This window comes from Coregonus lavaretus (genome assembly GCF_964263955.1).
Source record: "Coregonus lavaretus genome assembly, chromosome: 12".
Taxonomy (NCBI): Eukaryota; Metazoa; Chordata; class Actinopteri; order Salmoniformes; family Salmonidae; genus Coregonus; species Coregonus lavaretus.
The window spans coordinates 36,477,738-36,619,731 of NC_139999.1; the positions used below are offsets into that span (position 1 = coordinate 36,477,738).

The 141,994-nt window shown below is 44.6% G+C and overlaps 3 protein-coding genes and 1 long non-coding RNA gene across 7 annotated transcripts; all 4 read left to right on the forward strand.

Moving 5' to 3' along the window:
* The first annotated feature begins 73,729 nt into the window (after window positions 1-73,729).
* On the forward strand, window positions 73,730-82,839 carry LOC311138774 (25-hydroxyvitamin D-1 alpha hydroxylase, mitochondrial-like). Of its 2 annotated transcripts, none has more exons than XM_084173596.1 (9): window positions 73,730-74,040; window positions 76,401-76,648; window positions 78,315-78,511; window positions 78,854-79,054; window positions 79,695-79,858; window positions 80,159-80,325; window positions 80,525-80,606; window positions 80,769-80,966; window positions 81,207-82,839. In XM_084173596.1, the coding sequence occupies exons 1-9, from the start codon at window positions 73,831-73,833 to the stop codon at window positions 81,324-81,326; spliced, it is 1,587 nt and encodes a 528-aa protein (XP_084029722.1). In that variant the 5' UTR covers window positions 73,730-73,830; the 3' UTR covers window positions 81,327-82,839. The 2 variants fall into 2 exon arrangements, with proteins under 2 accessions (XP_084029722.1, XP_084029723.1); XM_084173597.1 differs by having other exon boundaries at window positions 76,401-76,591; window positions 81,207-82,835.
* A 2,288-nt stretch (window positions 82,840-85,127) lies between these two features.
* LOC311138775 (microspherule protein 1-like) lies at window positions 85,128-94,738 on the forward strand. 3 transcript variants are annotated; one of them, XM_084173598.1, is made up of 16 exons: window positions 85,128-85,413; window positions 86,343-86,451; window positions 86,564-86,738; window positions 87,029-87,167; window positions 87,733-87,897; window positions 88,161-88,270; window positions 88,483-88,591; window positions 91,085-91,223; window positions 91,830-91,905; window positions 92,020-92,048; window positions 92,240-92,332; window positions 92,433-92,515; window positions 92,744-92,831; window positions 93,109-93,236; window positions 93,663-93,745; window positions 94,067-94,738. In XM_084173598.1, exons 2-16 carry the CDS (start codon window positions 86,442-86,444, stop codon window positions 94,098-94,100), a joined length of 1,461 nt encoding a protein of 486 aa, XP_084029724.1. In that variant the 5' UTR covers window positions 85,128-85,413; window positions 86,343-86,441; the 3' UTR covers window positions 94,101-94,738. The 3 variants fall into 3 exon arrangements, with proteins under 3 accessions (XP_084029724.1, XP_084029726.1, XP_084029725.1); XM_084173600.1 differs by having other exon boundaries at window positions 85,131-85,413; window positions 93,663-93,779; window positions 94,092-94,738; XM_084173599.1 differs by having other exon boundaries at window positions 85,131-85,413; window positions 93,663-94,738.
* A 14,542-nt stretch (window positions 94,739-109,280) lies between these two features.
* Window positions 109,281-112,205, forward strand: LOC311138777. Its single transcript, XR_014614069.1, has 3 exons — window positions 109,281-109,471; window positions 109,769-109,837; window positions 110,019-112,205. It is a non-coding gene; the product is annotated as an uncharacterized lncRNA (long non-coding RNA).
* Window positions 112,206-134,142: 21,937 nt separating this feature from the next.
* On the forward strand, window positions 134,143-140,388 carry LOC311139026 (matrix metalloproteinase-19-like). The gene is made up of 9 exons (XM_084173860.1): window positions 134,143-134,431; window positions 134,766-134,854; window positions 135,195-135,325; window positions 135,539-135,751; window positions 136,095-136,340; window positions 136,472-136,591; window positions 138,453-138,617; window positions 138,832-138,959; window positions 139,184-140,388. Exons 1-9 carry the CDS (start codon window positions 134,336-134,338, stop codon window positions 139,412-139,414), a joined length of 1,419 nt encoding a protein of 472 aa, XP_084029986.1. The 5' UTR covers window positions 134,143-134,335; the 3' UTR covers window positions 139,415-140,388.
* Window positions 140,389-141,994: the final 1,606 nt, after the last annotated feature.

The window sequence follows — 141,994 nt, forward strand, 5'->3', positions numbered from 1 at the left end:
GAAGGTGTTTAGCTTGTCTGGAAGCGAGACATCGGTGTCGGCGATGTGGCTGGTTTTCTTTTTGTAGTCCGTGATTGTCTGTAGACCCTGCCACATACGTCTCGTGTCTGAGCCGTTGAATTGCGACTCCACTTTGTCTCTATACTGATGTTTTGCCAGTTTAATTCCCTTGCGGAGTGAGTAGCTACACTGTTTGTATTCTGCCATATTCCCAGTCACCTTGCCATGGTTGAATGCGGTGGTTCGCTCTTTCAGATTTGCGCGAATGCTGCCGTCTAACCACGGTTTCTGGTTAGGGTAGGTTTTAATAGTCACAGTGGGCACAACATCACCTATACACTTCCTGATAAACTCAGTCACTGTTTCAGTGTATATGTCTAAATTATTTTCGGAAGCTACCCGGAACATATCCCAGTCCGCGTGATCAAAACAATCTTGAAGCGTGGATTCCGATTGGTCAGACCAGCGTTGAATAGTCCTTAGCACGGGTACTTCCTGTTTGAGTTTCTGCCTATAGGAAGGGAGAAGCAAAATGGAGTCGTGGTCAGATTTGCCGAAAGGAGGGCGTGGGAGGGCCTTATAACCATCCCGGAAGTTTGAATAGCAATGGTCGTGGATTTTAGCAGTGTGAGTACAACAGTCGATATGTTGATAGAACTTCGGCAGCCTAGTCCTCAAATTTGCATTGTTAAAATCCCCGGCTACAATAAATTCAGCCTCAGGATATGTGGTTTCCAGTTTGCATAAGGTCCAGTGAAGTTCTTTGAGGGCCGCCGTGGTATCGGCTTGAGGGGGGATATACACGGCCGTGACTATAACCGAAGAAAATTCTCTTGGGAGATAATACGGTCTGCATTTGATTGTGAGATATTCTAGGTCGGGTGAACAGAAGGACTCGAGTTCCTCTATGTTACTACAATTACACCACGAGTCGTTAATAATGAAACACACACCTCCGCCCTTCTGCTTCCCGGAGAGATATTTATTCCTGTCTGCGCGATGAACTGAGAACCCATCTGGCTGGACCGATTCCGACAGAATATCCCAAGAGAACCATGTTTCCGTGAAACAGAGTATGTTACAGGCCTTGATGTCTCTCTGGAAAGAAATCCTTGCCCGTAGTTCGTCGACTTTGTTAACCAAAGATTGAACATTAGCGAGTAGAATACTTGGAAACGGTGGGTGGTGTGCGCACCTCCTAAATCGGACCAGCAGGCCGCTCCGAGTGCCTCTCCTCCGCCGGCGATGTTTTGGGTCAGCCGCTGGAATCAGTTGAGTTGCCCTGGGGAGAGCAAACAAAGGATCTGCTTCGGGAAAGTCACATTCCTGGCGGGGGTGAATAGTTATGCACGCTCAAGTTTTCTGTTTTATTTGTCTTATTTCTTGTTTGTTTCACCCCAAAAAATATTTTGCATCTTCAAAGCGATAGGCATGTTGTGTAAATTAAATGATACAAACCCCCCAAAAATCAATTTTAATTCCAGGTTGTAAGGCAACAAAATAGGAAAAATGCCAAGGGAGGTGAATACTTTCATTCCTACTGAGGCAGTCTTCTACCAACATCATTGTGAGGCTTTTGCCATCATGCTTTTGCGTGATTGACAATTAACATTTGCCTACCTACCTACTCCATTTCGCTTGTATCCATTCCCATTTCTAAAGAGCGACTTGATGGGATATGCTTAACACCCCGGCCAACCTACAATCTAAACTAGATGCCCTCAATCTCACACAAATTATCAATGAACCTACCAGGTACAACCCTAAATCTGTAAACATGGGCACCCTCATAGATATCATCCTGACAAATTTACCCTCTAAATACACCTCCGCTGTCTTCAACCAGTATCTCAGCGATCACTGCCTTATTGCCTGCGTCCGTAATGGGTCCGTGGTCAAACGACCACCCCTCATCACTGTCAAACGCTCCCTAAAACACTTTAGCTAGCAGTCCTTTCTAATTGACCTGGCCCGGGTATCCTGGATGGATATTGACCTCATTACGTCAGTAGAGGATGCCTGGTTGTTCTTTAAAAGTGCTTTCCTCTCAATCTTAAATAAGCATGCCCCATTCAAAAAATTCAGAACTAAGAACAGATATAGACCCTGGTTCTCCTCAGACTTGACTGCCCTTGACCAGCACAAAAACATCCTGTGGCGTACTGCATTAGCATTGAACAGCCCCCGTGATATGCTACTTTTCAGGGAAGTCAAGAACCAATATACACAATCAGTTAGGAAAGCAAAGGCTAGCTTTTTCAAACAGAAACTTGCATCCTGTAGCACTAACTCCAAAAAGTTTTGGGACACTGTAAAGTCCATGGAAAATAAGAGCACCTCCTCCCAACTGCCCACTGCACTGAGGCTAGGAAACACTGTCACCACTGATTAAATCTACAATAATCGAGAATTTCAACAAGCATTTTGCTACAGCTGGCCATGCTTTCCACCTGGCTACCACTACCCTGGCCACCAGCTCTGCACCCTCTGCTGCAACTTGCCCATGCCCCCAAACCCCACTTCTCCTTCACACAAATTCAGACAGCTGATGTTCTGAAAGAGCTGAAAAATCTGGACCCCTACAAATCAGCTGGGCTAGACAATCTGGACCCTTTCTTCTAAAATTAGCAGCCGAAATTGTCGCAACCCCTATTACTAGCCTGTTCAACCTCTCTTTCGTAACGTCTGAGATCCCCAGAGATTGGAAAGCTGCCGCGGTCATCCCCCTCTTCAAAGCGGGTGACACTCTAGATCCAAACTGTTACAGACCTATATCCATCCTGCCCTGCCTTTCGAAAGTATTTGAAAGCCAAGTTAACAAACAGATCACCGACCATTTCAAATCCCACCGTACCTTCTCCGCTATGCAATCCGGTTTCCGAGCTGGTCATGGGTGCACCTCAGCCATGCTCAAGGTCCTAAACGATATTATAACCGCGATCGATAAAAGACAGAACTGCGCAGCCGTCTTCATCGACCTGGCCAAGGCTTTCGACTCTGTCAACCACCGCATTCTTATTGGCAGACTAAATAGCCTTGGTTTCTCAAATGACTGCCTCGCCTGGTTCACCAACTACTTCTCAGATAGAGTTCAATGTGTCAAATCGGAGGGCCTGTTGTCTGGACCTCTGGCTCTCTCTATGGGGGTGCCACAGGGTTCAATTCTCGGGCCGACTCTATTCTCTGTGTATATCAATGATGTTGCTCTTGCTGCTGGTGACGCTCGGATCCACCTCTATGCGGACGACACCATTTTGTATACATCTGGCCCTTCATTGGACACTGTGTTAACAAACCTCCAAACGAGCTTCAACGCCATACAACACTCCTTCCGTAGCCTCCAACTGCTCTTAAACACAAGTAATACTAAATGCATGCTCTTCAACCAAACGCTGCTTGCACCCGCCCACCCGACTAGAATCACTACTCTCGGCGGGTCTGACCTAGAGTATGTGGACAACTACAAATACCTAGGTGTCTGGTTAGACTGTAAACTCTCCTTCCAGACTCACATTAAGCATCTCCAATCAAAAGTTAGATCTAGAATCGGCTTCCTATTTCACAACAAAGCCTCCTTCACTCATGCTGCCAAACATGCCCTCGTAAAACTGACTATCCTACCGATCCTTGACTTCGGTGATGTCATTTACAAAATAGCCTCCAACACTCTACTCAGCAAATTGGATGTAGTCTATCACAGTGCCATCCGTTTTGTCACCAAATCCCCATATACTACCCACCATTGTGACCTGTACGCTCTTGTTGGCTGGCCCTCACTACATATTCGTCGCCAAACCCACTGGCTCCAGGTCATCTATAAATCACTGCTAGGCAAATCCCCGTCTTATCTTAGCTCACTGGTCACCATAGCAACACCCACCCGTAGTCTGAGCTCCAGCAGGTATATCTCACTGGTCATCCCCAAAGCCAACACCTCCTTTGGCCGCCATTCCTTCCAGTTCTCTGCTGCCAATGACTGGAACGAACTGCAAAAATCTCTGAAGCTGGAGACTCTTATCTCCCTCACTAAATTTAAGCGTCAGTTGTCAGAGCAGCTTACCGATCACTGCACCTGTACACAGCCATTCTGAAATTAGCCCACCCAACTACCTCATCCCCATATTGTTATTTACAGTGGGGGAAGAAAGTATTTAGTCAGCCACCAATTGTGAAGTTCTCCCACTTAAAAAGATGAGAGAGGCCTGTAATTTTCATCATAGGTACATGTCAACTATGACAGACAAATTGAGAATTTTTTTCCAGAAAATCACATTGTAGGATTTTTAAAGAATTTATTTGCAAATTATGGTGGAAAATAAGTATTTGGTCAATAACAAAAGTTTCTCAATACTTTGTTATATACCCTTTGTTGGCAATGACACAGGTCAAACGTTTTCTGTAAGTCTACACAAGGTTTTCACACACTGTTGCTGGTATTTTGGCCCATTCCTCCATGCAGATCTCCTCTAGAGCAGTGATGTTTTGGGGCTGTCGCTGGGCAACACGGACTTTCAACTCCCTCCAAAGATTTTCTATGGGGTTGAGATCTGGAGACTGGCTAGGCCACTCCAGGACCTTGAAATGCTTCTTACGAAGCCACTCCTTCGTTGCCCGGGCGGTGTGTTTGGGATCATTGTCATGCTGAAAGACCCAGCCACGTTTCATCTTCAATGCCCTTGCTGATGGAAGGAGGTTTTCACTAAAAATCTGACGATACATGGCCCCATTCATTCTTTCCTTTACAAGGATCAGTCGTCCTGGTCCCTTTGCAGAAAAACAGCCCCAAAGCATGATGTTTCCACCCCCATGCTTCACAGTAGGTATGGTGTTCTTTGGATGCAACTCAGCATTCTTTGTCCTCCAAAGACGACGAGTTGAGTTTTTACCAAAAAGTTATATTTTGGTTTCATCTGACCATATGACATTCTGGATCATCCAAATGCACTCTAGCAAACTTCAGACGGGCCTGGACATATACTGGCTTAAGCAGGGGGACACGTCTGGCACTGCAGGATTTGAGTCCCTGGCGGCGTAGTGTGTTACTGATGGTAGGCTTTGTTACTTTGGTCCCAGCTCTCTGCAGGTCATTCACTAGGTCCCCCCGTGTGGTTCTGGGATTTTTGCTCACCGTTCTTGTGATCATTTTGACCCCACGGGGTGAGATCTTGCGTGGAGCCCCAGATCGAGGGAGATTATCAGTGGTCTTGTATGTCTTCCATTTCCTAATAATTGCTCCCACAGTTGATTTCTTCAAACCAAGCTGCTTACCTATTGCAGATTCAGTCTTCCCAGCCTGGTGCAGGTCTACAATTTTGTTTCTGGTGTCCTTTGGCAGCTCTTTGGTCTTGGCCATAGTGGAGTTTGGTGTGTGACTGTTTGAGGTTGTGGACAGGTGTCTTTTATACTGATAACAAGTTCAAACAGGTGCCATTAATACAGGTAACGAGTGGAGGACAGAGGAGCCTCTTAAAGAAGAAGTTACAGGTCTGTGAGAGCCAGAAATCTTGCTTGTTTGTAGGTGACCAAATACTTATTTTCCACCATAATTTGCAAATAAATTCATTAAGAATCCTACAATGTTATTTTCTGGATTTTTTTTCTCTCAATTTGTCTATCATAGTTGACGTGTACCTATGATGAAAATTACAGGCCTCTCTCATCTTTTTAAGTGGGAGAACTTGCACAATTGGTGGCTGACTAAATACTTTTTTTCCCCACTGTATTTTGCTAATTTGCACCCCAGTATCTCTATTTTCACATCATCTTTTGCACATATATCATTCCAGCCTATTTATTTATTGCCTTACCTCCATAACTTACTACATTCGCACACACTGTATATATATTTTCTGTTGTATTTTAGACTTTCTGTTTTGTTTACCCCATATGTAACTCTGTGTTGTTGTTTTTATCGCACTGCTTTGCTTTATCTTGGCCAGGTCGCAGTTGTAAATGAGAAATTACAACAATGTTGACTGCCAACATTCCAAACTTTTTTAGCAAAAACTGGATGTATTTTACTGTTGGTATTATTTGTTACTGTAACCTATGCTGTTTACAGTTTTTCTCAATTGCCTTAAAGCATTTTTTTGGAACAATGTTGTTGATTTACAAAAGAGTCTACAAGAGACATAGTAACTCGGTGGCCTTTTGCAAATCAGTAAATGCGTTTTGAAAATGTAGTTGCCTTCTCAAAACATAAATACATTCATGAAAAATATGTTATACCGTCAAAATTGCAAATACATTAATTTAAAGAACACGACTGCCTGCAAAAAGATCAACGCAACCATACTTATCTCTTGAGTCCAAGCAGACAAAACAGAAAGGTAGTCTGTTTTAAAACTCCCAGTCAATCAGTACATTTTTTGTTGCAGTCACTAAATCACAATGATCTAAATTGAAAGTACAACTATCCAAAGGTGCAGAATTATGGACAATTACTTGTAAAAATAAGCACATTATTTACATTTTAGTCATTTAGCAGACGCTCTTATCTAGAGCGACATACAGTTAGTGAGTGCATACAATTTCATACTGGCCCCCCATGGGAAACGAACCCACAACCCTGGCATTGCAAGCGCCATGCTCTACCAACTGAGCTACAGGGGACTACATTATGTGAAGGATTCATTCATCGGTATCATCACAATCCAATTCCATGTATTCAATACAAAGGTTGGTTTGCTAATAGTTTTGTAGAATTTCTATTGGCACATAAAACACAATAATAAAAATGAGGAAAGGTGAATACAATGGAAGAACACAACTGATATTAATGTATAGCTCTAAATCCACACCAAAGCAACGCTGTATAATGGACAGTCACAATGTTGGAGATGACTTAGGAGTAACCCAAAGTTACGTAGAAGTAACCCAACTTCATTCTCTGCATCTCTGCAATATCATAACAATTAGACAATCCCCATCACCTAAATCTTGGCATATGTTGTACATGGTATGACAATGAGAATTTTGTGCAGTAGTATTTACTGATTGCTAGAAACAGTGAACACAATTGCACACATTTCTCTTCTGATGAAAACAATGTGTGAATATTCTGTGAATAAAACACAACAGTGAATTTTGTATTCACTGATGACATTTGTATTTAATGGTCCAGGACAGCGATACTCATCCCGACTAAAACCAGGTAGAAAGTGTGTAGAAATGATAATGAACCTACATTTTAAATAATGTATACTGAACAAAAATATAAACGCAACATGCAACAATTTCAACTATTTTACTGAGATACAGTTCATACAAGGAAATCAGTCAATTGAAATAAATTCATTAGGCCCTAATCTATGGATTTCACATGACTGGGCAGGGGCGCAGCCATGGGTGGGCATAGGCCCACCCACTGGGGAGCCAGGCCCAGCCAATCAGAATTAGTTTCCCCCTACAAAAGGGCTTTATTACAAACAGAAATACTCCTCAGTTTCATCAGTTGTCCGGGTGCCTGGTCTCAGACAATCCTGCAGGTGAAGAAGCCGGATGTGGAGGTCCTGGGCTGGCGTGGTTACACGTGGTCTGCGGTTGTGAGGCCGGTTGGACGTAGTGCCAAATTCTCTAAACCGGCGTTGGAGTCGGCTTATGGTAGAGAAATGAACATTACATTCTCTGGCAACAGCTCGGGTGGACATTCCTACAGTCAGCATGCCAAGTGCATGCTCCCTCAACTTGAGACATCTGTGGCATTGTGTTGTGAGAAAAGACTGCACATTTTAGAGTGGCCTTTTATTGTCCCCAGCATAAGGTGTACCTGTGTAATGATCATGCTGTTTAATCAGCTTCTTGATATACCACACCTGTCAGGTGGATGGATTATCTTGGAGAAATGCTCACTAACAGGGATGTAAACTAATTTGTGCACTAAATTTGAAAGAAATACGCTTTTTGTGTGTATGGAACATTTCTGGGATCTTTTATTTCAGCTCATGAAACATGGTACCAATACTTTATTTTTTCAGTATAATATCTTTAAAGCAATTTTTCTTCAATCATAGTATTTTCAATATAGAGCTATTATCACCGCTGTTTAGCAGGTTATGTTGATTTTTGTGGTCTCAAACCAGTTACCTTACCAACATTATTTTATCTTCATAAAATATATGAGCAATATGGAATTATTGGAAATAAAAAAGGGGGGAATGTTGTTCCCTTGTCATATAATTGCTACATTTACTGTCAATACAACATTAGAAATTGTTTTCCAGAAGGCATTTTGGCTGATGCAAATATTGCTTCGTGACTGAGACATCCTGGTTCAATTTGGGTCCCGAGGCAAAAAAACTGTTAAGAACCACTGGTCTAAGACATGCAGGTCAGATACTAAGGCAATAAAATGATCAGAAGGTCTGTAAATGTATTTGAGCATTTGATCATTTCTGTACTGCTATAGATACGTTGCTTGTGCGCGATTGAGAAAAACTGTTGTTGTACAGTGGGGAAAAAAAGTATGTAGTCAGCCACCAATTGTGCAAGTTCTCCCACTTAAAAATATGAGAGAGGCTTGTAATTTTCATCATAGGTACACGTCAACTATGACAGACAAATTGAGATTTTTTTTCTCCAGAAAATCACATTGTAGGATCTTTAATGAATTTATTTGCAAATTATGATGGAAAATAAGTATTTGGTCACCTACAAACAAGCAAGATTTCTGGCTCTCACAGACCTGTAACTTCTTCTTTAAGAGGCTCCTCTGTCCTCCACTCATTACCTGTATTAATGGCACCTGTTTGAACTTGTTATCAGTATAAAATACACCTGTCCACAACCTCAAACAGTCACACTCCAAACTCCACTATGGCCAAGACCAAAGAGCTGCCAAAGGACACCAGAAACAAAATTGTAGACCTGCACCAGGCTGGGAAGACTGAATCTGCAATAGGTAAGCAGCTTGGTTTGAAGAAATCAACTGTGGGAGCAATTATTAGGAAATGGAAGACATACAAGACCACTGATAATCTCCCTCGATCTGGGGCTCCACGCAAGATCTCACCCCGTGGGGTCAAAATGATCACAAGAACGGTGAGCAAAAATCCCAGAACCACACGGGGGACCTAGTGAATGACCTGCAGAGAGCTGGGACCAAAGTAACAAAGCCTACCATCAGTAACACACTACGCCGCCAGGGACTCAAATCCTGCAGTGCCAGACGTGTCCCCCTGCTTAAGCCAGTACATGTCCAGGCCCGTCTGAAGTTTGCTAGAGTGCATTTGGATGATCCAGAAGAGGATTGGGAGAATGTCATATGGTCAGATGAAACCAAAATATAAATATAAAAACTCAACTCGTCGTGTTTGGAGGACAAAGAATACTGAGTTGCATCCAAAGAACACCATACCTACTGTGAAGCATGGGGTTGGAAACATCATGCTTTGGGGCTGTTTTTCTGCAAAGGGACCAGGACGACTGATCCGTGTAAAGGAAAGAATGAATGGGGCCATGTATCGTGAGATTTTGAGTGAAAACCTCCTTCCATCAGCAAGGGCATTGAAGATGAAACGTGGCTGGGTCTTTCAGCATGACAATGATCCCAAACAATGAAGGAGTGGCTTCGTAAGAAGCATTTCAAGGTCCTGGAGTGGCCTAGCCAGTCTCCAGATCTCAACCCCATAGAAAATCTTTGGAGGGAGTTGAAAGTCCGTGTTGCCCAGCGACAGCCCCAAAACATCACTGCTCTAGAGGAGATCTGCATGGAGGAATGGGCCAAAATACCAGCAACAGTGTGTGAAAACCTTGTGAAGACTTACAGAAAACGTTTGACCTGTGTCATTGCCAACAAAGGGTATATAACAAAGTATTGAGAAACTTTTGTTATTGACCAAATACTTATTTTCCACCATAATTTGCAAATAAATTCATTAAAAATCCTACAATGTGATTTTCTGGATTTTTTTTTCTCATTTTGTCTGTCATAGTTGACGTGTACCTATGATGAAGATTAGAGGCCTCTCTCATCTTTTTAAGTGGGAGAACTTGCACAATTGGTGGCTGACTAAATACTTTTTTCCCCCACTGTACCTCTCTGACCCCACGAGGGAAAACAAATATCCTTTTGTGCTAAATGAGGAAAAACATACCCCATCCTGTCCTTGATTATCTTACAAACCAGGTCTACCACAAGGGCCATCGTCCTATCCCCTCCTCCTCTTACGACCCTTAATTATCCAACGGGGGGGGTCGAGGGGGGTCCAACGTAGACACTTTTATGATTAACATGTGTTACACAGAATTAGTCAACCAGACATCCTGGCACCAAATGTGCTGATTTTAAGGAAGGGGGAGAAGAGAGGAATATTTAGCCTGATGCCTCTTTTGTTCTAAGGAAGGAAATGGCACCAAACATGACATGGGACATTTCACCAGTTTTCTAAACAATGTCTCAAAATGAATGACTCACCACATAATTAGAATGAACCCAATACACATTGTGATATTTTTTCCTCTGTTTTTCCTATATTATTAAAAGTGTAATATGTATTTCACTATAACATAAAATGAATGTATCTTGTTCCAGTCCTGTTTAGAATCTATGGGCTGCTTATCCCCTTTCAGGAACTAAGAACAGTTTTTTCTATATAGTAGGGATTTATTGTGTACACTCACAAGCCAATCTCAGGTTTTATTCCAATATTGGCATGCCATATGCTAAACTCGGAGGAGTGAACAGGCAGTCTTCCTGACACTTCCTGGCTGAGCCCTCCCACACTATAATTACTGAGAGTCAGACTGACTAGATCAAGTTCCACAAGGCGAGGCCACGCCGGTGGGATGAATGATCCCATCTCCTTGGAAACCCAAAACACAGACCAAGGAAGCATTATTCAACTCAGTCAGAAGAATCACCTGAGAGGAACTTTGCCAAGCAACACACTCTGATCACTCACGACGAACCGCTGAGTTTTATCTCTCCCTAAGGGGACCCGAACATTCCACTGCGCCCTAGTGCCTTAACAAATTGTATCTCTTTCGACCGAAAGTAGTTGAGAACTGAAACTGAGAGATAACGTTGAGCTCCTCTGCGTGTGAGCTCCAACAAGGAAATAAACGTATTCGGCTGCAAGCTGCGTCATAACAGAAATCCAACTGAACCAGACGACACTCCGCTAACATACACGTTAATACATTATTGCATTTAATTTCCCTTTGGGTGATGCTGTGTCTGTGTAAAAGTGGTGGCAGTAACTGATTATTGTAAGACTGTTAGTCTGAGTCACATATCAATGACCAATACTGTCCTGACACTGTCCATAGCGGGTGTTAATCTGTAACTCTGGTTAGGGAGCGTATAGTTTCACGGCTGTGAAACTTTACTGATGTAGTCTCTCCTTCACTTCTCCTGTTCTCACGAATAAGAATTTCCAATTCTCCAAAGTCCTGTTAAAGTGTTGTCATATCTGCCTGTGAGTAGGCTTCATAAGCTAATTCAATTGATCTGTAGAGTTCCCCACATCAATGATTGTACTGCATTCCATTTGTAACTTGTCTATTAAGACAACTGTACCTACCGCATTTTCAATCTGTTAGTCTAGTAATAAAACTTTGAAGTAAATCCGTTGTTGCATTGAAGGCCTTAATGAACGATTGGATTCTTGAAGTCAGATCTCGACGAACATTCAGAATGAGAATATAGTAACTTGAGTGTTGATTAAGACTACTATTGATATAGGATTAATTGTATAACGGTTAATGATAACTACTGATAGTTACTTCAAGGGGTCTTTCTATATCAAAACCCTTAATAATACCCCTCTTAGATTAAATTGGATAGGATTACCAAATTAATTAGATAAATTGGATCAATTCATTATTCCAGTAATTATTCAGTAAATTATCTTGAATATCCATAGCCAAAGTCACAACACTGTAATAAACAGTATCAATGTACAATGGACTAGGACAAGAATATTCCGTGCCCCACAGCCGAATTGGAGTTGATGACAACACAAAGACTGTCAATAAAATACAGAACTGCCGCAGCAGTATTAAGCCATGGGACACGTTGATGGCCAGTGAATGGTCAAGCCCTTGTCACACCTACAACTTTTTTATTCATCAAACCCAGCCCTTTCACACCACCGCCAGCTATTGCGCCCATAATCCCTGCTGTGAAAATAGCAAAAATATTTAAGACACACCCCTGGATTTACAGCGCTAAGATTTACCATTGCTTTAGGTTTGTTAAAGTAGAGCCCCCAGTATTTGTCCCCTGTCTCAAACTAGATTGATACTTAAAGTAAAGACCACAATTGGTATCATGTTTGTGTGTGTCAGTCACCTGCTGCGCTATATAGGAACTTTAAGTGACCGTTCACTCTAAAATCAAAGTTTGTCAGATGTTTGCAGACCTCAAAAGTGGTCTAAAAGTGGTGTTGTAGATCCCGCTGTACACCTAAAACCCAAATTAATGGAAAACATTTGGCACAGACTGAAATGAGGAACATATGGTGCTTGTTTTCCCCATTCATGTGGAATTTTGTAATATAGAACAGATTATGTGGGACGTGGACTCAACATTAGTCTACATTTGGGATCTGAAAGGTTTTGACGAAGGCTTTCTGTTTGCTGTTTATACTTATGAGGACATTGTGTTTAACTCTTGTTTTGTGGGATATCCCAGGGTTTGGTGTACACCAACACAGACGTGGAGGAGGTGTATCACTGGATGGTGAAACACATGATGCAGAACTGGTATGATGACGTACACTTTAGACAGTCCTTCTCCACAATTCATAGCGATTCTGTTTTGACTTATGTAATACTTTATGTAATAATATTTGTCATAGAGCAGCCAACCTTGAACCCCATATAAGTAAGCCATATAGAAATTGAAACTTATGTCAGAACTTTTGTGAAGTATATCTATCTTAACAATCTTCCACCTTCCAATTTTGAAAACATTGTTAACATAATTGCCAGTATCCATACAGTTTTTAACCCAAATCTTATGAGTAGGAAGCCTGGTAAGAGAGACAGTCGACAAATAGCAAATGGCAGGAGTCAGTCACCTGGGCACCTTCACAGAGGAGTGGAAGAAGGTGCAGAGGAACGGAGGGAAGAACTACCTGGCAGTTTTCCGGAGGGTGGCATACCAAAACTAAAACCCCAGTATTACAGAAATCAGTTGGATGTGAGATGAACAGGAACTCTCTTTGCCTTGCTGATAGGAGCACCAGCTCTCCCCTTGCAAGGACAACAAAATGGACGACCAAAATGACTGCTAGGTTTGCTCCTGGGGTGGAGCTTGGCCTGTCCGTCTTAAACTTAGGTCCTTCCTGATTGGTGGACAGGAATATTAATGTGTTTCATTGGTCAAGGGTTTAAATGGCAGACTGAAGCATCCCACCATGATCTTTTGTGAACAGTTGCCTGGTTTGGGATTATCGTGATTCACTGTTTTAAAGTTATTATTTTTTAAAGTTTTGCCATTATTTACACTCAAAACCTGTAGCTAATTTGAGTGCTCTCAAAGGCGTGCTGAGTTGGAGATAAATCTGCAATGAAGCTGTATTGATTCATTATACTTTCATGACAGCATGAATAAATATTTGTTTTATCTTACCACTTCTTAAAAAATATTTATTGTGGGATGCAATCACCTGTTCCGACCCTCTGCCAAACCTTGACTGCTGCTTTAGGTTTCTGGTTGAGCCTCCAAGGCTTTCTCTGTTCCAGCTCGACAGGGGAAGTGTTGGTTTTGGCTTAGAGACGCTAGTGTAGGAGAATTCCCCCCCCCCCCCCCCTAAAAAAAAAAGGGAGAGCAATTGAAGCATAATGGTCATAGATGGTACAGTTTGAGGAGGGTGACTAGGAGGGGCTTCAGCTAAAACTTAAAGGCTTCTTCATTTCTTATTCTTCATTTCTTATTATTCATTTATTGAAGAATCTCAAAGCATTTGCCAAATAATGTTTATTGCAATTATATAATGCAAAAGTGCATTGACTTCTGAACATTACAGTGGATGACAGAGCTAATGATATCCCAAAATGTTTTTGTCACTGCACTCTGACAGCAAGAAGTACATTGAATGATGTGTATTGTCTGTAAATGTGTGTACTTAAGACTGCACTTGCTGTCTGAGACCTACAAAAATATGTTGGCTCTGTCCTGAGCAGGAAGAGAGGAGAATGGAGGCATCTGCCTGGAACAGTGACTGTGTTCCAAATGGCACCCTATTTCCTACATAGTGCTCTACTTTTGACAAAAGTATTGCACTATATAGGAAATTGGGTGCCAATTGGGACACAACTAGTGGGTCCATTTAAACTTGAAGTTGGTCTTTGCCAGGACATTGGTCCTTTCAATCCATACTGGTATATTATTCCCAAATCGTGATGAAATGTGTTCATTCAGCACACTGTATATCATATGGTTTGATTCATGTCTATAGAAATCCAGAAACAGGATGGTGCAGGTTTGAAATTTTCCCTTTTCTACAGCTGCAGGCAGTGTTGGCTAGGAACAGGACAGCACTTGCCTCAATAGTGGAACCCCACAGTCAGGAAACCAGGGATGGATACAGTCTGAAACCGCAGGATCTCTCTTACACACACGCATACCGAGTTTAAAAAATCCCCCTGAAATGAAAAAGGAACCATTGTCAAACAGACAATCTGTTCATTGTGTATATTCGTCATATATTCGGGGGGGGGGGGGTTCATTACTTTCAGATAGTTCCAGATTTACAGGGGCAAAGTTGGGCATGAGGGGTGAATGCCAGGAGGGCACGAGCACACCAGCTCTAAGCAAACGACATAGACTCATCAGTAGAACTCTGCAAGAGTATCTAGTTGAAAGCACAGTGGGTCAGCATGATGATGTAGACGAGAGGGAGTGTAAATGACTGTTTTTCAGCACTTTTATTTCACCTTTATTTAACCAGGTAAGCCAGTTGAGAATAAGTTCTCATTTACAACTGCGACCTGGCCAAGATAAAGCAAAGCAGTGCGATAATAACAACAACACAGAGTTACATATGGGGTAAAACAAAACATAAAGTCAAAAATACAACAGAAAATATATATATATACAGTGGGGAAAAAAAGTATTTAGTCAGCCACCAATTGTGGAAGTTCTCCCACTTAAAAAGTTGAGAGGCCTGTAATTTTCATCATAGGTACACGTCAACTATGACAGACAAAATTAGGGAAACAAATCCAGAAAATCACATTGTAGGGTTTTTAATGAATTTATTTGCAAATTATGGTGGAAAATAAGTATTTGGTCAATAACAAAAGTTTCTCAATACTTTGTTATATACCCTTTGTTGGCAATAACACAGGTCAAACGTTTTCTGTAAGTCTTCACAAGGTTTTCACACACTGTTGCTGGTATTTTGGCCCATTCCTCCATGCAGATCTCCTCTAGAGCAGTGATGTTTTGGGGCTGTCGCTGGGCAACACAGACTTTCAACTCCCTCCAAAGATTTTCTATGGGGTTGAGATCTGGAGACTGGCTAGGCCACTCCAGGACCTTGAAATGCTTCTTACAAAGCCACTCCTTCGTTGCCCGGGCGGTGTGTTTGGGATCATTGTCATGCTGAAAGACCCAGCCACGTTTCATCTTCAATGCCCTTGCTGATGGAAGGAGGTTTTCACTCAAAATCTCAAGATACATGCCCCATTCATTCTTTCCTTTACACGGATTAGTCGTCCTGGTCCCTTTGCAGAAAAACAGCCCCAAAGCATGATGTTTCCACCCCCATGCTTCACAGTAGGTATGGTGTTCTTTGGATGCAACTCAGCATTCTTTGTCCTCCAAACACGACGAGTTGAGTTTTTACCAAAAAATTCTATTTTGGTTTCATCTGACCATATGACATTCTCCCAATCCTCTTCTGGATCATCCAAATGCACTCTAGCAAATTTCAGACGGGCCTGGACATGTACTGGCTTAAGCAGGGGGACACGTCTGGCACTGCAGGATTTGAGTCCCTGGCGGCGTAGTGTGTTACTGATGGTAGGCTTTGTTACTTTGGTCCCAGCTCTCTGCAGGTCATTCACTAGGTCCCCCCGTGTGGTTCTGGGATTTTTGCTCACCGTTCTTGTGATCATTTTGACCCCACGGGGTGAGATCTTGCGTGGAGCCCCAGATCGAGGGAGATTATCAGTGGTCTTGTATGTCTTCCATTTCCTAATAATTGCTCCCACAGTTGATTTCTTCAAACCAAGCTGCTTACCTATTGCAGATTCAGTCTTCCCAGCCTGGTGCAGGTCTACAATTTTGTTTCTGGTGTCCTTTGACAGCTCTTTGGTCTTGGCCATAATGGAGTTTGGAGTGTGACTGTTTGAGGTTGTGGACAGGTGTCTTTTATACTGATAACAAGTTCAAACAGGTGCCATTAATACAGGTAACGAGTGGAGGACAGAGGAGCCTCTTAAAGAAGAAGTTACAGGTCTGTGAGAGCCAGAAATCTTGCTTGTTTGTAGGTGACCAAATACTTATTTTCCACCATAATTTGCAAATAAATTCATTAAAAATCCTACAATGTGAATTTCGGGATTTCTTTCTCTCAATTTGTCTGTCATAGTTGACGTGTACCTATGATGAAAATTACAGGCCTCTATCATATTTTTAAGTGGGAGAACTTGCACAATTGGTGGCTGACTAAATACTTTTTTTCCCCACTGTACAGTGTGTGCAAAAGTAGCAAGTTATGGAGGTAAGGCAATAAATAGGCCTTAGTGCAAAATAATTACAATTTAGTATTAACACTGGAATGATAGATGTGCAAGAGATGATGTGCAAATAGATATACTGGGGTGCAAATGAGCAAAATAAATAACAATATGGGGATGAGGTAGTTGGGTGGGCTAATTTCAGATGGGCTGTGTACAGGTGCAGTGATCGGTAAGGTGCTCTGACAACTGATGCTTAAAGTTAGTGAGGGAGATAAGAGTCTCCAGCTTCAGAGATTTTTGCAGTTTGTTCCAGTCATTGGCAGCAGAGAACTGGAAGGAATGGCAGCCAAAGGAGGTGTTGGCTTTGGGGATGACCAGTGAGATATACCTGCTGGAGCGCATACTACGGGTGGGTGTTGCTATGGTGACCAATGAGCTAAGATAAGGCGGGGATTTGCCTAGCAGTGATTTATAGATGACCTGGAGCCAGTGGGTTTGGCGACGAATATGTAGTGAGGACCACCCAACAAGAGCGTACAGGTCACAATGGTGGGTAGTATATGGGGCTTTGGTGACAAAACGGATGGCACTGTGATAGACTACATCCAATTTGCTGAGTAGAGTGTTGGAGGCTATTTTGTAAATGACATCGCCGAAGTCAAGGATCGGTAGGATAGTCAGTTTTACGAGGGCATGTTTGGCAGCATGAGTGAAGGAGGCTTTGTTGCGAAATAGGAAGCCGATTCTAGATTTAACTTTGGATTGGAGATGCTTAATGTGAGTCTGGAAGGATAGTTTACAGTCTAACCAGGCACCTAGGTATTTGTAGTTGTCCACATACTCTAGGTCAGACCCACCGAGAGTAGTGATTCTAGTCGGGTGGGCGGGTGCCAGCAGCGTTCGATTGAAGAGCATGCATTTAGTTTTACTAGTGTTTAAGAGCAGTTGGAGGCTACGGAAGGAGTGTTGTATGCCATTGAAGCTCGTTTGGAGGTTTGTTAACACAGTGTCCAATGAAGGGCCAGATGTATACAAAATGGTGTCGTCTGCGTAGAGGTGGATCTGAGAGTCACCAGCAGCAAGAGCAACATCATTGATATACACAGAGAAAAGAGTCGGCCCGAGAATTGAACCCTGTGGCACCCCCATAGAGACTGCCATAGGTCCAGACAACAGGCCCTCCGATTTGACACATTGAACTCTATCTGAGAAGTAGTTGGTGAACCAGGCGAGGCAGTCATTTGAGAAACCAAGGCTATTTAGTCTGCCAATAAAAATGCGGTGGTTGACAGAGTTGAAAGCCTTGGCCAGGTCGATGAAGATGGCTGCACAGTACTGTCTTTTATCAATCGCGGTTATAATATCGTTTAGGACCTTGAGCATGGCTGAGGTGCACCCATGACCAGCTCGGAAACCGGATTGCATAGTGGAGAAGGTACGGTGGGATTCGAAATGGTTGGTGATCTGTTTGTTAACTTGGCTTTCAAAAACTTTCGAAAGGCAGGGCAGGATGGATATAGGTCTGTAACAGTTTGTATCTAGAGTGTGACCCCCTTTGAAGAGGGGGATGACTGCGGCAGCTTTCCAATCTCTGGGGATCTCAGACGTTACGAAAGAGAATTTGAACAGGCTAGTAATAGGGGTTGCAACAATTTCGGCTGCTAATTTTAGAAAGAAAGGGTCCAGATTGTCGGTGGTAATAGTGTTTCCTAGCCTCAGTGCAGTGGGCAGTTGGGAGGAGGTGCTCTTATTCTTCATGAACTTTACAGTGTCCGAAAACTTTTTGGAGTTAGTGCTACAGGATGCAAATTTCTGTTTGAAAAAGCTAGCCTTTGCTTTCCTAACTTCCCTGAAAAGTTGCTTATCGCAGGGGCTAATCGATGCTAATGCAGTACGCCACAGGATGTTTTTGTGCTTGTCAAGGGCAGTCAAGTCTGAGGAGAACCAGGGGCTATATCTGTTCTTAGTTCTGCATTTTTTGAATGGGGCATGCTTATTTAAGATTGAGAGGAAAGCACTTTTAAAGAACAACCAGGCATCCTCTACTGACGGAATGAGATCGATATCCATCCAGGATACCTGGGCCAGGTCAATTAGGAAGGCCTGCTCGCTAAAGTGTTTTAGGGAGCGTTTGACAGTGATAAGGGGTGGTCGTTTGACCGCGGACCCTTTACGGATGCAGGCAATAAGGCAGTGATCGCTGAGAACCTGGTTGAAGACAGTGGAGGTGTATTTAGAGGTTAAGTTAGTCAGGATGATATATATAAGGGTGCCCATGTTTACGGATTTAGGGTTGTACCTGGTAGGTTCCTTGATAATTTGTGTGAGATTGAGGGCATCTAGTTTGGATTGTAGGATGGCCGGGGTGTTAAGCATATCCCAGTTTAGGTCACCAAGTAGTACGAATTCTGAGGATAGATGGGGGGCAATCAATTCACATATGGTGTCCAGGGCACAGCTGGGGGCTGAGGGGGGTCTGTAGCAAGCGGCAACAGTGAGAGACTTATTTCTGGAAAGGTGGATTTTTAGAAGTATGAGCTCAAGCTGTTTGGGCACAGACCTGGATAGTATGATAGAGCTCTGCAGGCTATCTCTACAGTAGATTGCAACTCCACCCCCTTTGGCAGTTCTATCTAGACGGAAAATGTTGTAGTTGGGGACACAAGCCTATTCCCCCTCAGGAGACTGAAAAGATTTGGCATGGGTCCTCAGATCCTCAAAAAATTCTACAGCTGCACCATCGAGAGCATCCTGACTGGTTGCATCACCGCCTGGTATGGCAACTGCTTGGCCTCCGACCGCAAGGCACTACAGAGGGTAGTGCGTACGGCCCAGTACATCACTGGGGCCAAGCTTCCTGCCATCCAGGACCTCTATACCAGGCGGTGTCAGAGGAAGGCCCTCAAAATTGTCAAAGACTCCAGCCACCCTAGTCATAGACTGTTCTCTCTGCTACCGCACGGCAAGCGGTACCGGAATGCCAAGTCTAGGTCCAAAAGACTTCTCAACAGCTTCTACCCCCAAGCCATAAGACTCCTGAACAGCTAATCATGGCTACCTGGACTATTTGCACTGCCCCCCCACCCCATCCTTTTTACGCTGCTGCTACTCTGTTAATTATTTATGCATAGTCACTTTAACTCTACCCACATGTACATATTACTTCAACTACCTCAACTAGCCGGTGCCCCCGCACATTGACTCTGCACCGGTACCCCCCTGTATATATAGCCTCCCTACTGTTATTTTATTTTACTTCTGCTCTTTTTTTCTCAACACTTTTTTTGTTGTTGTTTTATTTTTGTTAAAAATAAATGCACTGTTGGTTAAGGGCAGTAAGTAAGCATTTCACTGTAATGTCTGCACCTGTTGTATTCGGCGCATGTGACCAATAAAATGTGATTTGATTTGATTTGACATTTCTGAATTTTGGGTGGCCTTCCTAAGCCAGGATTCAGACACTGCTAGAACATCAGGGTTGGCGGAGTGTGCTAACACAGTGAATAACTCAAACTTAGGGAGGAGGTTTCTGATGTTAACATGCAAAAAGCGTTGGAGTGGGCCAACGCCGAATGGAGGGGAATAGACGCCGCTACCATCACCTACGCGGAGTTCTCCCGCCGCTTCAGGGCTGTCTTCGATCATCCACCTGAGGGGAAGGCGGCGGGGGAGCGTCTGTTCCACCTCCGACAGGGGAAGAGGAGCGCACAGGAGTTCGCCCTGGAGTTCCGGACTCTAGCGGCGGATGCGGGGTGGAATGAGAGGGCCCTCATCGACCATTACCGGTGTAGCCTACGAGAGGACGTTCGTCGTGAGCTGGCCTGCAGGGACACCAACCTATCCTTCGACCAGTTGGTGGACATCTCCATCCGTCTCGACACCCTGCTGGCTACCCGCGGACGTCCCGAGTGGGGGTCGTCCATTCCACCCTCCAGCACCTCCAAGCCGATTCCCATGGAGCTCGGAGGTGCTGGCGCTAGAGAGAGGAGGAGAGAGAACCCGAGGGGGGCCATCCCCTGCACCAACTGTGGCCGTGGAGGACACACCGCGGCCAGGTGCTGGGGAGGATCTCCTGGGAGAGGGGACAACAGGTCACGCACTGGGGAGTCATTTCAGGTGAGTAGGCGCCCCACTTACCCAGAGCTCTCTGTTGGTCACATGTGTATACCTGTGAGATTTCCACAGGTGGCACCTCATTCCCAGCATAAGGCGCTAGTAGATTCAGGCGCAGCTGGGAATTTTGTTGATCGTGCATTTTGTTATAGGTTAGGAATTCCCCTTCGGCCGGTAGAAGCCCCCTTTCCTGTTCATGCCCTAGACAGCCGGCCGTTGGGGTCGGGGTTGATCAGAGAAGTCACAGCGCCACTTAAGATGACGACGCAGGGGGGTCATGAGGAGATCATTCAGTTTTATCTGATTGACTCTCCTGCGTATCCCGTGGTGCTGGGGCTTCCCTGGTTAAGCGCCCATGATCCTACCATTGCGTGGCAACAGAGGGCTCTTATGGAGTGGTCTGCCCAGTGTGTAGGGAGATGTCTAGGGGTTTCCTTAGGGGCGACCTCGGTAGAGAGTCCGAACCAAGTGCCCGCAATGCGCATTCCCCCTGAATATGAGGATTTAGCACTGGTGTTCAGCAAAACGAGGGCAACACGGCTACCACCTCATAGACAGGGGGATTGTGCGATAGATCTCCAAACAGGAGCGGCACTTCCGCGGAGCCGTCTGTATCCCCTGTCTCAAGAGGAAACAGCGGCTATGGAGACTTACATAGCCGAGTCCTTGGCACAGGGATACATACGGTCCTCCACTTCCCCGGTTTCCTCGAGTTTCTTCTTTGTGAAGAAGAAGGACGGGGGTTTGCGCCCGTGTATTGATTACCGTAGTCTCAATCAGATCACGGTTAAGTACAGTTACCCTCTTCCACTGATTGCGACTATGACAGAATCATTACGCGGAGCGCGGTTCTTCACAAAGTTGGATCTCAGGAGCGCGTACAATCTGGTGCGCATTAGGGAGGGGGATGAATGGAAAACAGCATTTAGCACCACCTCGGGTCATTACGAGTATCTCATCATGCCATACGGGTTCATGAATGCTCCTTCAGTCTTCCAATCCTTTGTTGACGAGATTTTCCGGGACATGCATGGGCAGGGTGTGGTAGTATACATCGACGACATCCTAGTGTACTCTTCTACACGAGCCGAGCATGTAGCCCTGGTGCGCCGAGTGTTGAGGAGACTGTTGGAGCATGACTTGTATGTCAAGGCAGAAAAATGCTTGTTCTTCCAGGAGTCAGTCTCCTTTTTGGGTTATCGGTTGTCCGCGTCTGGTGTGAAGATAGAGGTTGACCGTGTGTTGGCCGTGCGTAATTGGCAAACTCCAACCACTGTAAAAGAGGTGCAGCAGTTTTGGGGTTTTGCTAATTACTACCGGAGGTTTATCCGGGGCTTTGGACAGGTTGCAGCTCCCATTACGTCCCTGCTAAAGGGGGGTCCGGTTCGTTTGCAGTGGTCAGCTGAGGCGGACAGGGCATTTGTCAAACTGAAGAACCTGTTCACCTCGGCTCCGGTGCTGGCGCATCCGGATCCCTCTTTACCATTCCAAGTAGAGGTAGACGCGTCCGAGGCCGGTATTGGGGCAGTCCTGTCACAACGGTCCGGCACGCCACCCAAGCTCCGCCCCTGTGCGTTCTTTTCCAAGAAGCTCAGCTCGGCAGAGCGTAATTATGACGTAGGGGACAGGGAGCTGTTAGCTGTAGTCCAGGCCCTAAAGGTGTGGAGGCATTGGCTTGAGGGGGCTCAACACCCTTTCCTCATTCTGACTGATCACCGTAACCTGGAGTACATCCGGGCAGCTAGGAGATTGAACCCTCGTCAGGCTAGGTGGAACATGTTCCTGACCCGGTTTGTTTTTAAGATCACATACATCCCAGGGTCCCAGAACGGTAAGGCAGACGCCCTGTCCCGGCGGTATGACACAGAGGAGAGGTCCATTGAGCCTACTCCCATACTGCCGGAGTCTTGTCTGGTGGCTCCGGTGGTGTGGGAGGTCGATGCGGAGATCGAGCGGGCACTGCGTACCGACCCTACTCCCCCCGAGTGTCCTGTGGGGCGGACGTACGTTCCGCTCGAGGTTCGTGATCGCCTTATTTATTGGGCTCATACATCACCCTCCTCTGGACATCCAGGTATTGGCCGGACAGTGCACTGCCTTAGCGTGAAATACTGGTGGCCAACGTTAGCTAAGGATGTGAGGGTTTATGTCTCCTCCTGCTCGGTGTGCGCCCAGTGTAAGGCGCCTAGACATTTGCCCAGGGGAAAGTTACATCCCCTGCCCGTTCCACAACGACCATGGTCCCACCTCTCGGTGGATTTTGTGACCGACCTACCCCCCTCCCAGGGGAATACCACCATTTTGGTCGTTGTGGATCGGTTTTCCAAGGCCTGTCGTCTCCTCCCAATGCCGGGTCTCCCTACTGCCCTACAGACCGCTGAGGCCCTATTTACCCACATGTTCCGGCACTATGGGGTCCCCGAGGATATTGTGTCTGACCGAGGTCCCCAGTTCACCTCCAGAGTCTGGGGGGCGTTCATGGAACGCTTGGGGGTCTCGGTGAGCCTTACCTCGGGGTACCACCCAGAGAGCAATGGGCAGGTTGAACGAGTCAACCAGGATGTGGGTAGGTTTCTGAGGTCCTATTGCCAGGGCCGGCCGGAGGAGTGGTCTAGGTATATCCCCTGGGCAGAGATGGCCCAGAACTCTCTCCGCCACTCCTCCACCAATTTAACACCTTTCCAGTGTGTTTTAGGGTATCAGCCGGTCCTGGCACCATGGCACGAGAGCCAGATCGAGGCCCCTGCGGTGGATGAGTGGATTCGGCGCTCGGAGGAGACGTGGGACGCTGCCCATGTCCATCTGCAGCGGGCCATCCGTCAACAAAAGGCGAGCGCCGATCGCCACCGCAGTGAGGGACCGGTATATGCACCGGGAGATCGAGTCTGGCTCTCGACTCGAAACCTGCCCCTCCGCCTGCCCTGCCGGAAGCTGGGTCGGCGGTTTGTGGGGCCCTTTAAAGTCCTGAGAAAATTGAACGAGGTGTGTTACAGGTTACAACTGCCTATTGAGTACAAGAATATTAACCCCTCGTTCCATGTGTCTCTTCTCAGGCCGGTGGTAGCTGGCCCACTCCAAGAAGATGAGATAAGAGAGACCCCTCCGCCCCCTTTGGACATCGAGGGGGCCCCGGCGTACAGGGTCCGGACCATCTTGGACTCGAGGCGCCGGATGAGTGGTCTCCAGTATCTCGTGGAGTGGGAGGGGTACGGTCCGGAGGAACGGTGCTGGGTGCCTAGGAGGGACATCCTAGATCCATCCCTCCTGACTGAGTTCCACCGTGGGCATCCCACGCGCCCGGGTCCGCGTCCTCCTGGCCGTCCCCGAGGCCGGGGTCGGCGCACGGCTGGAGCCGCGCGTCAAGGGGGGGGTACTGTCACGGATTCTGCCGAGGCTGCTCCTCCTCCTGGTTCAAGGCAGGCTTCGGCGTTCGTCATCCCCGGAGTACTAGCTGCCACCGTTGAATGTTTCTATGTTTGATTGCTTTTGTCTGTCTTTTACACCTGTGTCCGTTTGTGTCTGATTACGTGTCCTATAAGTTGCCTGTTTTGTATTGGTTAGGTTGTGTGTTGTTTTTCGCCTGTCCGTAGTGCTGCGTGTTTTTGTATCTGTTTCGTTGTTTAGTGTAATACGCATAGTTTGCGTATTGCTCGCCTCTGTTTTGTTTTGAGGCCGTTTACTGTATCTTTGCCTAGTGGTTTCACAGTAAACTTTGTTGGACTAAGCTTCGGTGTCCTGCGCCTGACTCCCACACCACATACACCTCAGCCTTGACACTTGTGCTCCCCAAATAAGGTACAGGGTTTTGATCAGTCAATAGGCTGTTTGTTTCTACTTGGCTACCTGCCAAACTTTTCACATTTTACTTTTAAGAACCGTTTAATCAAACTCTATTTAACAAGTATACCAACTTCTTAGCTTTGTCCTCACTCAACTTTTTTCATTAAACTATTTCACCCTGGACGCTTTATCTGGACCTCCACCAGACGAAAACGCTAAGTCACACTATGCCTTCTCGTTGTACTCATAACTTGCAGGAGAACTATCGCCTTATGGTGAGAATAGCCGAGTTGCAAGCCCAGCTTTAGACACAATCGTTAGGCAAGGGCAATTTAAGTGTAGGAAAGGATGAAACAGAGTCTGTGCCACCAGTAAGTACAGGTAGTAGTGTTAACCCCCACACAGTCACCGCAGCCGGACAATTTTTTCATGGCTTCTGGAAAGAAATGCTGTTGGCATGCTCAACCGATGTCGCTCATTCAGCCGATATAAACTTTTAGAGGGGCATGCACGTACCAATAGGAGGCATGGGGTGTGAGTAGCTCTGTTTTGTACCTATAAAACTGTGGTTATATGTACAAACCAGACAACAAAGGTTAAATCAAGCCTCTAAACTTGATAAATCAATATATCCCCAAGCAACTGGGAGAGCAAACCAATCAGTTTGTAAAACTGTGCAGCGACACGAATCCAACAAGCAAAAAGCAACTTGGAGACACAAACGAGAGTAATAAACAGTTAAATGCTATCCAAGACAACATAGCTAGAATACACTCAATGCACACCAAAAACAAATTATGATCTGTTAAAGTAGATATGCTCGAAAATAATGTAGAGGCTATCGTGTCAGACATGCACAAACAAGGCATGCGCGTGAACGAACAAGACAACAAAAATAGCGTTTTGGAAACAAAGTTGCAAACTTTAGAAGATTAATTGGACCAGCAAGAAAACAGAATGAGATTAAACAACATGAGAACATTGTCCTTACCAGAAGACGAGGAAAAAGGAGACCTTTCCAGCTACGTGGTCAAACTGATATCTGAGGAACTTCACGTGGATATATCACCAGAAGATCTGGAACGATGACATAGGATCGGTGTGAAACAGAAGAACGCTAAATACCCATGCATGGTAATCTTAAAACTATGGAACTATCAGACCAAAGTCAACATTCTGAAGGCACAAGGGAGAAAGGAGATCAAAATCCAAGGACAGACCATTCTATTCGTCCAGGACCTGTCTGCTAAGCTGAGAAAAAGACGCAAGGAATACCTTCCAATCAGACGGTCACTGGACAAAGAGGGGATTAAATATCAGCTCCGCTTCCCAGCAGTGCCGTGGGTATGGAAGGGAACGCAAAGAATGGAATTCAGGTGCCGATGAAGCCCTAATCAAGCTGCAAGAAACCTTTCCAGTCGAAGGCCTACAAACACTGAGCGTAATGGAGACCTCCATGGGCAGAGGAGAGTCCCCTGCACCGAGAAGATGATGAAGTGGGAAAAAGCGATGAATGCACTGTGTGCTTGGTGCGCACTGTAGGCTACATACAGTGATGCCTAAGACCCACTTACGGTAAGTTGAGACAATATTATTTCCCCCTCCCCCCAATGCAATCTATACTCTACTTTCCCCAAGTAACTGTTCTTCTATATGGAGTAACGATAGAAGTAGCCGATGCCAATGGGCTACATGGACACTGAAAATAATTCAAAGGGGGAAATATAGCATGTATTTCAATAACTGTTCTATGGATGTGTGTGTGTGAATGGGTGTGTGAGGGAGGGAGGTGTGAGGGAGGGTGAATATGTGTAGGATGGTGGGTGAGTGGGTGTGTGGATGCATAGGGCAGGGTTCCCCAACTGGTGGCCCACGGGCCAAATCTGTCCAGAAATATTTTTTATTTTTATTTTTATTATTATTACAATACATTTGTATTTAAAAAAAATCTCAGACACATGATGCAAAAAGCCCCAAATGCAATGTCCCAAGAAGGAAGTTACCCCACCTAAATAATGCAAAAGTTACTGTCGTATCGAGTGAGTGGTGGCAATTAGTGCTGATAAACAAAGGAGTCCGCTCATACTGAATCCTTGATCATAAGTTTATTCAGATCACAAGCTTCAGCATAAGTGACAGGTGACATGACACCCGGAGAGCGACGCCTCAGAATGGCTGCTCGTTCTGCCCTCTCCTTCGTTTTCCCCCCTATTTATAAACAATGATGCTCCCTCTTCTGGCCAATCACCAGTCTCCCCTGTCTACAACACACTTCCTGTCTGTTGTATGTGGCGTTACACAAAAACATTCCCTTTTGATACTAACATAAACAACATTCCATTTCTTCATGAAAAACATTTAACAAAGACATAATCTTAATACACTACATTACTTTTTAACTTCATTCATGAGAGAGAATGCAGGAGACAGTCAACTAATAAAGCTGGCAGTGGACCATTTTGTGGTGCTGAAACATAAAGCTGCAACCGCAGCACAATCAATAGGTGAATAGCGCCTGGTGCTGAAAATATAGCTAACTTGATATGCAAGTGGCGCACAGCAACAGATGGAGAAAAACTACACCAGTCGCGTAATTCATTTCAACAATCTTCATTAAAATTTTCAAATAACAATAAGGCTTAATAATTGGAGCCTACAGTGAGGGAAAAAAGTATTTGATCCCCTGCTGATTTTGTATGTTTGCCCACTGACAAAGAAATGATCCGTTTATAATTTTAATGGTAGGTTTATTTGAAAAGTGAGATACAGAATAACAAAACAAAAATCCAGAAAAACGCATGTCAAAATGTTATAAATTGATTTGCATTTTAATGAGGGAAATAAGTATTTGACCCCCTCTCAATCAGAAAGATTTCTGGTTCCCAGGTGTCTTTTATACAGGTAACGAGCTGAGATTAGGAGCACACTCTTAAAGGGAGTGCTCCTAACCTCAGCTTGTTACCTGTATAAAAGACACCTGTCCACAGAAGCAATCAATCAATCAGATTCCAAACTCTCCACCATGGCAAAGACCAAAGAGCTCTCCAAGGATGTCAGGGACAAGATTGTAGACCTACACAAGGCTGGAATGGGCTACAAGACCATCGCCAAGCAGCTTGGTGAGAAGGTGACAACAGTTGGTGCGATTATTCGCAAATGGAAGAAACACAAAAGAACTGTCAATCTCCCTCTGCCTGGGGCTCCATTGAAGATCTCACCTCGTGGAGTTGCAATGATCATGAAAACGGTGAGGAATCAGCCCAGAACTACACGGGAGGATCTTGTCAATGATCTCAAGGCAGCTGGGACCATAGTCACCAAGAAAACAATTGGTAACACACTACGCCGTGAAGGACTGAAATCCTGCAGCGCCCGCAAGGCTCAAGAAAGCACATATACAGTGGGGAGAACAAGTATTTGATACACTGCCAATGTTGCAGGTTTTCCTACTTACAAAGCATGTAGAGGTCTGTAATTTTTATCATAGGTACACTTCAACTGTGAGAGACGGAATCTAAAACAAAAATCCAGAAAATCACATTGTATGATTTTTAAGTAATTAATTTGCATTTTATTGCATGACATAAGTATTTGATCACCTACCAACCAGTAAGAATTACGGCTCTCACAGACCTGTTAGTTTTTCTTTAAGAAGCCCTCCTGTTCTCCACTCATTACCTGTATTAACTGCACCTGTTTGAACTCGTTACCTGTATAAAAGACACCTGTCCACACACTCAATCAAACAGACTCCAACCTCTCCACAATGGCCAAGACCAGAGAGCTGTGTAAGGACATCAGGGATAAAATTGTAGACCTGCACAAGGCTGGGATGGGCTACAGGACAATAGGCAAGCAGCTTGGTGAGAAGGCAACAACTGTTGGCGCAATTATTAGAAAATGGAAGAAGTTCAAGATGACGGTCAATCACCCTCGGTCGGGGCTCCATGCAAGATCTCACCTCGTGGGGCATCAATGATCATGAGGAAGGTGAGGGATCAGCCCAGAACTACACGGCAGGACCTGGTCAATGACCTGAAGAGAGCTGGGACCACAGTCTCAAAGAAAACCATTAGTAACACACTACGCCGTCATGGATTAAAATCCTGCAGCGCACGCAAGGTCCCCCTGCTCAAGCCAGTGCATGTCCAGGCCCGTCTGAAGTTTGCCAATTACTATCTGGATGATCCAAAGGAGGAATGGGAGAAGGTCATGTGGTCTGATAAGACAAAAATAGAGCTTTTTGGTCTATACTCCACTCGCCGTGTTTGGAGGAAGAAAAAGGTTGAGTACAACCCCAAGAACACCATCTCAACCGTGAAGCATGGAGGTGGAAACATCATTCTTTGGGGATGCTTTCTGCAAAGGGGACAGGACGACTGCACCGTATTGAGGGGAGGATGGATGGGGCCATGTATCGCGAGATCACCTTATTGTGGGTCGTGGCTGGGTCTTCCAGCATGACAACGACCCGAAACACACAGCCAGGGCAACTAAGGAGTGGCTCCGTAAGAAGCATCTCAAGGTCCTGGAGTGGCCTAGCCAGTCTCCAGACCTGAACCCAATAGAACATCTTTAGAGGGAGCTGAAAGTCTGTATTGCCCAGCGACAGCCCCGAAACCTGAAGGATCTGGAAAAGGTCTGTGTGGAGGAGTGGGCCAAAATCCCTGTTGCAGTGTGTGCAAACCTGGTCAAGACCAACAGGAAACGTATGATCTCTGTAATTGCAAACAAAGGTGTCTGTACCAAATATTAAGTTCTGCTTTTCTGATGTATCAAATACTTATGTCATGCAATAAAATGCAAATTATTACTTACAAATCATACAATGTGATTTTCTGGATTTTTGTTTTAGATTCCGTCTCTCACAGTTGAAGTATACCTATGATAAAAATTACAGACCTCTACATGCTTTGTAAGTAGGAAAACCCGCAAAATCGGCAGTGTATCAAATACTTGTTCTCCCCACTGTACATGCCCGTCTGAAGTTTGCCAATGAACATCTGAATTATTCAGAGGAGAACTGGGTGAAAGTGTTGTGGTCAGATGAGACCAAAATCGAGCTCTTTGGCATCAACTCAACTTGTCGTGTTTGGAGGAGGAGGAATGCTGCTTATGACCCCAAGAACACCATCCCCACCGTCAAACATGGAGGTGGAAACATTATGCTTTGGTGGTGTTTTTCTGCTAAGGGGACAGGACAACTTCACCGCATCAAAGGGACAATGGACGGGGCTATGTACCGTCAAATCTTGGGTGAGAACCTCCTTCCCTCAGCCAGGGCATTGAAAATGGGTCGTGGATGGGTATTCCAGCATGACAATGACCCAAAACACAAGGCCAAGGCAACAAAGGAGTGGCTCAAGAAGAAGCACATTAAGGTTCTGGAGGGGCCTAGACAGTCTCCAGACCTTAATCCCATAGAAAATCTGTGGAGGGAGCTGGTTCGAGTTGCCAAACGTCAGCCTCGAAACCTTAGTAACTTGGAGAAGATCTGCAAAGAGGAGTGGGACAAAATCCCTCCTGAGATGTGTGCAAACCTGGTGGCCAACTACAAGAAACATCTGACCTCTGTGATTGCCAACAAGGGATTTGCCACCAAGTACTAAGTCATGTTTTGCAGAGGGGTCAAATATCTATTTCCCTCATTAAAATGCAAATCAATTTATAACATTTTTGACATGCGTTTTTCTGGATTTTTTTGTTGTTATTCTGTCTCTCACTGTTCAAATAAACCTACCATTAAAATTATAGACTGATCATTTCTTTGTCAGTGGGCAAACGTACAAAATCAGCAGGGGATCAAATACTTTTTTCCCTCACTGTATTTCTTCCAAGCCTAGGCCTATATAAAATAGCCTACCTCAGCCAGTTGTTATTTGGCTTAACAGTATCTTTCACAATAAAAAAAATATGTGGCCTAATATTTATTTTATTTTATTATTATTATTAGGCTTACTTACAATGGCAACTGGCCAAAACTGTAGCATTCTACATAAAACAATAATAAAAATAATAAAAACTGCAACGTCTGTAAATGTCTGCGTCTGTATCGGGAGTCTCGGGATGGCCTGCTCCTGTAACGACAGACCAAACAGAAAATACTGTCAGCAGGAGACCTAAATAGCCTTGGACAAGCACTCACAAAAATGTTAGTATTTACTAAATAAAGTCAAATAGGCTACTAAGTTACTTAAATGGGAAAAGTGGCATTTCCCCTCGGACACGTTCTTATGGATGTCAAGTGATGGATGTGATGTGGATGCGCAGGCAGTTCTCGATTGACTTATGTGAAAGCCGGTTCCTGTCGTGAGTCTTGATTGCGTTCATTGAGGAAAAGGAGGACTCGCAAGTGAAAAGTAAATCCAAATATTGTTAGTTTCTTTATTGTGCTGTATTCCTCTGAGCATGCCACCCAAAACGCACACAGGGACTTGGCACTCCTGAGCGCATCGCTGATTTGGCTCGATGTCTGGAATTGAATCTGCTCAGTTTGTGTTTTTTTGTATTTTACACCCTTTTTCTCCCAAATTTCATGATATCCAATTACGATCTTGTCTCATCTCTGCAACTCCCCAACAGCCTCGGGAGAGGCGAAGGTCGAGTCATGCGTCCTCCGAAACATGACCCGCCAAACCGTGATTCTTAACACCCGCCCGCTTAACCTGGAAGCCAGCTGCACCAACGTGTCGGAGGAAACACCGCTCAACTGACAACCGAAGTCAGCCTGCCGGCACCCGGCCCGCCACAAGGAGTCGCTAGAGGGTGATGAGCCAAGTAAAGCCCCCCCTGCCAAACCCTCCCCTAACCCGGACGACGCTTAGCCAATTGTGCGCCACCCTATTGGACTCCTGGTCACGGCCGGTTGTGACACAGCCTGGGATAGAACCCGGGTCTGTAGTGACGCCTCAAGCATGGCGATGCAGTGCCTTAGACTGCTGTGCCACTCGGGAGGTCGAGGGGTATTGTTTATCTTAGCAAGGGAGGAGAATTCACCACCTGGGCGGACTGAGAGAATCACATAGAAATGTAATGATATCCTTGGGCCTGCTGTAGTCTTCAAATCTGATGGAGAAGTTGTCCCTTAGCTGCTTGATGAAATCTTCTATCACTTCTGTGACAATGTTGCGGCCTGGTCCCGCTGCCTGTTGTTTCTTCAGTGTGCTGAAGTGCAGTAGGCTTCCAGATGACAAGCCCAAATCGAACAACTCAAGCTTCCTAGTAAAGGCCTCCACATTTTTCCACAATGTCCACGACTGTTTTCCCTCTTCCTTGTAACTGCAGATTTAACCTGTTTAAGTGACAGAATATGTCAGACAAAAAAGCAACATTGGAGAGGAATTCCTCAATTTCCAGAATGTGAAGGTGGTCATGCAGCTCACAGAACCGCTCCAGCGCTTTTCCTTTACTCAGCCAGCGCACGTCGTTGGGAAGCAGGAGATCATTGTGGGTGTCCTCCTCTGATTCTGTCCCTAGAATTTCTAAGCAAACATCTGGAGTCAGGGCTTTCTCCTATAAAGCAACATTTTCATGGAATGGTCTGCCGATCCATGTGAGAGACGCTGACTTGGTCTCAACCTTTAAGTCTTTACTGAAGACTCATCTCTTCAGTAGGTCCTATGATTGAGTGTAGTCTGGCCCAGGGGTGCGAAGATGAACGGCAAGGCACTGGAGTGACAAACCACCCTTGCTGTCTCTGGCTGGCTGGTTCCCCTCTCTCCACTGAGATTCTCTGACTCTGACCCTATTACGGGGGTTAAGTCACTGGCTTGCTTGCACTCTCCCATGCCGTCCCTAGGTGGGGTGCATCACGTTGTGCCAGGCTTTTTCCGCTATACTCGACTTGAGTGGGTTGAGTCACTGACATGATCTTCCTGTCCGGTTTTGCGCCCCCTCGGGCTCGTGCGGTGGGGGAGATCTTCATGGGCTATACTTGGCCTTGTCGCAGGGTAGTAAGTTAGTGATCTGTTGATATCCCTTTGGTGGTGTGGGGGCTATGCTTTGGCATAGTGGGTGGGGTTATGTCCTGCCTGGTTGGCCCTGTCCGGGGGTAACTTTGTTCAGAGCCACAGTGTACCCCGACCCCCTGTCTCAGTCTCCAGTATCTATGCTGCAATAGTCTATGTGCCGGGGGGCTAGGGTCAGTCTTTCCTATCTGGTGTAATTCTCCTGTCTTATCTGGTGTCCTGTGTGATCTTAGGTATGCTCCCTCTAATTTTCCCATCTCTCTCTCCCTCTCCCCTCCCGGAGGACCTGAGCCCTAGTACCATGCCTCAGGACTACCTGGCCTGATGACTCCTGGCTGTCCCCGTCCCCAGTCCACCTGGTCGTGCTGCTGATCCAGTTTCTTGCGGCTATGAAACCATGACCTGTTCACCGGACGTGCTACCTTGTCCCGAACCTGCTGTTTCGACTCTCTCTCTCCCTCTCTCTCTCTACCTCTCGACCTCTTGACCTCTCAACCTCTGAATGATTGGCTATTAAAAGCCAACTGACATTTACTCCTGAGGTGCTGACCTCTTACAACCTCTATAACCACTGTAATTATTATTTGACCCTGCTGATCATCTATGAACATTTGAACATCTTGAAGAACGATTTGGCCTTAATGGCCATGTACTCTTATAATCTCCACCCGATACGGACAGAAGAGGACTGGCCTCCCCTCAGAGCCTGGTTACTCTCTAGGTTTCTTCCTAGGTTCCTACCTTTCTAGGATGTTTTTTCCTAGCCACTGTGCTTCTACATCTGTATTTCTTGCTTTTTGGGGTTTTAAGCTGGGTTTCTGTATAAGCACTTTGTGGCAACTGCTGATGTAAAAAAGGCTTTATAAATACATTTGATTGATTGATTCGTTGAATAGGTTAGATTGTCTCCCCAACAGATACTGATGTACCTTTCTTACTCCATAGATTAGTCCCAAGGCTTCATTTTCAACCTCGGCTGGGGATGAAGTCCTGGATATACAGTACCAGTCAAAAGTTTGGACACAACTACTCATTCAAGGGTTTTTCTTTATTTTTACTATTTTCTACATTGTAGAATTATAGTGAAGACATCAAAACTATGAAATAACAGATATGGAATCATGTAGTAACCAAAAAAGTGTTAAACAAATCAAAATATATTTGAGATTTTAGATTCTTCAAAGTAGCCACCCTTTGCCTTGATGACAGCATTGCACACTCTTGGCATTCTCTCAACCAGCTTCATGAGGTAGTCACCTGGAATGCTTTTCCAACAGTGTTGAAGGAGTTCCCACATATGCTGAGCACTTGTTGGCTGCTTTTCCTTCACTCTGCGGTCCAACTCATCCCAAACCATCTCAACTGGGTTGAGGTCGGGTGATTGTGGAGGCCAGGTCATCTGATGCAGCAATCCATCACTCTCCTTCTTGGTCAAATAGCCATTACACAGCCTGGAGGTGTGTTTTGGGTCATTGTCCTGTTGAAAAGCAAATGATAATCCCACTAAGCGCAAACCAGATGGGATGGCGTATCGCTTCAGAATGCTGTGGTAGACATGCTGGTTAAGTGTGCCTTGAATTCTAAATGAATCACTGACAGTGTCACCAGCAAAGCACCCCCACACCATCACAACTCCTCCTCCATGCTTCACGGTGGGAACCACACATATGGAGATCATCCGTTCACCTACTCTGCGTCTCACAAAGACACGGCGGTTGGAACCAAAAATCTCAAATTTGGACTCATCAGACCAAAGGACAGATTTCTACCGGTCTAATGTCCATTGCTCATGTTTATTGGCCCAAGCAAGTCTCTTCTTATTATTGGTGTCCTTTAGTAGTGGTTTCTTTGCAGCAATTCGACCATGAAGGCCTGATTCACGTAGTCTCCTCTGAACAGCTGATGTTGAGATGTGTCTGTTACTTGAACTCCGTGAAGCATTTATTTGGGCTGCAATCTGAGGTGCAGTTAATTGCCGATTTCTGAGACTGGTAACTATAATGAACTTATTCTCTGCAGCAGAGGTAACTCTGGGTCTTTTTTTCATGTGGCAGTCCTCATGAGAGCCAGTTTCATCATAGTGCTTGATGGTTTTTGTGACTGCACTTGAAGAAACTTTCAAAGTTCTTGAAATTATCCGGATTGACTGACCTTCATGTCTTAAAGTAATGATGGACTGTCGTTTCTCTTTGCTTATTTGAGCTGTTCTTGCCATAATATGTACTTGGTATTTTACCAAATAGGGCTATCTTCTGAATACCAACCCTACCTTGTCACAACACAACTGATTTGCTCAAACGCATTAAGAAGGAAAGAAATTCCACAAATTAACTTTTAACAAGGCACACCTGTTAATTGAAATGCATTCCAGGAGACTACCTCATGAAGCTGGTTGAGAGAATGCCAAGAGTGTGCAAAGCTGTCATCAAGGCAAAGGGTGGCTACTTTGAAGAATCTCAAATCTCAAATATATTTTGATTTGTTTAACACTTTTTGGGTTACTACATGATTCCATATGTGTTATTTCATAGTTTTGATTTCTTCACTATTATTCGACAATTGAGAAAATAGTAAAAATAAAGAAAATCCCTTGAATGAGTAGGTGTGTCTAAACCTTTGACTGGTACTGTATATGCAATGGGACGTTCATTTCCATTTGGCATAATGTGCTGGATGACAGTTCCAATACCGTACGCAGATCACAAGCCTTCGATTCATTTCTTTCCAACTCTCTCTTTCCCCTCCTTGCCTCTTTTGACCTCACCCTTTGCTAATCCCCTCCAACTCGCAAGGCAGGCAATACACGTGACCTCATCTTTACTAGAGGCTTTTCGCCTACTAATCACATTGCATTAGATCTCCAGATCTTTGACCACTACTTTGTTTCCTTTTCTGTCTCCCTTTCCTTCAACCCTAGCCACAAAGCCCCTCCCCAGATGGTCATACACCGTCGCAATCTTCACTCTCTCTCTCCCACTACTCTCTCCTCTTCCATCCTATCATCTCTCCCTTCTGCTAAATCCTTCTCCCTCCTGTCTCCTGATTCTGCCTATTCAACCCTAATCTCCTCCCTTTCCACATCCTATGACTCACACTGTCCCCTTTCCTCCAGGCTGGCTCGGTCCTCCCCTCCTGCTCCGTGGCTGAGTGACTCATTGCGAGCTAAATAAACGTTATATCACTCTAAATTTCAAGCTCCTGCCTCTTTTTCACCATCTCCTCTCTCCTTAATCCCCCCCCCCCCTCTCTGCGGACGACTTTGTCAACCACTTTGAAAAGAAGGTTGATGACTACCTCTCCTCATTCACTCAGCCTATTGAGTCCACTGGTCCCACTCACACAGAACTACCCTTTTCCTTGACCTCTTTCTCCCCTCCCTCTCCAGATTAAATCCTGCGATTAGTGAGGTCTGGCCACCCGAAAACCTGCACGCTCAACCCTATCCCCTCCTCCCTTCTCCACACCATCTCTGGAGACCTTCTCCCATTCCTCACTTCCCTCATCAAGTCATCCCTGACCACTGGCTTCAAAATGGCCAGAGTCGGTCCCCTCCTCAAGAAAACAACACTTGACTAATCTGACGTCAAAAACGATAGACCTGTATCCCTTCTTTATTTTCTTTCCAAAACACTTGAGCATGCTGTCTCTGATCAACTCTCTCGTTATCTGTCTCAGAACGATCTTCTTGACCCTAACCAGTCAGGCTTCAAGACGGGTACCTCAACCGAGACTGCTCTTCTCTGTGTCATTGAGTCTCTCCGCACTGCCAAAGCTGACTCTCTCTCCTCTGTTCTCATCCTCCTAGATATATCCGCTGCCTTCGACATGTAAACCATCAGATCCTCCTCTCCACACTCTCAGGGCTGGGCGTCTCAGGCTCTGCACACTCTTGGATTGCATCCTACCTGGCAGGCCGCTCCTACCAGGTGACGTGTAAAGGATCTATGTCTGCACCACGTACTCTCACTACTGGTGACCCCCAGGGCTCGGTTCCTGGCCCTCTTACCTCTATACACAAAGTCACTCGGATCCGTCATATCCTCTCATTGCTTTGCGGATAGATGGCAGCATTCGCTCAAAACTGAAAGCGCGAACCACTGCATTTAACCATGGCAAGGTGACTGGGAATATGGCAGAATACAAAAAGTGTAGTTATTCCCTCCACAAGGCAATCAAACAGGAAAAACGTCAGTATAGGGACAAAGTGGAGTCTCAATTCATCGGCTCAGACACGAGACGTATGTGGCAGGGTCTACAGACAATCACGGACTACAAAAGGAAAACCAGCCACATCGCGGACACCGACGTCTTGCTTCCGGACAAGCTAAACACCTTCTTCGCCCGCTTTGAGGATAACACAGTACCACCGACGCGGCCCGCTACCAAGGACTGTGGGCTTTCCTTCTCCGTGGCCGATGTGAGTAAGACATTTAAGCGTGTTAACCCTCGCAAGGCTGTCGGCCCAGATGGCATCCCTAGCTGCGTCCTCAGAGCATGCGCAGACCAGCTGGCTGGTGTGTTTACGGACATATTCAATCTCTCCCTATCCCAGTCTGCTGTCCCCACATGCTTCAAGATGGCCACCATTGTCCCTGTACCCAAGAAAGCAAAGGTAACTGAACTAAATGACTATCGCCCCGTAGCACTCACTTCTGTCATCATTAAGTGCTTTGAGAGACTAGTCAAGGATCATATCACCTCTACTTTACCTGCCACTCTAGACCCACTTCAATTTGCTTAACGCCCCAATAGATCCACAGACGATGCAATCGCCATCACACTGCCCTATCCCATCTGGACAAGAGGAATACCTATGTAAGAATGCTATTCATTGACTATAACTCAGCATTCAACACCATAGTACCCTCCAAGCTCATCATTAAGTTCGAGGCCCTGGGTCTGAACCCCGCCCTGTGCAACTGGGTCCTGGACTTCCTGACGGGCCGCCCCCAGGTGGTGAAGGTAGGAAACAACACCTCCACTTTGCTGATCCTCAACACTGGGGCGCCACAAGGGTGCGTGCTCAGCCCCCTCCTGTACTCCCTGTTCACCCATGACTGCGTGGCCAAGCACGCCTCCAACTCAATCATCAAGTTTGCAGACGACACAACAGTAGTAGGATTGATTACCAACAATGACGAGACAGCCTACAGAGAGGAGGTGAGGGCTCTGGGAGTGTGGTGCCAGGAAAATAACCTCTCACTCAATGTCAACAAAACAAAGGAGATGATCGTGGACTTCAGGAAACAGCAGAGGGTGCACCCACCCCTATCCACATCAATGGGACCTCAGTGGAGAAGGTGGAAAGCTTCAAGTTCCTTGGCGAACACATCACTGACAAACTGAAATGGTCCACCCACACAGACAGTGTGGTGAAGAAGGCGCAACAGAGCCTCTTCAACCTCAGGAGGCTGAAGAAATTTGGCTTGGCACCTAAAGCCTTCACAAACTCTTACAGATGCACAATTGAGAGCATCCTGTCGGGCTGTATCACCGCCTGGTACGGCAACTGCACCACCCGCAACCACAGGGCTCTCCAGAGGGTGGTGCGGTCCGCCCAACGCATTAACGGGTGCAAACTACCCGCCCTCCAGGACACCTACAGCACCCAATGTCACAGGAAGGCCAAAAAGATCATCAAGGACATCAACCACCCGAGCCACTGCCTGTTCACCCGCTATCATCCAGAAGGCGAGGTCAGTACAGGTGCATCAAAGCTGGGAACGAGAGAATGAAAAACAGCTTCTATCTCAAGGCAATCAGACTGCTAAATAGCCATCACTAGCACATTAGAGGCTGCTGCTGCCTATTGAAATCACTGGCCACTTTAAGAAATGCAACACTAGTCACTTTATGTATATACTGTATTCTATAATTTTCTACTGTATCTTAGTCCATGCCGCTCTGTCATTGCTTGTCCACATATGTATATATTCTTAAATTCCAGTTCTTACTTAGATTTGTGTGTATTGGGTATATGTTGTGAAATTGTTAGATATTACTTGTTAGATATTACTGCACTGTCGGAGCTAGAAGCACAAGCATTTCGCTACACCCGCAATAACATCTGCTAAACACGTGTATGTGACAAATACAATTTGATTTGATTTGATTTATTCACACCCCTGTGTCACGTCTCCTCCCATTGCTCCCCTCCGGCGCTCTGATTCGCCGGTCTACTGAGCCACTGGTCTGAGCGCACCACCTCAGCAAACACAGGAATGGAAACCCAACGCACCCTAATCCCCTCCAGCGCACCTGCACCTTATCATCTCTTCACCACCACTATATAGACCTGGACTGTTCATTAATTGATGTGTGTAAATGTTAGCGTCGTGTCGTTTACTCGCTCCTTGTTATCCTCTTTCTCATTGTTAAGTAAACCTTTACCTTGTTAATTCCTGTGTCTGCGTCCGGCCTCTTCGTATACTCAGTACTCGTCACACCCTGAGTCACCTTTGACAGCGATTACATCTGTGAGTCTTTCTGGGTAAGTCTCTAAGAGCTTTCCACACCTGGATTGTGCAACATTTGACCATTATTATTTTCAAAATTCTTCAAGCTCTGTCAAATTGGTTGTTGATCATTGCTAGACAACCCTTTTCAGGTCTTGCCCATAGATTTTCAAGTAGATTTAAGTACAAACTAATATCTCAGACTGCCCATCTTAATATTTTCCTTTTATTGGCCAGTCTGAGATATGGCTTTTTCTTTGCAACTCTGCCTAGAAGGTCAGCATCCCGGAGTCGCCTCTTCACTGTTGACTTTGAGACTGGTGTTTTGCGGGTACTATTTAATGAAGCTGCCAGTTGAGGACCTGTGAAGCATCTGTTTCTCAAGCTAGACACTAAATGTAATTTGTCCTCTTGCTCAGTTGTGCACCGGGGCCTCCCACTCCTCTTTCTATTCTGGTTAGAGACAGTTTGCGCTGATCTGTGAAGGGAGTAGTACACAGCGTTGTACGAGATCTTCAGTTTCTAGCCTTCATTTCTCAGAACAAGAATTTCAGAAGAAAGTTATTTGTTTCTGGCCATTTTGAGCCTGTAATCGAACCCACAATTGCTGATGCTCCAGATACTCAACTAGTCTCAAGAAGGCCAGTTGTATTGCTTCTTTAATCAGCACAACAGTTTTCAGCTGTGCTAACATAATTGCAAAAGGGTTTTCTAATGATCAATTAGCCTTTTAAAATGATAAACTTGGATTAGCAAACACAACGTGCCATTGGAACACAGGACTGATGGTTGCTGATAATGGGCCTCTGTACGCCTATGTAGATATTCCATTAAAAATCAGCCGTTTCCAGCTACAATAGCCATTTACAACATTAACAATGTCTACACTGTATTTCTGATCAATTTGACGTTATTTTAATGGACACAAAAATTGCTTTACTTTCAAAAACAAGGAAATTTCTAAGTGACCCCAAACTTTTGAATGGTAGTGTATATCAAATTGTTTTCATTTGGAAATTTGCACATTCTTTAAGATGGTCAATATAAGGTTTCCAGATTTTATCTAACATATTTTTTCTGCTTGACTTTAGAAAACACCAAATCTAGTGGAATGTCACTACATAGTTCAGCCCTCCAGTTCGTTAGTGAAGGTGAGTATGATGCTTTCCAATTGATAGCTAAACTCAGCAGAAAAAGAAACGTCCCCTTTTCAGGACCCTGTCTTTCAAAGATAATTCGTTAAAAAACCAAATAACTTAACAGATCTTCATTGTAAAGGGTTTAAACACTGTTTCCCATGCTTGTTCAATGAACCATAAACAACTAATGAACATGCACCTGTGGAACGGACTTTAAGACACTAGCAGCTTACAGACAGTAGGCAATTAAGGTCACAGTTATGAAAACTTAGGACACTAAAGAGGCCTTTTTACTGACTCAGAAAAACACCAAAAGAAAGATGCCCAGGGTCCCTGCTGATCTGTGTGAACGTGCCTTAGGTATGCTGCAAGGAGGCATGAGGACTGCAGATGTGGCCAGGGCAATAAATTGCAATGTCTGTACTGTGAGACGCCTAAGACAGCACTACAGGGAGACAGGACGGGCAGCTGATCGTCCTCGCAGTGGCAGACCACGTGTAACAACACCTGCACAGGATCGGTACATCCGAACATCACACCAGCGGGACAGGTACAGGATGGCAACAACAACTGCCCGAGTTACACCAGGAACGCACAATCCCTCCATCAGTGCTCAGACTGTCCGCAATAGGCTGAGAGAGGCTGGACTGAGGGCTTGTAGGTCTGTTGTAAGGCAGGTCCTCACCAGACATCACTGGCAACAATGTCGCCTATGGGCACAAACCCACCGTCGCTGGACCAGACAGGACTGGCAAAAAGTGCTCTTCACTGACGAGTCGCGGTTTTGTCTCACCAGGGGTGATGGTCGGATTCGCGTTTATCGTCGAAGGAATGAGCATTACACCGAGGCCTGTACTCTGGAGCGGGATCGATTTGGAGGTGGATGGTCCGTCATGGTCTGGGGGCGGTGTGTCACAGCATCATCGGACTGAGCTTGTTGTCATTGCAGGCAATCTCAACGCTGTGCGTTACAGGGAAGACATCCTCCTCCCTCTTGTGGTACCCTTCCTGCAGGCTCATCCTGACATGACCCTCCAGCATGACAATGCCACCAGCCATACTGTTCGTTCTGTGCGTGATTTCCTGCAAGACAGGAATGTCAGTGTTCTGCCATGGCCAGCGAAGAGCCCGGATCTCAATCCCATTGAGCACGTCTGGAACCTGTTTGATCGGAGGGTGAGGGCTCGGGCCATTCCCCCCCAGAAATGTCCGGAACATGCAGGTGCCTTGGTGGAAGAGTGGGGTAACATCTCACAGCAAGAACTGGTAAATCTGGTGCAGTCCATGAGGAGGAGATGCACTGCAGTACTTAATACAGCTGGTGGCCACACAAGATACTGACTGTTACTTTTGATTTTGACCCCCCCTTTGTTCAGGGACACATTATTCAATTTCTGTTAGTCACATGTCTGTGGAACTTGTTCAGTTTATGTCTCAGTTGTTGAATCTTGTTATGTTCATACAAATATTTACACATGTTATGTTTGCTGAAAATAAACGCAGTTGACAGTGAGAGGACATTTCTTTTTTTTTGCTGAGTTTATAAACACTTTTTTAAGCAATTAGACCTAGGTTACAAAACTTTCTTCGATATTCCCAACAGACAATCGTGGAGATGGATGGATATAAATTCCTAGACACAATGATAGAGTTGCATCCCCTTTTGCCCTCAGAACAGCCTCAATTCGTCGGGGCATGGACTCTTCAATGTGTAGAAAGCATTCCACAGGGATGCTGGCCCATGTTTACTCCAATGCTTCCCACAGTTGTGTCAAGTTGTCTGGATGTCCTTTGGGTGGTGGACCATTCTTGATACACACGGGAAACTGTTGAGCATGAAAAACCCAGTGGCGATTTTAGCATGTAAATCTTGGTGGGCCAAACTCCCCAAAAATGTTTGGGAAGCATGCCAGCAAAGCCACTACACAACACAACACTAAACAATACATTAATTCCACTATAACGGTGACAAACGGTGCCCACAAACTGTTAGGGCCTACATAAAGCTGTCCCAACAGCAGAGCTTTCTTTTCAGCACCATGTAGTGAATCCTTACCACTGCTACACCTGGCTATCAGTGGAGCCTTGTCTGGCAGCGAAACAGTTCATTCAGCCTCATTTACTGCCTTTTAAAAAAACGTAGCTGATATGGCTGATTTGCTTAAACAAATGTGGTTTCTACTGACAATTGAGATGTACAAACTATGGCGTAAGGGGATGACGAGCGGATAAGTGTCACGCCCTGACTCAGGGGACGCTTATATGTTGAGTCAGGGTGTGTATATTCCTTGTTGTGCGTTTTCTATGTTTGTGTTCTAGTATGTGTATTTCTATGTTGGCCGGTGTGGTTCCCAATCAGAGGCAGCTATCGCTCGTTGTCTCTGATTGGGGACCATACTTAAGCAGCCTATTGGCACTGTCTAGTTGTGGGATTTTGTTCCGTGTAAGGTTTGTCTTCTGTACTACCTTGGACTTCACGTTTCGTTTCGTTTATTGTTTTGTTGTGGTGTTTAATAGTTAAAATAAACATGTATGCATATCACACTGCGCCTTGGTCTGTCCCGTCATTCAACGAACGTGACAGAAGATCCCACCAAACGAGGACCAAGCAGCGTGCCCAGGCGGAGCGGATGGCCATGTCACAGGTGGCCAATTTGTGGTCATGGGAGGAGATATTTGCGGGGAAAGGACCATGGGCTAAGTTAGATGCCCAGGCAGGAGAGGAGCAACGGCAACACGGAGGAGGCCGGTTGAGGAGGAAGCCCGAGAAGCAGCCCCAAGAAAAAAAAATTGGGGGGCACACGGGGTGGTTGGCGGAGCCTAGGGTTAGAGCAGAGCCAACTCCCCATACTCAGGCGAAGAGGCGTATGACTGGGCAAGCTCCGTGTTATGCGGAGCTACGTACTGTGTCGCCAGTGCGCCGGCACAGTCCTGTACGTCCTGTGCTTGCACCACGCACGTGCCGTGCAAAGATGGGCATCTAGCCAGGACGGGGTGTGCCGGCTCAACGCTCCTGGTCTCCAGTACGCCTCCTCGGTCCCGCATATCCTGCGCCAGTTCTACGAACTGTATCTCCAGTGCGCGTGCACAGCCCAGTGCGTCCTGTGCCAGCACCCCACATGTGTAGTGCGAAAGTGGGCAGCCAGCCAGGACGGGTTGTGCCAGCTCTCCACTATAGACCTCCAGTCCGCCTCCAGTCCGGCCCGGCCTGTTCCTGCTCCTCGCACCAAGACAGTGGTGCGCGTCGCCAGCCCGGCCCGGCCTGTTCCTGCTCCTCGCACCAAGCCAGTGGTGCGCGTCGCCAGCCCGGCCCGGCCTGTTCCTGCTCCTCGCACCAAGCCAGTGGTGCGCGTCGCCAGCCCGGCCCGGCCTGTTCCTGCTCCTCGCACCAAGCCAGTGGTGCGCGTCGCCAGCCCGGCCCGGCCTGTTCCTGCTCCTCGCACCAAGCCAGTGGTGCGCGTCGCCAGCCCGGCCCGGCCTGTTCCTGCTCCTCGCACCAAGCCAGTGGTGCGCGTCGCCAGCCCGGCCCGCCTGTTCCTGCTCCTCGCACCAAGCCAGTGGTGCGCGTCGCCAGTCCGGCCCGGCCTGTTCCTGCTCCTCGCACCAAGCCAGTGGTGCGCGTCGCCAGTCCGGCCCGGACCGTTCCTGTCCCTCGCACCAAGGCAGTGGTGCATGTTCCTAGTCCGGTCCGGCCCGTGCCTGCACCTCGCACCAGACCAGTGGTGCGTTTGTCCAGTCCTGCACGGCCCGTGCCCGTTCCACCGGTGCCTAGTCCGGCACCGGTCAGCTGCTCCACTCCAGAGCCAGAGCAGTCCGCTCCACCGGTGCCTGATCCAGTGCCGGTCAGCTGTTCCACTCCGGAGCCAGAGCAGTCCGCTCCACCGGTGCCTGATCCAGCTCCTGTCAGCTGCTCCACTCCGGAGCCAGAGCAGTCCGCTCCACCGGTGCGTGATCCAGCTCCGGTCAGCTGCTCCACTCCAGAGCCAGAGCAGTCCGCTCCACCGGTGCCTGATCCAGCTCCGGTCAGCGGCTCCACTCCGGAGCCAGAGCAGTCCGCTCCACCGGTGCCCAGTCCAGCTCCGGTCAGCGGCTCCAGTCCAGACCATGACGTCAGCCCCTCTCCAGGTTCGGGGTCTCCCACACCAGGGTCCAGACAGGGCCTGGCGTATCGTGGGAGGAAGGAGAGGGGAAGCAGCGCGCCGAGGTCCAGACCAGACCAGGGGTGCAACAGGGAGGCGGAGAGTGAGAGGTCGTCACGACCCGAGCCGGATCCGCCTCCGAGGCGGAATGCCCACCCGGCCCCTACCCTGTTATGTTTATGTTGTGCGGTCGGAGTCCGCACCTTTGGGGGGGGGGGGGGGGGGGGTACTGTCACGCCCTGACTCAGGGGACGCTTATATGTTGAGTCAGGGTGTGTATATTCCTTGTTGTGCGTTTTCTATGTTTGTGTTCTAGTATGTGTATTTCTATGTTGGCCGGTGTGGTTCCCAACCAGAGGCAGCTGTCGCTCGTTATCTCTGATTGGGGCCCATACTTAAGCAGCCTATTGGCACTGTCTAGTTGTGGGATCTTGTTCCGTGTAAGGTTTGTTTTCTGTACTACCTTGGACTTCACGTTTCGTTTCGTTTATTGTTTTGTCGTGGTGTTTAATAGTTAAAATAAACATGTATGCATATCACGCTGCGCCGTGGTCTGTCCCGTCATTCAACAAACGTGACAATAAGTGGCAATAAGTAATTTGGATTGAGACATTAATGAGCAAGCTAGGACAGACGTAGTCAATAGAACTATTTGTTTAGCACTTTTGAAATGTACAGCGACAGAATTCAGAACATGGGTCATTCTTACAGTATTTTCCCTGTACACCAAGTTAGAACTGTAGGATAAATTATGAAGGGGAAAGGGACCAAATGATTAGGGTGAGGCACATAGGCTACTAACAGCTTACCACACAAAATTTACTTAGTATTACTTTCTTAGCTACAGTATACATATCTCCCTGGCATATTACATCATTTATGCAGCAGCATACAATACATTTTTGGACTCACCTTGTTGTGCTGTGCTCACTTGAACAGGAAGGTGGCGCAGCGGTCCTTCTTGTGGGCTCTAGAAAGAGGCCCGAAATCCCGACTTGGAATTGCAAGTTGGATGACCGTTAAAAATGATTTTCCATATTTTCCCAGTTGGAGCTAGTTTTATCGAAATTCCCAGTTGTCTTGAACTCTGAAGTCTAAGATGTCCCAGTTCCGAGTTTCCAGTTGTTTTGAACGCGGCAGAACTTTTCTGGCCCATGGTGTTATCTCCGTTTTGGTGATATCCAATTGGTAGTTACGATCTTGTCTCATCGCTGCAACTCCCCTACGTACTCAGCAAATGTCGAGAGCCAAGCCGCATTGCTTCTTGACACACTGCTCACTTACCCCGGAAGCCAGCCGCACCAGGAAACACTGTCGACCGAAGTCAGCTTGCAGTTACCTGGCCCGCCACAAGGAGTCGCTAGAGCACGATGAGACAAGGACATCCCGGCTGGCCAAACCCTCCCCTAACCCGGACGACGCTGGGTCAATTGTGTGCCACCTCATGGGTTTCCCGGTCGCAGCCGGCTGTGACACAGCCTGGGATCGAACCCAGGGCTGCAGTGGTGCCTTAGCACTCATTGTTGGATTTGCGATTTCCAACTTGTTGTGTAATGTTTATGTTCAATGGCCGATGAGCACCGATACGTTTTATCTATAATTTCTCTTCATATGACAAGGATTGAAAATGATTTGCCAGTAAATTGCCAACTTGATGCATGATGATGACTCCTTGTCTATCTTGCTAGCTAAGAGTTTGAAAGTATGATGTTGACATGATCAGTCCAATCAAGGCTACGGTAGATATAATGTGATTTTACGTAATTTTATCTGTGGCCAATGACCTTGAGCCTTCTTGGATGGGCACTTCTAATGTAAGTCTATGGCAGCACCCAAGGGGCTTGAATTTTCGAGCTCTTCCCATAGATTTTGCGGGGACATAGTGTCCCCATGAGTGACAGAACACTGAGCCAATTACGGCGCAACTAGAGAACATTACGAACGCCTATGCTCCATATTTTCCGCTGGCTGCCCCACCACCACAGAAAGCACTGAGCTAGGCTGAAACACCTGCATTTTGGAGAAAGCAAAAAAGAGACCATGTTTGTATGCAGCTTTATTAACTCAACGATTATATATTTTTACATTGTTTGCAAACTGATATGTGACACGTATTAATGCCAAGTTTTTTGTTACATCATTTTTTTTAGCTAAACAGGTGGGGCTCAAAACAGGTGGGGCTGAATGAAGCGTCGCCACTGAGCGTTGCAGTTCTTGACACACTCAAACCGGTGCACTTGGCACCTACTACCATACCCCGTTGTCTTGCCCATTCACCCTCTACACAATCCATGTCTCAAGGCTTAAAACTCCTTCTTCAACCTGTCTCCTCCCCTTCATCTACACTGATTGAAGTGGATTTAACAAGTGACATCAATAAGGGATCATAGCTTTCACCTGTATTCACCTGGTCAGTCTGTCATGGAAACAGCAGGTGTTCCTAATGTTTTGTCCACTCGCTATATTTTAATATTCAGAAATACCTTATTTACATAAGTATTAAGCCCCTTCGCTATGAGACTCAAAATTGAGTTCAGGTGCATCCTATTTCCATTGATCATCCTTGAGATGTTTCTACAACATGATTGGAATCCACCTGTGGTAAATTCAATTGATTGGACATGATTTGGAAAGGCACACACCTGTCTATATAAGGTCCCACAGTTGACAGTGCATGTCAGAGCAAAAACCAAGCCATGAGGTCGAAGGAATTGTCCGTAGAGCTCCGAGACAGGATTGTGTCGAGGCACAGATCTGGGGAAGGAACACAGTGGCCTCCATCATTCTTAAATGGAAGATGTTTGGAACCACCAAGACTCTTCCTAGAGCTGGCCGCCCGGCCAAACTGAGCAATTGGAAGGACAGAAGGACAACCATAACTCCACCGATCCGGCTTTTATGGTAGAGTGGCCAGACGGAAGCCACTCCTCAGTAAAAGGCACGACAGCCCGCTTGGAGTTTGCCAAAAGGCACCTAAAGGACTCTCAGACCATGAGAAACAAGCTTGAACTCTTTTGGCCTGAATTCCAAGCTTCACGTCTGGAGGAAACTTGGCACGATCCCTACGGTGAAGCATGGTGATGGCAGACTTGTCAGGATCGAGGGAAAGATTAACCGAGCAAAGTACAGAGAGATCCTTGATTAAAACCTGTTCCAGATCACTCAGGACCTCAGACTGAGGCGAAGGTTCACCTTCCAACAAGACAACGACCCTAAGCACACAACCAAGACAACGCAGGAGTAGCTTCAAGACAAGTCTCTGAATGTCCTTGAGTGGCCCAGCCAGAGCCAGGACTTGAACCCGATCGAACATCTCTGGAGAGACCTGAAAATAGCTGTGCAGCGACGCTCCCCATCCAACCTGACAGAGCTTGAGAGTATCTGCAGAGAAGAATGTGAGAAACTCCCCAAATACAGGTGTGTCAAGCTTGTAGCGTCAATACAAGAAGACTCAAGGCTGTAATCGCTGCCAAAGGTGCTTCAACAAAGTACTGAGTAAAGGGTCTGAATACTTGTAAAATGTATCACATTTACATATTTTCATTTTAGTCATTTAGCAGACGCTCTTATCCAGAGCGACTTACAGTTAGTGAGTGCATACATTTTCATACTGGCCCCCCGTGGGAATCGAACCCACAACCCTGGCGTTGCGAACGCCATGCTCTACCAACTGAGCTACACGGGACTTCGGAACTGATATTTCAGTTGTTGTTTTTTATACATTTGCAAACATTTCTAAAAACCTATTTTTGCTTTGTCATTATGGGGTATTGATGAGGGGAAAAAACAATTGAACAACAATAGAATAAGGCTGTAACGTAACAAAATGTGGAAAAGAATCAAGGGGTCTGAATACTTTCCGAATGCACCGTATGCCATTTAGCAGACGCTTTTATCCAAAGCAACTTAGTCATGTGTGAGGATAATAAGTAAGACAGAGGGGCTCGCTCCTCTTCTGTTTCGCTCACTCGGATGCTTTCTCTGATGAGATAGTTTCAGCAACTTGCGACGTGAAGGAAAGTTGGCGGGTGAAAAGTGCACTGTTCGGATGCTGAAATTATTTTGGCTGAACTTGCGACGGTAATCTACTTTTTTGTTTGACAATCAGATGAAAACATCATGACTGCCTGTGTTCATGGCACATTAAAAGGTAATACATTTTTACAGTTAAATTACATCACCAATTATTGGTATTTCTATAAACTAGGGTACCAGAGTGTTTCTTGTAGTGGGAAACTGTTTGGAAATGTTACAAAGTCATTAATAATAATTTGCCATTTGTTTTTATATGAATACATTAAGATATAAAGGGGGAACATAGATACAGTTGAAGTCGGAAGTTTACATACACCTTAGCCAAACACATTTAACATCAGTTTTTCCCAATTCCTGACATTTAATCCTAGTAAAAATTCCCTGTCTTAGGTCAGTTAGGATCACTACTTTATTTTAAGAATGTGAAATGTCAGAATAATAGTAGAGAGAATGATAATAATTGTATTTATTTCATCAGATTCCCAGTGGGTCAGAAGTTTACATACAGTGAGGGAAAAAAGTATTTGATCCCCTGCTGATTTTGTATGTTTGCCCACTGACAAACACATGATCAGTCTATAACCCATCCACAACCCATTTTCAATGCCATGGCTGAGGGAAGGAGGTTCTCACCCAAGATTTGACGGTACATGGGCCCGTCCATCGTCCCTTTGATGCGGTGAAGTTGTCCTGTCCCCTTAGCAGAATAACACCCCCAAAGCATAATGTTTCCACCTCCATGTTTGACGGTGGGGATGGTGTTCTTGGGGTCATAGGCAGCATTCCTCCTCCTCCAAACATGGAGAGTTGAGTTGATGCCAAAGAGCTCGATTTTGGTCTCATCTGACCACAACACTTTCACCCAGTTCTCCTCTGAATCATTCAGATGTTCATTGGCAAACTTCAGACGGGCATGTACAGTTGAAGTCAGAAGTTTACATACACTTAGGTTGGAGTCATTAAAACTTGTTTTTCAACCACTCCACACATTTCTTGTTAACAAACTATAGTTTTGGCAAGTCGGTTAGGACATATACTTTGTGCATGACACAAGTAATTGTTCCAACAATTGTTTACAGACAGACTATTTAACTTATAATTCACTGTATCACAATTCCAGTGGGTCAGAAGTTTACATACACTAAGTTGTCCGTGCATTTAAACAGCTTGGAAAATTCCAGAAAATGATGTCATGGCTTTAGAAGCTTCTGATAGGCTAATTGAAATCATTTTAGTTAATTGGAGGTGTACCTGTGGATGTATTTCAAGGCCTACCTTCAAACTCAGTCCCTCTTTGCTTGACATCATGGGAAAATCAAAAGAAATCAGCCAAGACCTCAGAAAAAAGATTGTAGACCTCCACAAGTCTGGTTCATCCTTGGGAGCAATTTCCAAACGCCTGAAGGTACCACGTTCATCTGTACAAACAATAGTACGCAAGTATAAACACCATGGGACCACGCAGCCGTCATACCGCTCAGGAAGGAGACGTGTTCTGTCTCCTAGAGATGAACGTACTTTGGTGCGAAAAGTGCAAATCAATCCCAGAACAACAGCAAAGGACCTTGTGAAGATGCTGGAGGAAACATGTACAAAAGTATCTATATCCACAGTATAACAAATCCTATATCGACATAACCTGAAAGGCCGCTCAGCAAGGAAGAAGCCACTGCTTCAAAACCACCATAAAAATGCCATACTACGTTTTGCAACTGCACATGGGGACAAAGATCATACTTTTTGGAGAAATGTCCTCTGGACTGATGAAACAAAAATAGAACTGTTTGGCCATAATGACCATCGTTATGTTTGGAGCAAAAAGGTGGTGGCTTGCAAGCCGAAGAACACCATCCCAACCTTGAAGCACAGGGGGTGCCAGCATCATGCTGCGGGGGTGCTTTGCTGCAGGAGGGACTGGTGCACTTCACAAAATAGATGGCATCATGAGGAAGGAAAATTATGTGGATATATTGAAGCAACATCTCAAGACATCAGTCAGGAAGTTAAAGCTTGGTCGCAAATGGGTCTTCCAAATGAACAATGACCCCAAGCATACTTCCAAAGTTGTGGCAAAATGTCTTAAGGACAACAAAGTCAAGGTATTGGAGTGGCCATCACAAAGCCCTGACCACAATCCTATAGAAAATGTGTGGGCAGAGCTGAAAAAGTGTGGGTGAGCACGGAGGCCTACAAACCTGACTCAGTTACACCAGCTCTGTCAGGAGGAATGGGCCAAAATTCACCCAATTTATAGTGGGAAGCTTGTGGAAGGCTGCCCGAAATGTTTGACCCAAATTAAACAATTTAAAGGCAATGCTACCAAATACTAATTGAGTGTATGTAAACTTCTGACCCACTGGGAATGTGATGAAAGAAATAAAAGCTGAAATAAATCATTCTCTCTACTATTATACTGACATTTCACATTCTTAAATAAAGTGGTGATCCTAACTGACCTAAGACAGGGAATTTTTACTAGGATTAAATGTCTGAAATTGTGAAAAACTGAGTTTAAATGTATTTGGCTAAGGTGTATGTAAACTTCAGACTTCAACTGTATACAGTGGGGAGAACAAGTATTTGATTCACTGCCGATTTTGCAGGTTTTCCTACTTACAAAGCATGTAGAGGTCTGTAATTTTTATCATAGGTACACTTCAACTGTGAGAGACGGAATCTAAAACAAAAATCCAGAAAATCACATTGTATGATTTTTAAGTCATTAATTTGCATTTTATTGCATGACATAAGTATTTGATCACCTACCAACCAGTAAGAATTACGGCTCTCACAGACCTGTTAGTTTTTCTTAAAGAAGCCCTCCTGTTCTCCACTCATTACCTGTATTAACTGCACCTGTTTGAACTCGTTACCTGTATAAAAGACACCTGTCCACACACTCAATAAAACAGACTCCAACCTCTCCACAATGGCCAAGACCAGAGAGCTGTGTAAGGACATCAGGGATAAAATTGTAGACCTGCATAAGGCTGGGATGGGCTACAGGACAATAGGCAAGCAGCTTGGTGAGAAGGCAACAACTGTTGGTGCAATTATTAGAAAATGGAAGAAGTTCAAGATGACGGTCAATCACCCTCGGTCTGGGGCTCCATGCAAGATCTCACCTCGTGGGGCATCAATGATCATGAGGAAGGTGAGGGATCAGCCCAGAACTACACGGCAGGACCTGGTCAATGACCTGAAGAGAGCTGGGACCACAGTCTCAAAGAAAACCATTAGTAACACATTACGCCGTCATGGATTAAAATCCTGCAGCGCACGCAAGGTCCCCCTGCTCAAGCCAGCGCATGTCCAGGCCCGTCTGAAGTTTGCAAAAGACCATCTGAATGATCCAGAGGAGGAATGGGAGAAGGTCATGTGGTCTAATGAGACAAAAATTGAGCTTTTTGGTCTAAACTCCACTCGCCGTGTTTGGAGAAAGAAGAAGGATGAGTACAACCCCAAGAACACCATCCCAACCGTGAAGCATGGAGGTGGAAACATCATTCTTTGGGGATGCTTTTCTGCAAAGGGGACAGGACGACTGCACCGTATTGCGGGGAGGATGGATGGGGCCATGTATCGTGAGATCTTGGCCAACAACCTCCTTCCCTCAGTAAGAGCATTGAAGATGGGTCGTGGCTGGGTCTTCCAGCATGACAACGAACCGAAACACACAGCCAGGGCAACTAAGGCGTGGCTCCGTAAGAAGCATCTCAAGGTCCTGGAGTGGCCTAGCCAGTCTCCAGACCTGAACCCAATAGAAAATCTTTGGAGGGAGCTGAAAGTCCGTATTGCCCAGTGACAGCCCGAAACCTGAAGGATCTGGAGAAGGTCTGTATGGAGGAGTGGGCCAAAATCCCTGCTGCAGTGTGTGCAAACCTGGTCAAGACCTACAGGAAGCGTATGATCTCTGTAATTGCAAACAAAGGTTTCTGTACCAAATATTAAGTTCTGCTTTTATTCATGAATACTTATGTCATGCAATAAAATGCAAATGAATTACTTAAAAATCATACAATGTGATTTTCTGGATTTTTGTTAAAGATTCCGTCTCTCACAGTTGAAGTGTACCTATGATAAAAATTACAGACCTCTACATGCTTTGTAAGTAGGAAAACCTGCAAAATCGGCAGTGTATCAAATACTTGTTCTCCCCACTGTATATGTGCTTTCTTGAGCAGGGGGACCTTGCGGGCGCTGCAGGATTTCAGTCCTTCACGGCGTAGTGTGTTACCAATTGTTTTCTTGGTGACTATGGTCCCAGCTGCCTTGAGATCATTGACAAGATCCTCCCGTGTAGTTCTGGGCTGATTCCTCACCGTTCTCATGATCATTGCAACTCCACAAGGTGAGATCTTGCATGGAGCCCCAGGCCGAGGGAGATTGACAGTCTTTTGTGTTTCTTCCATTTGCGAATAATGGCACCAACTGTTGTCACCTTCTCACCAAGCTGCTTGGCGATGGTCTTGTAGCCCTTTCCAGCCTTGTGTAGGTCTACAATCTTGTCCCTGACATCCTTGGAGAGCTCTTTGGTCTTGGCCATGGTGGAGAGTTTGGAATCTGATTGATTGATTGCTTCTGTGGACAAGTGTCTTTTATACAGGTAACAAACTGAGATTAGGAGCACTCCCTTTAAGAGTGTGCTCCTAATCTCAGCTCGTTACCTGTATAAAAGACACCTAGGAGCCAGAAATCTTTCTGATTGAGAGGGGGTCAAATACTTATTTCCCTCATTAAAATGCAAATCAATTTATAACATTTTTGACATGCGTTTTTCTGGATTTTTTTGTTGTTATTCTGTCTCTCACTGTTCAAATAAACCTACCATTAAAATTATAGACTGATCATTTCTTTGTCAGTGGGCAAACGTACAAAATCAGCAGGGGATCAAATAATTTTTTCCCTCACTGTACTAAGCATTTAACAATTGAATTACACATTAAACTTGACAGTAGCGGTGCGTGGTTAAAATCACTGAGGAAGCCAGCACAAAAGCCATATTACAACCTGTGTTGTGATAATTGCGTTGTTTGCTCTATAACCTGTTAGTTCATATGCCTTGCCACCTTGATATATAGGACTAAAGGCCAAGACAATAAGAAGACACACTGGCAGAATAAATTCAACCACACCTTTGTTTCATCACAACACCGGAGAGCAACCTCTGTCCAGTGAAGTCCAGAAAGCATATTGCATGTAACAAACAGTTACATGACCTACAGCCTGGTCAAGCAAGTTAATGTTTCCGACATTTTCGGACTACTAAACAACTATTGACTTAGAACCACAGAGAGTTACCGCAAGCCGCAAAGAAAACAGGAGCTACCTCCACTATTCCAGCACCACTTCAACATTTCAACATCATCAAATCACCTATGCTTAGTATAATACAGTGACAACTAAAAGATAACTGAATATGATGTGGCTGTCCATGGTTCTGGATTTCTGTGTGTGTGTGTGTGTGTGCGTCCGTGCATTCGTGCAAGAAAAAAAACTTGTTGACTCACCCTACTTTTAGAGAAACACCAATGCCATCCTCCTCTCTTTCAAGTTGACAAAACAGTCTATGACTGTCATACAGTATACGCTTTTAGTTTTTGTTGTCCTAGGCTACCTGACTAAAATGCTTGCTCGCTAGCCTAACTTCATTTCATGGGCAACGATGAGCCAGCTAGTTAACATTAGCCTACTACATCTAGCTGCATTCTGAATTTCCATCCTCTCAGGCCAAGGGCACAATGTATGAATTTATGGTTGGAACACAATCACCATTAAAATCATTGGCTTGTACGGAGAATTAAGTAAAACCACAAGTCAAAATCCCTATCTCCATCCATGGCTAATTTAGGAAAGGGCCAATTTTAGCTAGCTAGCCACCGGAAGACAACGACACAACGAGATGCCAAAAAAAAAAATCTGTCAATGACGTTTTGATTTTGATGAGATGTGATTGGAGTGAAGCCAAATCCAAACTGGCTTCCCTTGACACTTTTTTTTGGTGCGCCAGGACCATTCACAGTTGAGCTCACTCAGATCTCGGAAGTGCACTGTAACCTCGTAACATTTTGTATCTCCCCATGTTACGGTGTGAAAACAGTTTTCATGGGCACACATATCCAAAATAATGTCTGTGATTGTAAAATCGAATGCTTCTAACAGAAACAGTAACTTTAACATGATTAATAAAACAAACAAAAACATACTGTCATTAACGGGGTTCTTCAATAATTATCCATAATAGCTGTTTGATGTGCATTTGATTTATAGCTATTTAGTTAGGAGGGGCCATTATCGAGCTACATCAGCTGATTCAGGAAAGGATTTTCTGAATGACAGTCAAGTGATAAAGAGCTTGTGTGATACCGCACGCGATTGAACAACAGCCAGGAACAAAGTGCAGGAATGAATGTTGATCATGAGGATTGACAGAACATTTTTGTGTATGTTGTGACGGGGTCAAGATAAATAGCCTAGTCTATTCCTGAGGATTCCTGAGGTAAGATTACAATGACAGCTGTAGCCTAGTTGTCTGTTTGACTTATGGCAGATTTGTTACATTGAGCAGAGAAAGTGTCAAGTTCATGAGTGAAAGTTTATGAGTGAAAGTGATGGGCAATGGAACACTAGCTGACTTGTGATGGAACAGTGAGTCTGTGTTACGTAGAGCCATGTGCATACAAAACATTCATTTCTAAAAGCTTTGCCTAAAAACTTTCCCAATTAAATGTTGACTTCGAAGAAAGCATACCTATCAGAATGATATCATGACTTATATCAATCGGGTGGGCGTTCGTTTATTTTGCAAACTCTCCCATCACTTCTAGTAGCCTACAGAAACACCCTAGCCAAACACAAAGGTCAATTTTTGCAAGGTGCACAGTTTAATTAAAGGGGAACTACACCAATTTGTGTTTTATTTCTTTTTTACTCAAAGGTGGTCTACTGATGTGGTTTAACCATTGTTGTGGATATAGAACATCCAATTTTGTAGTCTTTCTGGAAACATTTTCTAAATCTGCAGTTTTCCCATAGGCCTACTTGTCGTCCTTTATACAAATCTATATGATATTATTATTATTATTTACATAGCCTGCCAGAAAACATTTTTAGACAGTTTTAAAATACACTTTTTAATGCATTTGATGGAATTGTGTGTGTGTCGTATTTACAATAATTTTACAGGTTCAAAGTAAAAAAACAAAAGACAACAAAACATATAGACATGAGATGACCCTTGCTGACAGTATCCTAAAAAATAGGAACATTTCAAGCAAAGAGAGGGAGAAGGCAGAAAAGCTGCAGCAGCTGAAAAATATATATAATGCCAGTGCTTCCCAGAGAATGCGGAAGATGAGAGCAAAGTGAAGAGAGGACGCCCAGAGCAACCAAAAATGTGTTTAGAAAACACTTACAAGAACAGAATTGCAGAAAAAGAACAAGAAGAATACAAAGCTGGTTTTAAGAAAATGTGAACAGAGAGCAGCTAGGTCAAAAGAGGAGCATGAAAAAGACAAAGCTAAATGACGGGAAAAATATGGTCAGAACAAAGAAAAGGCAAAGCAGAATGACCAGGCAAAGCAGATGAAAGCACAACAAGAGAAATTGGAGGCAGAGAGAATTTGTCTCAAGGAACTAGAGGATAAATTAGAATTAATATTTAATAATAATATGCCATTTAGCAGACGCTTTTATCCAAAGCGACTTACAGTCATGCGTGCATACATTTTTTTGTATGGGTGGTCCCGGGGATCGAACCCACTACCTTGGCGTTACAAGCGCCGTGCTCTACCAGCTGAGCTACAGAGGAAAGCAACTTGAACGCAGAAAGCAACTTGAATGCAGCAACTAGAATGCAGAAACTAGAATGCAGAAAGCAACTTGAACATTTTAAAAGAGCCTTGCAGACAGCAGGGCTAGATATACGGGTTCCATCTGCTGGATGGAAGAGCTTTTAAAGGGATAAAGCCTGTATGTCAAAACAGGCAGCATAGTGTCACTACTACCATGGACCTCATTGACAAGGCCTCACCGAGGAAGGCAGCCATTTAACATCAGAAGAAGGATGTGGCCGTTGTTGAAGCAGTAGCCAAAGGCCTATCAAAGTCCAGACAATCTGCAACTAGGAAAGCTTTGGCTTGTTCACGGAATATGATTAAGAAATACAAACTACAGAGACAGTTTGCAAAAAGATTTGGGGTCAGTAGAAAAAAGCCCATGAGGTCGACATATAGATTACCTCAATCTACAGTCTCAGCAGTAGAAAAATATCTATGAAGCAGTCTCTCACAATGTGCCAGATAAGAAAAAGTTGAGTAAGAAGAATGGGAAGGCAGCCAGCTTTCTTGACATTGCAGTGCAAGGATTGTGGTGTCCATAGATTAGATCCATTTATTGCCCCCTCCTAAAAAAAAAAGGACACTGACATAGAGTGGAAAAGATGGGAGATTGTCAGACAAAAAGTAACAAATGGGAAACAAGAGTACACCATAAAAAAATGATCACTGGTCTGTAAGCGTGGATCTATGAAGAGGTTTATTGATGAACTGAAACAAGAGGCTCAGGCTTTTTCAGAACACTTGTTTATCAAGGACTGGCAGAACAAGCAACTTGCAAAAGTGACAGCCAACCTCCCAGAACACACAGCATTGGGCATCCTGGACTTTGCCGAGAACTACACTTGCAGGTACCAGCAAGAGGCCCAGGGGGCTTACTGGACCCAATAGAGTGCTACACTGCACCCCTTGGTAATGTACTACAAATGTGGGAAATGCCAGAAGACCATCACAGACAGTTGTATAATGATATCAGATGACGTCAAGCATGACTACAATGCAGTCAATGCATTTCAAACTGCAGATAATTGATCACCTAAAAAACCAAAGAAATCTGAAGCCCAACAAGGTCTACAGATACTCTGACGGCTGTGGGGCACAATACAAATCAAAAGGACCTATATCTGATGTTAGCTAAGCTGTGTCTGATTTTGGTTTCCCCATACAACACAACAATTCTGGCTCCAGACATGGTCAAGGTGCCAGTGATGGGGAAAGTGCAGTAATCAAGAGCCATGCAACCACAGCAGTGAAGGTTGGCCGAGCCCTGATCAGAAACGCAAAGGAGCTCTACAACTACAGCAGAGACAATCTGACAAAGTAAGCATCTCCAGATTGTCACGATCGTCGGTGAGAGAGGAGGACCAAGGCGCAGCGTTGAATGCGAACATATTTATTTATATAATGATCACACGATCAAAACAACAAAACGAAAACGTGACGTCCCTGGTTACATACACAAACCAACACGGAACAAGAAACCACAATGAATGAATGCCTAACGGCTACCTAAGTATGACTCCCAATCAGAGACAACGAGCTACAGCCGTCTCCGATTGGGAGCCACCCTGGCCAACATAGATATACAACAACTAGAACCAACACACATGAAAACTCACACCCTGGCTCAACATACTAGAGTCCCCAGAGCCAGGGCGTGACAGTACCCCCCCTAAAGGCGCGGACTCCGACCGCGCCAACCAAATACCACAGGGGAGGGACCGGGTGGGCACTCCGCCTTGGCGGCGGATCCGGCTCCGGGCATGATCCCCACTCGCTCTCTAACCCCCCAAAGTACCCCTGGTCCGGTCTGGCCCTGCTGACCGGAGCTGGACTGCACACTGGTGGAGCGGATTGCTCTAGCTCCGGCGTGAAGCAGCTGACCCGTGCTGAACCAGGCACCAGTGGAACAGGCACGGGCTGTGCCGGACTGACGACGCACACCACTGGCTTGGTGTGGGGAGCATGAACGGCCCGAGCCGGGCTGACGAAACGCACCCCTGACTTGGTGCGGGGAGCAGGAGCGGGCCGAACCGGGCTGACGAAACGCACCACTGACTTGGTGCGGGGAGCAGGAACGGGCCGAGCCGGGCTGACGAAGCGCACCACTGACTTGGTGCGGGGAGCAGGAACGGGCCGAGCCGGGCTGACGAAGCGCACCACTGACTTGGTGCGGGGAGCAGGAACGGGCCGAGCCGGGCTGACGAAGCGCACCACTGACTTGGTGCGGGGAGCAGGAACGGGCCGAGCCGGGCTGACGAAGCGCACCACTGACTTGGTGCGGGGAGCAGGAACGGGCCGAGCCGGGCTGACGAAGCGCACCACTGACTTGGTGCGGGGAGCAGGAACAGGCCGAGCCGGGCTGACGAAGCGCACCACTGACTTGGTGCGGGGAGCAGGAACGGGCCGAGCCGGGCTGACGACGCACACCATTGGCCTGGTACGGGGAGCAGGAACAGGCCGGACCGTACTGGGGACACACACCACTGGTCCTACGCAGGGATCTGGAATGGGCCGGACCGGACTGGTAACACACCCCAGTACCTCTCGCCGTGCCTCTACACCTTCCATCCCCTCTTCGACCAGTGGCCCCCGTAACCTGGCGGCCTCCTCTGCCAACCCGCTGGGCCGCTCTGCCGCGGTCTCCTGCTGGCCCGTCGTCCACGGCGTTAGCCCCCCCCTAAACATTTTCTGCCCGTCTCTCCTACCCGTGGACCAGGTCTCCATGTCCCTCGCCAGCCTTTCGCCCTTCTGCTTCCATGTCAAGCCCTTCTCTTCCTCACCCGGCTTGACCCAGTCGAGGAGGCGAAGGAGATCTGCTAGAGCTCTCCCTGGCGATGGCTCCTGGACACGCTGCTTGGTCCAGTCTTGGTGGTTTCTTCTGTCACGATCGTCGGTGAGAGAGGAGGACCAAGGCGCAGCGTTGAATGCGAACATATTTATTTATATAATGATCACACGATCAAAACAACAAAACGAAAACGTGACGTCCCTGGTTACATACACAAACCAACACGGAACAAGAAACCACAATGAATGAATGCCTAACGGCTACCTAAGTATGACTCCCAATCAGAGACAACGAGCTACAGCCGTCTCCGATTGGGAGCCACCCTGGCCAACATAGATATACAACAACTAGAACCAACACACATGAAAACTCACACCCTGGCTCAACATACTAGAGTCCCCAGAGCCAGGGCGTGACACAGATACCTGTACCCATTACCTCCATACCATGTTCTTCATTCCCAGTGAGGACATTAAAAAAAAAAAAAACTGAAGTCACCGTAGTCTGAAGCAAGTGCCTGGCACCATGAAGTTGCATTGCATCAAAACAGTCAAGGACGGGTTAGAGGCAACCAGAAACCTCAGCTGCCACTGTCTCCATGGGTTTGGAGTCTGTGAGAATGGATTGGATGTTGAGCAATGGAGAGAGGTGAAACGTCATAGTCTGCGTGGTAAGTAACACATTGCTTACATTATGTAAATCATGTTTGATATTAAATGACTTATTTCAATAACCTCATGTAATTCTTTGTTTCCATACCAGAACTTTGAAAGAGATGCCAGAGACCAGATGTGCCAGAGACCAGATGTGCCAGAGACCAGATGTCCCAGAGACCAGATGACAGTGACCAGATGAATGACAGCGTCTCACTCACACACACACACACACACACACACACACACACACACTGGGTGCTGGAGGAGTATTGATGGTAGTGGTGATAAAGTGATCTAATAATGTCATAAAGCCAGAGAACATGCTGTAAGTGAAAATAGGTTATACAGTGTAACACACACACACACACACAAGCACACACATACACAATGCTTGAAGAGTTTACTGATTATATGAATGTATTATTGATTATTATTATTGTCAATGATTTTCTTGACAGAACCCATTGTATTATATTATATAAACTATTTAAACAAATGTATAGAAATGCTGTTTATTTTTCATTCTTCAGGAATGTTTAGCATTGCTAAATGATAGGGAAATTGACTAAAACACAAATAGACTTGGCTACTAGGCATGACAAGTAAACATGCGGTGTCCATGTTTCATGTGGCAATTTGAATGACATGTAGATGTTTTGTTGTTGCTAGGAGGAGTTATTGTCTCATTGTGCATATCTAGACTTTTATTCCTGTAACTACACATGGAAAGCTGCAAGAAAATAATATTTAAATGTATATCAAACCATTTTGAAATGTTGACACTGATATCACATATTGGCCCCTTTATTTATAGAAAGACCCATATACCATGTGAACATTTTCTCAGAATAAATAACACAGGATTGTTATGGGTGTTAGAAGACCAGAATATAGAGTAGGGAGCTAGAGAGCTTGGAAGAAACCACTAGATGGGGGTATCGAGCACCAGTATGAGGCAATAGATATACCAGTAAAACACTTCAATACAATTCTTCATTCATGCCTGATAGGTGGAGAGTTTTAAGATCGAATACAGGTGGATGTTCTGTCTGGAGAAGACTAAGTTCAAGATTACCACCCCTATGTGAATGTTTTATCTGCTGTATAGCAGAGAAGGACATGTAGGAGATAGGGTGACCAGCCTCTGAGAAATGACATGCAATTGGGGATTTAGGGTCATTTCTCCTTACAGCACTATTGTGTTCTACACTGCTCAAAAAAATAAAGGGAACACTTAAACAACACAATGTAACTCCAAGTCAATCACACTTCTGTGAAATCAAACTGTCCACTTAGGAAGCAACACTGATTGACAATACATTTCACATGCTGTTGTGCAAATGGAATAGACAACAGGTGGAAATTATAGGCAATTAGCAAGACACCCCCAATAAAGGACTGGTTTTGCAGGTGGTGACCACAGACCACTTCTCAGTTCCTATGCTTCCTGGCTGATGTTTTGGTCACTTTTGAATGCTGGCGGTGCTTTCACTCTAGTGGTAGCATGAGACGGAGTCTACAACCCACACAAGTGGCTCAGGTAGTGCAGCTCATCCAGGATGGCACATCAATGCGAGCTGTGGCAAGAAGGTTTGCTGTGTCTGTCAGCGTAGTGTCCAGAGCATGGAGGCGCTACCAGGAGACAGGCCAGTACATCAGGAGACGTGGAGGAGGCCGTAGGAGGGCAAAAATCCAACAGCACGCCTTTGTGCAAGGAGGAGCAGGAGGAGCACTGCCAGAGCCCTGCAAAATGACCTCCAGCAGGCCACAAATGTGCATGTGTCTGCTCAAACGGTCAGAAACAGACTCCATGAGGGTGGTATAAGGGCCCGACGTCCACAGGTGGGGGTTGTGCTTACAGCCCAACACCGTGCAGGACGTTTGGCATTTGCCAGAGAACACCAAGATTGGCAAATTCGCCACTGGCGCCCTGTGCTCTTCACAGATGAAAGCAGGTTCACACTGAGCACGTGACAGACGTGACAGAGTCTGGAGACACCGTGGAGAACGTTCTGCTGCCTGCAACATCCTCCAGCATGACCGGTTTGGCGGTGGGTCAGTCATGGTGTGGGGTGGCATTTCTTTGGGGGGCCGCACAGCCCTCCATGTGCTCGCCAGAGGTAGCCTGACTGCCATTAGGTACCGAGATGAGATCCTCAGACCCCTTGTGAGACCATATGCTGGTGTGGTTGGCCCTGGGTTCCTCCTAATGCAAGACAATGCTAGACCTCATGTGGCTGGAGTGTGTCATCAGTTCCTGCAAGAGGAAGGCATTGATGCTATGGACTGGCCCGCCCGTTCTTCAGACCTGAATCCAATTGAGCACATCTGGGACATCATGTCTCGCTCCATCCACCAACGCCACGTTGCACCACAGACTGTCCAGGAGTTGGCGGATGCTTTAGTCCAGGTCTGGGAGGAGATCCCTCAGGAGACCATCCGCCACCTCATCAGGAGCATGCCCAGGCGTTGTAGGGAGGTCATACAGGCACGTGGAGGCCAAACACACTACTGAGCCTCATTTTGACTTGTTTTAAGGCCATTACATCAACGTTGGATCAGCCTGTAGTGTGGTTTTCCACTTTAATTTTGAGGGTGACTCCAAATCCAGACCTCCATGGGTTGATACATTTGATTTCCATTTTTGTGTGATTTTGTTGTCAGCACATTCAACTATGTAAAGAAAAAAGTATTTAATAAGATTATTTCATTCATTCAGATCTAGGATGTGTTATTTTACTGTTCCCTTAATTTTTTTGAGCAGTGTATAATGTGTGTTCTTATCTGTCTACTGGTTTTACCCACCCACGTATTGCATGGACAAGAGATAAGGTACAGTATATGATGTTAGAAGAGCTGCATGTGAGGAACTGTTTGATAGTGTATTGTTTACCAGTGGCAGAGCTACTGAATTCACTCACTTTTTTACAGTAGTCCCTATATGCCGCACAACTACGGCAGGGGTAGAAACCGGTCACCTCGTCCAGTCGTCCATCATTGATTTTCAGGGGGACATAAGTGTCAGCCCGAACAATGAAGTCCCTGACATTTCTGGCCCTGTAGTGTGAGAAAAGAGGAGGGTCAGAGAAAACCTTTTAGCAAACAGGAACAGCCATGAGGGCATTCCAATGTTTCTTAATGGCTCCCTTGATGTCATCACTCAAAGGACAATATGTAGTGGTACAGACACATTCATGTTGTTTTTTCTTCTCACTTTTATCCCTTCTGGTTGAGGTCATATCGTTACGTACCCTACTGAGGACATCATCAAGACATTCTTTAGGGTATGAACGGGTCTCAAACTGTCTATACATTTTCACAGCCTAATTTTCAAAGTCTGTTTTACTAGTACAAATCAAATCAAATTGTATTGGTCGGGTACACATATTTAGCAGATGTTATTGCGGGTGTAGCGAAATGCTTACGTTCCTAGCTCCAGCAGTGCAGTAATACCTCACAAAACAAAACAAAGCGTTTCAGTCTCAGAAATTGTGTGTTTGGTAATCCCTTTTTCAGAAATGTGGGATGCACACTACAGGCATGTAGGATACTGTTCTTATCTGTAGGCTTGGTATACAAAGTAGTAGACAAGCAACCTGAGTCAAGGCACACAAGGGTATCAAGGAAAGATATCTCGCTCTGGCTAATCTCGGCTGTGAACTTGAGGTAAGCGATAAAGTCATCAAACACATTGAGGGGACCCTTCCAAACTAGAAACACATCAATATATATTTTCCACATACAGTGCATTTGGAAAGGTTACAGCCTTATTCTAAAATCGATTAAATCGTTTTATTCCTTCATCAATCTACACACAATATCCCATAATGACAAAAGCAAAAAGAGGTTGTTATTTTTGGGGGGCAAAACCCCCCGGAAATATCACATTTACATCAGTATTCAGACCCTTTACTCAGTACTTTGTTGAAGCACCTTTGGCAGCGATTACAGCCTCGAGTCTTATTGGGTATGACACTACAAGCTTGGTACACCTGTATTTGGGGAGTTTCTCCCATTCTTCTCTGCAGATCCTCTCAAGCTCTGTCAGGTTGGATGGGGAGCGTCACTGCACAGCTATTTTCAGGTCTCTCCAGAGATGTTCAATCGGGTTCAAGTCCGGGTTCTGGCTGGGCCACTCAAGGACATTCAGAGACCAGATTTAGGGTCGTTGTCCTGTTGGAAGGTGAACCTTCGCCCCAGTCTGAGGTCCTGAGCGCTCTGGAGCAGGTTATTATCAAGGATCTCTCTGTACTTTGCTCTGTTCATCTTTCCCTCAATCCTGACTAGTCTCCCAGTCCCTGCCCCTGACTAGTCTCCCAGTCCCTGCCGCTGAAAAACATACCCACAGCATGATGCTGCCACCACTATGCTTCACCGTTAGGGATGGTATTGGCCAGGTGATGAGCGGTGCCTGGTTTCCTCCAGACGTGAAGCTTGGCATTCAGGCCAAAGAGTTCAATCTTGTTTTCATCAGACCAGAGAATCTTGTTTCTCATGGTCTGAGAGTCCTTTAGGGGCCTTTTGGCAAACTCCAAGCGGGCTGTCTTGTGCCTTTTACTGAGGAGTGGCTTCCGTCTGGCCACTCTACCATAAAGGCCTGATTGGTGGAGTGCTGCAGAGATGGTTGTCCTTCTGGAAGGTTCTCCCATCTCCACAGAGGAACTCTGGAGCTCTGTCAGAGTGACCATCGGATTCTTGGTCACGTCCCTGACCAAGGCCCTTCTCTCCCAATTGCTCAGTTTGGCCGGGTTGCCAGTTCTAGGAAGTGTCTTGGTGGTTCCAAACTTCTTCCATTTAAGAATGATGAAGGCCACTGTGTTCTTGGGGACCTTCAAGGCTGCAGAAATGTTTTGGTAACCTTCCCCAGATCCGTGCCTCGACACAATCCTGTCTCGGAGCTCTACGGACAATTCCTTCCAACTCATGGCTTGGTTTTTGCTCTGACATGCACTGTCAACTGTGGGACCTTATATAGAGAGGTGTGTTCCTTTCCAAATCATGTCCAATCAATTGAATTTACCACAGGTTGTAAATCATCTCAAGGATGATCAATGGAAACAGGATGCAACTGAGCTCAATTTCGAGTCTCATAGCAAAGGGTCTGAATACTTATGTAAATAAGGTATTTCTGTTTTTTATTTTTTATTAAAATTGCAAACATTTCTAAAAACCTGTTTTCGCTTTGTCATTATGGGGTATTGTGTGTAGATTGATGAGGACATTTTTTTATTCAATCCCTTTTATAATAAGGCTGTAACATAACAAAATGTGGAAAGAATGAAGGGGTGTGAATACTTTCCAAATGCACAGTAAGTATATGTTGGGAGAAAGGGTTATTGTGCTAAATAAACTTGTCTTCCAGATAACCCATAAATAGATATGAATAGGAGAGAAAATGGAGCCCTGTTTTAGTAAATAGTAACAGTCTTAAAAATATATATATGTTTGTACATGAGGATAGTTGCCAGATCCAACAAAAAACCTGTAGAATGTGTTGTGTCCCCTCTCTGTTCCAAAAATAACTTCAATGCCGCCAGTCTTTCTTCATGTTGTACATTAGTATATAAAGAAAAAACATCTAGGGTGATGAGAGAGATATCCAAGTAGACATCACACATTTTGAGTTATTTTATGAAATCGCCAGTGTCTCTCAAATATGAGGGCAACTGTCTTATACTGGGGCTTTAGAATATAATGGGAGTTAGAATAGTAGACTACACAAGGTGCAATTTCGAAATTTGGTAGTGCATCAGCAGTTTTCCTCTTGTTATGTCAGTCACTGACAGTCACTCAATTAGCCCATGTCAGCTAACATTTTATAGATTGATAGGTAAGTTAGTCAAACCAGCTATCTAAACATTTGGAGCAATCATGGCTGAGTAATCAGGGTCCCTGACCTCCAGGGGGCCCCCATTGATTTTGTTAGTCCCTCTCACTCAGATATCCTATGCACATGGCATAACGCAAGGCAAAATGTGTAGAATTGCAACCAAATCTTGCCTAAGGCCCCCAAAAGTGACTGATGATTGGCTGAAAGAAATTGATAATAAGAAGATTGTGGGAGCTGTTTTGTTAGAATTCAGTGCAGCTTTTGACATTATCAATCATAGTCTGCATATCATGGATTATGAGTTACCTATCTAACAGAACACAGAGGGTGTTCTTTAATGGAAGCCTTTTACTAATGACCTACCACTTGCCTTGAGTAAAGCCTGTGCATCTATATACGCTGATGATTCAACATTATACATGTCGGCTACCACAGCAAGCGAAATCACTGCAACACTTAACAAAGAGCTGCAGTCAGTTTTATAATGGATGGCTACTAATAAGCTGGTCCTAAATATAAAAAATTAATAAAAGCATTTGGGCCAAATCATTTGCAAAACCCTAAAACTCATCTAAATCTTCTACTGAATAATGTGGTAATTGAGCAAGTTGAGGACACCAAACTGCTTGGTGTAACGCTAGATTAGGGATGGGCAACTCTGCTGGGGGTGGGGGCCACAAAAAACGGAACTCATCATGAGGGGCAGCAGTGGCTCATGGGTCTGCGTACCCACCTCCCCCCCCCCCCCACAACACCTTGCGAGCAAAACATATATATTTTTTATTGGTCCGCGGGCCTACAAAAGGGGGGTCTCGGGCCGCCAGTTGCCCATCACTGCCCTAGATTGTAAACTGACATTGGCAAAACATATTGAAGCAACAGTAGCTAAGATGGGGAGAGGTCTGTCCGTGATAAAGCGCTGCTCTGCTTTCTTCACGTCACAATCAACAAAACAAGTCCTACAGACCCTAGTTTTAATCACACCTGGACAACTGCCCAGTTATATGGTCAAGTGTCGCAAAGAAGGACATAGGCAAATTAAAGTTGGGCCAAAACAGAGCAGCACGACTCGTCCTTAAATGCACTCAGAGGGCTAATATCAATAACATGCATGTCAATCGCTCCTGGCTCAAAGTAGAGGAGAGATTAACTGCATCAATACTTGTCTTTGTGAGAGGTATTGATGTGTTGAAAGCACCAAACTGTCTGTTCCAACAGCTAACAGACAGCTCAGACACCCATACCTACCCTAAAAGACATGCCACCAGGGGTGTCTTTACAGTCGCCAAGTCCAGAACAGACTCTGGGAAACGCACAGTATTACATAGAGCCATGACTACATGGAACTCTCTTCAATTAACTCAAGAGAGCAGTAAAATCAAATCAACAAACCCCAGATAAAACAACATCTCATAGCACAAGGCAGACTGACCTGCCACTGGCATTAAACAAAACATGTGTGTCCATGTATGCTGATGATTCAACCATATATGCATCAGCAACTACAGCTAATGAAGTCACTAAAACCCTTAACAAAGAGTTGCAGTCTGTTTTGGAATGGGTGGCCAGTAATAAACTGGTCCTGAACATATCTAAAACTAAGAACATTGTATTTGGTACAAATCATTCCCTAAGTTCTAGACCTCAGATGAATCTGGTAATGAATGGTGTGGCATTGAACAAGTTGAGGAGACTAAATTACTTGGTGTTACCTTAGATTCTAAACTGTCATGGTCAAAACATAGATTAAATAGTTGTAAAGATGGGGAGACGTCTGTCCGTAATAAAGAGATGCTCTGCTTTTTTGACACCACACTCAACAAAGCAAGTCCTGCAGGCTCTAGTTTTATCTTATCTTGATTATTGTCCAGTCATATGGTCAAGTGCTGCAAAGAAAGACCTAGTTAAACTGCAACTGGCCCAGAACAGAGCAAATAGTCTGGATTGCCATTTGATTCGATGTTCAGGAGTCTTATGGCTTGGGGGTAGAAGCTGTTTAGAAGCCTCTTGGACCTAGACTTGGCGCTCCGCTACCACTTGCCATGTGGTAGCAGAGAGAACAGTCTATGACTAGGGTGGCTGGAGTCTTTTCAGGGCCTTCCTATGACATATATAGAGGTCCTGGATGGCAGGAAGCTTGGCCCCAGTGATGTACTGGGCCGTACGCACTACCCTCTGTAGTGTCTTGCGGTCCGAGGCAGAGCAGTTGCCATACAAGGCAGTGATGCAACCAGTCAGGATGCTCTCGATGGTGCAGCTGTAGAACCTTTTGAGGATCTTTTCAGTCTCCTTAGGGGGAATAGGTTTTGTCGTGCCCTCTTCACAACTGCCTTGGTGTGCTTGGACCATGTTAGTTTGTTGGTGATGTGGACACCAAGGAACTTGAAGCTCTCAACCTGCTCCCCTACAGCCCGTATATGAGAATGGGGGCGTGCTCGGGCCTCTTCTTTTTCCTGTAGTCCACAATCATCTCCTTTGTCTTGATCACGTTGAGGGAGAGGTTGTTGTCCAGGTCTCTGACCTCCTCCCTATAGGCTGTCTCGTCATTGTCGGTGATCAGGCCTACCACTGTTGTGTCATCGGCAAACTTAATGATGGTGTTGGAGTCGTGCCTGGCCATGCAATCATGAGTGAACAGGGAGTACAGGAGGGGACTGAGCACACACCCCTGAGGGGCCCCCGTGTTGAGGATCAGCGTGGCGGATGTGTTGTTACCTACCCTTACCACCTGGGGGCAGCCCGTCAGGAAGTCCAGGATCCAGTTGCAGTTGTAATGTCTGCACCTGTTGTATTCGGCGCATGTGACCAATAAAATTTGATTTGATTTGATTTGATTTGATTTAGTGATGAGCTTTGAGGGCACACTGAGCTGTAGTCAATGAACAGCATTCTCACATAGGTGTTCCTTTTGTCCAGGTGTGAAAGGGCAGTGTGGAGCGCAATAGAGATTGCATAATCTGTGGATCTGTTGGGGCGTTATGCAAATTGGAGTGGGTCTAGGGTTTCTGGGGTAATGGTGTTGATGTGAGCCATGACAGCCTTTCAAAGCACTTCATGGCTACAGACGTGAGTGCTACGTGTCAGTAGTCATTTAGGCAGGTTACCTTAGTGTTCTTGGGAACAGGGACTATGGTGTTCTGCTTGAAACATGTTGGTATTACAGACTCAGACAGGGAGAGGTTGAAAATGTCAGTAAAGACACTTGCCAGTTGGTCAGCGCATGCTCGGAGTGCACGTCCTGGTAATCCACATGGCCCTGCGGCCTTGTGAATGTTGACCTGTTTAAAGGTCTTAGTCACATCGGCCACAGAGAGCGTGATCACACAGTCGTCCGGAACAGCTGCTGCTCTCATGTATTTCTTATAAGCTTCCGGGTCGAGTCCCACTCCTTGAAAGCAGCAGCTCTACCCTTTAGCTCAGTGCGGATGTTGCCTGTAATCCATGGCTTCTGGTTGGGGTATATACGTACAGTCACTGTGGGGATGACGTCATCGATGTACTTATTGATGAAGCCAGTGACTGATGTGGTGTACTCCTCAATGCCATCGGAAGAATCCCGGAATATATTCCAGTCTGTGCTAGCAAAACAGTCCAGTAGCTTAGCATCTGCTTCATCTGACCACTTTTTTATTGACCGAGTCACTGGTGCTTCCTGCTTTAGTTTTTGCTTGTAAGCAGGAATCAGGAGGATAGAATTATGGTCAGATTTGTACACGTCTCTGTGTGTGGAGTAAAGGTGGTCTAGAGTTATTTTCCCCCTCTGGTTGCACATTTAACATGCTGGTAGAAATTAGGTAAAACTGATTTAAGTTTCCCTGCATTAAAGTCCCCGGCCACTAGGAGTGCCGCCTCTGGATGAGCGTTTTCCTGTTTGCTTGTGGCCATATACAGTTCATTGAGTGCGGTCTTAATGCCAGCATCGGTTTGTGGTGGTAAATTGTCAGCTACGAAGAATATTGATGAAAACTCTCTTGGTAGATAGTGTGGTCTACAGCTTATCATGAGATACTCTACCTCAGGCGAGCAAAACCTCGAGACTTCCTTACATATCGTGCACCAGCTGTTGTTTACAAATATACATAGACCGCCACCCCTTGTCTTACCAGAGGGTGCTGTTCTATCCTGCCGATACAGTGTATAACCCGCCAGCTCTATGTTATTCATGTCGTCATTCAGCCACGACTCTGTGAAACATAAGATATTACAGTTTTTAATGTCCCGTTTGTAGGATATACGTGCTTGTAGTTCGTCCACTTTATTATCAAGCGATTGTACGTTGGCCAATAGTATCAATGGCAAAGGCAGATTAGCCACTCGTCGCCGGCTCCTTACCAGGCACCCCGATCTCCTTCCGCGATATCTCCTTTTCTTTCTACTGCGAATGACGGGGATGAGGGCCCTGTCGGGTGTCTGGAGCAAATCCCTCTGGTCCGACTCATTAAAGAAAAATTATTTGTCCAGTTCAAGGTGAGTAATCACTGTTCTGATGTCCAGAAGCTCTTTTCGGTCATAAGAGATGGTAGCAGCAACATTATGTACAAAATAAGTTACAAACAATGAGAAAAATAATAATAATAGCACGGTTGGTTAAGAGTCCATAAAAAGGCAGCCATCCCCTCCGGCGCCATTCTCCAGCCATTTTTCATGTGTTGGACATTCCAAATTGTTTCATAGTCAACTTACACACAGCACTGACACACACTTACCCCACCAGACATGCCACCAGGGGTCTTTTCACAGTCCCAAGGTCTAGAACAAATTCAAGGAAACGTACAGTATTATACAGAGCCATGAGTGCATGGAACTCCTTTCCATTTTACATAGTGCAAAACCTGGTTTTAAAAAAACAAATAAAGCAACACCGCACAACGCCTCTCCCCCATGTGACCTACTTGTTGTGTGTATGTACTGACATGTATGTGTAACTGATAGATGCACACACACACACACACACACACACACACACACACACATTAATGTTTTTAAATGTATGTAAATTATAAAGTATTTTGTCTGTAATGTCTTTTTTGTTATGTGTCAGACCCCAGTAAGTCTAGCTGTCGCCATTGGCGTCGGCTAATGGGGATCCTAATAAATAAAATTAAAATAAATAAAAAAAGACGCACAAACACACGCACTTTACAAATAAACATTGTAATATTAGGAGCAACAACAGCTCAGCTGCAAAGTGGTAGGCCACACAAGCTCACAGAACGGGACCGTGAGTGCTTAAGCGTGTAAAAATCGTCTGTCCTCGGTTGCAACACTCCCGAGTTCCAAACTACCGAGTTCCAATCTGCCTCTGGAAGCAACGTCAGCACAAGAACTGTTTGTCTGGAGCTTCATGAAATGGGTTTCCATGGCTGAGCAGCCACACACAAGCCTAATATCACAATGTGCAATGCCAAGCGTCGGCTGGAGTGGTGCAAAGCTCCCCGCCATTGGACTCTCGAGCAGTGGAAACGCGATCTCTGGAGTGATGAATCACGCTTCACAATCTGGCAGTCCGATGGATGGTTTGGCGGATGCCAGGAGAACGCTACCTGCCCCAATTCATAGTGGCAACTGTAAAGTTTGGTGGAGAAGGAATAATGGTCTGGGGCTGTTTTTCATGGTTCGGGCTAGGCCCCTTAGTTCCAGTGAAGGGAAATATTAACGCTACAGCATACAATGACATTCTAGACGATTCTGTGCTTCCAACTTTGTGGTAACAGTTTTGGGAAGGCCCTTTCCTGTTTCACCATGACAATGACCCTGTGCACAAAGCGAGGTCCATACAGAAATGGTTTGTCAAGATCAGTGTGGAAGAACTTGACTGGCCTGCACAGAGCCCTGACCTCAACCCCATCAAACACCTTTGGGATGAATTGGAACGCCGACTGCGAGCCAGGCCTAATTGCCCAACATCAGTGCCCGACCTCACTAATGCTCTTGTGGCTGAATGGAAGCAAGTCCCCACAGCAATGTCCCAACATCTAGTGGAAAGCCTTCCCAGAAGAGTGGAGGCTGTTATAGCAGCAAAGGGGGGACCAACTCCATATTAATACCCATGATTTTGGAATGAGATGTTCGACGAGCATGTGTCCACATACTTTTGGACTCCACTTTAGTCCCCTGTAGCTCAGCTGGTAGAGCATGGCGCTTGCAACACCAGGGTTGTGACTTCGTTTCCCACGGGGGGCCAGTATGAAAATGTATGCACTCACTAACTGTAAGTCGCTCTGGATAAGAGCGTCTGCTAAATGACTAAAATTTTAAATGTAATGTAGTGTAGATTCAGCTGCAGGACTATTTTTTCTTGAGTGGATGGTCAGGGAGCCGGAACATAATTACAAATACTTTGTAGACTGCAAATTGACCGCAAGAAGCCCAAACAAATATAATATTTGACTAAAACATAATAATTCCAAACCTTGCTTAAATTTGTATATGATCACATATATGTCTCTATTATGCGTGGGAATACTAAATTAAAAATTTTTTAAACAATTGGAGCTATTTTGCTGGTGTATTTACAGTCTTTTATGTCCAACAATTTAAATAAATAAATAAAAATGTGGGACGCCAGATGGTAAATTCCTAGAATAATCATTTTCCAAGAAAATATCCTGAATGGCCACTGATTGGCCGCGTGGACATGCAAATTGGCCACAAAAAGCCTCTAAAGAAGGCTCACCAAATCTGTGTCTGTATTTGGCTTGGTTAGAGACAGTCGTAGGTATTTCTGTGTTCGATCATTCTCTGAAAATGGCATCCGGGGAAAATAGCTTTCTGGCTTGAACTACAGAAACATAAGAGCAAACGTCAAATCAGATTCCAAGTAGGCCTAGAACCACTATTACTTCATGGTGCGAGGCGCACACATGGCGTCTTGGCAAACTTCCACTTCAATGAAAGGCGGGTCAGGATTTTCCCACTCATGCTCGCACAATGGCCGAGGCGAGTCCCAACATGAAAACCCCGAGTCAGCAAGTAGCCTAATCCACGTAGTCTACTGCAATACATTCCCAGTAGACCATTATGAGCAAATAATTCGCAGTTTTAGCGAATCCTTGAATTCAGACGCCTATAATTGAATATACCTATTGCTCAACACCTACAGGACTGGAAAATGCTTTCTAAAATGTCAGGGTCAATCAATTTATGACGTGGAAAAGTGAAAACTCAAATTTAACATGGGTTATTCTAGAGTCACTGAAATACAACATATTAACCCCACTGCCCAAGCATACCTTATAGAATACTCGAATATTATTGAGTAAACGGCCTGACATATGATTTTGATATTGCATGTTTGTTTCATACTCATGCAAGTGTAATATTACTTATCCACACCAAATATACATAATAGAATAGGAGTAGATACGGGCTAAAATATATTGAAATGGTAGGCCACAACCGCTGCAACCTGGTCTCAGAGAATGTTGTATTATTCTGTATGCAAATTTGTGACAAACACTCAATTTAGCATGATATGTTACGTTCCATGTGGTATGTATTAATTTGGGAATGTCCACCATCCATTTCACATGATATGTAACGAATTACAGCAGCTACTCTTCTTGGGGTCTAGCAAAATGTTACGAATTTGCAATATGTACAATATGTTACGAATTCCAATTTGTTGTGGCAAATGTTAGCTAGGCAAGGGGTTAGGGTTAAGGTTAGGAGTTAGGTTCAAGGGTTAAGGTTTGGGGAAGGGTTAGCTAAAAGGGTTAAGCTTAGGGTTAGTTAACATGCTAAGTAGTTGCAAAATAGCTAAAAAGTAATAAGTAGCTGAAAAGTTGCTAAATGCTATGGTTGTCCATGATGAGATTCAAACATACAACCCTTGGGTTGCTAGACGTTCACTTTATACGCCCACCTATTCGTTGATCCATCCATCCATCCACCCCAATCAACCACCCTCCTTTCGTTTTTACCTTAAGTAACCTTCTGTTTTATGTAACCATACCAAACATAATATAGCATACTAATCTGGGTGTCCCAGATTAATGTTTACTTTAACGTTTACTATGTTACCTTTAGTGTATGAGACCTGGCTGTATTTATGGCAACGCATTTTATTATGCATTAACTGTTTGTTATTCATTTCCTCCCAATGGCCTAGCCCGAAAATAGTTTCTAGGCAACCTCCATCGGTGTCTGAGAAAAATACAGAAAAAAATATTATTTACCTTCCACGTGGGCGCTACTTTGGGTTAGTCTGATTTCTGCGATCTGGACACAACTTCCAAATAGTCTACGCCTACTGCGTCCAAAACCTTGCCACTGGGTGGGGTCGACGCCAGGATTCGCTTTGATTGGCCCCCAATGAGAAACTTAACTCTATGCCGCGCCGGTCCCAGTCCGACATGGGTCGAGCGATATAAATAGTGTCTTGGTGCAAGATGAGCACCGACACCCGATAGACTTGCCTTTGTTTCCCTAACAGTGCACGAACATAGCCAGAAGGATGCTGCAGCAAGCCCTCAAAGTGTCTGGTCGCAGTGCGTCCCCGCTTATCAAGTGGATGGAGAATTGGGCTGAGAGCGCAGCTGGCCTGAAGACTACAGAGGCGGCGCACCGGGTGAAAACCCTGGAGGAAATGCCGGGACCCACCGTCGCCAAATTTGCCTGGGACCTCTTCGCCAAACGGGGACTGTCCCGCCTCCACGAGCTGCAGGTAAATTATTTTGATTACTTGTTCATCTTTTCTTTTTAATTTATTTCTATTAAAGCCAGACAGCCACGTGAATGTATGGAATTACAGTGTTTCATAATGTCTGATAAACAGCAATACCATATAATGGCAGATTTAACTGGTCATCACACATTTTGTCTTGTTATAGATAGGTTATGACATTGCTGTTGGGTGTGGCATGGTGCTGTAGTGCAGACACTCTGTCACAGCCTCTCCTTACATGTAGGCTACTGTATAACCTAACCACCAGTGTGTAATGTAATTGCCCAGCAATTAAATAGCTATGAGAGGGCCAACATAAGCTGTACTGTGATGATCTAAATGCACCAGACATGCAGTTGCATATGCATAGACTATGTTAGACAAATGGTATGCATACATCAGTTCTCTTACCCTGATAGGGCATTGAGCAGGAAAGTGCCTTAGGCCACTAGGGCACTTTCCTGTGCTTTGGGAGGTACCTGCTGCCTCATAGGTGTAGATGGGGAGCACAAGGAGCAAGAAGGCAAGCTTTCTAGAACCGCTTGACAGGCGCTCCCAACGCTTTGAACATTTTTGTACAGATTTTGTCCATACACTTTACATCAAGCAGCTTTAGAACTGTAGCTAGGTCTGCTCACAACATGTTGATGTTCCATCCATATAAATAGATTATTTCTAAATCTATGGACTGTTCCATCTACAGTGAATCATGCCATCTACAGTGGGGGAAAAAAGTATTTAGTCAGCCACCAAATGTGCAAGTTCTCCCACTTAAAAAGATGAGAGAGGCCTGTAATTTCCATCATAGGTACACGTCAACTATGACAGACAGAATGAGAAAAAAAATTCTACAGAAAATCACATTGTAGGATTTTTTATGAATTTATTTGCAAATTATGGTGAAAAATAAGTATTTGGTCAATAACAAAAGTTTCTCAATACTTTGTTATATACCCTTTGTTGGCAATGACACAGGTCAAACGTTTTCTGTAAGTCTTCACAAGGTTTTCACACACTGTTGCTGGTATTTTGGCCCATTCCTCCATGCAGATCTCTTCTAGAGCAGTGATGTTTTGAGGCTGTCGCTGGGCAACACAGACTTTCAACTCCCTCCAAAGATTTTCTATGGGGTTGAGATCTGGAGACTGGCTAGGCCACTCCAGGACCTTGAAATGCTTCTTACGAAGCCACTCCTTCGTTGCCCGGGCGGTGTGTTTGGGATCATTGTCATGCTGAAAGACCCAGCCACGTTTCATCTTCAATGCCCTTGCTGATGGAAGGAGGTTTTCACTCAAAATCTCACGATACATGGACCCATTCATTCTTTCCTTTACACGGATCAGTCGTCCTGGTCCCTTTGCAGAAAAACAGCCCCAAAGCATGATGTTTCCACCCCCATGCTTCACAGTAGGTATGGTGTTCTTTGGATGCAACTCAGCATTCTTTGTCCTCCAAACACGACGAGTTGAGTTTTTACCAAAAAGTTCTATTTTGGTTTCATCTGACCATATGACATTCTCCCAATCCTCTTCTGGATCATCCAAATGCACTCTAGCAAACTTCAGACGGGCCTGGACATGTACTGGCTTAAGCAGGGGGACACGTCTGGCACTGCAGGATTTGAGTCCCTGGTGGCGTAGTGTGTTACTGATGGTAGGCTTTGTTACTTTGGTCCCAGCTCTCTGCAGGTCATTCACTAGGTCCCCCCGTGTGGTTCTGGGATTTTTGCTACCGTTCTTGTGATCATTTTGACCCCACAGGGTGAGATCTTGCGTGGAGCCCCAGATCGAGGGAGATTATCAGTGGTCTTGTATGTCTTCCATTTCCTAATAATTGCTCCCACAGTTGATTTCTTCAAACCAAGCTGCTTACCTATTGCAGATTCAGTCTTCCCAGCCTGGTGCAGGTCTACAATTTTGTTTCTGGTGTCCTTTGATAGCTCTTTGGTCTTGGCCATAGTGGAGTTTGGAGTGTGACTGTTTGAGGTTGTGGACAGGTGTCTTTTATACTGATAACAAGTTCAAACAGGTGCCATTAATACAGGTAATGAGTGGAGGACAGAGGAGCCTCTTAAAGAAGAAGTTACAGGTCTGTGAGAGCCAGAAATTTTGCTTGTTTGTAGGTGACCAAATACTTATTTTCCACCATAATTTGCAAATAAAATCATAAAAAATCCTACAATGTGATTTTCTGGATTTTTTTCCCTCAATTTGTCTGTCATAGTTGACGTGTACCTATGATGAAAATTACAGGCCTCTCTCATCTTTTTAAGTGGGAGAACATGCACAATTGGTGGCTGACTAAATACTTTATTTCCCCACTGTATATGCGTTGTGTGCTAATGTGTGGTCATCTCCCAGCTGGAGGGTGTGAAGTGCTATGGGCCGATGTGGAAGGCCAGCTTCGGTCCCATCCTGACGGTGCACGTGGCAGAGCCAGACCTGATAGAGCAAGTGCTGAGGCAGGAGGGCCAGACCCCGATCCGCTCTGACCTCTCCTCCTGGAAGGACTACAGGAAACAACGAGGTCATGGCTACGGACTGCTCACAGCGTGGGTACCATTCCTCTCCTCCTCTGCTGTCTCCCCTCCCATGCTTGTCATGCTAATGTAAGCTGTTCTGACATCAGGTTCACGTGCTGTTGACAGGAAGCAGGAAAGATTAACAGAGATGAAACAAAGACTTCAAGGGATACTTCAGGATTTTGGCAATGAAGCCCTTTATCTACTTCCCCAGAGTCTGATGAATCGTGGATACCATGTCTCTGTGTGCAGTTTGAAGGAAGTTGCTAACTAGCATTAGCACAATGAATGGAAGTCTATGGTATCTACTAGCATATTAGCAGTTGCCATAGACTTCCAGTCATTGCGCTAATGCTAGTTAGTTTTGGCTAGCAAAACTACCTCTAACTTCCGTCATCCTGGATGCAGAGACATACAAATGGTATCCATGAGTTTGCCAAAATCCTGAAGTATTCCTTTAAGACAAAGGACTAATTGGTCTAGAAGCCAGACAGACAGACAGACAGTGAGTCATGAAAGAGACAGATGTCAGCCTATGATGCCCTCGTAAAACTAACTATCCTACCGATCCTTGACTTCGGCGATGTCATTTACAAAATAGCCTCCAACACTCTACTCAGCAAATTGGATGTGGTCTATCACAGTGCCATCCGTTTTGTCACCAAAGCCCCATATACTACCCACCATTGTGACCTGTACGCTCTCGTTGGCTGGCCCTCACTACATATTCGTCGCCAAACCCACTGGCTCCAGGTCATCTATAAATCACTGCTAGGCAAATCCCGCCTTATCTTAGCTCAGTGGTCACCATAGCAACACCCAACTGTAGTATGCGCTCCAGCAGGTATATCTCACTGGTCATCCCCAAAGCCAACACCTCATTTGGCCGCCATTCCTTCCAGTTCTCTGCTGCCAATGACTGGAATGAACTGCAAAAATCTCTGAAGCTGGAGACTCTTATCTCCCTCACTAACTTTAAGCATCAGTTGTCAGAGCACCTTACCGATCACTGCACCTGTACACAGCCCATCTGAAATTAGCCCACCCAACTACCTCATCCCCATATTGTTATTTATTTTGCTAATTTGCACCCCAGTATCTCTATCTGCACATCATCTTCTGCACGTCTATCATTCCAGTGTTAATACTAAGTTGTAATTATTTTGCACTATGGCCTATTTATTGCCTTACCTCCATAACTTACTACATTTGCACACACTGTATATAGATTTTGTATTGTGTTTTTGAGTGTACGTTTTGTTTACCCCATATGTAACCCTGTGTTGTTGTTTTTATCGCACTGCTTTGCTTTATCTTGGCCAGGTCGCAGTTGTAAATGAGAACTTGTTCTCAACTGGCTTACCTGGTTAAATAAAGGTGAAATAAAAAAATGACCTATGGGTTATTATTACCTATGGGTTATAACCTAATGACCAGGAATATGAAAATACTATCACAGTTCAATTACAGTTCAATCAAGTAGCCTACAGTACAGTTGGCCCAGCCTGTATAAAACATGTAAACTATTGATGTTTGGTAAGCAAACTCATTGATTACATTATTTTCTGTTTACCTTACTTAGGGTTGCAAATCGCTGAGAACTATAAATAATTTCCCTGGTTTTCCAGAAATCCTGGTTGGAGGATTCCGGATTTCCTGCTTATTCCCTCCTGATTCTGGACATTTTTGGGAAAACCAGGGAATTTTTTGAAAGTTCCAGGAATTTTGCAACCCTAACCTTTACTCTCTTCAGTGAGGGGGAGGAGTGGCAGGCGGTGCGGAGTCTCCTGGGGAAGCACATGCTACGTCCGAAGGCGGTGGAGGCCTACGACGCCACTCTAAACGGTGTGGTTGATGACCTCATTGCTAAGCTCCGCCTCCGCAGGCGCCAGGACCCCTGCGGCCTCGTCCCGAACATCGGCAGTGAGTTCTACCGCTTCGGCCTCGAAGGTAAGACCTATTTGCATTCAACCTGTTTCTTTGTTGTTATTTTTTTAAACGGTGGTATATGAGGTCAGCATCCGAGGTCAGGTGTGAGATTATCTGAGATCAGTCCCGTAATAAGAGACAAGATCAGGAAGCAACTTTATTGTATCAATGTCAATTAGCATTGTAGGCTACTAGTTTAGTCTATTACCACCACTTACTTGTGTATGGTAGGATAGGGTACTCTGACAAGTCTATAATAGGCTTGATTGGATCTGTATTACAGAGGGCAAACAAACAAAGCCCTTCCGGAAAGCCCTTCAAACCCTTCTCACCCTTGCCCTCTGCCGGTCTTCCTCTCTGCAGGGATCTCCTCAGTCTTGTTCGAGTCCAGGATTGGTTGCCTAGACCCTGTGGTTCCCACGGAGACAGAGTGTTTCATCCAGTCCATTAACACCATGTTTGTCATGACGCTCCTCACCATGGCTATGCCTGCCTGGTTACACCAGCTGTTCCCCAAGCCCTGGGACACTTTCTGCCAGTGCTGGGACTACATGTTCCAATTCGGTGAGCTGCCATCTATCGTTACTTATTGTGTATTTATTCCTTGTGTTATCTTTCTATTATTTGTCTTTTTTTCCTCTGCATTGTTGGGAAGGGCCCATAAGTAAGCATTTCACTGTTAGTCTACAACTGTTGACAAATAACATTTTATTTGCTTGGTTTAATCCCGTGGACTTTTGAGTACATGCCACCTCTTACATTTGATATATTTAACCCAACTGACCTACTGATTATTAGTTACCCTCTACGGATAGATTTCTTGTAACTTGCTATAAATAGTTCCCATTCAATAGGACCCATAGTGTGTGTGGCTGCCTTCCATTCATCACCTGTAATCCCTGTAGTAAACTTTCCCAGAGGTCTATTTTTTCTTTCCAAGCTGTACAGATTCCCTTAGTTGGACTAGAGCTCCTTCAGACCTGGGTTCAAATATTTGAAATCATTTGAAATACTTCAGCTGGAATTGATTGATGATTGGTGCTATGGAACCAATAGAATTGTCGCAAAACTGCAACCCCCGCCCATCTGGCATTCCAGTTAGTCTAAAGCAAACGCTGAAAGTATTTAAAATATTTAAAATATTATTTGAACCCAGATTTGAGATTTTTTTCTCTGATCTGACCCCTGATCTCTCTCCTTGCAGCTCAAGGTCACATTGACCAGCGTCTGAAGGAGGAAGCGGAGAAGGTGGCGCGGGGAGAGGACGTGGAGGGGCGATATCTGACCTACTTCCTGACCCGCACGGGGCTGCCCATGAAGACGGTGTACAGCAACATCACTGAGCTGCTCCTGGCTGGGGTGGACACGGTGAGGAAAATCTCTCATCTCTTCTTCTTCTTGCATTTCTCCCTCCTCTTTGTCTTTTCTGTCCTAATCTCGCCATCTTTGAGCCTGCTCTTTACTATTGGTTTATAAAATATCCAATAGTCATACATCTCCATTTCCTCTCACTCCTAGTCAAAAGTATACTGTATCATTGAGTAAATCACAGCATACTACCTCTTCTTAAGCTGTAGGGAGCTCACCATCCTCTCCATCCACTGCTACAGTGACCTTATGGTGAATGATCTTTCCGTCGTACTGACCTGTTGTGTCCTGTGTGTTCAGATCTCCAGCACCATGTCCTGGTCCCTGTACGAGCTGTCTCGGCACCCTGAGGTGCAGGCCTCGCTGAGGGAGGAGATACTGGCCGTGATGGGGGGTCGGAGGGTGCCTGGGGCTGCAGACGTGGCTCGCATGCCCCTCATGAAGGCTGTGGTGAAGGAGGTGCTCAGGTAAAAATATGAATGATAATAATAATAGTAATGATGTAGTTTTGGATTATTATAGCGCTATTCCAAGTGCTCATAGCTCCTCGTTATATAATTAAGGGGAGCTCATTTAATCCACTACCAATTGGAATCAACTACATCCAATCAATCAATCATTAGACTGATCAGTCACATCGACATTGTTATGTTTTGGCTCCTCCAGACTTTATCCTGTTATTCCGGCCAATGCCAGGGTCATCGCTGACAAAGACATCCAGGTCGGAGGCTACCTCCTCCCCAAAAACGTAAGTGTTGACATGATGTTGACTGCTTTTTTCTCTGAATTTTTTTAACAATCTGGTGTAATATTAAGGTGTGAAGAAGGCAAACATATGTAATGGAAGGATTTTACCAAGGTTTTTTAACTGATTCCTAGCAACAGTATGTCACAATTCTATCCTATCCAGACTCTGATCACCCTCTGTCACTTCGCCACATCCCGGAATGCAGCATTTTTCCCGAACCCGGATGCCTTCCAGCCCCATCGCTGGCTGAACCGGAACGAAGGCCACCACCCTTACGCCTCAGTGCCCTTCGGCGTGGGAAAACGCAGCTGCATCGGCCGCCGCATCGCAGAGCTGGAGGTCTACCTGGCACTGGCACGAGTGAGTAGATCTTTGGTCACTTTTACAGCTAGGCTTTGGCAATGAGTGTCTCTGAAAATGACATTTCATTTCCATAGCGTTTTGAGTCCCAGTACATTTTCATCCTTATTACATTTACATTTTAGTCATTTAGCAGACGCTCTTATCCAGAGCGACTCATAGTGGACTTACATTCTTCCAAGTACTGTACATGTGAGTGGCGCCCTCTCATTTTCTCAACCCCTCTCCTGGTCCCCTCAGATTCTGATGCAGTTTGATGTGAAGCCCGATCCGGAAGGCAGTGGTGCAGCAGTCAAACCCATGACCCGGACACTGCTGGTGCCAGAGAGCGAGATCAACCTGCAGTTTATCGAGAGATGAGCCGATGACCTGCTGAACACTAGCTATGTGTATTTGACAGTGACTGACAATCCCAGTCTCTCAGAGTGCAACAGATGGGAGCACTGGGGAAGAAAGAGGGCCCAACTGAAGCTGAAACCCTGCAGGCCTCAACCCACAGACCAGGCCCTCAGCCCCTCAGAACTCAAGCCCAGTTGGTTTGGGCTGGCCTGGGTCTGAGTTGATACAGCAGCTGGATGAGGGGCTGATAGAGGTCTCAGATCAATGCCATTGTTATTTGAAAACCTTCCTTTCTGTCTATGGGCAGTAGTAGGTGCATTTCCAGTTAACTAAAATTCACTTCCCACACTTTTTGCACAAGGAGGCTAGGAGAGGGTGAAGGGAGGGTAGTGCAATATTTCAAGTGCATTATGGCCTGGCTTGAAACCTTCCCATGCAGAGCGAAATGCATAAAACTTGAAACTTTTGACTGAAACTTGAAATGTACATCAGGGCAAGTGATTTTCCGTCTCAATATCAGGTTGATTCCCCTTGCACCACTTAAACTTCCTGCTTTATTCATTAATGCTCATGAATGCAATAGCACTTATACTTACTTGTGGTTTAGATTGTAGCCAATGGTATTCCCAGTAGCCAATGATATTACCAGTGGAATCTCTGATAACTACATTATGTTCCTCTCACCTAACCAGACTGATTAAACTCAGTTGCAAGTATGCATCCTGATCATAGCATGTAATGTTCAGTACACCAAAACCACAATCACCCCTTTAGGCAGTCTTCAATATTCATTTATTATAGCCCTATGTATAATACTAGAAAATGCACCATATGTTTACAGCTGTGTTGGTAATGCATTGTTCTGTTCATAACCAGAACAGTTGTAACTCCTTCCTTAGCTTAGACAAACAGAAAGCAACTTATCCCTCTGTAATTTAAATCATAGATTGGCAGATGCCAAGCCAAACCAAACTTCAGTTGCATTTATTAATGTTTACGCATTGCTGAAGAAGATGCTATAAAATGCTTATAAATATGTCATGTACTGCCTTTAGAAGAGTGTTATTGAATTATTATTATTATTTTGGACAAAACTGTGATGTTCCTATCAGAATGGTGCTTATATGGTGCTCATTAGAATCTTAAATGAAAAATGGCAGCTGGTGGGACTAACATAGTGCTCCATATCCTCCCACCTGGGTTTCTCTGTTTACAAACACTTTTGTCTTTTTAAAAGTCTTCTGATCTTGTATGATGTCCTACTCAGTTGTACAAAACAATATATCCTCTGTGAGTTGTCTGTATCTCTTACATCTAAAAAAGAATTTGTGTGTTAGCCTTTTTCTACATCTAGAACCTGACGTGACTTGTATGACGTGGTGCTTCAAAATACTTATTTCTCTGTTGGGATAAGACATTGTAAAAAGGTTATAAAAAATAATTTTGTAATTGTTCTCTATTAAAATAATGTCATACATGTATGCATGGTCTTCAGTTTCTGTTTTACTAGAAATGTGAAAGTCACACTACCTTGGGGCATCTTTTCCTGTAAGGCATTCTGGTTTCTGGTTGTAGCTTGTCTGTGGTTCAAACAGATGGAATAATATTTAGACATGAAGGCAGGTGATTCTGGGAATGCCGCTGCTGGGTATCGCTGTTCCTGTGAGATGTGTCTGTGGGGACATTCATTGTGCTTGCTACCTACCGTACATTAGTGCTAAGTTTGCAGGTCAACAGTTTGCATCACATAACCGCTCTACCCCCACTTACATTCTACAAAACCCTCCTCCTCCCATCTAATCTTTGGCTGCCCTGTGGATGAGTGATGAGAGAGTGAGGGTTTTGTACAAAACCCCTGACTGTCCAAAAAGACCCCAATCACACAACAAAGGTTGACTGACAGGAATCAACCCTCTAGATTAGAAGTCACTCTCCAAAAAGTTAAGGTTATGAACAGAACAATGCATTACCAATACAGCTGTAAACATATGGTGCATTTTCTAGTATTATACATGAATAGGCCTATAATAAATTTAATGTTGAAGACTGCCTAAAGGGGTGGTTGTGGTTTTGGTAGGCTGAAATGCCAGAGCAAGAACATCTATAGCCAGTGGCTGGTGGTCTATTGGAGGTAATAGTTCAATAATATAAATTCAGCCAGAGCTGAAATGTTTCTAAAATGGTTAATGATTCATAGGCTCTTTTCTCTTATTTTCCCCTCTGCCTGGCAGAGGCAGCAGCAGAGGTGGGGGCCTTAGGTGGCCTGAGACCAGACCAGGTCAATGTCTGTGCTGGACTTTAACAGGTGACTGTAAGCAGTGTGTCTGTGGCTATACTGACTCAGAGGTATAGTCTGTATACTGTCTGTTGTCTGGTAAACAGACAACACATAACAGGGTGTGTTGAAGGGGATGTGGAGGTGGGGTACATCCATGGTATGTGATTGTACACGAGAAAAGTTAATGGGGAAAGTTGAAACTGGTACCACAAATTATAGATTTTGATGATTGATTTAGCTTTTTCAGAGTTGCCCAATTCATTATTGTGATTGTCCCTCCTAATTTTTTTAAATAAAGTTCTATAAAATAAATAGTATTTTGTGAATTAGAACGTTGTGTCTTGGGGCTCCATCTGTTGGTAAAATCAAAGATGGTTTAGTATGAAGATATGTAGAAACTGCTTCGTGATGTCATGGAGAACTTGGCTAGCTTATGCGCAGAAATACATCTTCGGGTCTAAAGGTCGTCTCGCGCCGAACTTCGCATGTGCAGGCCGTCAAATCAAAGACATTCCTTCGATATAAAGTTGTTTTTGATGAAAATGTCAACGTATCAGTTTAATAATAATAATATGCCATTTAGCAGACGTTTTTATCCAAAGCAATAATATGCCATTTAGCAGACGCTTTTATCCAAAGCGACTTACAGTCATGCGTGCATACATTTTTTTGTGTATGGGTGGTTCCGGGGTTCGAACCCACTACCTTGGCGTTACAAGCGCCGTGCTCTACCGGCTGAGCTACAGAGGACCACAGTTTGTCACTCTCACGCGGTTGGAGTAATAACATGTTCAGCTACTTAAGACTGGGTCAAATATAGGATGTGCCTTTAGATTTAGAGAAAATTAACAACTAAGGAAGAATGTTTTATTTATCTCATTGACTTCTCAAACTCCAAACTCCGGTCTGAACTGTTGAGGCTGCTTCGCAAGCATTCCCGAAAGTTTCGTGATGTTGGGCCTCTGGGTTTAGAAACTCTGTGGTAAACCATACAATTATATTTCTATGGGTAAAACCAGAGATATTAGAAAAGTATCTCTGAAAAAACACCTATTGACTAAACCACCTGTCATCATTAATTGCACATATCCTATGAGTTCACATAGCTACTGGAACAACATAGCATGTATTTTTATCGCAGAGAATCACATTTAAATAAACTGCAAGCATTTTGGGGTCAACCACTTATTTAAACAGAGAGGAAGAGGCGAAGCGAGAGGTATAACTGGGGCCAAAATCTATTGTCTCCAGCAGGTGACGTTTTTTCGTTTTGTTTATGAAAGTGTCAAAGTTGGTCAACAAAAAATGTGAAGCCTTATTTAATCGAATAGACGTTTCGTAATTCTTAGGTTGTCACGAGTGTACTGATATAAATAGGACACGTAACATCCCGGCAACTTTGAGAAAAAAAACACTTTATATCGGAGTTGTGCCTGTTGTTCGCGCACGTATCTGCCCTCTTATTGGCTAGAATGGTCCCACCTGATCTTGCCTCCTGCCGACTGCCTTCCATTTTTGATGACATTTCTTTCCATTGTAAGAGCGGCCCCTTGAGTATCTGGTCAATATAATGGATAATCTGTGATGTAAATGAGCCAGTCCTGTTGGTGGCGGCAATGCACGTTACGAAAACGTTATGAAGAAGACGGCCAACGACATTTCCTGTACACACCGGAAATGTGTTTCGTTCTGTTATTGTTAGCATGAATGTAACTAGCTAGCTAATTTCGAATATAACAGAAACATATTGATTAGCAATTGTGTTGATTTATTCGAAGCTCAACGTACCTGGCTAGACTCTAGTTGGCTGATAAACCAGCCTGGGACGAGGTAAGTAGAGGAATAAGCGAAGAGGCTGCTTCGTTAGATAACCATGATGTGAAATGTTCCTAGCTTTGAAGACAACTAACGTTACTGCTGTATCGACAATGTTCTCGACATCAAACTAGCTAACAATAGCATACATAGCACAACTTTCCCAAGTATCTGTGGCCAGATATGGGGTTTCGCTTGAACCAGAATCTGGCCTTACAGGACGGAGACGTTGATATGTCGATTGTCCTTTCAGCCCCAGGAAGCAGCCATTCAACTTGCCATTCACCAGCTTTTCAAGCTTAATAATGTCAAAATACATTCGTTACTCACCAAATATGGAGTTTCGATGAGCAACTATCGTAATTTACTGCCATCACGGCCGGTATGTACTTCCAAAAAACGTGTAAATAAAAAGTTACATGCAACCGAAAAAAGACCTCTCCAATGTATTGACCTGTTGTAGACTTCCGACCCGTTCATGGAAGCTAGGTTCCTTGGGATCCTTGGAACGTGTGCGATTTACATTGGAGTTGCCGACTAGGCATTTTTTCGGTTGCTTGTACATTTTTATTTAGATATTTTTTGGATGTACATACCGCCCGTGACGTCAGTAAATTACGATAGTTGCTAATCGAAACTCCATATTTGGTGAATAACGAACGTATTTTGACATTATTGAGCTTGAAAGGCGGGTGAATGGCTGCTTCCTGGGCTTAAAGGAGATTCGCCATATCAACGTATCCCGTATGGCCAGATTCTGGTTCAAGTTTAGCTGAGCATCATTTACTTTTAATCGGAGCTTCCTGGGCGTTAGAGGTCTCTAACACACAGATACTGGAGCAAGCACAGCTTATATGTGTCACGTTGACTGCTAGCTAACTATCCGCACATGCTTCCCATTTACTGCCCATCTCTGACTGATACCTTCCTCTCTCTCGTCTTAGATTGCCACCTGAGATACGTTGTCTGAGTGACACCTGCCGAATGTAGCAACATTATATTATTCAACATTTATTCGAAATCTCTGGACTGTGAACAAGATCATGGAAAAAGGTATGCACATCTCTTGTTTGTCTGTCTGCCTTTGGTTGCAAGTTGTTGCCATTTATGTTGTCATCATAATCCATAGTGTCTAACATTGAGGTTTGTCTCTGTGTGGGGACAGATATACGGGCAGGTGCTGCAGCTGCATCTGTGGTTGGGGCACCGATGGGAGCAGCTGGGACACAGAGCCGGTCAGAGGACGAGGAGTCGACCGGGATGAAAGATATCAAAAGAACAGCAACACAGGCTTTTGTTGGGGGTGGCGGTGTTGTGCCCAATCGCAGGAGCTCTTCAAGGTTTGACTGTTACTCATTTGTGTCTGTCTTGATGTTATAGCTTTACTCTGCAGGCATTTTTTAGCTTCAATCTTTGCATCAGTTTTAACCTGAAAGATGAACATGCAACACCTTGTACAGTTCAGTGATTCAAAATAACTGCCTACACGTCTGACCATTGGACAGCATTCATTCTGCATCACCTACCTTCTGAATTTGAAGTAGGCCTGCATGAAAGGAAGCTCAGGGGTTCTGTCTGTTGCAGCTCTGGTGGCTATATGATATCTAACCTGTTCCTCTCCTACTCCCAGGTCAATTAAGAGGAAGAAGTTTGATGATGAACTAGTGGAGAGCAGCCTGGCCAAGTCATCCAGCAGGGTCAAGGGCCCACCTGTCATCGAGCCAATCCGCTGCTCTGGGAGCGAACCCTCATCCAATGAGAAGAAGAAGGTATGAGGGAGGAATTTAATCCAAAGAGTGTTTTTATGGGTTGCTCATATTGAGAAACGTAGAGGGGGAGATACCGGTAGTTGTTGAATTTTCTCTTGATTAAATAGCTAGATGATTAGCAGGTTAGCATTTTTCGTCATGAGTCTTGTTCTGGAAACAGCTCTGCAGTGGTCACTAGCTGGCACAGCCACAACGTCATAAAATATTATTTTAAACCAAACCGTAACCCTAACCACACTGCTAACCCTAATGCCTAACCCTAACCTTGCATTAAGACCAAAAAGCTTATTTTTTTATTTTCATGAATTTTTACAATATAGACAATTTTGACTTTGCAGCTGGCCTATCTAAGGGGAAATCGCTCAGTTCTGCCTCCAGGACAAGACTCATGACAAACGGCAACCTGCAGAGTATTGTGCTGTTTATATAGTCAGTTCTTTCTTTGTCTCTAGACTCTAACTAATAAGGGTGTCTGACCGATGATGAAATGCCTACTAGAGTAAATGCTGAATAAGGTAAAGGAGATGCCTCATTGGTTCCCCATTTCCATGCTACCCTATGTCAGATGTCCAAGTCCAGCACGGCCCTCACGCCGCCCCTCACCATGGTTATCACCCACCCGCCCATCGCCAAGAGAGTGAAGAAGAGCAAGCAGCCCCTCCAGATCACTAAAGACCTGGGCCGCTGGAAATCCACCGATGACCTGCTGCTCATCAATGCTGTGCTACAGGTAACAGGCCTAAAGACAATAGAGATACGCTATTGATATATAACTGAAACATCAGTGCTATAAATCATTGGAATTTGCAGTGTAGTATACTATGTAAACATTGACCTTGATTAATGTAAAATATGAATTTTCAATGTGTTTGCGATGTAGCCAGATAATTTTTCTATGGATGTATCATACAGCTCATTGATGTGGTAATGTACTATACACACTGTAACTGGCTGCAACTGACTGTGTGTGTATTGTTGTGTGTGTGCTGTTAGACAACAGATCTGACCTCTGTTCATCTGGGAGTGAAGTTCAGCTGTCGTTTCACCCTGAGGGAGATCCAGGAGCGCTGGTACTCTCTGCTCTACGACCCCGTCATCTCCAAGTAAGAGCAACCCACACACCCCTGGCCATCTCCTACTATCCACTTCCTCCTATCCTTTTCCTTCCTCTCTCTTTGTCTTTCTCGCTCCGTCCAGTATATTTGACCTCGACTGTTATTGTAATAGACAACCAATTATTGTTGATTTGACTGGCCAAGTAAAGGCAAATAAAATCTCTGTGTGACAATGTTCTACCCCTGTCTCTGTGTTGTAGGTTGGCATGGCAAGCGATGAGGCAGCTTCATCCGGAGGCCATTGCTGCGATCCAGAGCAAAGCTCTCTTCAGTCAGGCTGAGGAGGCTCTGTTGGCCAAGATTGCCTCAGTGAGTGAGTGGGGGGTTTCTATGGTGTTTGAAATATGAAGTCCCATCAGGTCAAGATGGCCCAGCTCTTGCTCTCAAATATGGAGTCAGTCAGCTCCTACTACACAAAGCAACGCCCAAATATAGTTATTGATGATCTCTATTGCATCTCAAACTTTTAATCATACACACAGTTCAGAGATGGTTTAATAAACATCATAAATCAGAACCATATACAGTCCTCACCATATGAATTTGGAAAGTGAATCTACATTTTTACATTTGGCTTTATACTCCAGCATTTTATTTAATTGTATTTTCATGCATATCTGTTTTACCATTTAGAAATTAATGCACTTTATGTATCAGTTCCCCTGTTTGAAGAATTCACAAGTATTTGTACAAATTCACTTAAAGTGTATTAAAGAAGTCAAAAGTTTAGTATTTGGTCCCATATTCCTTGCACACAATGACTACATCACAATGACTATATTTTAATAATAATAATAAATAATATGCCATTTAGCAGACGCTTTTATCCAAAGCGACTTAGAGTCATGTGCATACAATTTTACGTATGGGTGGTCCCGGGAATCGAACTCACTACCCTGGCGTTACAAGCGCCATGCTCTACCAATTGAGCTACAGAGGACCACAATGGTGAATGGTGAATAATGTATTGTGTCATTTTGGAATCACTTTTATCATAAGTAAGAATAGATATTTCTGAACACATATTACTTATGTCATCATTCACCATTCAGTTATTATTTGGCAAAACATAACCCAAAACAAACAACGAGTCCCAAGCTTGATGTAGTCATTGTGATGTAGCCATTGTGATGTAGTGGTCTAAGGCACTGCATCGCAGTGCTAGCTGTGCCACTAGAGATCCTGGTTCGTCGTAGGCTCTGTCGTAGCTGGCCTTGACCGGGAGACCCATGGGGCGGCGCACAATTGGCCCAGCGTCGTCCAGGGTAGGGGAGGGAATGGCCAGCAGGGATGTCGCTCAGTTGGTAGAGCATGGCGTTTGCAACGCCAGGGTTGTGGGTTCGATTCCCACGGGGGGCCAGTATGAAAAAAATAAAATAATAATATGTATGCACTCACTAACTGTAAGTCGCTCTGGATAAGAGCGTCTGCTAAATGACTAAAATGTAAATGTAAATGTATGTAGTCATTGACTGCTAGGAGTATGGGACCAAATACTAAACATTTGACTACTTTAATACACAATCAGTGAATTTGTCCAAATACTTATGACTTCTTCAAATGTGGGGAAGGGATGCATAAAGTGCTTTAATTTCTAAACGGTAAAACAGATACACCCTCAAATAAAAGGTGACATTCTGTACTGTCGTCTCATATGAAATATTTGACTTCAAATCCAAAATGCTGGAGTATACAGTGAGCTCCAAAAGTATTGGGACAGTGACACATTTTTTGTTGTTTTGGCTCTGTACTCCAGCACTTTGAATTTGAAATGATACAATGACTATGAGGTTCAAATGCAGACTGGCTTTAATTTGAGAGTATTTTCATCCATAGTCCCCCCATTTTAGGGGACCAAAACGATTGGGACAAATTCACTTGTGCGTTAAAGTAGTCAAAAGTTTAGTATTTGGTCCCATATTCCTAGCACGCAAGTCCTGAATGAATCGTGAATAATGATGAGTGAGAAAGTTACAGATGCACAATTATCATACCGCCAAGACATGCTAACCTCTCACCATTACAATAACAGGTGAGGTTAGCATTCTATTCTTATTTACAATAAAAGCGACTCAAATGACACTACATTATTTACAATTAAATTCTATTGGGCACAAAATAATCTGAAACACAACCAAAACAAACAGCAAATACATCAAACAAGTTTGTAGAATCACAAGCTTGATATAATCATTGACTGCTAGGAATATGGGACCAAATACTCAACCTTTTGACTACTTTAATACACATAAGTGAATTTGTCCCAATACTTTTGGTCCCCTAAAATGGGGGGGACTATGTACAAAAAGTGCTGTAATTTATAAACGGTTCACCCGATATGGATGAAAGTGCCCTCATTAAAGCTGACAGTTTGCACTTTAACCTCATAGTCAATATATCATTTAAAATCCAAAGTGCTGGAGTACGGAGGCAAAACAACAAAAAATGTGTCACTGTCCCAATACTTTTGGAGCTCACTGTAGAACCTCATTTCAAATGTTAGCTTCATTGTCCAAATACAGATAGTGTGGACTGACTGTATATACATGTGTATATAGAGTGATTTATACACATTTGTGTATATATGGTTCTGTCATAAACTAAGTGTAGTGATGCTGGAAAAAGCATTGACCTGCCCATTGGTGAAATATTTTTCTCACTGCATATGTTTACATGTGTGGGATTGATGGCACTATATGTTTGTCAGTTTGAAGAAGTGAGTGTGGGTTTGTTTAAATATGTTTTTGAATAAGTGTGTGTGTGTGTGTGTGTGTGTGTGTGTGTGTTTGTTCTGATGAACAGAGCAGTCAGCCCAAGCTGGAGGTGTTCCAGGAGCTGCTGAGTAAGCACCCCAGTGTGTTCTACCCCTCCCGCACTCCCAAGAGCCTGCTGGTGCACTGGCAGCTGCTCAAACAGTACTACCTGCTGGAGGACCAGAGTGGTGAGAGAAACTCAACTGGCCTTATTGGTTCATTACACAGGCTTCGTCCCAAATGCCACTCTATTCCCTTTTAGTGCACTACTTTCGACCAGAGCCTCTGGTCAAAAGTAGTGCACTAATAAGGAATAGGGTGCCATTTGGGATGCACAACACTGTTAGTCCATTACTTGACATCCATGAAGTGAATTATTTCTAAAAGTTTTTAACTACACACATATGTTCCCCTGTTGCAAACTGAAACTAAGTGATCAAAGAGAAAGGAGGACCAAGGCACTCGTCATATAATTAATTAAAATGCCTTTATTTGTATGGCATGTCCAATGGAAACAAAGTTTAAAAACGTAAACTTTGTTTCCATTGGACATGCCATACAAATAAAGGCATTTTAATTAATTATATGAAGAGTGGCTTGGTCCTCCTTTCTTTTTGATGACCAATTTACCCCTTTTACCAAAGAGCACCTTCTGTTTACCAAAATCTACTATTGTGTACCTTAGCAGCGCTTCCCTTCCTTCTTTTTTCGTACAACTAAAACTAAGTGAGTTGAGTGCCCATCAGTCCCCCTATATATGAGGCCTTATTGTATGGTTTCATTCTCTTTTGCAGTCCAACCTTTCCCTAAAGGCGACCAAGTCCTCAACTTCTCTGATGCTGAGCAGCTGGTGGATGATGCTAAGCTAAAGTAAGAGAACCGGTCAACATTCTGACCACAATTAATTTCCAGTTTCCCTGAGGTAAAATTCAGAGCTCCGCCTGTCTCTGTCATTCTAATCAGTGTCTCTGTCTCGTTACCCAGGGAGAGCAGGGATGAGGTGCTGGAGCATGGTGAGTTACTCAAACATAGAACCTTGTACATTACTAACACATAAAAAGGAGTCTATCTAAGAAGGTGCTTCATTGATCAAATTCCTCAGTTCCTGAATGCATGTTGATTGGCTTTGAAATCTGTTGTCATCTCTTCTCCTCTTCATCATTCTCTCTCCTGCTGCCCTTCCTCATTCTGTCCCCACTCTTAGAGCTGATGATCTCTGACCGCCATCAGAAGAAGGAGATAAGACAGCTGGAGCAGGAGCTACCACGCTGGCAGGTACTGGTGGACAGCATCACAGGTGAGAGTGTGTGCCTGTGTGTGTGTGCACATGCATGTGCGCGTGTGTATGTGTAAGAAGACACTCTTGCAGGGCCTTTATGTTGTTGTTGTGTTCTCAGGTATGAACTCTCCAGACTTTGACAACCAGACACTGGCAGCGCTGAGAGGCCGGATGGTTCGCTACCTTATGAGGTCACGAGAGGTGAGCAGCTCATTTCAGATTGACCAATTAACTGAATTTACAGTACAGACAACTGTCCAATACCAACTCATATTAGGACCATAGTAAGATGACTGTGGAGCAGGTTAATTCTATGGAAATGTATGCTTACGAAATGTGAAATATATATTTTATGTTTTTTATATATATATATATATATATATATATATATATATATAATTTATTAAGCTAATCTGACTTTTCCTCTAGATCACCCTGGGCAGAGCCACCAAGGACAAGCAAATAGATGTGGATCTGTCTCTGGAAGGACCTGCCTGGAAGATCTCCAGGAAACAAGGTGACTCACTTATCACCTGCAGCACCATGACATAGGATGCCTTTTTGGATGCAGCCCATATCTGCATTACCCGGGTCTGAAGCTGAAGAACCTGTATTATCTGGGCTCTAGAGGGCAGTGCCCGCCCTGTCCTCACTTCACCATAGTGAAATTAGACCCTGTTGAAATTAGACTGTTTTCTGATAAACGTCTATCATGTAGTAATATTATGGCCCCATATCAGGACTTGATCTAGTTTTTCATTGTGTGTTTGTAACTGTTTATGTCTAATGCACAGGGATCATTAAACTGAAGAACAACGGGGACTTCTTCATAGCCAACGAGGGCCGCAGGCCCATCTACATAGACGGTAGACCAGTCCTGTCGGGCAACAAGTGGAAACTCAACAACAACTCTGTGGTGGAGGTGTGTGGAAGGTTCTGGAAGACTTAAATTGCAGGATTTATTATAGGGTAGCTGGTGCAAGAAGAGTGAGATGAAGAAATGTGTTAAAGTGGCAAAAGGGCCTAGAAAAATAAAATAGACAACAGACTGCATAGTTGAGATTGAATTATGGATGCCTGTCATGGTTTTTATTTCACAATACATGATATATAACACAAAATGTAAATCTGGACCTCGAAGCCAGTTCCACTGCTTTTTGTCAAAAAATTTCCCTTCTAATCAGGCACTGATTTAGACCTGCGAGACCAGGTGGGTGCAATTAATTATAAGGTAGAACAGAAAACCAGCAGTAGTCGGACCTCGTAGGGTAAGATTTGAATACCCCTGATCTATAACAACCACCTCTAATAATACATGAACTTCACAACAAGTAATTTGTCTCTCCAGATTGCAGGTCTTCGTTTTGTGTTCCTGATCAACCAGGAGCTGATCTCACTCATCAAGGCAGAAGCAGCTAAGATGAACCAGCAGTGAGAGAGCGAGCGAGAGAGAGATGCCAAGATAGCTGCTTTTAGCAACGCTGGTGTATTGACACACAAGCATTGCTGGGAATTGGGTTGCAAAAACTGAACAGTCCACAGGCCAGAAGTTAATACAATTCTATTTCAACTTACTCTGCCGGTGGTCTTGACGGTTGGTCCTTATAGCGAGGGGAATTTGAGACAAAATATAAAAAAAGAACGTGGAAAGTCTGTTAAATAATATCTTTAGATAATTTGTCTCAAATTCCCCCAGTTATAAAGACCAACACTGGCTTCCCACTGACTGTTTTTTTGCAACCCAATTCCCAGCAATGCTAGTGAGTCAATGCACCAGCGCTGCTAAAAGCAGTTAAGGGTAAGACACATGCCTGTGTGCACTGCCCAGCCAGCTCCTCCATACAGAGCAACGTACGGTGGCCTCTAATGGACACACTGTACACCACCAGGAGCCTAGTAGACGAGGACCACATGAAGGACCATAGACTTGAAATAAAGGAACCTGGAACCTCTTTAGTCATGGTTATACAGTGGAGTAAGAGCACGACACCCACATACACACTCTGAATGGTTGTGGTATTTGGTTACATCACATACCTTTCCGCTGCTGGACATTTTAGGGTGAATCTCATCTCAAAGAACCTCGATGATACTTTCCTTGTAACCACAGGACCATAACACCAGTTTAGTCTTGTTTTAAAGTTTAAATTGGGATTCGTATCAGGAGGTTCCACAGTGCCTTTAAGACAATGCATTTGTTTTAAAACTGTGTTTCCTTTTTGTTCATACAGATGGGTTTAGGTTGAATTGGTACATGCAAAGATACATTTAGGACCAGGATAGGGAATCACTCGTAAAAGTGATATTGTGTGTGTATGTATGTATGTATGTATTAGTGCTACTTAAGCCAAAGCCATGTAAAAGTCAATGTGACAGTTTGTTAGATTTTTGTATGAAAGCTTGGATTAAAATGTCATAAATTGAGCCATTATTTTTTTCTACCACAAGGAGGAGCTGTTGGATAAGTAATGTTTGTTTTGGCATCTCTTCAGTCGTAATATTGTAGCACTCATTTACAGAGTATCTTTTGATGTTATTCATATCTGAAAGTTGTCAGCAGTCAATGAAGAAATAACAATTCTACTCCATAATTTGGCCTATAATAAGTGTAGACTAGTGGCATCAACAAAACTTCAGAGTCCCACCGGCTGGTGTAGCAATATTTTCTTGCAACATTGTGAGAAAGTTGATCATTAATTGCCAGTATCAGAGACACCAAAGTTTCGGTTTAATATGCTGCAATATCAAAGGAGATCAGATAGATTTTGTAGAAGTGTGAAATACGGTCTATTGAAGATAGTAATCTGTTAACGCTCATAACGTCTGAATTTAAGCACTTCCATAAACCCTCTTATCTAAAGCTATCACCTTATTGTGGAACTTTCTGTTAAACTTCAATCAAACACGTTCTGTGTTAGCCTGGGTGGCAGTCTGTTTCTGCCTTCTTGCCAATTCCTTGTGGAATTGTCATTCCAAACTAAAATTGGTTGCCAATGAGGGAGTTTGATTATGTGCACTGGGCTATGGCCCGTGAAGTGAACGGGCAAAATCGGTGAGGGAGGAGTTCCCTTCTCAAATCGAACACTAATCTGTGCAGCTCGGTCATGTTGTCAACAAGGCAGCATGATGCATCGTTCAGAAACATAGAACATCTCTTGTCCTTTTAAAATGTTTGAATTTTCAAACCAGTTTTCATTGTGAAGGCAGAGGAAGTGTTTTATCAAAATCAATCACTTTTGCATGTGAACATGCTTAACCTACGTCACTTTTGTTTTGAGCCGACTTTGCAGCCCGGGAGGCAGCTTGGTTCTAAATCGAATGCTATCAACGCTAACCCTGTTCACCCGGGGCATTAATCGAATTCCCTCTTTGACAGTAATGGAGTAGGCAAGAGCTCAAAGAGATCTGGGACCAGGCCAGTTCTGTGTCTTTTGAGAAAATAATTGGCAGTGTTTTGCATACTTTTATGCCTTTAGGGAAGTGGCCCCCAAGACCTACCTCCATGACATGTTACAACAAGGAAATAACATCTAGGCTTTTGTCATTATTTTGCTCATTAGGTCTGTAATTATTGAAACCGAGAGATAGAAATGTAAAACGGATATGATGATATCTGATCAAATTTAGATATTGGATATTTTGTAAATATAAATATTTTGTAAATAAAAATTTATAAATTGATCAGCATCACAGGAATTGGAATAACAAAATGCATTCAGTTTGTTAGGTTTACTTACTGCTTGCTTTGCTTTGTTTTACCATTTGACCAAATAATTTCTGGGGAGGAGGTAGTTGTGCTGAGGTAGTTGACCCTATGTAGCCAATATCTGGAGATGCATCCAGCTGCAGCCCTGCAGCAGCCTGTGACTAATACTAGCCTGTTACTAAAACCAATGCTATCACCATCTACTTTCTAAATGAAAAGCTGAAATGTCTTGAGTCAAAGTATTCAACTCCTTTGTTATGGCAAGCCTAAATACGTTCAGGAGTAAACATTTGCTTAACAAATCACATAAGTTATATGGACTTAATAGAGGTTGACATTATTTTTAAATGACTACCCCTTCCTCTGTCCCCCATACATACAACCTCTGTAAGGTCCCTCAGTCCAGTATTGAATTTCACACAAATTCAACTACAAAGACCAGGGAGCTTTTTGAAAGCCTCATAATGAAGGGCAGTGATTAGTGGATGGGTAACAACAACAAATCAGACATTGAATATATCTTTAAGCATGGTCAAATTAATAATTATGCTGTGGATGATGTGTTAAACCTCCCAGACACATCAAAGATGCAGTGGTCCTTCTGAACTGAGCTGCTTATGGATGTTAACAAGAGGCCATTGGTGAATTTAAAACAGCTATACAGAGTTCAATGGCTGTGATAGGCGAAAACGGAGGATGGATAACAACATTGTAGTGACTACAATAATGACCTAAATGACAGAGTGAAAATAATAAAAATATACAGAAAATATCCCAAAACATGCATACATATGCAACAAGGCACTAAAGTAAGACTGCAAAGGAATACACTTTTTGGCCTAAATACAAAGCCTTATGTTTGGGGCAAATCCAACACAACGCATCACTACGTTAACTGCCTCCTTATTTTCAAGCATGGTGGTGGCTGCGTGGTCCTCTGTAGCTCAATTGGTAGAGCACGGCGCTTGTAACGCCAGGGTAGTGGGTTCGATCCCCGGGACCACCCATACGTAAAAATGTATGCACACGTGACTGTAAGTCGCTTTGGATAAAAGCGTCTGCTAAATGGCATATTATTATTATTATATTATTATCATGGTATGGGTATGCTTGACATCGGCAAAGACGGGAGATTTTTAGGATAAAAAAAGAAACGTGAGGGAGCTAAACACAGGCAAAATCTAGAGGAAAACCTGCTTCAGTCTGCTTTACACCAGACACTGGGAGAGGAATTCACCTTTCAGCAGGATAATAACCTACAACACAAAGCCAAATCTACACTGGAGTTGCTTACCAAGAAGACAGTGAATGTTCCTGAGTTTTGACTTAAATCTTCTTGAAAATCTATGGCAAGACTTGAAAATTGCTGCCTAGCCATGATCCCCAACACATTGACAGAGCTTAAAGAATTTAGAAAAGAATAATGGGCAAATATTGCACCATACAGGTATGCAAAGCTCTAATGAGACTTACCCAAGAAGATTCACAGCTGTAATCGCTGCCAAAGGTGTTTCTAACATGTATTGACTCAGGGGGGTGAATACGTATCTAATCAAGGTATATTAGTGGGGGGGGGGGTTTTCGTGTTAAAAAATAAATAAAAATTAAGGAATCCCCTTTTGTGGAGAAAAGCTCATTCTGATTGGCTGGACCTGGCTCCCCAGTGGGTGGGCCTGGCTCCCAAGTGGGTGGGCCAATGCCGTCCCATGGCTGCTCACCTGCCTAGTCATGTGAATCCATAGATTTAGGGCCCAATGAATTTATTTCAATTGACTGATTTCCTTACATTAACTGTAACTCAGTAAAATTGTTGCATGTTGCGTTTATATTTTCATTCAGTATACAGTGGGGAGAACAAGTATTTGATACACTGCCGATTTTGCAGGTTTTCCTATTTACAAAGCATGTAGAGGTCTGTAGTTTTTATCATAGGTACACTTCAACTGTGAGAGACGGAATCTAAAACAAAAATCCAGAAAATCACATTGTATGATTTTTAAGTAATTCATTTGCATTTTATTGCATGACATAAGTATTTGATACATCAGAAAAGCAGAACTTAATATTTGGTACAGAAACCTTTGTTTGCAATTACAGAGATCATACGTTTCCTGTAGGTCTTGACCAGGTTTGCACACACTGCAGCAGGGATTTTGGCCCACTCCTCCATACAGACCTTCTCCAGATCCTTCAGGTTTCGGGGCTGTCGCTGGGCAATACGGACTTTCAGCTCCCTCCAAAGATTTTCTATTGGGTTCAGGTCTGGAGACTGGCTAGGCCACTCCAGGACCTTGAGATGCTTCTTAGGGAGCCACTTCTTAGTTGCCCTGGCTGTGTGTTTCGGGTCATTGTCATGCTGGAAGACCCAGCCACGACCCATCTTCAATGCTCTTACTGAGGGAAGGAGGTTGTTGGCCAAGATCTCGCGATACATGGCCCCATCCATCAATACGGTGCAGTCGTCCTGTCCCCTTTGCAGAAAAGCATCCCCACAGAATGATGTTTCCACCTCCATGCTTCACGGTTGGGATGGTGTTCTTGGGGTTGTACTCATACTTCTTCTTCCTCCAAACACGGCGAGTGGAGTTTAGACCAAAAAGCTCAATTTTTGTCTCATCAGACCACATGACCTTCTCCCATTCCTCCTCTGGATCATCCAGATGGTCATTGGCAAACTTCAGACGGGCCTGGACATGCGCTGGCTTGAGCAGGGCGACCTTGCGTGCGCTGCAGGATTTTAATCCATGACGGCGTAGTGTGTTACTAATGGTTTTCTTTGAGACTGTGGTCCCAGCTCTCTTCAGGTCATTGACCAGGTCCTGCCATGTAGTTCTGGGCTGATCCCTCACCTTCCTCATGATCATTGATGCCCCACGAGGTGAGATCTTGCATGGAGCCCCAGACCGAGGGTGATTGACCGTCATCTTGAACTTCTTCCATTTTCTAATAATTGCGCCAACAGTTGTTGCCTTCTCACCAAGCTGCTTGCCTATTGTCCTGTAGCCCATCCCAGCCTTGTGCAGGTCTACAATTTTATCCCTGATGTCCTTACACAGCTCTCTGGTCTTGGCCATTGTGGAGAGGTTGGAGTCTGTTTGATTGAGTGTGTGGACAGGTGTCTTTTATACAGGTAACGAGTTCAAACAGGTGCAGTTAATACAGGTAATGAGTGGAGAACAGGAGGGCTTCTTAAAGAAAAACTAACAGGTCTGTGAGAGCCGGAATTCTTACTGGTTGGTAGGTGATCAAATACTTATGTCATGCAATAAAATGCAAATGAATTACTTAAAAATCATACAATGTGATTTTCTGGATTTTGTTTTAGATTCCGTCTCTCACAGTTGAAGTGTACCTATGATAAAAATTACAGACCTCTACATGCTTTGTAAGTAGGAAAACCTGCAAAATCGGCAATGTATCAAATACTTGTTCTCCCCACTGTATACACTACCGTTCAAAAGTTTGGGGTCACTTAGAAATGTCCTTGTTTTCGAAAGAAAAGCAATTTCTTTGTCCATTTAAAATAACATCAAAATTGTTCAGAAATACAGTGTAGACATTGTTAATGTTGTAAATGGCTATTGTAGCTGGAAACGGCTGATTTATTTAATGGAATATCTACATAGGCGTACAGAGGCCCATTATCAGCAACCATCAGTCCTGTGTTCCAATGGCACGTTGTGTTTGCTAATCCAAGTTGATCATTTTAAAAGGCTAATTGATCATTAGAAAACCCTTTCGCAATTATGTTAGCACAGCTGAAAACTGTTGTGCTGATTAAAGAAGCAATAAAACTGGCCTTCTCGAGACTAGTTGAGTATCTGGAGCATCAGCAATTGTGGGTTCCGTTACAGGATCAAAATGGCCAGAAACAAATAACTTTCTTCTGAAACTCGTCAGTCTATTCTTGTTCTGAGAAATTAAGGCTATTCCATGTGAGAAATTGCCAAGAAACTGAAGATCTCGTACAATGCTCTGTACTACTCCCCTCACAGAAAAGCGCAAACTGGCTCTAACCAGAATAGAAAGAGGACAACTGAGCAAGAGGACAAATACATTTAGTGTCTAGTTTGAGAAACAGACGCCTCACAGGTCCTCAACTGGCAGCTTCATATAATAGTACCCGCAAAACACCAGTCTCAACATCAACAGTGAAGAGGCGACTCCGGGATGCTGACCTTCTAGGCAGAGTTGCAAAGAAAAAGCCATATCTCAGACTGGCCAATAAAAATAAAAGATTAAGATGGGCAAAAGAACAGACACTGGACAGAGGAAGACTGGAAAAAAGTGTTATGGACAGACAAATCGAAGTTTGAGGTGTTCGGATCACAAAGAACATTTGTGAGACGCAGACCAAATTAAAAGATGCTGGAGGAGTGCTTGATGCCATCTGTCAAGCATGGTGGAGGCAATGTGATGGTCTGGGGGTGCTTTGGTGGTGGTAAAGTGGGAGATTTGTACAGGGTAAAAGGGATCTTGAAGAAGGAAGGCTATCACTCCATTTTGCAACGCCATGCCATACCCTGTGGATGGTGCTTGATTGGAGCCAATTTCCTCCTACAACAGGACAATGACCCAAAGCACAGCTCCAAACTATGCAATAACTATTTAGGGAAGAAGCAGTCAGCTGGTATTCTGTCTATAATGGAGTGGCCAGCACAGTCACCGGATCTCAACCCTATTGAGCTGTTGTGGGAGCAGCTTGACCGTATGGTATGTAAGAAGTGCCCATCAAGAAAATCCAACTTGTGGGAGGTGCTTCAGGAAGCATGGGGTGAAATCTCTTCAGATTACCTCAACATATTGACAACTAGAATGCCAATGTCTGCAAGGCTGTAATTACTGCAAATGGAGGATTCTTTGACAAAAGCGAAGTTTGAAGGACACAATTATTATTTATATTAAAAATCATTGTTTCTAACCTTGTCAATGACCACATTTCCTATGCATTTTGCTATATTTCCTATTCAAACTCATTTTATGTATGTTTTCATGGAAAACAAGGACATTTCTAAGTGACCCCAAACTTTTGAATGGTACACAATTGCCTATCTCAAGACAAGATCAGTCTCCTCTTTTCAGCAGTAGGCGTTTGCTTTCCAAACAATGTTTTTCTTGCGATTGTATTTTGAAGTCAGTGCCATTGGAACGTTTATTTAGTAGCCTACTGTAGCCTAAAATATATATATATACAGTACCAGTCAAAAGTTTGGACACACCTACTCATTCAAGGGTTTTTCTTTATTTTTACTATTTTCTACATTGTAGAATAATAGTGAAGACATCAAAACTATGAAATAACACATATGTAATCATGTAGTAACCAAATAAGTGTTAAACAAATGAAAATATATTTTATATTTGATATTCTTCAAAGTAGCCACCCTTTGCCTTGATGACAGCTTTGCACACTCTTGGCATTCTCTCAACCAGCTTCACCTGGAATGCTTTTCCAACAGTCTTGAAGGAGTTCCCACATATGCTGAGCACTTGTTGGCTGCTTTTCCTTCACTCTGCGGTCCAACTCATCCCAAACCATCTCAATTGGATTGAGGTCGGGTGATTGTGGAGGCCAGTTCATCTGATGCAGCACTCCATCACTCTCCTTCTTGGTCAAATTGCCCTTACACAGCCTGGAGGTGTGTTGGGTCATTTTCCTGTTGAAAAACAAATGATAGTCCCACTAAGCGCAAACCAGATGGGATGGTGTATCGCTACAGAATGCTGTGGTAGCCATGCTGGTTAAGTGTGCCTTAAATTCTAAATAAATCACTGACAGTGTCACCAGCAAAGCACCCCCACACCATCACACCACCCCCTCCATGCTTCACGGTGGGAAACACACATGTGGAGTTCATCCGTTCACCTACTCTGCGTCTCACAAACACATGGCGGTTGGAACCAAAATTCTCACATTTGGACTCATCAGACCAAAGGACAGATTTCCACCAGTCTAATGTCCATTGCTCGTGTTTGTTGGCCCAAGCAAGTCTCTTTTTATTATTGGTGTCCTTTAGTAGTGGTTTCTTTGCAGCAATTCGACCATGAAGGCCTGATTCACTCAGTCTCCTCTGAATAGTTGATGTTGAGATGTGTCTGTTACTTTAACACTTTGAAGCATTTATTTGGGCTGCAATTTCTGAGGCTGGTGACTAATGAACTTATCCTCTGCAGAAGAGGTAACTCTGGGTCTTCCTTTCCTGTGGCGGTCCTCATGAGAGCCAGTTTCATCATAGCGCTTGATGGTTTTTGCGACTGCACTTGAAGAAACAATTATATTGACTGACCTTCATGTCTTAAAGTAATGATGGACTGTCATTTCTCTTTGCTTATATGAGCTGTTCTTGCTGTGATGGACATTTTTATGTTTGTGCTTTTCTAATAAGCAATGTCTGTTCTGTTTGTGCTTTTCTATAAACCCATTTCTGTGTTCATGCAAGTGACTGATTGAATGAATCCTCACTATCAGTATCTGCAATTTGGCAGTACCTTGTTTAGAGAAAGGGATATCTCAGTTTCAAGGTCTCAGCTTCGAGAGAAGAATCCTTGTGAGGTATTGGTCTGTCACATGCATGACCCAGTATTGGTCGTCACATGAATGAAGCAAACATTAGTTATGAATGATGAATAAGCTAAATCATGCAAATATAACTTGTCAGTATATAAGGGAACTAACGGGACTGCCCCGTTAGAGCTCCTAATCGACATGTGTACTTTGTGCATTGAGTTTGTTGGAACCTCTCCAGCGCGCTGACAATAAACAATGATTCATTTAAGATTGACTTCAAGTGTCTCTGTGTAAGAATTTCCACAACAATTTGCTTGATTGATTCTGCCTGCGGAGCTTTCCAGTGAGGGTCTGCGAGGAAAACCAGTGGCGCATTTTATGAAGCGTGAGGGAAATTCCCGTCTGACCAAAAGACAACGAGACCCGTCCAGACCAGACCCTTACTGTGAACTGCCCAGGAGGAGACACATCATCCATGAACAATTGAGTGTCACGATCGTCTAAGTAGGAGGACCAAGGCGCAGCGTTGAGGGTGAACATATTTATTATTAGAATGATCACACGATCAAAACAACAGACGATAACGTGACGTCTACGGTTTAACACAAACCAAATAAGAACAAGAAACCACAATGAATGAGTGCCAAACGGCTACCTAAGTATGACTCCCAATCAGAGACAACGAGCTACAGCCGTCTCTGATTGGGAGCCACCCTGGCCAACATAGAAAAGCAAAACTAGACCCACCACCTACAACACAAAACATAGAAACTAACACCCTGGCTCAACATACGAGAGTCCCCCGAGCCAGGGCGTGACAGTACCCCCCCCTAAAGGCGCGGACTCCGACCGCGCCAACCAAACACAACAGGGGAGGGACCGGGTGGGCACTCCGCCTAGGCGGCGGATCCGGCTCCGGGCATGATCCCCACTCGCTCTCTAACCCCCCAAAGTACCCCTGGTCCGGTCTGGCCCTGCTGACCGGAGCTGGACTGCACACTGGTGGAGCGGATTGCTCTAGCTCCGGCGTGAAGCAGCTGACCCGTGCCGAACCAGGCACCAGTGGAACAGGCACGGGCTGTGCCGGACTGACGACGCACACCACTGGCTTGGTGTGGGGAGCAGGGACGGCCCGAGCCGGGCTGACGAAACGCACCCCTGACTTGGTGCGGGGAGCAGGAGCGGGCCAAACCGGGCTGACGAAACGCACCACTGACTTGGTGCGGGGAGCAGGAACGGGCCGAGCCGGGCTGACGAAGCGCACCACTGACTTGGTGCGGGGAGCAGGAACGGGCCGAGCCGGGCTGACGAAGCGCACCACTGACTTGGTGCGGGGAGCAGGAACGGGCCGAGCCGGGCTGACGAAGCGCACCACTGACTTGGTGCGGGAGCAGGAACGGGCCGAGCCGGGCTGACGAAGCGCACCACTGACTTGGTGCGGGGAGCAGGAACGGGCCGAACCGGGCTGACTAAACGCACCACTGACTTGGTGCGGGGAGCAGGGACGGTCCGAGCCGGGCTGACGAAGCGCACCACTGACTTGGTGCGGGGAGCAGGAACGGGCCGAGCCGGGCTGACGAAGCGCACCACTGACTTGGTGCGGGGAGCAGGGACGGGCCGAGCCGGGCTGACGAAGCGCACCACTGACTTGGTGCGGGGCGCAGGAACAGGCCGGACCATACTGGGGACACACACCACTGGTCCTACGCCGGGATCTGGAATGGGCCGGTCCGGACTGGTAACACATCCCAGTACCTCTCGCCGTGCCTCTACACCTTCCACCCCCTCTTCGACCAGTGGCCCCCGTAACCTGGCGGCCTCCTCTGCCAACCCGCTGGGCCGCTCTGCCGCGGTCTCCTGCTGGCCCGTCGTCCACGGCGTTAGCCCCCCCCTAAACATTTTCTGGGCGTCTCTCCTACCCGTGGACCAGGCCTCCATGTCCCTCGCCAGCCTTTCGCCCTTCTGCCACAATGTCAAGCCCCTCTCTTCCTCATCCGGCTTGACCCAGTCGAGGAGGCGAAGGAGATCTGTTAGAGATCTCCCTGGCGATGGCTCCTGGACACGCTGCTTGGTCACATCTTGGTGGTTTCTTCTGTCACGATCGTCTAAGGAGGAGGACCAAGGCGCAGCGTTGAGGGTGAACATATGTATTATTAGAATGATCACACGATCAAAACAACAGACGATAACGTGACGTCTACGGTTTAACACAAACCAAATAAGAACAAGAAACCACAATGAATGAGTGCCAAACGGCTACCTAAGTATGACTCCCAATCAGAGACAACGAGCTACAGCCGTCTCTGATTGGGAGCCACCCTGGCCAACATAGAAAAGCAAAACTAGACCCACCACCTACAACACAAAACATAGAAACTAACACCCTGGCTCAACATACGAGAGTCCCCCGAGCCAGGGCGTGACATTGAGGGACTGCAACTGATTTCAGTAAGTCCATTTAAATGAATTTGTATAAAACATTTAAATAAAATATTATAAAACCAATAGAACTAAACATAAAGATGTAGTAGGAGGGTACCACTAGTCTTCCTGAGTGGCGCAGTGGTCTAAGGCACTGCATCGCAGTGCTAGCTGTGCCACTAGAGATCCTGGTTCGTATCCAGGCTCTGTCGTAGCCGGCCGCGACCAGGAGACCCATGGGGCGGCGCACAATTGGCCCAGGGTAGGGGAGGGAATGGCAGGCAGGGATGTAGCTCAGTTGGTAGAGCATGGCATTTGCAACGCCAGGATTGTGGGTTCGATTCCAGTATAAAAAAATTAAAATGTATGCACTCACTAACTGTAAGTCGCTCTGGATAAGAGCGTCTGCTAAATGACTAAAATGTAATGTAAATAATAGCACAAGGTGCTATTCTATATATACACTGCTCAAAAAAATAAAGGGAACACTTAAACAACACATCCTAGATCTGAATGAATGAAATAATCTTATTAAATACTTTTTTCTTTACATAGTTGAATGTGCTGACAACAAAATCACACAAAAATTATCAATGGAAATGAAATTTATCAACCCATGGAGGTCTGGATTTGGAGTCACCCTCAAAATTAAAGTGGAAATCCACACTACAGGCTGATCCAACATTGATGTAATGTCCTTAAATCAAGTCAAAATGAGGCTCAGTAGTGTGTGTGGCCTCCACGTGCCTGTATGACCTCCCTACAACGCCTGGGCATGCTCCTGATGAGGTGGCGGATGGTCTCCTGAGGGATCTCCTCCCAGACCTGGACTAAAGCATCCGCCAACTCCTGGACAGTCTGTGGTGCAATGTGGCGTTGGTGGATGGAGCGAGACATGATGTCCCAGATGTACTCAATTGGATTCAGGTCTGGGGAACGGGCGGGCCAGTCCATAGCATCAATGCCTTCCTCTTGCAGGAACTGCTGACACACTCCAGCCACATGAGGTCTAGCATTGTCTTGCATTAGGAGGAACCCAGGGCCAACCGCACCAGCATATGGTCTCACAAGGGGTCTGAGGATCTCATCTCGGTACCTAATGGCAGTCAGGCTACCTCTGGCGAGCACATGGAGGGCTGTGCGGCCCCCCAAAGAAATGCCACCCCACACCATGACTGACCCACCGCCAAACCGGTCATGCTGGAGGATGTTGCAGGCAGCAGAACGTTCTCCACGGCGTCTCCAGACTCTGTCACGTCTGTCACATGTGCTCAGTGTGAACCTGCTTTCATCTGTGAAGAGCACAGGGCGCCAGTGGCGAATTTGCCAATCTTGGTGTTCTCTGGCAAATGCCAAACGTCCTGCACGGTGTTGGGCTGTAAGCACAACCCCCACCTGTGGACGTCGGGCCCTCATACCACCCTCATGGAGTCTGTTTCTGACCGTTTGAGCAGACACATGCACATTTGTGGCCTGCTGGAGGTCATTTTGCAGGGCTCTGGCAGTGCTCCTCCTGCTCCTCCTTGCACAAAGGTGGAGGTAGCAGTCCTGCTGCTGGGTTGTTGCCCTCCTATGGCCTCCTCCACGTCTCCTGATGTACTGGCCTGTCTCCTGGTAGCGCCTCCATGCTCTGGACACTACGCTGACAGACACAGCAAACCTTCTTGCCACAGCTCGCATTGATGTGCCATCCTGGATGAGCTGCACTACCTGAGCCACTTGTGTGGGTTGTAGACTCCGTCTCATGCTACCACTAGAGTGAAAGCACCGCCAGCATTCAAAAGTGACCAAAACATCAGCCAGGATGCATAGGAACTGAGAAGTGGTCTGTGGCACCACCTGCAAAACCAGTCCTTTATTTGGGGTGTCTTGCTAATTGCCTATCATTTCCACCTGTTGTCTATTCCATTTGCACAACAGCATGTGAAATGTATTGTCAATCAGTGTTGCTTCCTAAGTGGACAGTTTGATTTCACAGAAGTGTGATTGACTTGGAGTTACATTGTGTTGTTTAAGTGTTCCCTTTATTTTTTTGAGCAGTGTATATGGGAAGAGGCAAGACTATAAAGACCATAGCATTTATGACTATATAAACTATTGATACAATGGATGCTGAGGGACTATATATGCTGTAGGGACCATAGATGCTATTACTTTAGGGACTATGGATATTATTGGGACTATAGATGCTCAGGGACTATAGATTCTCAGGGACCATGGAAACTGTAGAGACTATGGCGACTGTAGAGACTATAGAGGAACCGTTGAATAGCACGTGGTGCTACTGAACACGGTGTTGTTTTATATGTATAGGAAGTAGCGGTCTATAGGCATTTCTGAATTGTCTATGTGGTCTGGGACCACTGTCTCTGTGAGGCTAGAATCGTTGAAGATACATATGGTGCATAGATGCACATGGAGTGGTGTGGGTGTGAATACCTAGGTATAGTTATATAGGGAAAATAATGAATACCCCAACCAGTTCTGTGTGCGCTGAGTTTTTCGATCTATAACGTTATATAGGGTTCTGTCCACCGCCCATCGATCTACATGTAGTGAGCACTGACAGGAGAAGCCATTGAAACATTTGAGAGGGTAATAGCCCCCGGACACTGATTTCCTTGATATGAAAGAGATATGTACCTCTCGGGCTGCTGCGCTGTGATCGTTGCTGCGGTGTGGAGATGAAAACCTAAAGATTTATAACGTTATAAAGGGATTCTGTATGGAGATATGAAAGAAGAGAGTATTGTTCCCGAATATGCTGTTAAATAGAACACTAGAGTGAATATTTAAACCCCTGTATGAATAGAACACTAGTATAGAGGAGGAATTTGTGATGTAACACAAATGTAGAATGGGTTTCTAGAGATAAAGCAACATAATATTGAGTATAATGGGTTACTAGAGATCAGATGAAGTAACAATAGAAAAAAATATAATAATATACAACTTGCACAAACATAGACGTACGTAAGTGGTGTAAAAAGTATTCGGAGAAATGTTCAGAGTGGTCCCTTTAAGGATCATTTGAAGTATGATCAGGTTAAAGCATTGTACGGGACTTGACTTACCCCTAACCAATAAAACTATAAATAGATCCAATGAATGTTCAACATGATTTTCTGTTAACTAAACTGAGGCTACAATTTATTGTACTCCTGATGGAGTTTTCGTTGATATCCCAAACGATGAGATATTAAATCAATGAGTAAGCAAGCAAATAGAACCACTCCCCCAGGAGGAGTGGGGGTCTGACACTGCCTCCCAGTCTATTTTGTCTCAGGTGCCAAAAACCTTATGGATAGAACATTCCAATGACAGTGGACTGATAGGCAGTGCTAGCCCAGTTATAATAACTGTTTATCTCTCCCCTTCTGAATTGACCGATGTATTTTATAAATTCGGCACATTACATATGAATCTTAAAATAATAGACATTTAATAAGTGTGAAGCAGAAAGTGAATATCCAACAGAAATGTGAAATAAATATATAGTCACATTGTTGGGGTAGACTAAAATGAAAACAATGCCTTCCAATATGGAGAAAGTTATCATGTGTGTTTTGTTTTGTTTTAAACCTTGCAATAGGGGGAAAAGCAGAACGTTGTTTGAGAGTGATCGTGTGTATTAGCAGTAGTGATTGAGGTCTTCCTATTGGAAAGGGAGTCCTAGTTGAAGGAAACAGATGGAGACTAGTGAAAGTAACAAAGTGAATGGTAATTGGCTTTCAGATAGCACTCCAATAATGCAATATTTTAGTAATTTCAAGAAGTAAGACAGAGCATTGGGACTGATATTTAATTAGAGGCTGCTCACTCTTCAAGGCCTGGTCCACTGCTCTCGTGTTTAAGTCATCTGTTGTTTGGGTTAGAGATAAGCTTCATGTGGAACAATAGATAGCCGCCAGTAAACACTGAACTCAAACAGGCTGTAAGAGACGCAGTGAGGAAATTTGGGACAGAGGTATGAATAATTGAATAAGACATGTTTTTGACAATGTATTACTCAATTCTATAGTTTGGGTAGCACCAGGGATTTAAGTAAGAAAGTAATGTAATCTAAAAAAAACTATAATCTGTTTCCATTACGTGGAACTGCGTCCAGAATGAAGTAGATACAAGTAAATGTTTTATTACCGAATATTGAGCTGATAAACCAGCACCAACATTTTGAAGGTCCTAGCAGATTTGTTAAACAACAGGTTTTATATTTTGACTAAGTTTGTCCCAGGGACAGTTTGTACAGAATTGTATGTCAACGCAACAGGTCAAAATGACAATGATTACAAGAGAGGGGCTCTGGGATTGTTTACTTTAGAAGGTGCCTATTCAACTTGACGGGACACTGTATCATCTGATGTGTCTGAAGTATAATTCTGTATACGACTGATGGAATGTCCGCTACCAATTTTTTTTTCATGTTTATCAATGATTATGTATCTCTTCTTTTGAAAGGCTTCCTAAGACAAAGTGCAGTTAAAGGTACCCGGATCCAGCTGTTGAGGGAGTCCCAAATTAAGTAAGGCCTGGCCATTTTGTTTGTTTTTACCCTACGATTTTACTATATACACGCCAGCACCCACACACAACACAATATTTGTTAGTGGTTAATACTCTGATTTATTGTGTGAGGTCTTTTTATTTTGGTTTTAGGATGTTTATAATTTACCAATAGTCCCATGCGTGATTCGGACCACCTGTCTCTAGTCTTTTTTACCATTACCTTATGGGATACAATTATTTCCTCATGGAGTTATCAAGAGTTGTAATTCTAATTTGATTTGTTATTGTAATTTGTTTATTTTTGATTTAACAGGCAGTGTTGTTATTTTTTTGGACGCATGAATCATGACATGGGGGAATTACCAGTCCGCTGGGCCCTTTGGTAAATATGCAAATAGATTTTTCTTCATATGCCTGCCTGTAAAAGGAAAAATGATATGTTGGTAATGGTTGACAGTTACTCCAAATGGATTGAAGTTTTCCCCACATCAAGTGATATGTGTATTGCTGTTGTTGTTTTCTTTTCTTTGTTTTTGTCTTGCTTCAATAACAAATCTCACCAGATTGGGTCTGCTGGATGGTCGGGATTTCTCCCTAAGGATTAGCCCTCTAACTCTCTGACCCTGTAACTCTGCAGTGAGATCGCCAAGATGATAGGGGAGTATAAGCCAATTTGGGAGAAAAACAATGGTTTCAACTGTGTGTTGTTATTCTCTTTGACATTTGTTTTAGAAATCTGTATTAAGAATATTGGTAGTAGTAATAATTTGTCATACAGTAAAGAATTTGTCTGGATTTCCTGAATCAGAAATGCCCTAAACTAAACTGTTGTTCTGGTCTGTCCTCTCTCGAGGTTATGGCAAAGGTGACCACAGATGGTGTCTAGATGTATGGAAGGGATAATTTGACCAAGAACAGTGTGAACCTCAAACCCCCCTTACTGGCTGAAGCAATGGTGAAAATGGCGTTCAGTATGGTCCTTCACCACTTCTACCGTGAGACCTGAGTCTGAGCCAGCAACCTGTACACAGCATCCAGTCGAAGCTATCAACTGCCTTTTCTCTCATGCCTTTTCTCTCAGGAGTGCGACATGAGTCCAGGTGGAGTGAGCATGGAGAGAGATCCCGTCCAAACTTGCTGGTGTACTGGTAGGAAAATGGACAAGACATAATGGACTGTAAAGGACAGTGGCGGCTCAGGTGAGATATTATCAAGGGCCATCCACTTTGAACATGTGCCATTAAAAGGACGAACTGAAACATTATCTGAAGAAGAACATGAAGAAACGCCAGAAGGATGAGTGCCGGGAGGGAGGGGGTTGGTCAACCATGCCCGTAATTGATTTAGGCTTATCCAAAATGGTTTATTTGGGGTATCAGGTTGATTGTGGAGGTATGCATACTGCGAAATGTATAGTAATTTAGACTAAGAATGCATTGAGATACCAATCTGTCATTACCACAAGTGATGAGAAAAGTTCATGCTAGAAATGATGAGATGAATATCCTGTATGTCAATGTAAATGTACATTCTGCCAGTGTGCTAAGTTGAGGGTCTTAAATTAAAGTGATAGAACCAACGTGAAGCACTAAGGACTGTCATTCTAAATTTAGGTTGGATAATTTATCAATAGTTATAATTATGATTTGGAAAGGCGAGGCTTCTAGAGACAGAGCTATGCCCCTAAATTGTGAGGAGAGCCACTAGATTGTAGCTTGGGCTAACCTTGCCCCAATCTCATTCTTATCAAGGTTGGTGTGAAACTGTTATAACATGTGTTCTCTCTCTCTTCCCTGTGAAAGACCAAATTCGGAAGATCTCTAGAGACGTAGAGAAAATTGGCAATGCTAAAAGAATTGAGCAAATTGGCTCTGCGAAGCAGAGAGGCTCTTGACTATATTTTGGCAGGTCAAGGGGGCACTTGTGCAATCATTGCCGATGAATGTTGGACTTTTGTCCCAGATCACTCTTCTAATATAACTGATCTCGCCGAATACATTGCCACTGTTGCTAATAATAATTCCCCACAACCAGAGCGGAAGCCTGCAACTTGGTTGGAATCTCTGTTTGGAAGTAGGGGATCCCAAATTGTCAAATGGGCTGCATCGTGTGTTTTTTTTCTTAGTTTGTCTAAATTGTGTTATTTAACATGCTGTGTATGTGTGTGTATTTTTGATGAATTCACTCCTGTTAATAGAAGTATAACCTTTATTATGGTGATAGTATTACCATACTAATTAGATTGTTTAACCCAGAATGAAGGGATTGAAATGATGAAGTGTCTGAGTTTTTTCTGTGTTGATTTCCCTTACTTTAATAGGAGTATAGAATGTTATGATATAGAAGCTAAAATATAAATGATTACATTAAAATGGAATGATTATCACATAAGTGATAAGAGTGATCTTCTGTATACCAACCCTACCTTGTCACAACACAACTGATTGGCTCAAACGCATTAAGACGGAAATAAATTCCACAAATTAACTTTTAACAAGGCACACCTGTTAATTGAAATGCATTCCAGGTGACTACCTCATGAAGCTGGTTGAGAGAATGCCAAGAGTGTGCAAAGCTGTCATCAAGGCAAAGGGTGGCTACTTTGAAGAATCTCACATATATATTGAAATTTGTTTAAAACTTTTTTAGTTACTACATGATTCCACATGAGTTATTTCATAGTTTTGATGTCTTCACTATTATTCTACAATGTAGAAAATTGTAAAAATAAAGAAAAACCCTGGAATGAGTAGGTGTGTCCAAACTTTTGACTGGTACTGTGTATATATATATGTATGTTATATATACAGGGTACATTTGTAAAAGAGACCTAGGTCTCAATATGTCTTCCCTGTTAAAATAAAGGTTAAATTAAATAAAAATAGTTTTTCTTATGTGGGTTGAATTCAGAATAAAACAATAAAACTCCCATGATGGGGGTGACTGCCCATTACTGCATATCACTTATTAACCATAATTTATCCACATTACTTTACTTTACTAAAATATTTCAGTTGTTGTGTATATTACATTTGTTTTAGACCTATTTGATGACTTTATTATTTCATTCCAAGTCATCATCTCATCTCTATAGAACTGCTGCCTATGCTGATAAAATCACTATTTTAGTAGTTCTTTAAAATAAATAAGGCATACTTTTATGACTACTGAATACCAACTACCACTCTTAGATCATGTATTTTCAGGTAGAGATACCTCACGAAGCAATTGCTCTCTATCCCTCTCGATCGTGTATTCTTCTGTCTCTTCTCTTCTCTCCGTCTCAGACCGGACAAGTAGGCGTGCAATGGATTATGGTCATTGTAGTAATTACCACATTGTCTGTTCTAAACTATGTAGAATATTGGCCTGTTGGAAACTACAACTACCTACTACATTACACAGTTCGGGCTTGATCTGATGTATCTCTAGAGAAACTGTGCATTGCGCTCACAAAAAAAATAACAAAATGGAATTCAAATAATTGAACTTCAGTCAATTAGTTGTTTGAAAAAAATATAAATAATGACATTTCGGTTAATTACTCAGCAATACTTACCATGGACTATAATGCAATATGCAAATATGTCTAAAGCATATTAGAAAACACTCTAAAACACTCCACGCCAACTCATATTACATCAGAATCCCATTCTGAATTACACGGAGTATACCAAACATTAGGAACACCTTCCTAATATTGAATTGCAAGCCCCCCCCCCCCCCTTTTGCCTTCAGAACAGCCTCAATTCGTCGGGACATGGACTCTACAAGGTGTCGAAAGCGTTCCACAGGAATATTGGCCCATGTTGACTCCAATGCTTCCCACAGTTGTATCAAGTTGGCTGGATGTGGTGGAACATTCTTGATACACACACCCTGCATTGTTGCAGTTCTTGACACAAACTGGTGCGCCTGGCACGTACTACCATACCCCGTTCAAAGACACTTACATTTTTTGTCTTGCCCATTCACCCTCTGAATGGCACACATACACAATCCATGTCTCAATTGTCTCAAGACTTAAAAATCCTTCTTTACCCTGTCTCCTCTCCTTAATCTACACAAATTAAAGTGGATTTAACAAGTGACATCAATAAGAGATCATAGCTTTCACCTGGATTCACCTGGTCAGTCTATGTCATGGAAAGAGCAGGTGTTCTTAATGTTTTGTACGCTCAGTGTATGTCTGCACTCATTTTATTTTTATGGGACAGAGACATCATTCAAAATGGGATTCTGATGTAATATTAGTTGGTTTGGAGGGTTTTGGAGCATTTTCTAGCATGCGTTAGACACATTTTTATAATGTGTTGTAGTCAATGGCAAGTAATGACTCAGCAAAATGTGTCCACATTTTTTCTGTAATGGAACAAAATATTTTTTTTTTACGGTTTTGGGGATCAACTACAATCACAGAAAGAGTGAAAGTAAGTCTACATGTAAAAATTGGTGAACTACCCCTTTAAGCTGTCATTTCCATTTCATCCCTAGGCCTTTTGCTGGTTTGTGTATTATTTCTCTGTAAAACAGCACATATACCAGTTCATTGTCCTGCTAATGTCATTAATGTGCAGTAAATCCACATGCAGTCACCCTTTGGCTGCTCCAATTCTAGTTAAGCCACGTGTCCAACCACACAGGCCTCCTCCCACACAGTCATGACCAGGCCCTTGATGACTAACAACACAATATAGGTCAAGTCTAAGATCTCAACTAGACCACTGTCTCACCACCACGTAGATACAAACACACATGGAGAAGCAACAAGTGACTAATAGTGAGTAAGTTGGTGAAATGCACATCCCAAACTTTAACAACTGACTATCCTACCGATCCTTGACTTCGGCGATGTCATTTACAAAATAGCCTCCAACACTCTACTCAGCAAATTGGATGTAGTCTATCACAGTGCCATCCGTTTTGTCTCCAAAGCCCCATACACTACCCACCACTGTGACCTGTACGCTCTTGTTGGCTGGTCCTCACTACATGTTCGTCGTCAAACCCACTGGCTCCAGGCCATCTATAAATCACTGCTAGGCAAATCCCCGCCTTATCTTAGCTCATTGGTCACCATAGCAGCACCCACCCGTAGTCTGCGCTCCAGCAGGTATATCTCACTGGTCATTCCCAAAGCCAACACCTCCTTTGGCCGCCATTCCTTCCAGTTCTCTGCTGCCAATGACTGGAACGAATTGCAAAAATCTCTGAAGCTGGAGACTCTTATCTCCCTCAATAACTTTAAGCATCAGTTGTCAGAGCACCTTACCGATCACTGCACCTGTACACAGCCCATCTGAAATTAGCCCACCCAACTACCTCATCCCTATATTGTTATTTATTTTGCTCTTTTGCACCCCAGTATCTCTATTTGCACATAATCTCTTGCACATCTAGCATTCCAGTGTTAATACTATTGTAATTATTCTGCACTATAGCCTATTTATTGCCTTACCTCCATAACTTGCTACATTTGCACACACTGTATATATATTTTCTGTTGTATTTCTGACTTTATGTTTTTTACCCCATATGTAACTCTGTGTTGTTTTTATTGCACTGCTTTGCTTTATCTTGGCCAGGTCGCAGTTGTAAATGAGAACCTGTTCTCAACTGGCTTACCTGGTTAAATAAAGGTGAAATTAAATTTTTTTTAAAAACAACAGTGCTTTGCCGAAAATACAGTACAGATTTGTAGTGCAGGTTGAATTAAAGCACAGCATACGCTGTGGGTGAGCTTCCTTTCATTATGCAAATTGACTAATAGGAAGAAAACAATGCGACAGAATGAATTATGACTTCCTGTATATGTGTGCTAACAGGGATGACCAAGCCACAGTCAGAGGGAGGACGGAGGCTGTTGGGAGTTTATATGATGAACAATAACTTATTAAACCACACTCCCACACTTACTGGTCAGTGTGTGCAGAAGGAAACTAAACTTGAACATCAACAAGTGAAGTTTTGTTTGATTTACGGGTCACTGACTTTGTCAGCTCACCATAGTAGCAATTTGTAATGTGTAACTGCTTAACTAGGGTTGCAAAATTCTGGGAACGTTCAATATTATTGGAGGATTCCCATAATCAGGAGGGAATAAGCATGAAATCCAGGATTTCTGGAAAACCAGGGAAATTATTAAAAGTTCCCAGAATTTTGCAACCCTACTCTTAACATAATGAGACATAAGGATAGTCACTGGCCTCTCACAACCAGCAGTAATATGTCCATGTGTTGTGAAACTATTGAATTGATTAGAGACTATTTGAGTAGTTTGGTTTAAATAGCCTCTTCAAGTATAGAATGAACTCAGCATCATCTATCAACAATTGTTTTGACTTGTTTGGTTTACTTTGTGATGTAAAGAGACGGCCCTGGTCGTTTGTTCTGCACTCTGAACTTAATGATGCACAGATGTGGTGACGTTGGTTGTACACAGGATGTAAATTGGCCTAGACAGTTTCCTGGAAACAACAAGGGTATTCCAGCTGGCAAAAGAGAGAGGGAGGAAGAAGGAGTGCGAGACAGATAAACAGGGCGGAGAGAGAGAAATAGAGAGAGAAAGACAGAAGTTGTGAGAAATCGAACAAGAATGAAGAAAGAAATGAAGGGATGAAAAGAAAAACAGAGTGAGAGATAGTGAGAGAGAGTGAGAGAGAGTGAGAGAGGGGCCAGAAAGCAGAGAGAAATAAAGTAGGTTTATGATGTTAAAGACGACAAACTCAGCGTGTGACCAGACCATATGTTTTTGCCCTCCTACTCTATAAAACCAGGGACTCATTCCAACAAATTAACTTTAGAGAACACCACCTGGGGAATCTGTAGATAATCTCTGAGTTTGCTGTTCTGTTATGAAGTCAGAGCCAAAGTCATCCACTGTGATAATAAATGGAAACAAAGGATACATCTAGGGAGAGTTGGCTGAGAGGAGAGAGATAGTGCACAGAGTCAGACAGAACCATGCAGGTGTCTGAGTGACATGGCAAGATGCCAGACTGATATTCTCTGACAGAGCACATTCTTCCCACCCACCCGACACAAATAAGAGGGTATTCACACTTACTAGACTTTTCGCAAAAATACCCTCGGCTACACATGTAAACAGAATTGTCTCGTTGAGCCAAAGCAATGTTTTTGAAACATTTATAGACTTCAGAAATTATCGCTGTAGCTTTAAACCTCAAGTGTTTTTTTATTTGTTTTGCTTGACTGCACTGGGCCCCCACTGAGGTACAGGCAAGAAGCAACTCCCTAGGGAATTATCAACGTTTTCAGTGGCAATTTACTTTAACCTCATTTGCTTTAACCTCATATATTATAATTATTATAATTTTTCTTAAAACTACATTGTTGGTTAAGGGCTTGTAAATAAGCATTTCACTGTAAGGTCTACACCTGTTTTATTCGGCGCATGTGACAATGTCACGGTTTCTGCCGAGGCTGCTCCTTCTCCTTGTTCGGGCAGGCTTCGGCGGTCGTCGTCCCCGGAGTACTAGCTGCCACCGTTCGTTGTTTCTGTGTTTGTTTGGTTTGGTCTGTTTTGGTACACCTGTTTCTCATTTTGTCTTGATTATGTGTCCTTTAAGTTCTCGTTGTTTCTGTCTTGTGGTTGTGTGTAGTTGTTCCTTGTCAGCAGGTGTTTCCAGTCAGTTTGTGCTCTGTTTCTGTTTTAGATAGAGAGTCCGCACTTGTTGTGCGTGTTTTGCATTTATACGCTGAGTGCGTTATTTTTCTCGTGCCTCCGGCTCTGTTTGTAGCCGTTCATTCTGTGGACTTTACTAAAGTATTTTTGGACTAGCATCTGTCCTGCATCTGATTCCTACACCACACCTACGCCCGCTCTGACAGAACTACACACCATTCATGGAATCAGCAGGAGCAGCAGCAGCGACCGAGTCTTGGGAGGAGCGCGTCCACGGACAGGACGAGCGGATAGCCCAAATCACCAACGCTCTGCAGGGAGTAATGAATACCCTGCATCGCCTGGAGACCAGTTGGGCACCCACGCCTCCTCCCACATTACCACCAGCACCGGTCAGTCCCTTTGTCCACGCTCCGGAACCCAGTGGGATTCGGCTCTCGCTCCCGAGGGCGTATGATGGTACCGCTGCCGGGTGTCAAGGTTTCCTCCTACAAGTTGAACTCTACCTCGCCACCGTACACCCGGTGCCCTCGGGACATGAGAGTGTTTCCGCCCTCATCTCCTGTCTCACCGGCAAGGCGTTGGAGTGTGCCAACGCCGAATGGAGGAGAATAGACCCCGCGACGATCACCTATGCGGAGTTCTCCCGTCGCTTCAGGGCTGTATTCGACCATCCACCTGAGGGGAAGGCGGCGGGAGAACGTCTATTCTACCTCCGACAGGGGAAGAGGAGCGCCCAGGAGTTTGCACTGGAGTTCCGGACTCTAGCGGCAGACGCAGGGTGGAATGAGCGGGCCCTCATAGACCACTTCCGCTGCAGCCTACGGGAGGACGTCCGTCGTGAGTTGCCCTGCAGGGACACCACCCTTACGTTTGACCAGTTGGTGGACATGGCCATTCGCCTAGACACCCTGCTGGCTACCCGCGGACGTCCTGAGTGGGGGTCGTCCATTCCACCCTCCAGCACCTCCGAGCCTAGTCCTATGGAGCTCGGGGGTGCTGGCGCTAGAGAGGAGAGGAGAAGGAGCCCCAAGGGGACCACCCCCTGTACCAACTGTGGCCGTGGAGGACACACTGCGGCTAGGTGCTGGGGGGGGTCTCCTAGGGGACGAGACGGCAGGCCACGCACTGGGGAGTCCTTCCAGGTGAGTAGGCGCCCCACTTACCCAGAGCTCTCTGTTGTGCACCTAACCATACCTGTTTGTTTCCCACAGGTTGCACCTCGTTCCCAGCATAAGGCGCTAGTAGATTCAGGCGCAGCCGGGAATTTTATAGATCGGAGATTTTGTGTAGAGTTAGGGATTCCCCTCCTTCCTGTCAACAATCCTTTCCCTGTACATGCTCTAGATAGCCGTCCGTTGGGATCGGGGTTGATTAGGGAGGTCACAGCTCCACTTAGGATGGGGACGCAGGAGGGTCATGAGGAGACTATTCAGCTATATCTTATTGACTCTCCTGCGTATCCGGTGGTGCTGGGGCTTCCCTGGTTGATTACCCATAATCCCTCTATTTCGTGGCAACAGAGGGCTCTTAAGGAGTGGTCTGCCCAGTGTGTAGGGCGATGTCTGGGCGTTTCCGTAGGGGCGACCTCGGTGGAGAGTCCAAACCAAGTGCCCGCATTGTACATTCCCCCCGAGTATGAGGATTTAGCACTTATGTTTAGTAAGGCGAAGGTGACGCAATTGCCACCACATAGACAGGGGGATTGTGCGATAGACCTCCAGGTAGGAGCTGCGCTTCCGCGGAGCCATGTGTATCCTTTGTCTCAAGAGGAGAAGAGAGCTATGGAGACTTACATAGCCGAGTCTCTGAGACAGGGATACATACGGCCCTCCACTTCCCCTGTGTCCTCGAGTTTCTTTTTTGTGAAGAAAAAGGATGGAGGTTTGCGCCCGTGTATTGATTACCGCAGTCTCAATCAGATTACTGTGAAATACAGTTATCCACTCCCTCTGATTGCGACTATGACGGAGTCTTTACACGGGGCGCGGTTCTTCACAAAATTGGACCTCAGGAGCGCATACAACTTGGTGCGTATTAGGGAGGGAGACGAATGGAAGACAGCATTTAGTACCACCTCGGGTCATTACGAGTATCTCGTCATGCCATACGGGTTAATGAATGCTCCTTCAGTCTTCCAATCCTTCGTAGATGAGATCTTCCGGGATATGCAGGGGCAAGGAGTGGTCGTGTACATTGACGACATTCTGGTGTATTCTTCTACCCGAGCCGAGCATGTAGCCCTGGTGCGCCGAGTGTTGAGGAGATTGTTGGAGCATGACCTATATGTCAAGACAGAGAAATGTCTGTTTTTCCAGGAGTCTGTCTCCTTTTTGGGTTATCAGTTGTCTGCGTCAGGGGTGAAGATGGAGGTTGACCGTGTGTCGGCCGTGCGTAATTGGCAAACTCCAACCACTGTTAAAGAGGTGCAGCGGTTCTTGGGCTTTGCGAATTACTACAGGAGGTTTATCCGGGGTTTTGGACAGGTGGCAGCTCCCATAACGTCTCTTCTAAAGGGAGGTCCGGTGCGCTTGCAGTGGTCTGCTGAGGCTGATAGGGCTTTTGGGAGACTGAAGGACCTGTTTACCTCGGCGCCGGTGCTGGCGCATCCGGATCCCGCGCTACCATTCCAGGTCGAGGTAGACGCGTCTGAAGCCGGTATAGGGGCCGTGCTCTCGCAACGGTCTGGCACGCCACCGAAACTCCGCCCCTGTGCTTTTTACTCTAAAAAGCTCAGTCCGGCGGAGCGAAATTATGACGTGGGGGACAGGGAGCTGCTAGCCGTGGTCCAGGCCCTAAATGTGTGGAGGCATTGGCTTGAGGGGGCTCAACACCCTTTCCTCATTTTGACTGACCACCGAAACCTGGAGTACATGCGGGAGGCTAGGAGACTGAACCCTCGCCAGGCTAGGTGGAACATGTTTCTGGACCGGTTCGTTTTTAAGATCACGTACATCCCTGGGTCCCAGAACGGTAAGGCAGATGCCCTGTCCCGGCGGTATGACACGGAGGAGAGGTCCGTTGAGCCCACGCCCATACTACCGCCGTCTTGCCGGGTGGCACCGGTGGTGTGGGAGGTCGATTCCGAAATCGAGCGGGCGTTGCGTACCGATCCTAGCCCTCCACAGTGTCCTGTGGGTCGGACGTACGTTCCGCTCGAGGTTCGGGATCGACTTATATATTGGGCTCACACGTCACCCTCCTCTGGACATCCAGGGATTGGCCGGACGGTGCACTGCCTTAGCACTAAATACTGGTGGCCAACGTTAGCCAGGGATGTGAGGGTTTATGTTTCCTCCTGCTCGGTGTGTGCCCAGTGTAAGGCACCCAGACACCTGCCCCGGGGTAAGCTACAACCCCTGCCCGTTCCACAACGACCCTGGTCTCACCTCTCGGTGGATTTTGTTACTGACCTTCCCCCCTCCCAGGGAAATACCACCATCCTGGTCGTTGTGGATCGGTTCTCGAAGGCCTGTCGTCTCCTTCCCATGCCGGGTCTCCCCACTGCCCTACAGACCGCTGAGGCACTATTCACTCACGTCTTCCGGCATTACGGGGTACCCGAGGATATAGTGTCTGATCGAGGCCCCCAGTTTACCTCTCGAGTCTGGAGAGCGTTCATGGAGCGCTTGGGGGTCTCGGTGAGCCTTACCTCGGGGTACCACCCGGAGAGCAATGGGCAGGTTGAACGGGTAAACCAGGATGTGGGTAGGTTTCTGAGGTCGTATTGCCAGGGCCGGCCGGAGGAGTGGGCGAGGTATGTTCCCTGGGCCGAGATGGCCCAGAACTCCCTTCGCCACTCCTCCACCAGACTAACTCCTTTCCAATGTGTATTAGGGTACCAGCCGGCTCTGGCACCTTGGCATCAGAGCCAGATCGAGGCCCCTGCGGTGGATGAGTGGGTGCGACGCTCGGAGGAGACGTGGAACGCTGCTCACGTACATCTGCAGCGGGCCATCCGTCGACACAAGGCGAGCGCCGATCTCCACCGCAGTGAGGGACCGGTGTACGCACCGGGAGATCGAGTCTGGCTCTCGACCAGAAACCTGCCCCTCCGCCTGCCCTGCCGGAAGCTGGGTCGGCGGTTTGTGGGGCCTTTTAAAGTCCTGAGGAGGTTGAACGAGGTGTGTTACAGATTACAACTACCTATTGATTATAAGAATATTAACCCCTCGTTCCATGTGTTTCTCCTCAGGCCGGTGGTAGCTGGTCCACTCCAGGACTGTGAGATAGCAGAGACTCCTCCGCCCCCGCTGGACATCGAGGGGGCTCTGGCGTACACAGTTCGGTCCATCCTGGATTCGAGACGCCGGATGGGGGGTCTCCAATATCTCGTGGAGTGGGAGGGGTACGGTCCGGAGGAGCGGTGCTGGGTGCCGAGGAGAGATATCTTAGACCCGTCCCTTCTGACTGAGTTCCATCGTGGTCATCCCACGCGCCCTGCTCCGCGTCCTCCTGGTCGTCCCCGAGGCCGGGGTCGGCGCACGGCTGGAGCCGCGCGTCAAGGGGAGGGTACTGTCACGGTTTCTGCCGAGGCTGCTCCTTCTCCTTGTTCGGGCAGGCTTCGGCGGTCGTCGTCCCCGGAGTACTAGCTGCCACCGTTCGTTGTTTCTGTGTTTGTTTGGTTTAGTCTGTTTTGGTACACCTGTTTCTTATTTTGTCTTGATTATGTGTCCTTTAAGTTCTCGTTGTTTCTGTCTTGTGGTTGTGTGTAGTTGTTCCTTGTCAGCAGGTGTTTCCAGTCAGTTTGTGCTCTGTTTCTGTTTTAGATAGAGAGTCCGCACTTGTTGTGCGTGTTTTGCATTTATACGCTGAGTGCGTTATTTTTCTCGTGCCTCCGGCTCTGTTTGTAGCCGTTCATTCTGTGGACTTTACTAAAGTATTTTTGGACTAGCATCTGTGACCTGCATCTGATTCCTACACCACACCTACGCCCGCTCTGACAGACAAATACAATTTCATTTGATTTGATTTAATGACTTCCATGATATAGATCAAATGAAGCCTGGTTTGTTCTAAGTTAACTTTTATACAGTAGCTAGTGTAACTTTAATACCTTAGCAAATCAAGGGCGTAACTTTGTGTTGCAAATTGTGGGGGTCCGGGTCAATGGGTTCCAGGGTTGTTTCTGGTGAATTTTTAAGGGAAAATACATCCCAAACTTTCCTGATACTTTGGTCAATCACAGGAGGTTGGTGGTACCTTAATTGGGGAGGGGCTCGTGGTAATGGCTGGAGCAGAATGGGTGGAATGGTATCAAATACATCAAACACGTGGTTTCCATATGTTTGATGCCATTCCATTCGCTCCATTCCAGCCATTATTATGAGCTGTCCTCCCCTAACCAGCCTCCACTGTGGTCAATATATCCCAACCACAACTGAAATACAATAATTTCGGTATTACTTTAAACTGTTGATCTAACTCTATCAGTTCAGAATGTAACCAGGCATGGCAATTTTCTGTAGAACAACTATGAGAAAGTCAGTTCTGGGGTGCATTTAGTTCGATTGAACGTTTGCTACGATGCATAATGGGTTGTACAGTGTGCCCATATTCACTGTCTTTATCATTGGATCAGTACCACTGGAATTGTTGGGGGAAGGAAATAATTTCCTCCTCCAGGCTAGATGGACGTCATATTGTAAAATTTGTGTCTCCCCTTTCCGTAGGCCTAGATTAGATGGTTGCATTCAAGACAAGGTCATTTTTACTGATCTGTTTGTCAGTGTCAGCAGAGTAGGCTACTAATTTGTGTTGTATAAAAAAATATGTTGCTTATGTCTCCAGTCATATAAAGTGTACTAGAATTGCATGAAATGTATTTATAAAAAGCCACATTTTCCCCATGCAAAGAAAGGAGAAGAAACGTCTCTGATTAGGCCTACTCTATGTCACTACACGCTCAGGCATGCATTGTTCAGAACTGTCTGTTTTGCTAACAGTGATTGAGTTATATTATTAGCCTAAATTATGACTATGCAATTTACTCATCACATTAGGAATAGTAGCCTATCTTACATTAGTCTTCAAATGCGATGATAAATGCATGCAATCCTTTATTATAAAGGTGCAATTTTATGGTGAAAAAATTGCTTCCCCAAATTTGAAACTAATGCGCCGTCTATGGATGTCGGCATTTAAAGTCAGCCTTGTTGTGACTTGATAGCGTGTATTATGCATCTATTTCACGTTCCACTGTATGCGCCGTTCCACAAGTAAATTAGTTAATTTATGATGAGGTTGAGTAGTGGTTGACATTGTATATGCCATTCTACAGACCTTTAAACCTAATATTGCGGTGATAATTAATGGTTGGGGTCATTTTTGTTCGTTTTTGCTGTTCTCCAAATAGCATTTTAGAGTTTTTTAATTGTGTAGAAATGCAGTAAATGAGCTTCAACTTCCAAAGAATTCCTTGGAGGAATACACCCCACTTTGCCATACCCTAGGCTTAGCTGAACTGATGCCACTAGTCGAGACGTTACAAATTCTCAAGTTTACATGCAGTATATGTGTAGCCGAGGGTATTTTTGCAAAAAGTCTAGTAAGTGTAAAGACCCTCATAGAGACAGAGACAGACAGACAGACAGACAGACAGACAGACAGACAGACAGACAGGCGGACGGACGGACGGACGGACGGACGGACGGACGGACGGAGGGAGGGAGGGAGGGAGGGAGGGAGGGAGGGAGGGAGGGAGGGAGAAAGACAGGGGGGGCACCTCAGATACCTTGCTCTTGTATGGTATATAAATCCAAACCAGATTATCAGGCCAGTCAGTCATGTTACAACCTGATCCACATTCCATCTCTCCCTCTGCTTCACAAATTGCTTATCATCAGTTAATAATGCTAAAAGGGGTAATACCTTCTTAGTAACACTGTTGTGCATGTACTGTTTATCAAATAGAGGTCCAACCATTTTTCTGGTTCACCTGGATTTTCACTTGATAAGTATCTGTCCTTCTGGAATTCCCTAGAGACTCAATTAGTATTTTTTGCTGGGAAATCCCATTGGCAGACATCTGTATTCCCTTCAAACTGTTATAACATTTCACATTTACATTTACGTCATTTAGCAGACGCTCTTATCCAGAGCGACTTACAAATTGGTGCATTCACCCTATAACCAGTGGGATAACCACTTTACAATATAGTTTATTTTTATTTTTTAAGAGGGGGGGGGGGAGAGGGGGGTGGGGGGGGGGTAGAAGGATTACTTTATCCTATCCCAGGTATTCCATAAAGAGGTGGGGTTTCAAATGTCTCCGGAAGGTGGTGAGTGACTCCGCTGTCCTGGCGTCGTGAGGGAGCTTGTTCCACCATTGGGGTGCCAGAGCAGCGAACAGTTTTGACTGGGCTGAGCGGGAACTATGCTTCCGCAGAGGAAGGGGAGCCAGCAGGCCAGAGGTGGATGAACGCAACGCCCTCGTTTGGGTGTAGGGACTGATCAGAGCCTGAAGGTACGGAGGTGCCGTTCCCCTCACAGCTCCATAGGCAAGCACCATGGTCTTGTAACAGATGCGAGCTTCAACTGGAAGCCAGTGGAGTGTGCGGAGGAGCGGGGTGACGTGAGAGAACTTGGGAAGGTTGAACACCAGACGGGCTGCGGCATTCTGGATGAGTTGTAGGGGTTTAATGGCACAGGCATGGAGCCCAGCCAACAGTGAGTTGCAGTAATCCAGATGGGAGATGACAAGTGCCTGGATTAGGACCTGTGCCGCTTCCTGTGTAAGGCAGGGTCGTACTCTCCGAATGTTGTAGAGCATGAACCTACAGGATCGGGTCACCGCCTTGATGTTAGCGGAGAACGACAGGGTGTTGTCCAGGGTCACGCCAAGGCTCTTCGCACTCTGGGAGGAGGACACAACGGAGTTGTCAACCGTGATGGCGAGATCATGGAACGGGCAGTCCTTCCCCGGGAGGAAGAGCAGCTCCGTCTTGCCAAGGTTCAGCTTGAGGTGGTGATCCGTCATCCATACTGATATGTCTGCCAGACATGCAGAGATGCGATTCGCCACCTGGTTATCAGAAGGGGGAAAGGAGAAGATTAGTTGTGTATCGTCAGCGTAGCAATGATAGGAGAGGCCATGTGAGGATATGACAGAGCCAAGTGACTTGGTGTATAGCGAGAATAGGAGAGGGCCTAGAACTGAGCCCTGGGGGACACCAGTGGTGAGAGCACGTGGTGCGGAGACAGCTTCTCGCCACGCCACTTGGTAGGAGCGACCGGTCAGGTAGGACGCAATCCAAGAGTGAGCCGCGCCGGAGATGCCCAGCTCGGAGAGGGTGGAGAGGAGGATCTGATGGTTCACAGTATCAAAGGCAGCAGACAGGTCTAGAAGGACAAGAGCAGAGGAGAGAGAGTTAGCTTTAGCTGTGCGGAGAGCCTCCGTGAGACAGAGAAGAGCAGTCTCAGTTGAATGACCAGTCCTGAAACCTGACTGGTTAGGATCAAGAAGGTCATTCTGAGAGAGATAGCAAGAGAGTTGGCTAAAGACGGCACGCTCAATAGTTTTGGAAAGAAAAGAAAGAAGGGATACTGGTCTGTAGTTGTTGACATCAGAGGGATCGAGTGTTGGTTTTTTGAGAAGGGGTGCAACTCTCGCTCTCTTGAAGACGGAAGGGACATAGCCAGCGGTCAAGGATGAGTTGATCAGCGAGGTGAGGTAGGGGAGAAGGTCACCGGAGATGGTCTGGAGAAGAGAGGAGGGGATGGGATCAAGCGGGCAGGTTGTTGGGCGGCCTGCAGTCACAAGTCGCAAGATTTTATCTGGAGAGAGAGGGGAGAAAGAAGTCAAAGCATAGGGTAGGGCAGTGTGAGCAGGACCAGCAGTGTCATTAGACTTAACAAACGAGGATCGGATGTCGTCAACCTTCTTTTCAAAGTGGTTGACGAAGTCATCCACAGAGAGGGAGGAAGAGGGGGGGGGGGGGGGGGGGGGGGATTCAGCAGGGAGGAGAATGTGGCAAAGAGCTTCCTAGGGTTAGAGGCAGATGCTTGGAATTTAGAGTGGTAGAAAGTGGCCTTAGCAGCAGAAACAGATGAAGAAAATGTAGAGAGGAGGGAGTGAAAAGATGCCAGGTCCGCAGGGAGTCTAGTTTTCTTCCATTTCCGCTCAGCTGCCCGGAGCTCTGTTCTGTGAGCTCGCAGTGAGTCATCAAGCCATGGAGCTGGAGGGGAGGACTGAGCCGGCCGGGAGGATAGGGGACACAGAGAGTCAAAGGATGCAGAAAGGGAGGAGAGGAGGGTTGAGGAGGCAGAATCAGGAGATTGGAGGGAGAAGGATTGAGCAGAGGGAAGAGATGATAGGATGGAAGAGGAGAGAGTAGTGGGAGAGAGAGAGCGAAGGTTGCGGCGGCGCATTACCATCTGTGTAGGGGCAGAGTGAGTAGTGTAGGAGGAGAGCGAGAGAGAAAAGGATACAAAGTAGTGGTCGGAGACATGGAGGGGAGTTGCAGTGAGATTAGTAGAGGAGCAGCATCTAGTAAAGATGAGGTCAAGCGTATTGCCTGCCTTGTGAGTAGGGGGGGACGGTGAGAGGGTGAGGTCAAAAGAGGAGAGGAGTGGAAAGAAGGAGGCAGAGAGAAATGAGTCAAATGTAGACGTAGGGAGGTTGAAATCCCCCAAAACTGTGAGGGGTGAGCCATCCTCAGGAAAGGAACTTATCAAGGCGTCAACCTCATTGATGAACTCTCCAAGGGAACCTGGAGGGCGATAGATGACAAGGATATTAAGCTTAAATGGGCTAGTGACTGTGACAGCATGGAATTCAAAATGAGGAGATAGACAGATAATATAATATAGGGAAGGGAAGGGAAAGGAGGATACCTAGTCAGTTGCACAACTGCATGCATTCAACCTAAATGTGTCTTCTGCATTTAACCCAACCCCTCTGAATTCTGTTCAATGCAGAATCTGTAGCTGTGACCCTGTGCTCAATCTCTCTCTTCCTCTATGACTCAAAGCTTACTAGACCTGGGATGAGTCGGAGAGAGCAGGCGAATACTAAAAACATTGCCTTACTAGTCCTTCATTTACAAGCACTGTAAATAAACAGAACCTTTCGGTTCTGAGAAAAAGTCATTAGAGTTACGGATCTCCAGGCTGTGGACGTTTACTCATACGGCATGATACACTTACATTACAACTGGTATGAATCAGTGAGAGTGAACTTATACCTATACAGATACAGGGCTGGAAAGATCAAACGGAGGGAAATATAGCGAAAGAGGCACCTGAGGGATACCACTGTGACAATATTGCATCTAATTCAATCTAATCTAAGTCAAATATGTACTTCATCCAGTGTCTTAGGCTGAGCCCCAGAAATAATATCTGGACATTATCAGTCGCTCATGAACAATAGACACTAGCTCAGGCCTATGACATTACAGACTTAAGAAGGAAACCTTTGCAGTACGTGGTTTGAGGTTTTGGCAGAGTCTGTGGTACAGTTTGTGTAGCACTACCCAGAAATTGTGCTGGCACAACAATATCATTATTATGTTTATCAGATACAGCACACTTGACCAGAAATCTGCACATTTTTGCAATTGCTATTTCTTTTTTATAGCTGGATGAATTGGGGCAATCTGGTTGTGGACCCATTCCTCTAACTCTTACACTTCAATGGCTGTTGCAAACTATGCTCCAGACAGAACATTCACCATCAAACCCCTTGAATCTAACCTCGTTGCCAGGCTCAATTGTTAGGGAGAGCCAGCTGGTGAACGAGATGACTCAAAATCTTAATGGAAAGGAGTAGCTGTGCTGCTTGCATGACACCACATACTCACATCACAAAAAAACTCCCAGTGAAGACTGGACCATGACAAAAACACACAAAGCCTCCTCTCCACCCCCAGAGTGTCTACGCTGTCTGCACCTTGTAAGGCTGATGACAGTGATTTGGAGGAGGTATGTGTTAGAGTGGACCTTAATGATGGCTGACAACTGCTCCATCCCAGCCGGACCCATTATATCTGTGCCGCCCCATAACTCCACTGGCACCATTGGTCTTCTATTCCAGCATGGCATACGACAATAAGGCAGACTGGCATGCCACTTCCCATCCCCACAAACACTTTTTTCACACCTCTGTCTTGTTAGGCTATTGTGCAACTGCTTGATGTTTGCTTCAGTAAATAGATGTGGGAGCCAGCTACCACTACTTAAACTACCCTGCGGCGCTTGCGGTTAGGCTGAGGGAAGCTGCTGCCAACACCAGCTGCACTATCCAGAAAATGGCTTCTCTTTGTCTTTATCTTCCACACCCTCTCCCTGCCCTGGCCTGTGAAAGGACAGAGAACAGCTGTTGTACTATCAGACCCAGTGTGTGCCAGCTCTGACATACCCTTGTGTTGACATAATAATCACAATATTGCTTTAACTACCAAACATACACAAGGGGACGAGAAGCAAGAAGATGCATTTCAGGTACCAAGACTAGATACATTGTGTGAGTTTGGGGTTGTTTTAACCATTGTGGGGTCGAAGGCAAATCAATTAAATATGTTTATTTGTTCCTGAGAAAGCAAACCTTCTGATTCAATCATATTAACTTCTTTGTTAATCATATGATGGATGGGCATCCACATAGAACCCCCAGAGGCATCAAACAGATACAGTTCTGCAGCATGTGGCTGTGTTCATTCAAAGGATGAAAGACTCTTTCAAAAATCACAACCCCAAGACCTCTGGAGGTTATTAAGATATGGGTGAACATTTCTGATGGTAGGATTTCATCAACCTCAGGATGAGGTTACGTGTAAAGGAAGGGAGAGGGCCATAGATGGGTTAGCTGACAATGTCACTAAAACGATGTGCACGCTTCAATGGGACAGAAGTTAATGTGTTGTTGTGTTTCTGGATAGCTAGCAACAATGACAAGAAGCTGCCATGTGGGGAATCATACATGGCTCATTTGAGCTAGTTCTAGCTTGTTCTTGACACCATGTCTTGTTTTGAGGTGTTTTGACTGTTGTCACGTCTATGCTAATATGGCAAAAATGTGCAAGTTAGCTAACCAACAACTGTACCAATGTATTTGAGAGACAACAAGTGCTCATTGTGCAAATGTATACATTTACATTTACATCATTTAGCAGACGCTCTTATCCAGAGCGACTTACAAATTGGATTTCAATAAACATTGGAGACTAAATATAGTTTACATGTTGTCAACCATCTAAGCCAACCCTGTCTATTTTGCCCCATAGTTGCGCACAAGTCAGTTTTGTTGCTAAATAAAGAAGAAGCAAAGACTAAGATATAAACCACTGAGGTTTCCCTACAAACAGCTGTAGAATGTTATCATTATTTGGTTGATGTATGTGCACACTGCACATGCTCAAGAAGAATGAGTTCAAGTTCAAGTTCAGACTCTTTTTCTTGGAAATCCTGCAGGCTGACCAAACTCATACATTGTGAATGAATCTTTGTTAAACTGCAGAACTGATGTCTGAAATGCCAACCTGAGTACGTCCTTGAAAAGTGTGGGGTTTTGAACATTATTGTAGCATGCCCTCATAATGATGACAAGGTGCAGGCGGATGAAAAGCTACACAAAAAAGATATCCAAAGCTGTCCATTCAAAATGATAAACTTACTGAGACTACGGTGTTTGCTGTTCCACTTACTGTATATCAGCAGCACGTTTATGGTATTCTCACACTCTGGCTTCAAACCAGTGCACTGTATCTCTGTCCCTGAGATAGTTCTGTGGTTTGGTCATTAGTATCTATTGGCACCTTGTTGCATGCTGAGGAATGTGCAGCTGTTCAGTGAAACTATGGTGTGCACTTCACTTCAGCATTTCTCCAGTGTCTCTTTAAGTCTTGTAAAAATCGATGCAGGAAAACATTGACCATTACCTTACTAACATAAATGTATCAAACCTTAACGCAAAATCGAAACGGTTATGATGGATAATGGAAAATGTACTACCCTTGCAGAGGTCAAACGATTTGACTTGAATACGGGCTTGCTTGCACAACCACTTGAAAGGAGCACTTTAATGTGGTCTATAAAGGCCATATTATATTACCCCTCATAGGCTACTTCTCTTCAAGACATACAGTGAGGGAAAAAAGTATTTGATCCCCTGCTGATTTTGTACGTTTGCCCACTGACAAAGAAATTATCAGTCTATAATTTTAATGGTAGGTTTATTTGAACAGTGAGAGACAGAATAACAACAACAAAATCCAGAAAAACGCATGTCAAAAATGTTATAAATTGATTTGCATTTTAATGAGGGAAATAAGTATTTGACCCCCTCTCAATCAGAAAGATTTCTGTCTTCCAGGTGTCTTTTATACAGGTAACGAGCTGAGATTAGGAGCACACTCTTAAAGGGAGTGCTCCTAATCTCAGTTTGTTACCTGTATAAAAGACACCTGTCCACAGAAGCAATCAATCAATCAGATTCCAAACTCTCCACCATGGCCAAGACCAAAGAGCTCTCCAAGGATGTCAGGGACAAGATTGTAGACCTACACAAGGCTGGAATGGGCTACAAGACCATCGCCAAGCAGCTTGGTGAGAAGGTGACAACAGTTGGTTCGATTATTCGCAAATGGAAGAAACACAAAATAACTGTCAATATCCCTCGGCCTGGGGCTCTATGCAAGATCTCACCTCGTGGAGTTGCAATGATCATGAAAACGGTGAGGAATCAGCCCAGAACTACACAGGAGGATCTTGTCAATGATCTCAAGGCAGCTGGGACCATAGACACCAAGAAAACAATTGGTAACACACTACGCCGTGAAGGACTGAAATCCTGCAGCGCCCGCAAGGTCCCCCTGCTCAAGAAAGCACATATACAGGCCTGTCTGAAGTTTGCCAATGAACATCTGAATGATTCAGAGGAGAACTGGGTGAAAGTGTTGTGGTCAGATGAGACCAAAATCGAGCTCTTTGGCATCAACTCAACTCGCCGTGTTTGGAGGAGGAGGAATGCTGCCTATGACCCCAAGAACACCATCCCCACCGTCAAACATGGAGGTGGAAACATTATGCTTTGGGGGTGTTTTTCTGCTAAGGGGAAAAAACAAAACACACGGCCAAGGCAACAAAGGAGTGGCTCAAGAGGAAGCACATTAAGGTCCTGTAGTGGCCTAGCCAGTCTCCAGACCTTAATCCCATAGAAAATCTGTGGAGGGAGCTGAAGGTTTGAGTTGCCAAACGTCAGCCTCAAAACCTCAATGACTTGGAAAAGATCTGCAAAGAGGAGTGGGACAAAATCCCTCCTGAGATGTGTGCAAACCTGGTGGCCAACAACAAGAAACATCTGACCTCTGTGATTGCCAACAAGGGTTTTGCCACCAAGTACTAAGTAATGTTTTACAGAGGGGTCAAATACTTATTTCCCTCATTAAAATGCAAATCAATTTATAACATTTTTGACATGCGTTTTTCTGGATTTTGTTTTTGGTTATTCTGTCTCTCACTGTTCAAATAAACCTACCATTAAAATTATAGACTGATCATGTCTTTGTCAGTGGGCAAACGTACAAAATCAGCAGGGGATCAAATACTTTTTTCCCTCACTGTATAGACAGGTGTGTGCCTTTCCAAATCATGTACAATCAATTGAATTCACTACAGGTGGACTCCAATCAAGTTGTAGAAACATCTCAAGGATGGTCAATGGAAACAGGATGCACTTGAGCTCAATTTTGAGTCTCATAGCAAAGGGTCTGAATACTTATGTAAATAAGGTATTTCTGTTTTTTATTTTTAATACATTTGCAAACATTTCTAAAAACCTGTTTTTGCTTTGACATTATGGGGTATTGTGTGTAGATTGATGAGGGATTTATTTAAAAAAAATCAATTTTAGAACAAGGCTGTAACGTAACAAAATGTGGAAAAAGTGAAGGGGTCTGAATACTTTCCGAATGCACTGTATTAGCCAAAATGATACATTTATGAAATTCTGAAGATGTTTCCTAGTCACACAAAAAAAGAAATGTTGATATCATATTCACAGGAGGCTTGACACACCCATTTGTGTACACTGAGTCAAAACCATATTTTCAGATCGCATTTGGTAGACTGGGACAGCAGGTTAGATAAACTGGGACACCATTATTGTAGTCCTAATTGTATCCCAATGACAATTCAATTTTGTGTGATTAGGAAACATTTGAGGATTTCAGAAATGTATCATGTGAGGTCACAGAAGAGGGAAATGCAAAAAGAGACCCAGTACAGCGGTCCCTAATGTAAACTGGATCTCTTCCCTCCATTGGAAAAGCCTATAAGGCAATCCCACTTTAGCAACTCCATGCTGTTCTACTTTAGCTAGCTATGGTTGGTAAAGCAAAAAAAAAAAAAAAAGAGACAATTGCAACATTTAAAGGTGCTACACATTCATTTTTTTGTTGTTTAATTTTTACATTGTAATTTCAGATAATGTCCATAAAATATCTGCAGTAATAGTGGAATGACAGTGTTTCACAGTATTACTTACACGCCAGTGTTGTGATTGGCTGTGATATTTGCCTATTAATTTCTCCCACCGGGCCGGCTTATTTTGTCAAAATGGGAAAGCTATTTTGACTTTGTGGCTGTGGAAGTCGCTCTTTCATTTCCTGGTTGCTAAAATTCTACACTGTTCGCTCAATTTCATTTTATGTGAGAAAACAATCACTGAATAGTGTGTAGGGAATCATTGTACCATCTAAATCGCTGTGAAATATATTTTCAATAACAACAAATATAGTTATTACAGCTGTTTGAAGCTGGTGGACCAAAACCGAAAGTAAAAGGCTCAAGCGTGAGTCTCCTCCATGTTACGGGGAAATGGGATGCAGGGGAGGGGGGAGATTTGTTTTGAATGCAGCCTAGTGCTATTGCAATTCACCTAGCTTCCACATAGGGGAGAAATTCTATTTGTAGCACCTTTAAACATAATATTGGTATTTTGTTGCAACAGTACACAGTATGCACATTTACATCACAATTTGGCAAAGTGCATTATTTATGACAGTTTTATAACCTTCACATCAAAACAGAGAAAAAAACTATGTCACTGATCTTACTGTGTGCTTCGCGGGGTGAGCTTCCTGTTTGAAGCTTGCTCTGCCCCCCTCTATGATGTAACACCAATGAAGTGATGGGATTTTGATCATGTGGTTTCTCTGCAAGGGCTTAGTAACAATAGTTTAGGTTTTCTCTTGTCAGATCAATAAATACACACTTCAGGATTATGCTGTCCCAGTTCATATGATGTCCCACTCTTTCCGAATTCACCCTATTCATTATTTTATATTATTTTGACAAAGTCTTGGAATGTGCTTGGTAGGCCTATGCCACCATCATCACATCATACTGCAAGGTTATATTTTAACCACTACACACTGACACCTGGCTGACACAGTTGGTTGGGCTTGGGCAACTGTATTATGGAAAAGCTTTGCTTAGTGACCAATTGTGCAGTGTTACAACTTCTGTATGCCAATGACGTGGTAAAATTTCCGTACTTGTGAACACCGTTGGGAAAAGGGTCAAGTGTTAACTGGGATCCTTGGGATGTCCCTACCCCATTTTAGTAGACATTTAAAATGGCTAAGGTAAGGGTTAAGGTTAGGGTTGTGGGTAGGGACATCCCAAGGATTCTGTGTAGCACTGACTGGAATCCATGAAACGTTGCCATTTTCTATCAAGCGTTGACGTTTGAAGCGCGGTGTCCCTGTGGAGGAAACAATTATCAGGAACTTACAACAACAAAAAAGCAACAATGTAAGTCACATGGCTGGAAACTGGAATCCCATAGTTACCGGGGGAAATAGGCCAATAGGCTGAAATCTCCCGCCAATTTGTGTTCTTCATCAGACGGAGGGGGCACGTGGGAGTGTGGGAGTTGGAGAGCATAAGAAAATGGTCGACAACTGCATTTTACTGTTTCAACTTGAAACCATTTCGCGGTTGCTCCAGGCTCATTCTTCCGAGATGGATCATCACAGTGGGTCAGGGCTGACTCACTCCGCACTTGAGTTATAAGCCTCCAGAACACACGGAAGAAAACCAGTAGAGTAACGTTTTGGGAGAGTAACAGATAACGATGAACGACGAATTTTTTTTCCCCTAAATAATGTTTAATAAGTATATATTTTTCTAAGTAGTTGAGACAAGAGCGTCCTGCAAAGTGTATTACGGACATCATATTTGCTTGATTTTCCTAACGTTTACAGCAGTTTTTCCTGCGTAGAAGTTTTGCGAATGGGTTACCTTCTGCAGGTGACGGTGCTCATGGCTCTCGTTCTGTGCGTAATTACAGGAGTGATGGACAGGAGGTTGGAGGCCACTGAAGCAACGGTAGGAATTTTCCAACTTTTTAAAGTATTATCTATCTTCATTCATTGAATTACATTGCAACTTATGAATACTCTGCATTATTGTGGATGTTCACACTCATAATGCAAACTTTCAGCAATGCCTATGAACTGGACCATCCATATAGGTCTATGTGATGCAAAGTGCCATATGTGTAACCTATCAAATGGCTTTCACAGTCTTTCTGGTAGTCTGCAACTTAATCAGCATTGTTTCTCTTGTGGCTGTTGTCATTCACAATGTAAGAGGTGATTAAGATCACTTTGAAACTTCTAAAGTAACCCTTGTATCCCCACTGTGGTTATTGTGTTACCAGGCATACCTGAAGAAGTATGGCTATCTGCACACTCCACTGGATCCTCAGAACAAGGGCATCGAGGCAGATGATATCACTGAGGCCCTCAGGTAAAGTTGATCCTCAGCAACACAACCTACAGTCTATGAACACAACAACAATTTACATGTGTAATTCCTCTTGGCAATGGGTGATTCCTCTTCCCCAACAAACCTGAACAAGCAAAAAATCTGAACATACTTACTGTAAATGTCCCTTTGTGAATACAGATCCAAACACAGCTTTATTGTATAGCCTTTTGTTTGCAAGGCACATTGACACATGCACTACAATCAATGCAATTCTTTAGCATAACATTTCCCATTGGCAGGAAATATTTCCTTGCCTTACATTTACAGTACGCACATGCTGTATCTGCTATTGGAGCTTTCAGTCCTTCCTTTCCCCCAGGGTCTTCCAGAGAGTGACAGACCTGCCTGTCAATGGAGTGATTGACAAGGCCACCCTAGAGATGATGAGACAGCCTCGCTGTGGCATAGAGGACCCCTTCAACAAGAAAACCCTAAAATACAGAGTACTGGGTGAGTGAAGACATGTGGAGAGGATATTGTATGTGGGGGTGGGATGAACCGGTTTCCCAGATGGTGGGTTGGAACATAAAACTTTGGGAGTCACTTTGCACATTTAATGATAATAATAATAATCCTCACCTAATAAGAATAATCTTCACCTACACAATGTGGTTTCTCGTCTAGACGTGTGTTTATGGTAAATGCATGTTTTTTCTTCTTTAGGTTACTGGCGCAAGAGAAGCCTGTCCTGGCGAATCTACAACTACACTCCAGACATGCCAAAGAGTGAGACAAAGAGGGCGATCCGCTCTGCCTTTAAGTACTGGAGCGACGTGGCTCCCCTGAGCTTCCGAGAGGTCGAGTATGGACGAGCCGACATCAGGATCTCATTCCATGCAAAAGATGCCACTTGTGCCGAGCCTTTTGATGGACAGGGTGAGTGTGCCTATGGGCCGGATACAGTTGGGTTGGAGTTACTGTAGTCTAAGACCGGGATTAATGCCGATCTGTGCTAGATCCACATTATAGCATGCTTGACATTTAAAGGTAATTTCTAATTGAGCTGACATCTGCAGGGTTTACTTTAAATGCAATCTCCACGAACGCAGTCACATTGTTGCCTTTAAAAGCTGCGTTGTCTACAAGCGCGATCAGATTGAATCCTGGCCTAACACACACACACCAAACATACAGTAGTTAAGTACCCCTGGTTTCACTGCTGATACTTATTAATTTCCATTGAAATATAGCGTAATAAAACAGTTTTTTTCTCTCGTAGGTCATGTGCTGGCCCATGCTGAACCCCCAGAGTCAGGCATCATTCATTTTGACGAGGATGAGTTTTGGACAGAGGGCAAGTTCTATGGCATTAACCTGCGTATCATCGCTGCCCATGAGATAGGCCACGCCCTGGGCTTGGGCCACTCCCAGTACAGAAGTGCTCTCATGGCCCCTCTCTATACCGGTTACCGTAACAACTTCCGTCTGCATTTCGATGATGTGAAAGGCATCCAGGCTATGTATGGTGAGTAGAGCCTGGGTTGGTCTGGTACCAATGTTTATTTTTTTACTTTTTGGCTTGCAAAACAAAATACACCCCTATCAGAAAGCTATGTATTACAAATGTCACAGGTAATGCTTTCATCCTCCCTTTAGGTAAACGTGATACAAGTGTTACAATTAAGCCCACAGTGGCACTCCCCACATACAGCCTCCCTGGTGCTGAGGGAGACATCCCAGACCCCTGCACCACCAAGCTGGATGCCATCATGCTGGGTAAGCTGTCTGCACACAATACTGACCAGCGATATACAGTCAAAAGCGTAGATGTACATACAGTGGGGAAAAAAAGTATTTAGTCAGCCACCAATTGTGCAAGTTCTCCCACTTAAAAAGATGAGAGAGGCCTGTAATTTTCATCATAGGTACACGTCAACTATGACAGACAAAATGAGAATTTTTTTCTCCAGAAAATCACATTGTAGGATTTTTTATGAATTTATTTGCAGATTATGGTGGAAAATAAGTATTTGGTCAATAACAAAAGTTTCTCAATACTTTGTTATATACCCTTTGTTGGCAATGACACAGGTCAAACATTTTCTGTAAGTCTTCACAAGGTTTTCACACACTGTTGCTGGTATTTTGGCCCATTCCTCCATGCAGCTCTCCTCTAGAGCAGTGATGTTTTGGGGCTGTCGCTGGGTAACACGGACTTTCAACTCCCTCCAAAGATTTTCTATGGGGTTGAGATCTGGAGACTGGCTAGGCCACTCCAGGACCTTGAAATGCTTCTTACGAAGCCACTCCTTCGTTGCCCGGGCGGTGTGTTTGGGATCATTGTCATGCTGAAAGACCCAGCCACGTTTCATCTTCAATGCCCTTGCTGATGGAAGGAGGTTTTCACTCAAAATCTCACGATACATGGCCCCATTCATTCTTTCCTTTACACGGATCAGTCGTCCTGGTCCCTTTGCAGAAAAACAGCCCCAAAGCATGATGTTTCCACCCCATGCTTCACAGTAGGTATGGAGTTCTTTGGATGCAACTCAGCATTCTTTGTCCTCCAAACACGACAAGTTTAGTTTTTACCAAAAAGTTATATTTTGGTTTCATCTGACCATATGACATTCTCCCAATCCTCTTCTGGATCATCCAAATGCACTCTAGCAAACTTCAGATGGGCCTGGACATGTACTGGCTTAAGCAGGGGCACACGTCTTGCACTGCAGGATTTGAGTCCCTGGCGGCGTAGTGTGTTACTGATGGTAGGCTTTGTTACTTTGGTCCCAGCTCTCTGCAGGTCATTCACTAGGTCCCCCCGTGTGGTTCTGGGATTTTTGCTCACCGTTCTTGTGATCATTTTGACCCCACGGGGTGAGATCTTGCGTGGAGCCCCAGATCAAGGGAGATTATCAGTGGTCTTGTATGTCTTCCATTTCCTAATAATTGCTCCCACAGTTGATTTCTTCAAACCAAGCTGCTTACCTATTGCAGATTCAGTCTTCCCAGCCTGGTGCAGGTCTACAATTTTGTTTCTGGTGTCCTTTGACAGCTCTTTGGTCTTGGCCATAGTGGAGTTTGGAGTGTGACTGTTTGAGGTTGTGGACAGGTGTCTTTTATACTGATAACAAGTTCAAACAGGTGCCATTAATACAGGTAACGAGTGGAGGACAGAGGAGCCTCTTAAAGAAGAAGTTACAGGTCTGTGAGAGCCAGAAATCTTGCTTGTTTGTAGGTGACCAAATACTTATTTTCCACCATAATTTGCAAATAAATTCATTAAAAATCCTACAATGTGATTTTCTGGAGAAAAAAATTCTCAATTTGTCTGTCATAGTTGACGTGTACCTATGATGAAAATTACAGGCCTCTCTCATCTTTTTAAGTGGGAGAACTTGCACAATTGGTGGCTGACTAAATACTTTTTCCCCCCACTGTATCTCCCATATCTTGGAAGCTCTTATTTTTGCCTCACACATTTTTGCCTTACACTATTCAAGATTGTAGCAATATTCTTTACTCTGATAGATTTAACTAACCACATTTTTGCTCTCTGCAATGGAATTGAGACTACAATGGAATTTGACAGGTTGAGATTGGACCTTCAGTGTTCAATTTTGTGCTCCTCCTCCAGGTCCATGGAGGAAGACATTTGCCTTCAGTGGTGATTATGTGTGGACGGTGTCTGACATTGGACACAATCCACCCATGAAGATCGACCGGCTGTGGACGGGACTGCCTGGGAACCTGAACGCAGCCGTTTACTCTCAGAGAACAAACAAGACATACTTTTTGAAAGGTGTAATATTTTATCAACTTTAAAATGTATTGTGTTTTTGACTAACAAATTAGGGAAAGTGAGATGATTTTAAAGAAGAACTGATAGTATGAACTGTGTAATACTGGTTTTAAAATACTTGACAGTGATTGATTGACAGTGATCTGGCCCAGAATGTGTTACTGTTAATCTCTCCTCATTTCAGCCTACTCACCAAAACTGTTTCTGACCACAGGTGATAAAGTGTGGAGATACACTCGTTTTCTCCTGGACTACGGGTACCCCAAAGAGCTCAAACGCCTCCCACCTAATATTGATGCTGCTTTGTACTTGGAGAAGAATAAGAAGCTGGTCTTTTTCAAGGTAGCTGAACACAAGAAAGCACAAATATCAATACTTTTTAACCAGTAAACTTACAAATGACAACTGAGCATTATGGTTTCAGTAAATTGTTATAGTAGATTAATGACAACAAAAATTGAAGCCGTAGCATTTTTACCCACTTGAATGTGATGAATATGCCAAATACCCAGCATGAAAAACTCTTTGTACTAATCATCTTTGTCCTCTGTTGTCCCTCTCCTCAGGGTACAGGGTACTGGCAGTGGGATGAGCTGCGCCACAGTAACCTCAACGTGTACCCCAAACCACTCTCTAACCTCTTCACTGGGGTGCCCTCCAGCCCTGATGCTGCCTTTACCTGGACCAACGGAAAGATCTTCTTCTTCAAGGGAGACAAGTACTGGCGTGTGAACAGTCTACTGAGTGTAGACAAAGGCTACCCACTCAGCATGAGTGAACGCTGGATGCACTGCTAGGAGCCAGACACTAGAGGACAGCAGACACCATAAACCTCAATACGGTGCTGGTGAGATGTGTTCTCAATTAACCATTCAGGGAACCACACAACAACAATCACAACCACACTGTGATAACATTGTGTTCACACTGTGAAACCAATATAATAACATATTTCCATGTACCAGTACATGTTATCAGTCAAGGTACATAACTGAAATGTTATGTCAAACGACTTCTTCGAAACATGAGATAGAATCTTTATCAATGTAAGTAGTGGCAAAGCCATTTGAGGTAAGACATAAGTGCTTATATAAGGTTGCATATTGAGTGTCAAATCGTTATGGCCTACTAGTTCTCTGTTTCCATGTAACACAGGCAGGACCTCAGCCCAAACGTGTTAGACTGAGTTCTGAGGGAGTGTGTGTGTGGAGAGGCTGTTTGTTATGCTCTCAGGGGGCCTTCCAGGGGGGGCCCTTCCTCTCCCTCACAACAGATGTGGATGGGACTATTCAGTTATGTGCCCTCTTTTCAGTATGTGTACTGATTTCAATGGTGTTCACCCAGCACTTTGAAACTTCTTGTTTTCTTTTGATGTTTGGCTTGCAGACACCGTGGACGGGTCTGAAAAAGTATTTGTGAGTTTCTTGTCGCCATGTTATGCGTTTCTAGGGATAGAGTGTGGATATTTTATCACTTCCGACATAAAGAGAAGCCTAATATCATTGCTGTTGCGTCAGACTTTCACATCATGATGTCTACATTTTATAACTGGTTTATAATTGTGTACCGATGTTGCTGTTGAACCTCATCATGCTTATTGATGTTTTTATAGTCAAGCTAAAGGGAATTCACATTTCATAGTGTATAGGCCTACCATTTGGATATGTTTATAAATGTGTGCAATTATTTTTTTTGCTGTTAATTCATCTAAGACATACAGTAGTTGTACAAATGAGTCATGACAATCAACAATAAAACCATTTCAACAGTCCTTGTTTCCCTTATGATGTACACTGAGTATACAAAGCATTTGGAACACCTGCTCTTTCCATGACATAGACTGACCAGGTGAATCCAGGTGAAAGCTATGATCCCTTATTGATGTCACTTGTTAAATCCAGACAGTTTAAAGAAGGATTTTTAAGCCTTTAGACAATTGAGACATGGATTGTGTATGTGTGCCATTCAGAGGGTGAATGGGCAAGACAAAATATTTAAGTGCCTTTGAATAGGGTATGGTAGTAGGTGCCAGGCGTACCGGTTTGTGTCAAGAACTGCAATGCTTCAGGGTTTTTCATTCTCAACAGTTTCCCGTGTGTATCAAGAATGTTCCACCACCCAAAGGACATCCAGCCAACTTGACACAACTGTAGGAAGCATTGGAGTCAACATGGGCTAGCATCCCTGTGGAACACTTTCGACACCTTATTGAGGCTGTTCTGAGGGGGGGGAGGGGGGGGGGGGATGCAGCTTTCATGCATGATACTTGTGGGCTGATAAAGCTTCGGAGCTGCCACAGCAACACCACTGCTTAAACCAATCAGGGAGCAGGAAATCCCCCCCCAGTTGTTGCCTTTGAGACCCTCTGTGTTTCTGATTCCAAGGCTGAATTTGGCAGCTGATGTTGCTAGGTGACCATGAGGAAAATATATAGAGCCATTTATTAGCCTCAGATAAATGACTCAAACCGCTTTTGTTTTTAAACTAATTTAATGGTTTATCGTTTACATTTCCTATTGACAATTCTGTACAGATTCAGAATAGTTAAGAGTACTGAGTGAGTGTACTGTCCCTCTAAAATTCTAAAACAAAAGTAAATTACCATTTTCAAAAAACACAGATAATTCTTTAATAACCTAGAATGTGGCAAATTTGTGCTCTAATTTGACCATAGCATAGTCCTTCAATGTTATGAATCATATAAATTACTGAATACAGGTACTGCACAGGTAAAACTGCCCATAAATTGTCATGAAACAAGCTACTGTTCCAAAATAAATGACATAACCAAGTGTGGTTTGAAACATTGTATATATAGTATTGCTATCTCTAAAAAAGGCACTGTAATTCCTATGAAAAAAAAACTTCAATTTCACTTGTAAATTGCCCATGTAATCTCCATTGTATTTAGGCACAAAATGGCTGCCGTGTATCTCTCTGGACCTGAATCTTCTACACTCAACTATACAGGCAGTTACTTACAAAAAGGGACAAGTAAACACCAACACACACCTTAACATTACAAACACACACTCGCACAGACAACAAACACACATTAGAGAAATGTGTCTTGACTTGTCCTCTTCTTTGTCCAGTCACAGTGCATCCTCAACAACAGCTGCTCTCCTATTCTTTAAGGCAGTCAGGTGACCAGAAGTTACATGCAACTGGTTAATTTCAAGTCATTAAAGCACAGATAACTCCAATTGTAAAAGTTGATATCACTCGAGGAGGTAGCTCTCGTGCTATTATTGCTTCCTGAACAGCAAAAATAGTCTGTTTTCATCAGTCAAGTGATTTTTCCCATATGTAATCAATCAATCAATCATAATGGCACCAAAGAAAGTCTATGACCTAAGAAATCAGATGAGTCCTCT

Excerpts from the sequence above, each read along its gene's own strand:
- LOC311138774 (XM_084173596.1), top strand. The coding sequence starts at position 73,831 with ATGCTGCAGCAAGCCCTCAAAGTGTCTGGTCGCAGTGCGTCCCCGCTT. Across the intron at positions 79,859-80,158 it reads TCCTGGCTGGGGTGGACACG|ATCTCCAGCACCATGTCCTG; the intron begins GTGAGGAAAATC and ends CTGTGTGTTCAG. Across the intron at positions 80,607-80,768 it reads GCTACCTCCTCCCCAAAAAC|ACTCTGATCACCCTCTGTCA; the intron begins GTAAGTGTTGAC and ends TATCCTATCCAG.
- LOC311138775 (XM_084173598.1), top strand. Across the intron at positions 92,832-93,108 it reads GAAGATCTCCAGGAAACAAG|GGATCATTAAACTGAAGAAC; the intron begins GTGACTCACTTA and ends TCTAATGCACAG. Across the intron at positions 93,237-93,662 it reads ACAACAACTCTGTGGTGGAG|ATTGCAGGTCTTCGTTTTGT; the intron begins GTGTGTGGAAGG and ends TTGTCTCTCCAG.
- LOC311139026 (XM_084173860.1), top strand. The coding sequence starts at position 134,336 with ATGGGTTACCTTCTGCAGGTGACGGTGCTCATGGCTCTCGTTCTGTGC. Across the intron at positions 134,432-134,765 it reads TGGAGGCCACTGAAGCAACG|GCATACCTGAAGAAGTATGG; the intron begins GTAGGAATTTTC and ends TTGTGTTACCAG. Across the intron at positions 138,960-139,183 it reads AGAAGCTGGTCTTTTTCAAG|GGTACAGGGTACTGGCAGTG; the intron begins GTAGCTGAACAC and ends CCCTCTCCTCAG.